The sequence below is a fragment of the Microchirus variegatus genome, assembly GCF_963457635.1.
Source record: "Microchirus variegatus genome assembly, chromosome: 21".
Classification (NCBI taxonomy): Eukaryota; Metazoa; Chordata; class Actinopteri; order Pleuronectiformes; family Soleidae; genus Microchirus; species Microchirus variegatus.
Window position 1 is genome coordinate 15,089,435 of NC_139822.1, and position 144,179 is coordinate 15,233,613.

At 42.0% G+C, this 144,179-nt stretch overlaps 3 protein-coding genes across 5 annotated transcripts; all 3 read left to right on the plus strand.

The window, feature by feature from the left end:
* Window positions 1-12,518: 12,518 nt before the first annotated feature.
* Window positions 12,519-22,194, plus strand: LOC310942447 (filamin-A-interacting protein 1-like; the record flags this gene model as incomplete). The annotated part of the gene is made up of 5 exons (XM_083907829.1): window positions 12,519-12,806; window positions 13,132-13,305; window positions 13,503-13,681; window positions 18,265-21,061; window positions 21,863-22,194. 5 exons carry the CDS (start codon window positions 12,519-12,521, stop codon window positions 22,067-22,069), a joined length of 3,645 nt encoding a protein of 1,214 aa, XP_083763955.1. The 3' UTR covers window positions 22,070-22,194.
* Window positions 22,195-23,358: 1,164 nt separating this feature from the next.
* LOC310942537 (cell cycle control protein 50A-like) lies at window positions 23,359-27,413 on the plus strand. The gene is made up of 7 exons (XM_083907938.1): window positions 23,359-23,792; window positions 25,054-25,173; window positions 25,523-25,630; window positions 25,696-25,783; window positions 25,915-26,061; window positions 26,147-26,356; window positions 26,497-27,413. Exons 1-7 carry the CDS (start codon window positions 23,544-23,546, stop codon window positions 26,688-26,690), a joined length of 1,116 nt encoding a protein of 371 aa, XP_083764064.1. The 5' UTR covers window positions 23,359-23,543; the 3' UTR covers window positions 26,691-27,413.
* Window positions 27,414-35,837: 8,424 nt separating this feature from the next.
* Window positions 35,838-89,063, plus strand: col12a1a (collagen, type XII, alpha 1a). Of its 3 annotated transcripts, none has more exons than XM_083907828.1 (66): window positions 35,838-35,977; window positions 37,044-37,150; window positions 41,052-41,168; window positions 41,255-41,398; window positions 41,933-41,986; window positions 42,992-43,255; window positions 43,767-43,931; window positions 44,165-44,338; window positions 44,467-44,757; window positions 44,867-45,469; window positions 45,743-46,021; window positions 46,110-46,385; window positions 46,473-46,745; window positions 52,638-52,907; window positions 54,453-54,719; window positions 54,799-54,991; window positions 55,079-55,203; window positions 56,521-56,670; window positions 56,754-56,873; window positions 56,995-57,159; window positions 57,240-57,386; window positions 57,787-57,929; window positions 58,590-58,719; window positions 59,270-59,415; window positions 59,888-60,017; window positions 60,299-60,435; window positions 61,544-61,673; window positions 61,756-61,895; window positions 62,178-62,310; window positions 62,470-62,493; window positions 63,214-63,353; window positions 65,393-65,522; window positions 65,627-65,766; window positions 65,850-65,979; window positions 67,693-67,835; window positions 69,097-69,226; window positions 69,343-69,485; window positions 69,581-69,710; window positions 70,666-70,785; window positions 70,871-71,017; window positions 71,165-71,281; window positions 71,365-71,517; window positions 71,602-71,676; window positions 71,768-71,907; window positions 72,010-72,133; window positions 72,527-72,670; window positions 72,913-73,077; window positions 73,200-73,238; window positions 73,399-73,537; window positions 73,996-74,138; window positions 74,272-74,381; window positions 78,549-78,707; window positions 78,977-79,054; window positions 79,785-79,871; window positions 80,652-80,705; window positions 81,086-81,181; window positions 81,506-81,559; window positions 82,846-82,899; window positions 83,541-83,594; window positions 84,008-84,079; window positions 84,166-84,201; window positions 84,288-84,354; window positions 84,446-84,628; window positions 84,758-84,835; window positions 85,886-86,056; window positions 87,321-89,063. In XM_083907828.1, the coding sequence occupies exons 2-66, from the start codon at window positions 37,081-37,083 to the stop codon at window positions 87,329-87,331; spliced, it is 9,216 nt and encodes a 3,071-aa protein (XP_083763954.1). In that variant the 5' UTR covers window positions 35,838-35,977; window positions 37,044-37,080; the 3' UTR covers window positions 87,332-89,063. The 3 variants fall into 3 exon arrangements, with proteins under 3 accessions (XP_083763954.1, XP_083763952.1, XP_083763953.1); XM_083907826.1 differs by having other exon boundaries at window positions 88,283-89,063; XM_083907827.1 differs by lacking the exon at window positions 62,470-62,493 and having other exon boundaries at window positions 88,283-89,063.
* Window positions 89,064-144,179: the final 55,116 nt, after the last annotated feature.

The window sequence follows — 144,179 nt, forward strand, 5'->3', positions numbered from 1 at the left end:
TTCTACCGCGCCATCGCTCAAGTTGGAATTTGACGCGATGGCCAATCGCCGTTGAGATTCTCCAGATGAGACTTGCTTCAAAATGGAGGAGAAACCTTTTTTGCGTGTGTGTGGGCACTTTAAGATCTAAGATACAAGGTGCTATAATGTCTACAGAGAAGAAACCACCATCGTGTGTGGGTCCACACCATCTAACCATAACCCTAAACCCTACTGTTTACTTCTTGAGCTCTTCATGGATGAGAACCTCTTCTGGAGCATGCAAACATATCGCTGGAAGCAGTTCTCAATCAAACAGAGCTCCCGAAGTAACCTTGTGGAGGTGTAACTCAACAAGTTGTGTCCAGCTGCGGATGGAGGTGTGAAACGACACATGAGAAACAACAGAGAGTGCAAAAATGCTTAGCTATGGAAAATAAATGCCCGTTACTTCTGTCTTTAGGCCAACATACGCCAACTAAAGTGATCCCGTGGACAAAAATATTAGAATAAGACTTTCAAATTAACTTTTGGTTTGGGCCAATAGACAAATTAACCAGTGTGTTGTATTTACTGGACTGGGAGACCCTTGTTTGTTATATCTGCAGTTTCACCATTAGATGTCACTAATTCTTACTCACTGGTCTTAAGAGTATTTAAAATGTGTAACCATCACAAAAATATACAAAAAAGGGGAACCAAATTTAGGTGTGTTTACTTTGTACTGCAACACTGCACATGGCAGCAGTACTGTAGTATCCTGGCAGGAAGGTCAGCTATTCCAGTTGATGCAGAGCACAATTACTGTACCTCCAATTTAGCTTCCTGGCCTAACTTAGATTGTTTTCTAGCAGCAGGACCTCAAAGGCAGTGTCGCTTCCAAAGCCCTGGACAGCTTAGCCGCACTCACCCCTCCTAAGTCAGCAATTGCTGGTTCCTTGGACCGCTGTTAGGGGTTTTGGTGGCTGCTGTCGCTGGACTTTCCCAGCATGAGAAAATGGCATGGTAGAGTTCAGCTGTCACCAGGGGTCACTGAGGAGAATTAGCTCTGTAGTAGGGCCAGCCAACGCATCTAGCATTCAGCTAGTCTCAGCTGCTAACAGCACCCATGTTGGCAAGAGTGGGCGAGCTAAATATAGAGCTATACTTTTAGTCTCTGTGACTCTAGTCAAAAAAAAAAAAAAAAAAAAAGAGTCTGGAGGGAAAATGGAGGATTCAGCTGAGAGGAAAGTTCTGGCCTCGCGACAAAGGGCATCACAACGCACCTCGGCCTTTCTTCTCGAATCTCCAACGGCCACTTTCAACTGCCTTTTGGTTCTCATACGCTACACTTCAATTTGACTCTGGAAAAGGATAGATGTGAAACAAAAAAAAAATGAGAGGTGTGTTTTGAGAGTGCTGTGCTGTGCAGAGCAGAACTGGAGAGGCTGTGGGAGTGAAAGTGGGAGGGAGAGAGAGCGAGAGAGAGGGAGGTTACAGTGTGTAAGTGTTCTCTACATTCCCTCCCTCCCTGACCTAAAGAACTGAAAGCGAGAGAAAGAGTTTGAGATGGCTCTTGGCACAACTCAGTAGCAGACACCACAAGTGGACCACACAGACTTGAGGATATTAGCGGATACTTGACTCCTTTTGTGACTTTTTTTTTTTTTGGTACCCCCCCGTCCTGGATTACTTGGTGTGGCTACTAATTGCTTTCAAACCTGGGGACAGCTCGACAGCAGGTAAGTCAACGTCTCCTTCCTATCATGTAACACACACGTTCCCATGTTCTCCCTTGTCTGGGAAACAGCCAGACACAACAATACAAGTTGACAGCTGCATTCACAGGGAAAAAAGAGCTCAGGTACAGGTGCTCTACTTACATGTGAAGCCAACAAAGTCCAACCGCTGACCCATATGTGAATGAAACAACTCTTCCCTGTGTTGTGTGATTAACTCAAGTCACTTTTTATATATTCAAATAATATGGATATCTACGTTTTGGAATAAGTTACTCACCCACGAGGACTGTGGCTACCCTCAGTGCACTACAGATTTGGCACTGTGACAACGAATACATGCACATGAATCAATGAATTACGTAGTACACGCGGCTTTATGAATAAGCCATTTATTCTGAATGATTCTGAGGAGCGAACCCCCAACTTTCTCCAGACAACAGGAGTGATGGTGCAGTGAGACAGTAACACATTAAAGCCCTATGTGTCAGTTTGGAAATCATATGCACGCACTCACTCACACACGCAACCTTTGTCCTCACTTTCTCTCACATCCGCCCATTCAAACACCTCTGCAGCACCATGTGACTCTCGCACACATGCACACACACTACTGCTTAGCACTGAGAACCCTAGGAGGCTGCAGCATGATGACATCCTTCATTCTGAATATTTATAGGGTCGCAATGACGCCGAAAACGAATTCCATTTGATCCTCATGAAGTCATCTGCCTTTCAGGGGTGGCAGACACATGGCTCCTGCAAGCCATCTTTCATTTAGTACAGTAAAAAAAAAAAAAAACAACAACAAGAAATCACTCACAGAAGGAGAATCTAGTGCAGGTGTGGCTGTCAGTGTCCAGGGGCTCCACACAACCTCTCCCTTCCTCCCACCCCGTCCAGCTGATGTGGCCTCAGAGCACTCTCACTGATATCATGGCTGAAGCCGAGACAAAGGGAGCTGCCGGTGCAGAGATATTACTCATTAACATTTTTGTGTGCGTTCCAGCTTTATCTGTGCACATCCTCTCTCGCTTGGCACATGCTCGTCTGCAACGTCTGTGCAGCTCGGGCTGCCAAACAGCCACTTGAAGAGAAGACAGATTATGTGGGATGGCGACCGGGCATTTGCCACTCTCGCCGCGTAAATGAATGATTCTTAGTGTAAATCAGTATTTTTTTTAAACTGAAGCCAAGCTGAGGGTATATTTGCCAAAGCGAGATTGATTTGAGGGGCACAAAATGAGTCACCAGCTTACCTCATGACATTACTAAAGCTCTGTGTCACTTGACTTATTGCTCATGCAGAGGGTGACATAGTTTAACTGTGAGGTGTTGCATTATCTCATCGCCTTGAGCGCTCTCTCTTTTAGCGATCTGGCTAAAAAACCACAAAGATAAAGCTTCAAATCCGTCTATATTGGTAATTATCACGCTAAAATGACAGGGTTTGGTTTATAAATTCTTTATAGACAATTCTATGTCAAAAATGTTTAAAATAATTTAAAAAGTATCATCTAAACCATTTAATATTTAATAATGTGTTTTATCAATATATAATAAGAGAGGTTAAGTATTTTATTTTAACTAGGGCTGAGCAGTTTTACGAAAATATATCAAATTGCGATTATTTCGACAGCAATTGCAATCATTATCGTCATTATTGTCATTTTTATTTTAAAAAACCGATATGTGATATTTGTGCAGATCTGTGAGAAACAAAGGTATTTTCTTCAGTCTGTATAATAAGATATATATTCACATGTAGATATTTAAACTAAAATTATATTTTGACGCAAATTTAGGCAAATACGGTAGTTCGATTTCGATAATTGCTCAAAAGGTAATGCTGCATTTCTGCACGACCTGCTTGTGATAAGTGCTGCACGACAATAACAACAACAAATAAGTAGTAGATAATTAAAAATGTACATCGAGTTGCAGGAATGCGACAATTCAGTGATTTCAAGCTTTCAAACATGCAGTATTTTTGTCTCCAAACGACCAGCTCAGTGACCCCATTCCTTCCTGTCATCAGTATGCATGTGCACGACTGTTGTGTGCATTTAGGCAACTTTATTCAAAGATACGTCTATATCCATGCACAGAAAAGACAACATAATGGAAGGTGGAGCTCACTGCTACATGCATACGAGCGTCTTCCCCATACGTCTGGTGGGCCTCAACAACAGCTGTCACTGACATATGCAGTGCTCCGCTCGTATATATGTGCCTCTGGTCGTGAATTCCAAAAATGCGGTTTAGACACATTTGGACGTTTCGCAGGAACTGCGGCACTTATAACTCGGTTTAAAAATAAGTCCTCAAACTCCATAGCAACCCAAGATCTTCTCGACCATCATTTGAAACGTTGGAGATGGAGGCAAAGGTTACTATAAAGAGTAGACCGAGTAGTGAGGTCATGTACAGTATACAGTAAGTGTCTGGCCATTTGATGGAAGAGACATTTGAAACCCCGATAACATAAAATGTAGATTCTTTATTCAATCCATGCTTTTCTACTCTTGTCCATGTGTTTTTTCTTAGCGTAAAGTGACATAATCATGACTCTTTCAATTCACGATGACAGCCTAACTCCTCATCTGACCGCTGATGTCGGATTAAACAGACCAGTGTGAATTTACTGAGCGCATTGGTCTCTGTGGTCGATTGTGTGTCACACTGTCATTTCGCAAACTCTTTGTGAGACACTTTTGTCGCTCTATTCTTTTTTAAAAATGTTTGTCCTCCCTCAAAAATGTCCTCCCTCATTGTTTTTTTGTGATAACTAGTTTGTGTCCTATGAGGAAAATGTCCAAACAATAGACAATAAATGGCGAACGGTCCGTTTTATACGCCACCCGATAGAGCACACCGCACACGCGATGCAAACTGTAACCTATAAAAATTGATGGGGACGATTTAGTATAGTGTGGTAAACTATAAATGTTCTTAGGGCATTCCCGATCTTACATTATCATTCCAAACGCAGCATGGTAATAACAGCACAATAAGAAGAAGAAGACATGTAGTACTTTTAAGTATCAAACAAATATTGACAAATGGAACTAGGCACGCACTATATGGACTAATTTAATATCGCAGATTTGGTTAATCGTGCAGCTCATTTTTTGTTTAGCGCATCTCAACAGCAAGGCAATTCAAGGTGCTGTATTAGAAGCATGAGCTATTACATTAAATTTTCTGGCCAAAAGTTCCAACGTGAGTTGACTGCAGTACCGAAAACAGCTTAGTTCTTAGAACTTACACTACCGTTCAAAAGTGTGGGGTCACCTATACAATTTTTATTGTGTTTTCCATTAAAAGTCACACTTTTATTCATCAAAAGAGTTGCAAAATGAATAGAGAATATAGTCAAGACATTGACAAGATTAGAAATAATGACTTTTATTCAAAATAAAGAACCAGCAAAACTGTTTTCAGCTGTGCTAACATAATTGCACAAGGTTTTTCAAGAGTTTTCGGTAACGCTTTCTTTTACAGTCCCGTAATTACCATGTATTTACCTGGTAAATTCATGGTAACACAAAAGTGTTACTAGGTAATTACCAATGGTAATAAGAAAGAAAATACAGTGAAACTGTTGCCAAAATACTGGGCATTTACCTGGTAACTATATAGTAAATTATAGTGTGTTATTGTGTAACTACTGCTGTTAATAAGAAGGTATGTACAGCGAAACTATGGCCTAAATGCTGGTATCTATATGGTAAATTTTAGTGTATTATTGGGTTATAAACTGGTAATAAGCAAGTACCTACAGTCCCCTAATTATTAGCTATTTACCTTAGGGGTAACCTAACCCTAACCCAAACTAATTAAATGGTAATTACATGGAAACAAGCTTGACTTTCTTTTACAGTACAGTTTTACTTTACTTACCGAGTACATTACCGTGCATTACCCAGTATTTTGGCTACGGTTTCACTGTATTTACTTTCTTATTACCATTGGTAATTACCTAGTAACACTTTTGTGTTACTATGAATTTACCAGGTAAATACCTGGTAATTAGGGGACTGTAAAAGAAAGCGTTACCGAGTTGGGTAATCATCCAATAGCCTTCTAATGCGATTAGCAAACACAATGTACCATTAGAACATTGGAGAGATGGTTGCTGGAAATGGGCCTCTATACACCTAGGTACATTCCATTTAAAACCAGACGTTTGCAGCTAGAATAGTTGTTTCTGATTAAGTTAATTCATTGTTATATTCATTGAAAAAAAGTGTTTTTCCTTCAAAACTAAGGACATTTCTAAGTGACACCAAACTTTTGAACGGTAGTGTATATCGTGAACAAATGAAGTTCAGGTCAGTGGAATTTTAGTTGTACTTATTCCGTTCAGACAAATGGCTCACCCCATGACATGGTGGCATATCTCAGGCCGTTTCATCCATATGTTGTTGTGCCGTTTCTATTCATAGAACAACCAGAACTCGATCTCTCTCCTTGATCTGAATGCTGCTAAGACGATATCCACTCATGCCATCAGTCCGGAGGAATCATCATAAGTCCATCTTGGTTCATAACGCTCACAATAGACCGAATAAATGCTGTTGCTATGGGAACTGCTCCCCCCCACTTTAAGGCCGCAGATCAATAATATGTTGAACTCTTGAGAAATAACGCTCGCGGTTATGTTTCCAGTTAAGCTTTTATGTACAATATTAACTAATTATGACAGATGGAGGTGAGTCATATATTCCAACAGCTGCAGGAATCCATATGCTCGGTGACAGACCGGTGCTTTAAGAACAATGTGGTAAGCGTGGAGTGTGACGGCACGAGAGCCTTCAACACACACGAGCACCAATGTTCATAATTCGAGTCCCACACAGGAATCATGTGAGTTCACCAAGGACTGAAAGTGACTGTTCGATAAACTGCGAGCGGCACGACTATCATATGTCATGATTTATAAGTTACCAATTCAGGAATTAATCACGAGTCATTACTTATCTTGCAAAAAAAATTGGGTTTATTATTTACAAGCCATTCATGTGAGTGACTGTATGCGGAGAGTTTGTGTGCACTAGTGAAACTTAAACTGCTGAAGCCACAGTAGGCTTCAGTGAGAGGATCGGGTTAGTTTGACATTAGGTGAATACTACTAAGCGGACACCCACAACCCAAGATGACATTTTACTCCAGTATGCCAATGTCAATGATAGAGTTATTGTTGCTCTCGGGTATTTGAAGAAGCCACCGTTACCGTAAGACAAGCTGTAAACGCTTGGGTTTTTGTCCGTGGATGTGCTTTGACAGTTCAATTTGATATTTCTGGAGAAAGTGGAATCCTGAGGGAATGTGCACTGAGTTAAGCCTCTGGACAGAGTTTACAACTAGCAACATGGCTGACCCCAAGAAGTCATCAGCCGTCCTAGTTTGGAATGTGCTGTTCATCAAAAAACTTGGAGCGGGCTGCAGCTTTGTACCCATGCGTGGAAAACAGATTCTCACACAACTTTTTCAATATCAGTTGGATTGTCTTATAGCTTCAAATTTCATCCGCGGCAACAGTTTTGATTGAAGTTCCCCTATGTTGGCTGCGGTGTGTGTTTTTCTTGTAAGGACAAAAAAAGCTTCTCGAGCACACTGCATATTATCAGAACACCTTGCTAGAGGCTTGCATGCAACGGCTTTATTTTAACTCCTTGTTTGGTCACATTAGAACTTTGTGCGTGATATGTCAAAGCTCCCTGAATCAAATGGATTATTTTCCTTTTGATACACTACCGTTGAAAAGTTTGGGGTCACTTAGTCCTTATTTTTTTAAGGAAAAGCACTTTTATTACAAAGAATATAACATTAAATGAATCAGAAATACACTCTATACATTGTTAATGTGGTAAACGACTATTCTAGCGGCAAACGTCTAGTTTTTAATGGAATATGTACATAGGTGTATCAAGGCCCATTTCCAGTAACCATCTCTCCAGTGTTCTAATGGTACACTCTTAGAAATTGTGTACAGTGTTAAAAGTGCTAAGTAGAACCATATAAGGTTCTTCTGCTTGTCCTCATAGGAGAACCCTTTTTGAGGGTAACCCTTTTAAAACTCTTTATTCAGGAAAGGGGTTTTAAAGGGTTCTCTGGATCAAAATGGTTCTTACTGGAACCATTAGTGTTACCAAGAACCCTTGAAAAACAAATGGTTCCATGTACAAGAGTGTACAGAGTGTTTGCTTATTGCGTTAGAAGGCTATTGGACGATGAGAAAACCCTTGCAAACCCTTGTGCGATTATGTTAGCAAAGCTGAAAACAGTTTTGCTGGTTCTTTGATGAAAGTAAAATTATTATTTTGAATAAAAATCCTTATTTCTAATCTTGTCAATGTCTTGACTATATTTTCTATTCATTTTGCAACTCTTTTGATGAATAAAAGTGTGACTTTTAATGGAAAACAACAAAAATTGTACAGGTGACCTCAAACTTTTGAACAGCAGTGTAAGACACATCCTATAATGCGAATAGTCTGCATTTCTCTTTCTCTAACTTTATCATTGTACATAAACAAAATTTTAATTCAATAAATGCAGACTGTACGATTTTACAACCTCAGTCATCTGTGCAACCGAAGACTCACAAGGTGTTTCTGTCACTGATTACAAGAAAGTTATCTGGCACATGCACTTGCTGTTAACATTTTATAGTCTTTTTTTTTTCTCTTTAGAATGGAGGCACGTGTTTTTGGGGCCTATAAATACTCATATATGTGATGTGACAGCTGTACTAGCCCAAACCCTGGGATAGATTTAGGGTTCCTGCTTTAAATTTAGACTTAGGCCTTGACTGGAGTCTGACCAGTCAAGGCATCAAAGCACGAGAAGGAAGGCAGTGACATTATTGTGTTTGATGGTTTGGATGCCACAAATGTGTGGTTCATTGTGGTGGAGAGGCGCAGAACTTAGAATGTAGCGGGCATATTGTCTTCAAGCTCTGCTTTGTTTTCCACAAAGACAACTGGGAATGTCGCATGTCAGACTGGAATGCGGGGACACGCGTGGCTCAGGAATCTCCATTTGTTGCTGCGGAGAATTCAAGAACAATCGAGACGGCAGTGGCCACTGGAGGTGGATCAAAGAATACAAGTGTCATATTGATCACACGATAGGTTTTGATGGCCATTAGATTTAGTTTTTCATCAGTAAATGGAATGATTATCATTGTGCTTCCTCTAGAAGTTTGACTTTTTTTTCACTCGACCAGCTCCTCCTCACTAAACTAAACACTCAGTGGCCCAAAGGTCATTTGAGTTTAAGACTCCTGATTTAAAGCCAGGTTAAAAGGGTAAGACTGAAGTTTGCTTTTAAATATATTGATGCATCTCAGGTCTTCCGGAAAGCTGCTCCATAGGCAGCGAAAGAATGTTTTTGAACTGACTATGGGGATGATCAAAAGGTTACTTGAGGACCTGTCTTGGGTGATTTAAAAATGAATAAAAGTGTCTTAAAATCGTTTCTAAAAGGAACAGGAAGTTATGTGCTCTCTGTCTGGTCCTGCATGGTCAGAACATATGTAGCTGATGTTCTTTTTGAGAAGCCCAGAAAGAAAAGCATTACAGTTTGGAGAGAAACTGTGATAGTTGGAAAAGAATCACTTCCTGTGCAAGATCTAAACACTTCTATAATGAGAAACAGCGGCTTAATCAGAATTGTGTCAACCCATTTGACAATGATTTGAACGCAACGGACGTTTCTTTATCATTAAAAAGTTACGCACTACAGTTTGAACCACACAGATCTCAACTCCCCCGCTCGACCCGTTGCACTTGGAGTGACACTGTAAATGCGGCGGGCAGTTAACGGTGCACCTTCTACGAATTTTCATGGCGCCAATCCAGGAATTAAAAATAAACTGTGTCAAGTGTGTATTTCTCTGTGTCAACTATTTTGTCAGCAACACTCTTGTCGGAGTCATTCACAGTACGTTTCTATGTCGACCCATCATCACCCACCCCACCCCACCCCACCCGACCGTACCCGTTTCCATACCCTCCGCCCCTGGTCACCATTTAGACTCCCTGGCACTGCTTGTATGCTGGCATGAAAATTGTAAGCACTTGTGAAGCGCTGCTGTACTACAACATGTGACCCGTGTGATAGTGAGTCCACAGCTGAAACTAATAGTTATGGACAGGAAAGACGGCACTGCAATTAATCTCCAGTTAAGACCCAGATCTCGGTGGAGCCAGAGTGCACTCACTTGAACTCACAGGACTAAGATAAGGAATGTAACTAATGTGTTGCTTTGTCAGATTTTATTCTTTTTTTTTTCATCTGACCCAAGAGATGCAGTGTTATCTTGCACCCTTCTCTCTCATGTGCATCGGTCTTTTTATTCCTGGAAACAGGTATGATTCAAAGAGGCTGGCTTCAAGCATCATTAGAGTTCACTGCGAGTCTGAAATTTGCTGGCTGCCATTACAGGAGGAGATAAATCTGTTTTATATAAGTCAACCAAAACCTCTGATAGACTCACTTTCAAGCCTCTTGACGTCGCATATCAAATGTCTCATTCATCTTCTATAACAGCCAGTTCACTTTTTTATCACCGTACAGCATTGGACTGAATCAAACAGCCATTCATGCCTCTGTCTGACTCTTCCAGATAACATTCTCTACATCGTGGGTCATTTCGGTGGAATCGCTACGGATGTCTTAAACGCGTGATTCAGAGGTGAGGGTGCTATGACATCACCGGGGTGCTTTGGGGGAATTTTTCAGGGTGTGGGGGGTGTTTCTCTGTTTGCAATCAAAAAGGCGGCGTTGATGTAATATCTGACATTGATCATGCGGCGTGTGCTCAGTGTCTCAAGGTTCCTGTCAAAAAAAGTTGCAACACAAATCAGACTCACACGCAATCTGGAATTGGACTATGATATTTTTCCAGGAGTACGTAGAGAAACAATGCTATAGCTAAATAAGTTGAACAAGTAATAATATTTATTATGTGTGAGGCTAGCCATGATTAGATTGACCCACATCCCATTTGCAAAATTGGGAGTGAATTAAATCGATAGCTGGAAAGCAAGATGGTAAGTAAAATAGTGAACTTAAGCGTTAACTAAGAGTATGGATACAGAAAGACACACGAGTATATCAAATGAATGAAGTATAGAGTATAGATAGACAATGATCCATATTTGTTGGTGTTACGACATGTCATGAGCACACTGAAGAGGGGTATTAGACTATTTTTTTTTACAAATATGGATATTGGTTTTCGTGAAGCTCAGAAAATACAATATTTAGCCTCCACGGGGCGTGCGTTGGTTGCAAAAAGAGCTCCTTACTTCTACTAACATTTTCTTGAGGAGTAAATTATTGGAATTTTGGGGAAATTTTGGGTCTTGTTCAATAGAAAACTATGTCAATTTTGTTAATTATGTTCCCATTTAGTTAATAAATGAATCGTCAACTATTTTAAAGAATCAATAAATCGGTTTGAAGCTCTTTTCATGATTAAAACAAGATTTCTAATCGTTTCAGCTTCTTAAATGTGAATATTTTCGCCATTTCTTTGCTCCACATGACAAAGAAATCATTAAAAGTGAATAATTTTGTTTTGTGGACAAAACATGACACTCGAGAACATCGTCATTTCTGGGGTTGACGAACACTGGTGAGCGTTTTCTGACATTTAGGTATCATACACTACAATAAGACTGTACACAGCACTCGTCAAACTATGAATCTCAGCTTCAAGATGGGAGTTTGTTTTGTAACTAGAAGACGACGTACATTATAATATATAGTCTATGATACAGACCAAGTACCAGTGTCAGCATTGCTGTAAATTCTCATTCTGTTGTGTTCAAGTAATCCATTTCCAACATAGGCTCATTCGGGGCAACTTCAACAGGACGTTGTGCTGTTAATAGTGATTAATTAGCAGCGCAATTACATTTAGAGTCTGTCATTGTCAGATTTAGTATCGGTATCTGGATTCAATGAATGAGTCAGTCTTTATCCCTGCCAGAGGAAGCTAAAGCACCCAGGAGTGCCACTAATGTGCTACCAGACCGTCAACACTGCGCACGGGATACACAACACTTGTGAGAGAATGGGACGAGTCAGGGATGCACACACACCCCGACATACACCCCGACACACATACTCAGTGGTGGGTAATTGTGGATATTTATTCCACATAACAAATGGTGAATAGGACAATATTTTTTCCTGCTGTATGAGCACAGCATATTTATGTGTTAGATAAAAGTGGGTCAGTAAGGCAGTGTGTGTGTGAATTATGATATGGGGGAGATGCAATCAAGGCTAAAGTTGTAAAACTCTCTGACCATGCACTTATCTCTCTAGTGTGTAACATTTAGGGTGGTTTATTGGCAGACTTTTAATATACTACACATAAGTATGTTTGTATAGTGTATATAATTGCTTTAAAATATGAATGATTGGTTTTCATTGACTTCGAATAAGCCTTTTACTCTTCCTTAACTCTTCTACTATCACTGCCTCTATCCTCTTTTGTCTTCATTTGTTCATGCATCGGTTTATGCAGTCAGATCCCTTCTTTGCTGTTGCTTCAAAACACTAAATGCATGCTCTGGCTGCTGCAGAAACATGGCGGTGCAGGAAAACCAAATGAGATTAAAGTGACACAAACATTCTTGTTTTTTCGTATATTCAATTCAAACACCTCCTCATTGTCACGCAATGAAAAAATTGGAATTTGAAATCGTCATGTAGGGTAATTTTTTGGCAAAAAAATAACAAAAGAATGGCAATATTTACTCAGAAAACTCTGTCTTCTGTCCCCGGTGCAGGTAGAGGATGCGGTCCAAAAGCAGCGGGGTCGAGAGCACAGCCAACGGGGTGCTTGCGGTTCCACAGGACAACCATGACATCGGCCAAGAACCGGAAGTCGACTTGCCAGTGAAGAGCCTGAAGACCAAAGTTCAACAGAATAAGAGCGAGGACTCAGTCGAGGTGAAGGCGATGACTGACAAAGAGAAGCTACTGCTTGAGTCCTCTGAAGCAGGAGGAAAACAAAGGGACATCATGGATCTGTCCAAAAAGGATCTGCTTAAACTGCTGGGGATCATGGAGGGAGAGGTTCAGGTGGGTTAGATTGTATTCATTTGTTGAATTTGCTTTGTAATACAATGAATAGAAATGCTATAGATTGGGTTAGAGTACAATGTTTTGCACAATAGCTCTACCTTGTGGTTAAAAATGGCATTTAAACATGCCAGTGGTAGGAAAACTACACATTCTGTCCCTCAAGACAAAATACAGAATTATACATTTTTGTATGTCTTTATATGAATGCTACACACTATCTGCTGTGTTTTGTGATTCTTGTCGTGTTATTTACTGTATTTTTTTAATTGTTTTCAACGAGACCACCTGAGATTGAATAAAAAATGCGTACGTGTGATTTCAGGCCAGAGAGGATGTCATCGGCATGCTGAAGTCCAAAGAGACAGCGCCAGAGGCCCTTGAATCACGCTATGGCTCCGCAGCCCCCAACTCGGCCCTCCAGGCCCTGCAGAGAGACAGCTTCATCACTGGCACAGAGACTCACAACCACAGTGTCTACCAAAAGCCTATTACTGAGGTCAGTAACAGAAAGGTTTTTATTCTCAGCAAGTAAATAAGTAAAATATATAGTTTTTATGAGCAGGTTTGCAGAGATCTTGAGTCATGAGTCCATGTAAACCCACAAAAGTCAATTCAAAGCCGTTTAAGTCATAAGAAATACTGAAAAATTACCAGAGCAAACACAGTGTCATTGTATTCATTTGCGTTCGCCAGCTGGAGCGTCTGCAGGAGAAGCACAAGGACACGTACCGGCGGATGCTCGGTCAGTTGCTGCTCGCCGAAAAGTGCCACCGCCGCACCGTTCACGAGCTGGACACGGAGAAACGCAAGCACGTGGACTACATGAACAAGAGCGACGACTTCACCAACCTCTTGGAGCAGGAGAGAGAACGGTGAGGATGAGGATGGAGGACTGTGGGGGGGGAAGAGGCACAGTAGGGGGGGTTGGTTAGTGAACAGATAATCTCACGTACTTCCTTTGATTGGCACGTGTTTGTGTGTAGTGGGAATTGTAGTTAAGTGGAAACTGTAGTTGAGGAAGGGGTCAGGGATGGAGAGGGGAGGAGAGAAAGCCACAGGGAGGAAAAGCATGTGACAAGAGTGGAGTGAAACTCCCATGACATCATCTATGTCATCACTGAGGCCTTGACCGTGGCTTGTTGGTCAGGGGGTGATGGGGGGACGAGAGGTTGGATGAAGAGTGGGGATGCTTATATTTCGTGTGTGTGTGTAGGGCCTCCCAGTGATCAAACACACACAGTGGATGTGCAGTGAATGTGTATGAGAGAAGAGGCCCGACTAATTAAAGTCCTTGCAGATGAAAGAGTTTAATTGGCTGTTGCTTTTTTTGAGGAATGTGTTTCTGCTGCAGTTCCCATAACACATCACCGCCCCTCCTCACACAGTGATGCAGATATTGAGTGCATTAATTAGGATATAATGATTTTTATTCAAAATAATAACTTTGCTCTTTTGTCAAAGAACCAGCAAAAATGTTTCCGGCCGTGCTAACATAATTGCACAAGGGTTTTCAAATCATCCAATAGCCTTCTAACACGATTAGCAAACACAATGTACCATTAGAACACTAGAGAGATAGTTGCTGGAAATGGGCCTCTATACACCTATGTACATATTCCATTAAAAACCAGACGTTTGCAGTGTATAGAGTGTATTTCTGATTCATTTAATGTTACATTCATTGAAAAAAGGTGTTTTTCCTTCAAAAATAAGGACATTTCTATGTGACCCCAAACTTTTGAACGGTAGTGTATGCACTGTACAATTTACAGTATACATACAATATATCACGGCTGCCGGTGAAATGCGAAGCAGACTCAAGACTTACACGCTGCATTTCATGAACTGTCAGAACTTCAAACGGCTCATGTGCAGCACTGATCCAGCAAAGTCACACTGCTCCTATACCTCGAGCTTTTACTACAGGACACGGGAAACAAACCATGGAAGCTAAATCACAGTCTTGACAGCTGAGGTGCCATTAGATACTCAGGGGAAAGAGGGCTGGTAAACGAGCAGCAGACTTGTGTTATAGTGTTATAGCTACTCCTAGGGATGGTTTAATGAGATGGAGAAAGAGGATTTAAAACATTTCAATAAAGAATTTCTCCTTGATTGAAGTTTGAAGCTTGAAGTTTTGTGTTCATATTTTGTTCTATTGAAGAATCAGTTTGATTGACATCCTCTTGTACTTTAGCTGAAACATATTGAAGCAAAAGGTGTGCATGAAAGAGTGCAGAGAAGATTAAATCACGAGATAAAAATCAAGCTTTTGGTTTTTAACCTTGATGTGCGAGTACATTTTTTGTGACAGTACTGTTGGGCTTTTAGGAAACTGTGAGGGGAAAACATGACAGCTGGTGTGTTATGTTGGATTTTCACATAGTGGTAATGGCTGCTAAAGGTATAACAGTCCATACTGAGGGGAATGTCTGTGTGAATGGCAATCCATATAATTCTTGCTGACTGACCGAGAGACATTGCCACTCAAGGAAATGCTGAACAAGATCGTGAGAAAACTATAAACGTGAAGGACAGTGCAAGCTGAGGCTTCGGTTTGAAGCATATGGCATAAATCATGTGCATAATTTTCTGCCACTTTACTTTAACTCGATCCTTGGTTTACATAAAGAAAGAGCTGACCTTTTTCTCATGCCAGGTAGTTTCCAGAGGGTTCCTTGGCTCATGCACAGGTCGGCCTCTGTCACCTCACGGAGAGAGGAAAGGAGAGTATCTCCTCTGATAGGGCGCGATCTTTTAACACCTGCAGAGCCCACATTCTATCTGCTGTAAAAGGACATACAAGTGTTCTGGACAGCCTTCAGAATAAGAGTTGTGAAAGGTCAACAAAAGAACGGTTTGGTTTAAACTAGTTTATAAAACACAGTACATGTGTGGGGGAAACCAAACTGTTAATAGCACAAAAACATCAGAGCTAACAGCTCTACTGAAGCATGCATAAACTTGGTACCTGTCTGTTTTGACGTCCGCTCTCTCAGGTGACGCGTCAGCGTCTCATCACCCCTTCCTTATCAGTGTGATTGTCTCCAGCCATCTGGGACAGAGTGAAGAGAGAGAAGTCAGAGGTCTTGTGCCAAACATGTGCAGGAATGCACAAGGAGCGGCACTGGAGAAGATGTTTCTGACTGATAGCCACCAGGCATTAACACCCTCTCAGACAATTTAAACGTCATGGAGTCAAAATAATTACGTGGCACAGTGGTATGTGCAGTGATTAATGAACGAAAATGGCTCCCATTTAGACGTGGGGAGTTTCAGAGTCACGTACGGAAAACGCCAGACGTTGGAAACTGAAGTGATTGTTTACTTTGACATATTAGCGCCGTACAACACATCATTCAAGAACCTGTGTGCAGGTCACGTGCACGGAGCAATGTGTAGCGCTATTGTGCCTACAACCCCCGATGTCCACTTTGCTTCTGATTCCTCTCTTTCAGCACCACATCGGTCTTGCACGATGTACATTATCACAGACTCTCTTGCTCAACACTTAATGCTTTTTCTGTCAAGAGGGGTCATTACCATACTACACAGTGTTTTGACAGGTTTTTGGCTGTTCGTGTCGCTGTCAGTCCTACGCCTCCTGACTGGCGGTGTGTGTGTGTGTGTGTTGAGGGGGTTCAGTGCCTCTGAGCACATTCCCAGGAAACCTTGTTTCGTGATGGCTACATCGCACCTGTGTGCTTGATTCAGCCATGTGGTCACACTCACACACAGATTCTCAGCACACAGCCACCAATTTGTACAGCATTTAAAACCATTTACACTCACTTTGTCCATAGTTGTGTATCCTCAAGTGAAAGCAGAATATTGTGTTACCTTGCAAGACTTAACTACGCAGATCTTACATGACTCCTCTGTCTGTGCCAAGTGCCACTGACATCATGACTTTGACCTTTGCATAAAAGTAATTTTAGATTGCCAATTTCTAGAGTGTCACTGATATCGGACTGTGTAAGTATGCATTTTAAGAGCTGCACTGTGCCATCTGGATAGCTCCTTTGTACAGTAGCCAGACATGCATGCTTTATACTACTTGGCAATAAAAGCCCCCGGTAATATGAATCAGTGGTTGTTTACTGCCAGATGCAGATTGAGAAGCAACAGATAAATTCAAATTGAATTTGTTCTCAGAGATTTGGGTTCAAGAAAACATGTTTCCACTGTATTTAAAAAAAAATAAGAGTCTGGGCATATCACTTCTAGAACCTATAGTCATGTTTCCATTATAATCCTCACAGATCTTCTCTACCTCACGGGAGACATTAAAGTCATTCAAATCTGGTTTCCTCATCACATAAGGTCCTTGCAGGGATCCCTATTCGCGTACAGTTTCCTCTTGAGTGGAACTACAGCAGACATTCTCCCCTGTCATACCGGTGAGACTGTGCAGAGGCAAGATCCTGCACTCTTTGTAAAATGGAGATGCAAGTCCATTTTCCACAAGCCATAAACTGAACAGGCATGTATCTGTAAAACAGTTAATATTCAAGCATTCTTTTTCATTTAAACTTGTGTGTGTGTGTGTGTGTGTGTTGGGGGGCAAAACACTCCTCCTCTGGCAAGGATCCCGCCCCTTTCACAGTGTCCAAAGCAGAGCAGCGTACACTCGCTCATACTCGCATTACTGCCTTATATGGATGAGGTGACATCACTCACTATAGGGGTACCTCACTGTATTTATTCCCCTTTCATTGTCGATAACATTCTTGGAATGCAACAGTGGACAATCTGTGGGAGAGGAGTCCCTCGCTTTCTATGCATTCTGTGTGGATTTAATTCAACGGCAACGTTCTTGAGTCTTTTTGTGGAGCATCCATAGGTAAGTTGTAGGTAGGGTTTGTTTCTGAGGTGTCAAAGAAACCCCTTTTGAGGTGACAGGACCTATTTTTGTGGAACATTTGGAAGCTACGCACATCTTGCAACCTTGTTGTGCTGGTTCCTACTTATTTGGTTAATTATGCAATGCAAAATCGTCAGGTTGGATATTGCATTAGTTTCACTGTGAGTAAAAGACAACACAGCTTTGCATTCAATGTGCTCTGCGTGCATTTTTGTTGGAACTGGAGATGAGAATGTGCATGAGCAGCATAGAAAGAAGCTGAGAGAAAAGGAGAATGAGTTGTAGGGGAGGGGGGGCATGTTAATGTTTGGAAGTTGTAGTGTAGCTCTTTGCCAATTTCCCCCTTGGTCTTTTTGCTTGTTCTCTAGAGTAGCATTGCGTGTGTGATCTTTTGTGAATTGCACATTATACCCATGACATTTTCAGTTGGTTTAGATCAATGTACTTCAGGGGTTGTACTCTTTATCCAAATATTGTGTAGTTTATTATTCTTATAAACAGTATGGTACACAAAGTACGCAGTTGGTAACTTTGATGTCAATGAAAACCAAACTAATACCTTGCCTTTGTTTCTTTCCACCTCTTTTTTAGACTGAAGAGGTTGCTTGAGAACGAAAAAGCCTATCAGCTAAAAAAGGAGAAGGAGCACACTAAACGTCTGGCCAAAGTGAGAGAGGAGCTGGTCAAGCTCAAGTCCTTTGCCCTGATGTTGGTCAACGAACGCCAGCAGCACCTGGAGCAAATGGACCAACAGAGTCAGCGGGTCCAAGAACTCAGCCAGCAGCTGCAGCAACAGGAGCAGGCACTGACTGAAGCTAGAGAGCACGCTCAGGAGGATGGTTATAGGGTACAGAGCCTGGAGGCTGAACTGAAAGAGAAATCTGCCAAGCTCACCCAACAACATGAGGAGATGAGTGCCAAGCTGGCCAGTCAGGAGCATCACACCCGTCAGCTAAATGCCAAAATTTTGGGTCTTACGCATAAAGTGGAGGAGCGAGAGGAGAGCAACAGGGCCTTGAAGAAGTCTGAGGAAGAACTGCAGGAGCTCAGGGAGAAGATTAGCAAAGGGGAATGTGGCAACTCCAACTTGATTGCTGAGTTGGAGAACCTGCGGAAGCAGGTGCTGGAAATGGAGGGAAAGGATGAGGAGATCACCAAGACTGAAAATCAGTGTAAGGAGCTGAGAAAGAGGCTACAAGAAGAGGACAGTAAAAGCAAAGACCTCAGACTAGAAGTGGAGAAGCTCCAGAAAAGAATGATAGAGTTGGAGAAACTTGAGGGTGCATTCAGCGTTAGCAAGTCTGAGTGTGCACAGTTACACAATGCCTTAGAGAGAGAGAAGGGCCTGTCCAAAGAGCTCTCAGATGAAGTCGTAGCACTCAGGATCCGTATGAAAGAGCTCGAGTCATCTGAACTCAAGTTGGAAAAGTCTGAACTGAGTCTTAAGGACGATTTGAGCAAGCTTAAGTCACTGACAGTTGCTTTGATGGAAGAGCGCAAGACCTTGATTGAAAAAATAAAGTCAGATGAGAAGAAACGTGAGGATTTGAGTACAATGGTCAAAACTGAGCAGGGCAAAGTAATGGAAGTGACTGAGAAACTGATAGAGGAAAGCAAAAAGCTCTTAAAGTTCAAATCAGAGATGGAAACCAAAGTTGAATGTCTAATCATAGAAAAGGGGGAGCTCGGCAACAAACTAGCCTATGAAATAGATAAATCTAAGGATCTTAATTCTAAAGTCTGTCAAATGAAAAGAAGGTTGGATGGGTTTGAGCAAGGAGAAAAGCTATCCATGAAGAACTCAGTGAACTGTGAATTGGGAAGAATACCTGACCCTGTACAAAGAGAAGACAACAAAATTAAGGAACTGACTTTTGAAATTGAGCGTCTAAAAAACCGTCTCAAACAACTTGAAGTGGTGGAAGGAGATTTGATCAAGACAGAGGATCAGTATGACATGCTGGAGAAAAGGTTCATGACTGAACAGGATAAAGCCAACATTCTTTCCCGACAGGTGGAGGAAATGAGGACTCAGATAGCACGGAACAAAGCCATTGAGAAAGGAGAAGAAGAAAGCCAGGAAGAGGACCTCAGACAAAGATGCAAAAAAGAGGAGGTCAAAACCAGAGAACTGCAGGCTGATGTAGTTGCCCTCAAAGAGAAGATCCATGAACTAATGCACAAAGAAGACCAGCTCTCTCAGCTGCAAGTGGACTACTCCATCTTGCAGCAAAGGTTCTTGGAAGAGGAAGAGAAGGCAAAGAATATGGGCACTGAAGTTTTTCACCTGTCCAAAGAGCTGGAGGTAGCTAAACGCCATAGTCGAGCATTGAGGCCCAGCTTGAATGGGAGGAGAATGGTGGATGTAGCTGTGACATCCACTGGAGTACAGACAGAGGCATCAACCACTGGGTCAACAGAGGAGGATACCACAGCTGTGTTTATCAGGAAGTCTGTTCAAGAAGAAAATCACATAATGAACAATTTCAGACAAAGGTGCCTGAAGAAACCAACAGAAAAGACTGTTGAGCGATGTCCTTCATCTGGCAGTGACCTAGGCATGAAGAAATCCTGGATTCCCTGGATGAGGAAAAAGGACAGCACCCCTCAAGAGACCAACTTAGAAAAACCTCTACACATAAATGGAGATCATTTGCACTCTGAACTGACTATGTCCCCAAAGCAAGGGCAACCGTTACACATTAGAGTAACACCAGACCATCAAAACAACATGGCCACTCTGGAAATCAGAAGTCCCACTACTGAAGATGTTTTCTCAAGCTCAGTTCCCCTTAGCCCCAACCCATCTCAACCAAAATCCAGAATCACAATCATTCCTACCTACTCAAATCCCAAGAGAAAGCCCACAACTGTACCTCAAGGCCCTGTAAGGACAAAGTCTCCAGTCACCATTACAGCGATGTCCAGAGCCAAATCTCCAGAAAGCAGCCGAATCTCCTCCACTGCCTCAGGACGGCCCTTGTCCCCTGTCTCTATTATGACAGTCAGCACTGCTGTAGTGCCCGAAGCATCTGCTTCCCCAGAGCCCCAGGAGATGACAATGGGCCGAGCTGTTTTCAAGGTTACCCCGGAAAAGCAGATGGTCCCTGTGCCTGTACGGAAGGGCCACAACAGCACCAGCATCATCACTACCAGCGAGGATAACAAGATTCATATTCATCTCGGCAGCGGCATCACCCCAAAGATGGTAGTACGGCCAGTGAGCGCTGTAACAGAGAGCAAGGAAATGACATTATCCACTGGGACAGTTTTGCGATCCCCCCGTCAAATTACCACCACTGCTACCAGGAGCACACAGAGCAAAGTGATGAGCAGTATCACAATCTCGCCGGTCACATCCACGACATCCAGACCCACGCAGACCATGGTACGTTTTACTTGTTAAAAACGTATAAATGCCTTCTTTAAACTATTTGAAACTGTTGTATAATCAAGGTATAAAATTTGTTTTCAGAGATCTGATCATGCCCTATAATGCTGATCAAATAAGTAATTTCGTTCACATGGTTCATTCACATTTACATCTCCCTAATAATGCAAGGATTATCTGTCTGTCTGTCCATCTGTCTGTCTGATGGCTTGCATGACAGAGAAGGACGGCCCTGTGGGTAGGCCTCAGAACAGCACAGCTAATGATGTGGCAATTTGCCACCGTGCTACAGTCATGCTGCAATTTATAGTTATTACACAGTGTTTACATTCACACACAGCCATGCAGGGCTCAGAGCCCTTTGGCTGACACTGTTGTTTAATCAGGCTTCCCTTCTTCTTAAAACAACAGACAACGAGTTGACGGTGTAGGAAAGATTCTCCTGACACAAAGCTTGTACGAACAAAGAAACCTCTGTCCTTGTTTTCCCATAATATAACCCCACATTTTATAGCCTGTCTGATATCATCAATTGATTGATTAGCTGCGTGATACTTTCTGAGGCAGACACTATAACAAAAAACAGACAAAACCTAGGCTCTCCTACTGGGATTTAATGGATAAATATTTACATTTCCTTAAAGCTGTTCTTTTGTTGCATATGCACTTTCACTTCTTTTCCTGTAAAGGGTTATGCCCCTTTCCTTTATTTATGCATTAAGTTCCACACAAGTGCACCCAATCACCATCTACCTCCCTGAAAAACTGTACTCTCGCTCTTTCTTTCTCTATTGTCAGACTGGGAACGATGCCCAGCCGACTCGAACAGGACTGACCCGCATCCCAATGTCCAAGAGCCTGAAGACGGGAAAAGCTGTGCTGGGATCCCTCGGGATCTCCGGTGGCGTGAAGATGGAGTCGCGAGCTGAGACTCAGTCTATGAGGATAGAAGTGAAGAAATCCACTGTGAACAGCAGTGCTTTACAAAGTGGTGGAAAAGCCTGATTAACAAACAAAAGCAGTATCTAAATTATGCACAAATAACACAATAAGGGTAAAAGCTCTGATGGCATCACTGTACAACTCAGTATTTTTTGTAAGTAAGCCATTTATTTTTTGTAAAGTCTTTATACTTGTTTGTCTCATCTATTTTTGCCACAAAAATTGATTTATAATCTTTCTATTTACAGTGTGTGCATTTGCGTGAAATAACATATCAGACTGTGTTGCCACTAACTGCTTCTTGCTTTGAGTGGTTGATAATATTTTACATGGACATATTATTATTATAATAGGCTGAATCACTTATTTTCATGTAAATTATGTTTTTTTTCTCCTGTAAAAGATTTGTACTGATAAATAAACAAGTTGTCGAACCGGCTGTCTTACTTGAAAAGTAGAATTTTTATTTTTTTTAATTTATCCTTTATTTAACCAGGAAGGCCCCATTGAGATACAATATATCTTCTTCCAGGGAGTCCTGGTCAAGATGAGCGGTATGTCAGTGCAGAGAAAACAAGACAAGACAAAAAGCTAACACACAAGCTAACATACAGTATAACACACAACAATTAGCAAGCTGACACATAACACACATTTTATATACTGTATTATTGTCCAAGAAAGTAATGACAACATTAAGTACTTGATAGCTAAGCTAACTAGCTATCTTGATAGCTAAGCTAAGCTAAGTCCTCAATGAATCCACACAGCTGCTCGTTAACACATCGATATTAAGTTTGACAATAAATGCTAAATGAACGACGAATAAATAACAAGAATTAATAACTAGAACCTGCTTTTTCGTAATATTTAAAAAAACCTTTCCTAATAGCCTTAATTTATTCACATTTCTCATAAAGTTTTCATATCGTACCGTTCACTCACAGTAGCGCGCCGTTCCCGAGACGCCACGTGACCGCGCTTTGCTGTGCTCGTACACAGCTGTGACGTCACTCTGGGAAATAATATTTGTGTGGACTTTTTATGGCCTTTAGGAATGTTTTACAAATATGAAACTCCACGAGTTAAAAAAATATAGAATATGAAGATCTATAAAAGCTCTTGTCCATGTCTCGAGGTGTCCTGTGAACAATTTAACAGGCATATATTTTACTATTGTGGTCAATGGGAAAATTAGTATTTTTTTGTTGCAGTACCCAGAGTGGCCACCATGACAACATTGTCTTCAAGGCAGCGTTTAGAATGCTCAACGATGACGTACCTGCTACGTATCTGCAGTCCATTGGCCCAGACACTTCCGGCTTCTTCCTCGGGATGAGATTAAACACACAACCAAAATCAATAATACTACGAGTAAGTATCTGAGTTTGACAGGGGGACTTTTCCCCTCCCTAGTCGAATTCACTCCGTACCTTGACGTTAGTAGTCTCTCGTTTACCGTGAGGCGTTGCCCCCGAGAAACTGCCGGCTGTCGACTAAAGTGGATTAGTTTTGGAGCTCGGAGCGGATTGCAGCCATGATGGCGTCAAGCTACAACGCCAAGGAGGAGGACGGACACCATTCGGGCGCTTCGAGTCACGGCGGGGCAGCGGTGGCGAAAAGCAAAAAGCCGGACAACACTGCGTTCAAGCAGCAGAGACTTCTCGCCTGGCAGCCCATCCTTACCGCAGGCACCGTGCTCCCTGCCTTCTTCGTTATTGGTATCTTCTTCCTCCCCATTGGTATCGGCCTGTTCGTCACATCTAATAACATTAAAGAATTCGAGGTACGGTATTATGTAAACCATGTCTGGTCGTTATTAGTCAACTGGTTCACCTTTGTTATCGCTTTGGAGCCATTACTGTTGCAGTGTCCAAGTTACTTTTTAACTGTGGTTAACTATTCAACTATGTCCTGTTTACCTGTTGAAAGTAATGCGACAAGGAAGTACATCACGTCTAAGTGACACCTTTTAAACAGCGAGCCATGACTGATGATTAAAAAAAACACTGAAATTACCTTTTAACATTTATCCATGAACAACTGAAGATGCCAGATTCATACTTAGCTTAAAATAATGCAGTGTAATATAACACTGCTGCAATTACAGGTTGAAAACGTTTATTTTGAAATCTGTTTCCTCAACTGAATGTGCGTTTGAGCTGTATTTTGTTACCATACGAATTAAAATATAATATAATGCCCACCCACGTGCATTAGATCCAGCTTTTAGTTGTGAGAATGCATACAATGCGAGACAGATTTTAATATAACACAATTTAAGTTCTGACAAAAGCACATTTGTGCACTGTTGTTGATGAATCTGATTACTTTACAACCACTTTATAATGCCTAATATTATTTAGGTAAACATCATAACAGGTAAACTTTTAAAAGATAGGTTTTGTAAATGAAAAATACATCTTTTATTCATGCTTATACACTTGAATCTACACAAAAGCTGACTGCAACGTTAACACAACAGCCTCATTTTCCTTGTTATACGACAGTAAATGCATTTTCCATCCAACAAAAAATCCCCTGCATTTCACTTTACCCTAGATAGAACACCATTGCCGGGCAAATAAATGTATGTGATTTTCATGAAAACCAAGTTTTCATCTTCATTATTGTTATTTTTTAGAAATTATTTGTTCCAAAATTCAAAATTTTGGTCCCCTCATGATGCTTTTCTTTCATTTTGTTAGACATGACAGTTTAAAATAAAAAAACACTACTCAAATTTGTTATGTAATGTCATGTTTTGATATATTTTGATGACAAGGACTTTTTATTGGGTGTATTTATTATCTCGGGTAAAAATCACCCGGCGTTAGTGATGTTGTTTTGAATTTGACCGATAGTGTTCTAGGGTTAAAAGTGGAATCACTGCCTCAGCTATCTTCTCTTCATTAAAATGTAATGTGCTCCAGAGTTTGCGTAGTGTTTTGCATTTATTTCAGCTGAATCAAAAGTTTTATGCAAAGCTAACTATTATGATTAAAACCTGCTCGTTTTATTTCAACAAATCGGCTCCTGTGTTTCAGATTGATTACACCGGCGTGGACGTCGACAGTCCGTGTTACAGCTGTGCCAAGAACTTCAGCTGGAACAGCACAACACCGTGTGTCTGCACGGTGGACTTCACATTGGAGCAGCCATTTGAGGTGTGCTGGAGATCGGGTTACACTGCGCAGTCCGAGTGAATAATGCATGGCTTCAGCTCCAATATTGACAGTGTGCAATCAAAAGGGGAAAACTGCCCTCCTCCTCACTCTAAATGTCCATTAAGGTCTATTTTAAACCTTTGTAGTCTTAAAATATGCAGTCCAGTAACTGTTCGATGACTTGCAAGGTTTTCCAGCATCAATCGTAAGAGCCTAGATGTTGGCGGTAAATGATCGTAACATTTTATTGCTGTAATAAAGATAAAACACGGATGGATGATCCAAAAGTGAGACAATCGATTGTTATTTTTAACCCAATGTAACCCACTTTTCTTTTAAAACTCTGCAGAGCAATGTCTACATGTACTACGGTTTATCCAACTTCTATCAGAACCACCGGCGCTATGTGAAGTCCAGGGATGACAGCCAGTTGTACGGTGACCCGTCTTCTTTAAAGGTACAACCCTAACGTTTTTACAATCGTTTCTTTTGCATCAGTGTAACTTTTGCTCTCGTTTATAGGAACCTAGCAAAGAATGTGAGCCGTACCGTACAAGCGATGGGCTGCCCATTGCGCCGTGTGGAGCGATAGCTAATAGCCTGTTCAATGGTAAGATGAACAACATGACATGTTTGCTTCACACATGTTCAACTAATGTCCTCTCTGATCTTCTTAAACCCCTATTAAAATCTCTGTCTTACAATGAAACACAATTGAATGTAAGGTTTCTTTTGTTTCAGACACTCTGGATCTGTATCATATTGAATCCAACGGCACCGTGAATGTCATTCCGCTGGTAAACAGGGGCATTGCGTGGTGGACGGACAAGCACGTGAAATTCCGGAATCCTGGTGGAAACGACAACAACCTCACATTAGCTTTCCAAGGTGATTTCAGCAAACACCTTCAACACTGAATGACAATCCTTTGAAATGCAATGACGAGCCTGAAATTTGTCTCACTGTTTCTCAGACACAGCTAAGCCAGTGAACTGGAGGAAACCAGTGTACGAGTTGGACCCAGCGGATCTGGAAAACAACGGCTTTGTCAATGAGGACTTCATCGTGTGGATGCGCACGGCCGCTTTGCCGACCTTTCGCAAACTCTATCGCATCATCCATAAGAAGTCGAACACAACCCCGACTCTACCCAGTGGCAGATATGTCTTGAACATCACTTACAGTATCCTTTCACTGCAAATCCAGTACTCTTTATAATGGTTTATGTGTAGATCATTTATAAATCCTGTTGAATAATGTGATCTTTCTCCTAGTCCAGAAGCTCCAGGTAGTGTTTTTTCTTCTTTAACCACTTGTCATCAGATTACCCCGTCCTCAGCTTCGATGGTCGCAAGCGAATGATTTTAAGCACCATCTCCTGGATGGGAGGAAAGAACCCCTTCCTGGGCATCGCCTACATCACCGTGGGCTCCATCTGCTTCCTCCTCGGTGTTGTCCTGCTCATCATCCACCATAAATACGACACCCGCAACAACAGCGCAGACATTCCAAGCTAAGCGGTTCTTCTCACGATGGCTCGTCTCTGCATGTACGAGTGACCGCTCTGGACTGATTGTTGATTTTAGCATGAATACACTGGTCTCTGTAAATGTCTGTCTCGTGTTTGTGGAGGAAGGGCCGCGCTGTAAGCGTCTAATCAAGAGCTATGTATATATATATCGGACATGTGAAGTAAACGGGTTGTTACAGTCCGTGTCTCTGCAAACGGTTACGACTTGGCTTGATTGCCGTTGTCGGTCTTCCTTTTTATTTTTACATCTATTTATCAATGCGTTGTCAGAAGAACGATGTGTTATTTGAGCACTGCTTTGCAAAAAGGCTTAATTGTTGAAGGATGTATGTATTTTAAAGTCTGTTTCGACCATCATATTTACTGCTTTATGTCCTGCTGATGAATGTACTGTTATATTTCACTGACATACCTCTGGTTTTTGACACGGCCCTGGAAAAGGGATAGGATAAACTTTGCTAGCATGCTTGGTGATTGATATGCTTTGATGTTTAACAAGAAGTATTTTACTCTTAGGGAAAAAAATTGGGATTCATAACAAACGGTAAAAACCAAGACAGGTTGTCTCCTCTCTGCTGTGACTGGTTGTACAATAAGACTGAGCCAGTCATAAGGTGTCTGTATTTAACTGTTGACAATATCCCTATAATCTAGTGCTCATAAATGAACATAACCCAGTACCACTATATACAGTATTGTTCACGCAGCCTGGAGCACAGAATCCGTGAGTTCTTACGCTTGTGTTGGTGTAAAACGCATTCCTTGCTATTTACCAAATGATACTGAATGCACTTTAAAAGTCACATTTGTGAGGTGCTCTCGTCTAATTTCATGTAAATGAACTGTCAATGGTTTAAAATTTGAATTTTTGTTCTTGTTTATTTTTGGTCCAATTAAACAACTTGGTCAATGCGTTGCTGCCATTAGTAGTTTTTTTTATGCTTTCACAACTGTTTAAATTAACACTCAATGGGATCACTGAACAAAATAGTAGATTAAAGACATTGTGATTTCATTTAAAAAAGCAGTACAGGGGATTGTCCACCAGATGTCACTACTTTGAGTAGTTCCACCATCTCTGGCAGAGGTGAGCTTGCTGATATGTCACATGATGCTGATTCTTTTGTCATTTTACTGAAATGACTTAATATGTAAATGTTTGAATAACTTTCCCCACAACTCCACTGTTAAAGGAGCTATTCATGAAATGTTATGCAATTTATTAATTTAGGTGTACATACACATATTGAATTATAATTTAGATGAGTTGCAGTGTTCACACTGTTAATATCATTTTCATAACTCAAATCGAGTGAAATTGAAGTGGTCATTTAAGGTTTTTTTTTTAGAGGAGGTGCAATATTGTTCTGTGCAGTTCAAAGTTCTTCACCACAGTTCTTCTCATCCTCTCATCTCATCAGTCTCCTTCATCATTGCAATTCAAAGCTCAGTTCAAAGTTCCTCAAAATAGCTCAAACTATCCCAACTGCTCTCTTATCTCCGCAGTCTCTTTATCGCTGTTCAAAGTTTTCCTTCTTTAATCATTTCTGGATTATTCTCCTCCCCAACACCCAACCCTCTACCCTCTATATATATGGGTTGAAGCCTGAGTCACTGCTTGGCCCTTTTCTTGCCCGTTTGCCTTTGAAAAAGTGGTTCCATAATCAACTTTTATAGCCAAATTATAGAATATAACATGGAATTATCCTGTTTCTAGAAAGAATTATTTCCATTTGCCATGACCTCAAAGGATTCTCCTCGTTTAGTGTCTTTGACCCTTTGAAGTCTACATATATGGGACAGTGAGTAGAATATAACATTAAAAATATATTTTTTCTTTAAAAAAAAAAAACCAAACAGTAAGCATCCTGCCTTTTATTTTTTTTATTTTTCCTATTCTTAATGATTTCTGGCAGGCTGTATGCTGAGAGGTATAATGCTGCCCTCAGTTCAAAGTTGCTGATTTTGTGACTCGAGAGATGTTCTCCTCTCTGCATGCCAAGGATGGCCTGGTCCCAGGAGGCTATCTCACCTCTCGGTTCTCCATCTATCAGGTGCACTCTATTCTGGGGAGTGGTACTTATGGCAAAGTTGCCAAATGCACAAGATTGAAGGACAAGAAGACCGTGGCCATCAAAATTATGAAGCAGAGATCTGATGTCCATTACGAGGTAGGACTTGTCCCATTATCACCATTCACTTTTGAAATACCTAAATACATAGAATCTATGTGAATTGTTCCTCAGGTGGATGCTCTAAAGAAAATCAAATCCCTGGACCCAGACAAATGCAACCTTGTCCGGTGGTACAATATTTTCAAAGACAAAGGAAAGTTTTGCCTGGAGTTCGAGCACCTGGACAAAAGTCTGTTAGATTTCATGACAGGGCGTAACTGTCCGATCTTTCTGAAAGAGATCAGACCCATTGTCCAGCAGGTATGTCCTCGCATGCTTTCCTACTGTTCTGTGATCAAGGTGTGAGACCTTATATCTTTCAATACTGACTTTAATAACCTTTCAGCTGGCCAATGCGCTCAATCACTTGAAGACAGTTGGGATAGTACACGCAGACCTCAAGTTGGAAAACGTCATGTTGGTCAACCAGCTACGAGAACCCTACAGGGTGAAAGTCATTGACTTCGGGCTGGCCGTTGAAGTGTCGGCTGCAGAGGTGGGCTTAAACATCCAGACCCATCCCTATAGGTGAGTAACCTTAACATACTGTAAATGCCTTTGTTGTGTAGTTGTTGGGGAAAAAGTGGATAAACTGTCGGTCCTCTCTCAGGTCTCCAGAGATCATTTTGGGCCTTCCATTCACAGAAGCCATAGATATGTGGTCTCTGGGCTGCATTGCTGCCACGATGTACCTCGGCACTCTTCTCTACCCTGGTAACAATGAATATGAAGTGGTAGGTGCCACTTAGTTGAGTTTTAAAACATCTGAGTCAGTGCCGGCCCAAGGCAAAAGCGAACTAAGCGCCTGCATTGGCTATTAACACATCTTGTTAAAGTTCCATCGCTTTATCTTTGATTTAAATATTTGTTTATCTTCTGTGCATTTGCACTCAATTGTGCAGTTTTACTGTTATTTGACTTTTTAAATTGTGTTTTTATTTTTACTTTGATATTTAAAGGTGCATTATGTAATACATCTAAAGCAACTGGCCATAAAATCCTCCTAATATGTCACAGAGACTCAGGAATAATGTTCATATAACAAACTGAACTCACCAACAACAACAGTACAGACAAAATATTTGCATTAAAAAAAATATTTTGCAGACCGCAAATCATGTTCATGTGGCGCCACCTACCGCCGTCGACCAATCATTGCAGTCAGTAGAGTCTCAGCTGCCGAGCAACCATGGGTTGCCAGTTACGTCAGAAAACGAAACCTAAAAGACTTATTAGTATTTTGAATTTGAATGTAGTTACCGTTTTTGGCCACATTCTTACATACTTCTGATTTTTGCTACCACTTGGTACAACTTTGGGATGATGCAAGTAACACAACCACTGCTTTATTATGAGCTTTAATAAAGGGCCCCAAAATCCAACTTCCACTTAGGGCCCCATGAAGGCTTGGGCCGGCCCTGATCTGAGGTCATGTTTTACAGTATATAATGTAAGCAATGTTTTGGAGATTATGGATATGATGCATAATCACAAGATGAAAACACTGACTGCCCTTCACCAAGATACCCCTGTGTTTTATTTTTTAGATCAGGTACATAGTGAAGACTCAAGGTCAGCCACCAGACACCATGCTCAGCGTTGGACAGAAAACTGGTAAATATTTCCAGGAAGAAGTCAACGCCACCAGCACTTTCTGGAAACTCAAGGTACTTAAATTACCTAAATTCATCCGATGGATTCATTTCTGACTTCTCTGTGTATGTGTGTGTGTGTGTTTGTCCAAGTTTGACGTGCTCACTTCCTGAACAGACACCGGCGCAGGTCCACAGAGAGATGGGAATTAAGGCCAAAAAGTGCACAGTGTTGAAGTTCACCTCTCTGGATGACCTTAAGCATGTAGGTTTTTTTTTTTTTTTTGCATCGTTCAAGGTAAAAACAGTTGAATACACTGAAAAATCATTGGGTAAATGAAGACACTTCCTGTTTTTTTTTCTGTTTCAGATCTTGGACTTCCAGTCTGTAAGTTCTGCAGATAAAGTTGTTGAGAAAACTGACAGACTGGCATTTGTAGACATGCTAAAGGGGATGCTTCAGCTGGACGCTGTCAAACGGATGACACCCTGTGAGGTGCTGGACCATGATTTCCTCAGCATGCACCACATTGCCAGCATGTACCACCACAGCAACCAGTAAGGCAATTTTTAACATACTAATACATGAACACATTACAGAACATTTTTTTCCACTTGTACCTTCACAGTGATGAGAATACTCTACTGCAGTGTGTTTCCTTACCCTGGTCCTCAGGGAACACTGCCCTGCCATGTTTTAGATGTTGCCCTGCTCCAAAAACACATTACATTTTTTTAACAAAAGTTGAAACATTATTTTTTTTTTAATTGACAAAAGTTAAAACATACACTTTAAGATTTTTTTTGACAAAAGTTGAAAAAAAAATTTATTTAAAAAAATGTTGACAAAAGTTGAAACATTAAAAAAAAAAAATAATAATTGATTTTTTTTGGAAAGAAAATTGAAATATAAAATTTTTTTAATGACAAAAGTTAAAACAAAATGTAAGATTTTTTTGACAAAAGTTGAAACATTACATTTAAAAAAAAAACATTGAAATATAACACATTTTTTTAGTGACAAAAGTTACTGCATAATATTAATTTTTTTTTTTTTTTTTTAAACAAAAGTTGAAATTATTTCAAAACAAAACAAAACAGGGCAACATCTAAAACATGGCAGGGCAGTGTTCCCTGAGGATCAGGGTTGGGAAACACTGCTCTAACTGTACTATATTGTTTTTCGCAGTGTCAGATCCTGTTTTCACATAATGGACATCTGTAAGAACAAAGTCCCTACAATGGACTCTTGCAAAACTGTGAATGGGTCGATACAGGAGCCATTGTCCAGAACTACAAAACTCTGCCCTTCTTGGGCTGTGGGGAGCAGCGTGGTCCAGTCCCATCGCATCAATCCACGTCCCTTTACCAACATCCAGACCACAGGGTCGTCAGGAACAAAGGCGAGGATTCATGATGAAGATGTGCTACCTCAAGTTCCCGTTTTAACAACTAAGAGCAGTGTCCAGGAAAGCTCTTCAGCTTCGTCCAGCCCAAACTCCATGGGCCAGACTCGGCGTTGTGACCCATCGGTGGTTAAAAGAAAGCTGGACCAGTGTCACATATCTGACTCTAAATACAACTGGTCAGCTCACAAAGAGAAGAGAACCAGCGATCACTCTGTGGGGCTGTCCGTCTCAAACTGTACGAGCCAGAGACAAAGATGTGTCCCGTCAGAGTTCAAGAGAAGCCTGGATCTGTGTCACACCTATGAGTCTTATCCCAACCTAGCAGCTTACAATAAGAAGAGAACCAGTGAGCGCTCTGCAGCTTTATCCGCCGTCTCCTCAAAGGTTAAAACAGCGCTGGATCTCTGTCAAAACCCTAAACCTATCTACAACTGGTCAGCTCCCAGAGAGAAGAGAGCCAGCGATCCCCCAGCAGGTTCATCCACCTCAAACTCCAGGAGCCAGACACATAGTTATGTCTTATCGGAGGTCAAGAGAAGGCTGGATCATTGTGGAGCATTTGACTTGTACCATGAGAAGAGAGCCAGTGAAGGCTCTGCAGGTTTATCCACCTCGAACATCAGGAACCAAACACGGGGTTGTGTCTTACCAGAGGCTAAAGGAAGGCTGGATCCTTGTCTCATCCCAAAGTCTATTTACAACTGGTCAGCTCTCAATGAGAAGAAAGCCAGTGATCGCTCTGCAGGTTTACCCACCTCAAACTACGCGAGCCAAACCCGCAAGTATGTCTCGGAGGTTAGCGCAAGGCTAATTCAACGTCAGCTCCCCAAACCTATCTACAACTGCTCGGCTCACAAGGAGAACGGAGGCGGCGATCGCTTTGCAGATCTGTCCACGTCAAACTACAGGAGCTGGGCGCAGAACTGCGTCCCGTCCGAGGTCAAAAGAAGGCTGGATCGTCAAATATCTGAGTCCATCTACAAGTGGACGACTCAGAATGAGAAGAGAGTGGGTAAATGCTCCGCAGGTTCCTCTACCTCAAAGCAGTTGAGGTTCGATTGTGTCTCGTCAGAGGTTAAAAGAAGGCTGGACTGTCAAATCGCTCAATCCATCTACAACTGTTCAGCTCGGCACGAGCGAGAGAAGAGAGCCGGTGATCCCTCTGTCCATTTGTCCACCGCAAAGTACAGGAGCTGGGCCATGAACTCTGACCCACCAGAGATTAAAAGACGACTGGATTATCAAATCCCAAAATCTATCTACATCTGGTCGTCTTACAAGGAGGGAACAGCCAGGGACAGAGCTGCGGTTTAATTCAGCTCAAACTGTAAGAGCCAAGAGTTGGCTAAAGACAGACAGTCATTGCTCTGCAGGTTGTGATGGCCTGGCTCTGCTGGTGTGCAGTAGCCTGTAGCACCCACTAGAGGGGAGAAGTTGAATGGGCCCATTTGTAGATTTATTTGTAGCCACTGCCACAGTTCTAACTTTCGATCGCAGCACATTTCTCGATTACTTTATTAAAAATTGTTAAAATCTTAGTTCACTCTGTGGTTTTTGATGATATATATATTGTTCGAATGACTTATTTCTGTATATACTTAAAAAAAAAACAAAAAAAAACTTCAGCTTAACTCTTTTTTCCTCACTAGACACTCAGTGGCCCCAAGGTCATTTCAGTTTAACATCCCTGGTCTTCTTACTCAACATAATTAGTCTTGTGTTTCATTTTTATTGAAGTCTGCACCTGTGTTCATTTTCTGAGAGGAAGCAACCTTATCGTCCTTATCTCAGCCTTGCAGAGAGTCCTGTTCTGTTCTGTGTGAAGCTGTAACCCTTCAACACAGACTCTCCTTCTTTTCTTATCTCTATAACAAGGAATTAAGTGTGTCAGGAAAAGGAAGACGTTTGTCCGGCTCGTGTAAACACATTGACACATAGGATGCATACTGACTATAATACAGCAATCAGTATCAGGCTGAACACTGGATGTGGACTCAAACGCACGACTCGACAACAGTCTCAGTTTAAACAGAAAAACACATTTTACTGGTCTTGAATAAAAACAGGTCTGAAAAAAGCACAAGGCAACAAAAGAGGTCAAGATGAACTGGAAACACGCAGGCTTAAAGGTGAAGTTACTCACGTTTGTCCTTACAGGCTCCGGTAGAAACATGGCGTCTCGCTGCGAAGAGTGGCAATGCAACCGCGGCCCGCGACCATGTTATTTTACATGACTTTTTTAAACACTACGAAAATGAAACAAAAAATATTATACAGCGACTAGACAATATGTATAAAAAAAGTGGATTTTGGGTTATATAAACCCATAAATACTACACAGTGTCCAGGTGGAGGGCTGACGACGAACAGGTGAAACACATCAGTAATCACAGAGGAGGGAAAACTCTACAGGAAGCAGACACTGAAACGAGAGGCAATGGTGGTTATTTCAAAATAAAACAGGAAACGGATGTTACAATCGGGGGTTAATGCCGAAAGCTGAATAAACCTTTTTATTATGAATTGAGAGTTGACAATTCACTACTTAATCGGAACAGTGTCTTGTTAAAATGAATTAATCCCTCATGTACTTGAATAAACAAGACTAATGGATACGTAAAATAATAAAAGGCTTAAATTGTGCTTCACCAAATGAGATATAAGGATAGTCATTTACGCATCAGTCTGAAGGAAGGATTATATTTAATCTCCATCTGAGATTTGATGAGTCACGTCCTTCAGTCTCCAGTGACTTGCCCTCACTGTTATTAATGTCATTTATTAATGAATCATTAGGCGTTTTTCTTTCCCCCCTCTGGGCTTATATCTTAGTTACACCCAATATACTGCACTTTTGTGGTGTGGACGCGACCTCTTTCTGCACTCTCCAAGAAATCCAACACGCCTGTGTTTGCCGTTTTGCACACATCAATTTGTTTCATGGTTTCAAATCAATATTCATTTAAAAATAAAATAACAGAAAATTGAATACACTACCCGCAGCTATGTTTGTGTAAGTTTATAATCCCTTCACAATAAAAGTGATTGGTTTTTATAGCGTTAGAATAAGCCTTTAATGTGTAATTTGGTCAAGGCAGCACAAAAGGACAAACCAGCATTTGTGTATTCATTTTATTTTAATTTTATTTTCATTTCACCTTTATTTTACCAGGACAATCCCATCCCATTCCCGTTCCAAGGACGACAACAAAGGCAACTCATCCACATTTAAATATGACAATAACAGACATTAGAGAGTCCGAAACCTAAAGACAGTGACAAAAATAATATGAAATTCTATAATGATTGATCCAGAGAAACCAGATTTTGGAGTTTCCTCCTGGTACTGTAGGTGTTCAAAGTGAGCACTAGGGGGCACCATAACCCAGTCAGTCAGCAGTGCTGGAATAATAATGGCAGCGAGGCTGGAATACTTCTCCAAAAGTGAGTTTACCCATATCATAAACATCAGTGAAATAACTATCCTCACTTGATTCGTGTTATTTTTCAAGGGGGGAGAGAACAAGCGTGCTACAAGCAATTATGAGATTTTTATCTTTTCTTTTTATTAAATGCGAGATATTAGATTTTCTTGTCGGATGAAACGCTTCCACCGCCAGTGTTTTCTGGCCAAAACCACTGCGCCCCTGCAGCTGTGAAACCACCACACTGGCACTGCATGGAAACTCATTAAATCATCAGAGGAATGCACAGAGGTGGTGGGTGGGGGTGTGTGGGGGGGGGGGGGGAGAAGAAGAAGATGTAGTTTCCAAACAGTGAGTAAATTTTGGGGTGGTGGTGGTGGTGGTGATGGGGGGGGGGGGGGTATACAGGGAGGTCTCCCAAGAAGTCCATATGATGGTAAACTGAGAGTTGGGAACTGCCCCCCCACGTTAAGTAGTCGATGGTGGAAAGGTTCTTCCCATTTGGAAAGAGGCTTTTTCCCCTCGCAGGACATCATCAGCTGGCGGAGCTTCCAGGAGCCACACAGAGGAGACACACGGCCACACCAGCCGCACTCATTTTTCCAGAGGGGGAGGCTTTAGTCACTGCTCTCAAACACTGCTCTGTTCACTTTCCTGGGAGGCGGTCAAATAGGTGAGTGGATCTTTGCAAATAACCAATTATTGTATTTTTTTAAAAATCATTTTAAATACTAAAATTAGGAATCTATTTTTATTTTTTTATTTTTTATTATTTCTTTACATGTATTATTATTATTTTTTTTGTAATAGTTTGATGTGTGTTGCCATTTAAGATCATTTTGCAAGTTTTCAAGTTGCGCATCGACTGAATTTAGCGCAAATTAACGACAATTACACAAGTTAAAATACGCTGCATGGAAATAAGAGTCTTTTAGGACTTCTCAATGTGAAATGTACTTATTTTAATTTTTTTATTTTTGGTGATATTCGTTGCCAATAATACACAATAATAACAGTCATTCCGGCCCCTGCAGCTGCACTTTTTACGCATGTGCACCAGGCGGGGCGCGCAGCCCGCGCGTAAAGCATAGTAGAGTGGATTTTAAAGGAGCTGAGTTCAACTTATCCTATACTGTAGGTAGTAACTGTCTTTCTGGTGAGCAAATAGTTGCATATTAATCTCAATTTGTATGACTCAATGTTGAAAAATAATGTACATACAGAGAGAATGTGAGGACTTTTATGATTTTTATACATTTTGTGAAACCAAAAGTGGCTGCAGTGAACACATAAGGTGCTCCAATACACTTATATATATATATTAAAATATGTAATATGATATTGCACTCTTAGTTTAACTTAAATGTGAACCATATAAGACTATACTGCGTACACAAGTGCACATGGAATAGTCTTTGTCAGCCCCGTGGAATAATAAATGCCAACAGGTGTTAAAACAAAGTGTTCACCTCTGGGTGTGTGCGCATCAGCCGGAGACAACAAGGTGCGGCGCTTGTGTGAGGGAGTCAAGATGGAGCTTGCAGGGTTTTTTTGTTTGTTTTGTTTTGTTTTGTTTTTTATTATCATGATGAAAAGCGAAGATTAAACAACACAAACTATATCAGTCATAATGGAGTCATAATTATTATGTCACTAGATGGGGAAAATTGAATGTGCTTTTGTGAAATCTGTGTTAAAACCAGCAGCTTAAAGCTCCCTGTGTGTGTGTTTGTCCGCAGAGTGATTGATGTTCTGCTGACCCTCTAAAGACCAAACATGAAGATAGGGCTGTCACTGGCCACAGCTGCCTTGTTTGCAGCCTTGTTCTCCACCATAGATGCTCAAGGTAAATGAAACCACCTGGACTCAGTCTATATACATACACTATATCACTCTCTTATTCTGTTCCTTTCCCTCTTTCACCTTTTTTTTTAAAAGTTACATTGCAATAATTAGTATTTTACCTTCATGGAAACGCCAAACTATGTATTGATAACCTGAATAAAGTTGTTTATGTTTCATGTGTATGGTATTTGACTGTGTGAGCATGCTGTTTGACTTGTTTCCTGACAGGTTCTTTGATGATTGTCATGATTTTTTTCTCCCTCATTTATTTTTTTTATTTATTTTTTTGCCAGATTTATGAGCCAATTTCAGGCTCTGCTGCGAAGGTCCGATCCAGATCCCGTTTAGACCAAATAGTTTAAACTAACGTCAGGTTTGACACATATAAACACACTCGAATTTGTGTCCTAAGCTCTCGCCAGATAAATACGAGTATTACATTTCAAAGGGTAGAAGTAAACTCCCCACAAATATTTTAGCCGGCCTGTTTCAGTTTTATTCTGTGCACTTTTTGTCCAAAGCAGTAATTGGAAAATTAACAATCCTGTACCCTGAAGTGGTATTTAAGCTTATTTTACGTTATTATGCAAATGTAGAGGTTCTTTTCAACCGTGTAAATCTCTCTCTGCTGTGGTTTTCCGTCATTAAATCACTCGTTCCGCAGCAATGACAGTATATTAGTGGGAGTAAAGCACAGGGATTTAATTTGTGTATTCAGTATTTTAAAAAAAAAAAACTAGTTTAAATGGAGTGAAATGATTCATTTTATGGTTTACAAGTTCATCAAAAGCATCCGTCACATTATGGTTCCTGTATTTTATTTAAAAACTGGGACCATCGTGGGTCATAATCGTTAGGACGTATAATAAATGGAAACTGTATGTTCTCATAAAGGATATTTACGAGTCATAATTGCACAACTTTGTTTCCAACTCTGACTTGTTGCTGTATATTACCGTTTTTAGCGGTAATTAAAAAGCACACTGTTAACAATCCATCAGTCGGTTTTGACAGAAAATGACTCGAAGCAATTTCATATGCAAACATTTCAACCCCCGAATAATGACAAATATGGAAAAATCGTATGGAAAAACCTTCTGATTCTTTCCCACTTTGAAAGCTCTCTGGCAGGTTTTTTTTCAGCGAGGAGCCTATTCTCACATATCTCCGCTAACGGAATGGAAAGATGAAACACGAGAAGAGCAAATTAATCCTCAGACAGCTCAAAGACAAAGAGCCTTTCTCTGGCCCTTTTTTTTTTTGCGGGCATTTGCTGAATTGCAAAACATATGGAAAGTTAATATGTAGTAATGTTTAATGTCAGCACATGTTGTGGAATTACTTTGGCATGTGGCCTGCCTCTTTTGGGAGAGTCGGTACTCTTTTCCTCCTCTTTTTTTTTGTCTCTCCTCCTGGCAGCAGCTCAGGCCAGGAGAGCTGGTCCAGGCTGAAGACGGACAGTGGCCAGACTCTGGCCCTTTAAAGTGGCCCTTTATTAGGAGCTGATGGAGCAGACGTTCACATAACAATACAATACCCCCAATAACTTATCGCAGGTTGTTATTTTTTTTAACAAAGCCACCTTTGTTTCCGACAAAAGAGTATGGAAACTGAAACGGAAGCGTCTTCGTCATACACACTCTAATTTACCACCTCACACACGCACACACACACTGACACTTCCATACTTCCTTACCATTTGGTGTTGGAGATGAGTACTCGCGGAGAAATCAGGGGGAACACGGTCCATCGGGGCTCCTTGAGTTGATGAGCCAGGTTGGTGATCCTCCAGTCCCGGTGTTTTAAGTATTTAGTGGGCTCCTGTTTGTCATCTGCCTGTGCATTCAGTGTTATCCCAAGCTCTTCCTCCTCCAAAGTGTATTTTACAATGATATTCTCGCCTTCCCTTTGAACTCTCATCCTGCTTTCACGTGGAACCACATGGCAAAGCTCTTTGCCATGTGGCAAAGAGCTTTGCCACATGGCATTGATTGATTGATTGATGTGTCTGCATGTGTCTTTCTGCACGTCTTCTGGTTTTTTCCTAGTCACACTGGTGGGGGATTAACCCTCCCAAGAACTTCAGCGCAAATAACGCCATCATTAAAGTCTATAAAGCTCTTTTACGGTTAAAGGTGCATTATGTAATAAATCTAAAGCAACTGGCCATAAAATCCTCCTAATATGTCACAGAGACTCAGGAATAATGTTCATATAACAAACTGAACTCACCAACAACAACAGCACAGCCAAAATATTTGCATTAAAAAAAATATTTTGCAGACTGCAAATCATGTTTTGGCATGTGGCGCCACCTACCGCCATCTACCAGTCATTGCAGTCAGTAGAGTCTCAGCTAATGAGCAACCACGGGTTGCCAGTTTCGTCAGAAAAATCGAAACCTAAAAGACCTCGGTATTTTGAATTTGAATGTAGTAACCGTTTTTGGCCACAATCTTACATATGGCGCCTTTAATCATTGTCTGCTTCTTAGTTGTTCTACACTCTTGGGTTCCAAAAGTGTTCTTCTACAAGGGCTGAGGTTCTACCTGGAACCATTTGTTTTTCAAGGGTTCTTGGTCACACTAATGGTTCCAGTAAGAACCATTTTGATCCAGAGAACCCTTTAAACCCCTTTTAAAAGGGTTCTTGGTAACACTAAAGCTGAAGAGCCTTATATGGTTCTACTAAACTAACTTTCTGATCTCTAATTGACTTTAATTACTAATAAGCAAATGAACCAACTCTATAAACAGTTGTAATTCAACAACAAAAATAGAAAGTCTAACACTCTTACATTCAACTCCCAATACTTCCATGCATGTGCTTCCCTTTTTTTAACACTTCAGCTCGCAGCTGCTGAAGCTGTGGAAAAAAAAGAAAGAGAGAAAGAATATCATTTTAAAATATGTTTGTCATCTCTGTCTGTGTGGTCCCAACTGTACATGGAAACTACTGTCCAGTCAATCAAAGTTGTTGAACCAAACAACTTTCTCATGTACATGATGCATGATGCTGCGATCACGTACGCTCGACACGGAGACGCGTGGTCCTGTCACACTGTATATGTTCCCCCCCCCCCCCGTATTTATTGGAGAGGTAAACACTTCTACCTCTACCGTAGTTCACCCGAACACTCTTTTATTTGAGCGACTGTCCTGAAAAAGTACACAAGAGTCTCCAGTGACACATTGTGTATTCTTTTTAAAAGGTTTGCAATGGATGTGTGCCACTCACTCGTCTAATAAAGAGTCTAATAAAGTATTTTGTCTCCAGAAATATGTTTATATACTCTGTATATACAACATATGGTGTTCAATTTAGTCCAAGTGTTACTTCAACAAACACATGGCAACCTCGATTCCATTGTATAATCAGTAACTTCAGAATGAAGTGGGCGTTGTGTGTTTTTGTGATGCTGAGATCAGCTCCACATCGTGAAAGCCATTGAGTGTGCGGTCAAGCATGCGTTGTTTTTTTTGTTTTTTTTTTACGACCGCACTCAGCATGTGTTGGATGGTTCACTCGTTTGTTTGCATTGGTTAGTTTGTGTGGAGTCGTGCACGTGCGAGCATACGCACGTGTATGCCCGTGCTTGAGTTGCCCGGGCAACTCAAACAAACGCCATTTTGGTCCAAAATGGCTTCTCACCCCCTTTTTTTTTTTTTTTTTTTTTTTTTTCTTGTACATGTTGTCATGTGTTTTTCTACTCGTCGCCCACGAAAAATCGGTGTCGGTGTCTGTCCCCAACAACGAGCGAGTCAACTTCAGTCATGAAGTGTTTGTCGTTGGGATCAGTGTGAATGCTTGATTTAAAATAGTCTGTTTTCACTTTCCAACCACTTTCATACACTTGTGCCTTTTGTTGCCGCGATGTAACGCCGTGTCTCTCTTCCTCGCAGTGGAACCTCCCTCAGACTTGAAATTTAAAATTCTAAATGAGAACACAGTGGAAATGTCATGGACAAGACCCTCAACAACGATTGAGGGCTTCAGAATACAAGTTGTGTCAGATGCAGGTCAGTATGTCAATGGTGTCAACCTGCAGTCAATAAATACACATTGTGCCCCATCAGCTAATGAATTACTTGATTTCCTCCCATAGATGAACCATCTAGAGACTTTACTCTCGATCCATATGCCACTACAACCTCAATTACTGACCTGACCCCAGATCTGGACTACTCAGTGTCCATTAATTCTTTCTATGGGTCAGACGAGAGCATTCCCATCTTTGGGCAACTGACCAGTGAGTACAGATTTCATATTCAGAACTGTTTTCATTTGTGAACTTTTAAGCTAGAAAAACGTCTTCCCAATCATCATGTTTGGCTAATGTTGATGTGCACAAATAACACGCATAAAACGTTCTCTCTAGCCTGTACTGTTTAGAGCCAACGAGGCGTAGAGACATCCGTTTGTGTGCATGTGCCGACACGAAAGCAGAGGTGGAAAAAGTGCTAAAATATTGTACTCAAGCAAAAGTACCAATACTTTGATGAAATGTTACTCAAGTAGAAGTAAAAGTAGTTCATCTGAAAATGTACTCAAGTATCACATCGTCATTCGTCTGGTTCTGGTGTATATTTTCCTCCCCCTGTAGGTCTTCATTGTGCGGAATTTTTATTTTTACTCATTAACAGTATCAGTATTTCGTTACTTTCCACCTCTGCACAAATGTGTTCATTTTCCCTCTTTCCGCTGTGAAACGGCACACAGCGAGAGTCAGGGTGTGGTGATTTTTATCGGGCGCGAACTCACCCAAGTGTTTCCTGTGTTGCAGTCCAGGCCAGCAACACCAGCACACGAGTCAGGAGGCCACCGTCAGATGCAATCAGTGAGTATGTTTTTTTGTGTAGTGTCAACCACAATCTGCAACACAACTCACTTTCCAAAGTTTTTCAAATTCATAACAATCATTATAGTGTTTTTTTTTTGTTTTTTTTTTTCCTCATGGAATAATTTGGTCCAGACAGGGTTACCACAGGGTAAAGCAGAGCAAGGTTCTGACAGTGACACTGAAATGCCCACGTTGGCTCTTTTAATTGAAACCACTTGGCACATGGAAAACAAAAAAAAAAGAAAAGAAAGGAGACGGGTTCCGTTGTGCGTCATGGAGAGGAGGGGAGCAGGAGGTCGTCCATGACGCCCATGACGTACTAATTTCACCACCTGGAGGCTAGGGCTTTCCCTTTAACTGCCAGAAGAAGGGGCACAGGTCATAAACTCTGCCCTGAGGCTTTCTTTAAGTCAGTGGAGGACATTCTTACCTGTATACACACTCAGAGAGCCCTTCATAGCCACACTATTACTGCTTTGACACCGTTCTTTGCAACTTTAAACACCATATGCAATCCGAGTCAAGGATTAAAACCCGCCCACTTTAGCCCAGCCAATTATTTCAGACGACTCATCTTAAATTTTTCCAGAGAAATCCATCCATGATTTAATGCTTCACAGAATTCGAAGGGGGATGAAAGTAGACCTTACTGGTCTATAAAGCCACATTTTTTTTTCTATGCTGGAATGGGCTATACAGCAGCCCACTGTTTGATGTCAGACTCCAACAAACTGTCATGGACTGGATTTTACTTAGACAGACAGCAGAAGTAATGGACCCATGTAAAAATATTTTTCCAAGACTGAGCTATTGCTGCTATACCTTAATTGGCCCATTTTTGCTTTGAAAAGTCAGTTTAACTTAGGATGTTAAGGATGTTCTTCTTCTTTTGAACACCTATCAATGCCCAAGAGTAAAACCCCTGATCTGAGCCAGAATGTTATTACACAGTTTTTTTTAAATGGCCTGTCTCATGTCTCCTCTATCAATATCTGTCTCCAGAGTGTTCAGTCAGCGCAATAGCAGATCTGGTCTTTCTGGTGGACGGTTCCTGGAGTGTGGGCAGAGAAAACTTTAAGCACATCCGCAGTTTTATTGGCTCCCTGGCTGGGGCTTTTGACATTGGCGCGGACAAGACCCGGGTGGCTGTGGTTCAGTACAGCACAGACACACGCACAGAGTTCCCCCTGACCCGTTACTCCAGAAGAGGAGACCTGCTCCAAGCCGTCAGCTCCCTGCCATACAAGGGAGGAAACACCATGACAGGTAAGGCACTCACTAAACGGAGGTACGCAGATGGAAAGTTGGATTAGAAATTGCGAATTTATTAGGGATTTTGTGTGCAAACATTTAAAGGTGCATTATGTAATAAATCTAGAGCCACTGGCCATAAAATCCTCCTAATATGTCACAGAGACTCAGGAATAATGTTCATATAACAAACTGAACTCACCAACAACGACAGTACAGCCAAAATATTTGCATTAAAAAAAATATTTTGCAGACTGCAAATCATGTTTTGGCATGTGGCACCACCTACCGCCGCCTACCAATCATTGCAGTCAGTAGAGTCTCAGCTGCCGAGCAACCACGGGTTGCCAGTTACGTCAGAAAAATCGAAACCTAAAAGACCTCGGTATTTTGAATTTGCATGTAGTAACCGTTTTTGGCCACAATCTTACATATGGCACCTTTAAAGGTTTAGGTTATTTAATGTGATGACATATGATGTAACGTTTCTAATAACACACACAAATACATATGTTTCTGTCTGAAGGCGACGCCATAGATTACCTGTTGAATAACATCTTCACGGAGGCGGGTGGATCCAGAAAAGCTTTTCCAAAGGTAGCCATGATTATCACTGATGGAAAATCCCAGGACCCAGTGGAGGAGCATGCTAGAAGACTTAGGAACATCGGAGTGGAAATATTTGTCCTAGGTATGGTTTGTTATTCAGTGTTTTCTTGAACCGTGCTCTACCATGTGAATGTCTGCCTGTCCTTGGAAAACATTTGATTTTCCACTGATTGTTCTTTGTGAGATATTTGACTTGCTTTAAAAAAAAAAAAAATCTTCAAAACTGTCATCTGTCCTCCACATCTGTATTGCAGACGGTAATGTGTGTGTGTGTGTGTTCACATTGTTGTTGTACTTTGCCTTTTTCCCGCTCAGGTATCAAAGGAGCAGATGAGGATGAGCTAAGGGAAATTGCCTCCACACCTCACAACACACACGTGTACAATGTTCCCAACTTTGACATGATCCAAGAGGTACAGAAAAGGATCATCAGAGAGGTGTGCTCCGGTGTTGATGAACAGCTTGGCTCTCTGGTCAGCGGAGAAGAAAGTGAGCAAAATCAGCTTTTTGTACTTAAAATTCAAAAATTCACTCACTGCAACCAACTCACAGTCGAGTTTTTCAATGCTATAACGCACATGCTGATGTCTTCTTTCCTGTGATTTCCTTTTCTTCAGTGGTTGAGCCGGCCTCTAACCTGCAGGTCACAGAAATCGCATCCAAGTCAATGAGAGTGACATGGGATTCTTCCCTGGGTGAAATTACGGGCTACAAGCTCACGCTCATGCCCATGTTACCCGGCATGAAACGCCAAGAGCTGTACATAGGGCCAACTCAGAAGTCCATCAACGTCCGTGACCTTTCCCCCGAGACCGAGTACGAGATCAGTCTGTACGCTCTCAAAGGTCTGACTCCAAGTGAAGCCATCATGGCAATGGAGAAAACCCAGCCTGTCAAGGTGACAACAGGTATGATGAATTGGTTCTGCAAGACCTTTACAGTCATTGGGTATTTTAAACCCCTCATGTTTCACCACAACAACCTCTTGTTAACCCATGATTTCTTGTCTTTTTCTAGAGTGCTCCCTGGGAGTAGATGTGCAGGCCGATGTGGTGCTTCTTGTTGACGGCTCGTACAGTATTGGATTACAAAACTTCGCCAAAGTGCGCGCCTTCTTGGAGGTTCTTGTCAACTCCTTCGACATTGGCCCCGGCAAGGTGCAGCTCAGCTTGGTCCAGTACAGTCGCGATCCGCACACCGAGTTCGCTCTCAACACCCACCACGACATTAGCGCCGTTGTCAAAGCCGTGCGCACCTTCCCCTACCGCGGCGGCTCCACTAACACGGGCAGAGCCATGACCTACGTCAGGGAAAAAATCTTCATTCCCGCCCGCGGAGCGAGACCCAACGTTCCCCGCGTCATGGTCCTGATCACCGACGGAAAGTCGTCAGACTCTTTCAAGGACGCAGCCACCAAACTGAGGAATACTGATGTGGAGATCTTTGCCGTCGGCGTAAAAGACGCGGTGAGGTCTGAGTTGGAGGCCATCGCTAACCCCCCGTCGGACACTCATGTCTACGAGGTGGAGGATTTCGATGCCTTCCAGAGGATTTCCAAGGAGTTGACTCAGTCCATCTGCCTGAGGATTGAACAGGAACTACTCAACATTATGAAGAAAAGTAAGTCGGAGGTTACTTTTAAGTGTTACTTCTAAGCACAGCCATATATTATTCAGCTAATGGCATCCGCATAACTGTTGACGACTCACTGATTATCTGTTGGTGGAAAAGAGCCAATGCAATCAAGAAAGAACACAGCGCCACATAAATACTTTGTAAATTGCTGTGTGGCAAGGCACAAGCAAATTTAATTAACTGATGCTGCATACAGTTCCACAAAACCACACACCATTTAATGACAAATTTTCTCAAAAACTAATCTTTGATTTTCAGGTCTTCTTCCACCCAGAGACTTGGGCTTCTCTGAGATTACCTCGAGAAGCTTCCGTACCACATGGATTGCCCCTACTACCCAAGTCCTGTCCTACCTGTTGCGTTTCCGTAAGGCCGAGGATATCACCGGGGACTACATTACCATGGCGATACCTGCTGAAACCACCACAGCTGTTCTGCCCCACCTTTATCCCGTCACTGCCTATGAGGTCAATGTCTTTGCTCAGTATGACAGAGGAGACAGTTTCCCTTTGAGCGGTGAAGAAACCACGCTCGAAGGTAAGACACCTTTGTTTTTTGTTTTTTTGGACAACTTCACTAATTAACAATGAGAATAAGTAACGTCTGTATACGTTTACCTTTTCAGAGCAAGGAACTGTACGAAACCTACAAGTGACAGAGGAGACGATCAACAGTTTCCGGGTGTCTTGGGAAGCTGCACCAGGTGCGGTGATAAGATATCACCTGTCTTACTTTCCAAAAGGCGATGTTGGAAGCACTCTGCAGACACAGACGATCGGAACAGAAACCACCACAGTCCTCCTGGGGCTTTCCCCCATCACCACCTACCATGTGTCTGTGTCTGCCGAGTATGCCGCTGGCTTAGGGGATAGCATGCAGACCACTGGTACCACCAAGGAAGGTGAGTCACAAAAACTGCTGGTCATTCGGAAGTAGTTTGTCAACAGCAAGTGGCGTTTCTAATGCATTTTTTGTTTCCCCCCGTCAGCCCGTGGCTCTCCTCAAAATCTTCGTGTCTTTAACGAGACGATATCCACAATGAAGCTGTCGTGGCAGGCTGCTCCAGGAAATGTGCTTCAGTACCGCATCGCCTACAAACCCGCCGAGGGCGGCGAAAGGAAAGAGATAACTGTCAAAGGAGATACCACCCAGGCCTCGCTGAAGAACCTCACACCGGCCACTGAATATGAGCTGTTTGTCAGTGCTCGCTACACTTCTGGTCTGGGTGATCCTCTCGTGGGCATAGGAACCACCTTAGAAGGTAAGCGACAATGCTCAATGATTTGATCCAGAAGGTGTGCAAAGGCTGATATTTAGATAAACTTTGTTGTGCTACATGGTATAAAAACTGAAAAACTTGGTCATTCATCTTCCCCCAAGTTCTTATGTGATTGTAGTATCTGGTATTTTCTGATATGTGACCACATTAGAGTTCAGGTAGTTCCGTATATGGGCTGTAGTGGAGAAGGGGGAAGACGGGAACGAGGCACTTGTTGTGTCATTTCTTGGCGGCGAGCGTAGCTTTGGGTGACTCTGCCACCCATAAAAGGAGGAGGAAATGGTTGGGAAATGCTTGTGAAATTAGAAAACCCATGGAATGACTTGGAAAAAAGACTTTCATATATCTGCCTGGCTGTGTATACCTTGGTGTCTGTCTGTCTGGGGGCTTGATGATTTGTAGGTTTACACTGCTTTATATGACATTATGTGGAAGGTTATACCTTATAATGAACATCCGATACTTTATTAGCCTGCCTGTAAATATTTTCTCATGTCACTTGTGACTGGAAAAGCTGTAAGGGTGAATTCCAATTCCTTGCTTAACCCTCAGTCTCAAAAATGCGCGCTCCTGCTAGTGCAAGTGCTGTCCCGATTCTCAGAAAAATTCAGTTGAGGGGCAAGTTTAAGGGCTGTATCGCCCTCAATATTGAGATTTTCCGAGGGCTACCCAGAATGCATTGCGTGTTTTCATATAACAAAAGATGGTGCCGAAAGAAGCGAAACGAGTATTAACGAGTACAAATTAAGTATTTTCTTTGTTAATAGAGATATAAATATTATGAAAACCATATTTTGGATTACTTACGTCATTTTTGCGTAACATTTATTTTTATTTTACGATCTTTTGTCAATAGCCGGCCGGTGCAGACAAGCAATCGTTTGCTATGGTTTACTTTTCAATAAGCCGTGGTGTGTGGTAACTGTCAGCTGAATATGTCCGTGGTTGGGGTATTTGTATGAGTATCATCTTATAACTAACTGACAACCTAATAACTTGACTGACAAACGGATCGCAATAAATAATCGTGACGTAAATGTGTTCTTCTTCTTCTTCTTTTTTGGAGTTGACAGACTGGACGCAGCTTTCGCGTTATTCTGCCCCCCGCAGTCTGAAGACGTATATCTGCATTTAAGGGGTGTCCCATTTCTTAGTGACAAAATAACCCTCAACACTTGGTTTTGAGGGCCAGTTAAGATTAAGGGTTGAGCTTGAGGGTTAAGATAGGAATTGGAATTGGCCCTAAATAATATACTGAATGTAGTGAAGGAGACACTCTGCAGTCCATCGATCGGTCAACAGAGAATTATTTATCACTTTTAACAATGAATTATTGCAGTTTTCTTCTTCTTCTTTATTGTTGGGTCATAGGTATGATGTCACGCAGATTAACGCGATGTTATGCAGCTATTGCCATCACACCCCGCGTGGTGGGAAATGCAATCCAGATCAGGGTTTTATTGTTCCAATCCGTACCATGGCGAGCTGAACAGCACTTGCACAAACCTGGTGGTGGTTGGAACTGGAGCTTGAGAGTGAAGTGTTTTTGCCATGTTACTTCATCAGGGTCATCCAAGTCAAGCGTTTCAGCTTGTGGCCCTCGTCCTGGTCCTAATGACCCTGATGAAAACCAGCCATGAAAAACACATGGTTCCATAATTTTTTTTTTAACTCTTAAGTCACCCCCCCCTCCCCTTTTTTTCCCCCATGCCCTTCGAAGTAAGTGAGGTCTCTACTATACACTGCTTCTAATGTTGTCAGACAAGGACCACTGGTCTGGTTAAACTCTGGATGAAGCGAGAACAAACGAGGCTTGGAGGATGTCACTCATTGCTTTTGTATACTTTCTTAGTGTAAAATCAGTCAGTTAGAGTATTTGTACTGAGCTTTTTTTTGGGCTCCGTTTGAACTGGACTCCCTCCAAACCTGCAGCCACATTAAAGATTCATCACAATCAGCAGCAATAGTGAGCGTCTTTGTTCCTGGATGCTGCACCCTGACTCTCTGACTTGGCAGACGAGAGATCATCAGTGTGTTCCTATTTAACAATGATTTATTGCACACCACATGGACCTGTGCAATAAGTTGAGAGATTTAAAATATTTAATTCACTACCATTACCGGCACATTTTTTTGTTTACACGTCGGTACAAGAATCTGCGTTTTTACTCTTTATTTCCTCCACCCCCCCCTCTTTCTCCTCTCGGTTCCCACGTTGACCGAATAGGCTTGTTTTTGATGATATAGTGAGTTTTCCACCGGTCAGATCTGTGCTGTCATCGGCCACACACCCCCGCAGGAAAGAAGCTCTGTGACAAAGCACTTTGTTTAACAAGCTGCCATGACGTCGGCATACTTCAACATTGATCTCATTGTTTTAACGTGCCATTCATTTTGAGCGCCCCCCCCCCCCCCCTCTGTGAAGTCCGTGTAGGCGAGAAGACGAAGCGGCTCGCACAAAGCTGTCCCTTGTGGCCAGCGATGGATGGTCGCCAATACAGAAGCCTTGAGTGGGAGACAGAGTTAAAACATCCTGAAATGACTCAGGGAGGAGGACAGAGGAGGTGTCATAGGGAATGCTCAGATGAGCGTCTCGAATGTGGATAGTGTACACTAACACAGCCGGATTATTTACTTATGAAGGGAGGGATTTTCATCCAACATGTGGAAGATGTTACCTAAGAGGACCTCGAAAAGCTGTCCGTCTGGTGTCATGGAGAGCTGTCTGTTTGTCTTGCTCGAGGGTGGGGCAAAGGACAGGCAGAGGCAGAGAGAGAAGAATGAGGATGAATAGAAAACAAAGTGTTTGAAAATGTGAGCCTGGATGCCTCAGGGTGCCTTGGCCAATAAAGAGCCCAGCCCGTAAACTGCGAGGTCACATGTCCAACCCACCCCGAAGGTGCCATTGTACCCCTTTCTCCAATATCTAATTACGTAAATTGCACTGCAGCAGCAGCAGCAGCAGCAACACCAGGTGAATCTGGAACATCTTGATTTGATTTCCCTCCTAAAAACTGATGCTTTTGCAGTTATACCGAGCCGTGCCAAACCTTCTTTTTGGTGCTACTGCCAGTTTTTCCCTCCACCACTCTAAAGGTCCTTTGAGGTAAAAAAAAAAAAAAAAAAAGAGATGGGCACAATCATTGGCTCCGACACACAAGAGCTTTCATTTTTGTGGCTCAGACATTCAGTGTGGGTTGTTAAAGCGAGAACGTCAGTAAGAGTGATGTGGTGGAGCGGTGTTGAAATGAGCCGTGATTTAAAGCACGGACTGTTGACACAGATACAACACTTTTGATACAAATCATTACCCTCCAATATCAAGGCGGTGCATAAAGAAAACCGATTTCATTAAATCACGCAATTAGGGACATATACCGTTCAGCAAGCTGGCATTGATGCTTTTTTTTGTTTTTTTTCAAACAAGTACAGTCATTAAAATTTTCAAGCTGCAGGCTTCTTCGGCTGCAGATAAGAAGGTATGTCAGCACATGCTCTGCGATAAATCTCCCAAATGATTTTCAGTTGTGTCAAGTGTGGTTTTTCCTTGTGTGAATTAGTGATCTGGCTGTGCTCAAAGTCTTAATTTGAGAGTAGCCTTCTCCTTGAAGGGTGGAATGCTGGTTTGGTTGGGGGTGAAGGGGTGGAGGGGTGGAGGAGGGGGGGTAACCAATTTTAATTAAAAAAAACAAAAAAAACTAGGGCTGTCAAAATGAAGGCATTAACGCAGGATGATATATAATATATAGTATTTTTTTACGTTAATTTTTTTTACGCATTAACGCACTTTCATCGCGCTACGGGTAGACGTGCAGTTTATGAACAGGCAAGGCGGCGGGCAACTGCTTGGGGCCCTGAGCCGATAGGGGGGCTCCCGACACTCGGAGCCTAAATGCATCAGTGAGCAGCCGCATCCCCGTCTCCCTTAAACAACAATGGTTGATTAGCAATGACATCTCGGTCGGAAACCTCCCTGAAGGGGCCCCACGTCACCTCACGTTAACCTGTGTGAAGCTAAAAAATGATGAAGAGGAGTTGTCAATAATGTAGTTAGAAGAGGATGAAGAAGAAAGAAAGAAAGAAAGACACACAGTTGTAAGTGGCGCTACTGGCGCAGATAATGATATAATCATAACATTAACGGTCACTGTCTAACTAACAGGGACACAGACAGCAGCTAACATTAGCGTCAGAATGCTAGCTGATGCTAACGCTAACTAGCAGAAGCAGTGCTGATGAGGAATTTCCTGCTGTGGGTTTAGTAAGAAAACTATTTAACTTCTATACTTTATATTTTGTTTATAATGTGAGTTACATTTTTACCATGTAATGTTTATTATTTACTAAGTTTGTATAGGTTTTTACAAGTTATTTACAGTATTTTATTGTTCTTTACATTTATATTTTCACATACTTTATTTATCTCTCCGTTCCTACAACAATATAAAGAGAAAATTCGATTTTTTTTGGGCATATTTACGAATGGTAATCAATCGGGATTAATCGTTATTAATCCACAGCTACCCTGTTATTAATCTGATTTAAAATTTTAATCTTTTGACAGCCCTAAAAAAACCTCACATTTAAATCATTGGAATTGTGTAAATTCATATACGGCAGGTTAAAACTGAAAAGTCTGTGAAGCACATGCTCGTTGTGTATGTGTTGCTTTTGCGTCTTTGTGTGGCCCCCGTCTTTGAAAAAGGAAGCCGCTGTCTGCAGAAGCAATTTTCTCGTGATCTATTTTGCACTTGGCGAACGGCACGCAGCTGCAGAAGTCAGTCAAGTTCATTCTTCTCTGTTGGCAATTATGAACATTTTTTTTGCTGGAATAATCCTAACTGTTCTTAATGGACCTCTGAAAATCTGGAACTTTTCACGAGTTTTGTAGTCACGACCATTACTCTTCCTTTCTGGTCTTTTTCACTCTGAAGGTGTGGAGCTGTGAGCTCCAGTTTCCATTTCATCTCTAATGGGTTGACGCTGAGAGAGATTTGTAGGGTGACAGATACGTTTCCAAGTGATTATGCATCGGACTTGTCGTAGATTTGCTTTGCATCTTATTCTCTGGTGTATGAAATCTTAGTTGGTGAGGTCTGATGAATGAAGTTTGACGCAGACCACCCAGCAGCTCCGCTGCACTCTGCCTGTAATTATTTTGTCATTAGATGCTGGCATGTAGGGCCTTAAGGGCTTAAATCAGGATCAGCATCACAGAGGTTGTGTTGCAGCGTATCTTCCTGTGCTGGATGCAGCTCATCTGTGCGGCAGTGGAGAGCTCAGAGTCCATCTCAACATGGGCATCCCACCCGTCCCTCTTCTTTAATGGAGGCCTCTCAGAAAAAGTTTAGCGAAGGAGACAAAAAAAGAGAGCGCACCATCTGCAATTGTAGCAAACACACTTACGCGGATCTGGTTTCTTCTGTTTCGATGGAAAATTAAAGTGCTGCCAGGAGAGGCACTGAGGATATGTGAACTGTGATTAGTTTTGCAGAGATTTTTCCACCAGTCTGTGATTATGGAGAGAGAAAACTCCAGGTTCCTTAGGGGTTAAAGCGGAGACAGAAGAGTGATTGTCGGAGGTTTATCGTTCTTTTTGTTCTCTTTGTGTCTCCCTCACTTCCTCTTTTCTCCACATATCTGTGTTAAATATCAGCACCACCTGGGCAATGAGATATTATCATGGATTAGTGATAAAACCACCATCTTAGGGTTGGTTCTTATTCATCACAGTAAAGCAAAACAAAGCAAATCCTGATCAATTCTTTAGGCAAACAGACGTAAATCTGCAGCTCTGATCTCAGTTTACTGTTTCTATGTCCAGAATGCAAACCCTGTTATTACTCTGCTAATTTAGTGTTCATTTATCCACAGAGCTCGGTTCGCCCGCTGACTTGGTGACCAGCGACGTCACCGAAACCAGTTTTGCCGCGTCTTGGACTGCGGCGCCCGGTAACGTTCGCCACTATCGGATCAGGTGGAAGTCTCTGTTCACGGAGGAGGCCGGCGAGAAGACGATACAGGGAGACACCACCACCACGGTGCTGGAGGGTCTCACCCCAGAGACACGCTATCATGTGTCCGTGTTTGCTGGCTACGGCCATGGAGAGGGCCAGCCGCTGGCCGGAGAGGAAACGACAGATGGTATGCTACTTTAAGACTGCTCCACTATAAACTTAACCGCACACTTTTTTTCTTTTCTCACATTCTATGTCTGTGCCCCTTCTGTCCAACTTTTTGTCTTGTTCCCCCATCGTGAACTCCTCCTCTCTTGTTCCCCCTATTTTTAGACTTTGTATTAATGAGTTTCTGGATGTCTCAGTTTGGGGTTACCTAGAAGGTGTGAAGTTAGGTACATGGACTCAAGTGTACACTCTAAGAAATAGAGTTCCAAAAGGGTCCTTCTACAAGGGCTGAGGTTCTACCTGGAACCATTTGCTTCTCTGAAAAACCATTTCCAAAAGAAAGGGTTTTTCAAGGGTTCTTGGTAACAGTTATGGTTCCAGTAAGAAACATTTTGATCCAGAGAACCCTTTAAAACCCCTTTTCTGAATAAAGGGTTTTAAAGGGTTTCTCTCTGGAACCCTCCAAAAGGGTTCCAGGTGGAACCTTTATAGAAAGGTCTACCTGCAGCCAAAAAGGATTCTCCTATGAGGACAAGCCGAAGAACCTTTTATGGTTCTACTAGTTCAGTTGTCCCGTCTGGTCATTCTGTTCGGCCTCATTCATGCATGAATGTCTTCCAAATTGCACGTGTGAACAAAAGGTGCCGTCATGTCCGGCACACCTGTGCCTTGTTTTCATAGGAGATGCGGGGACAGACTGTCTCGAGCCCTTTCTCCCTTGTTAGACTATACTCACGCTTGGATGAGAAAAGCACATTGAGCGGAAACTCCCAACCTTTTGGGAAGGGCATTTGTCCACCGGTGAAATGGAATTTGGTCAAGGGAAAATATTCCCACCCGTCATTTTTGTTTATTGGTTTTGGCGAGCACGAAAGGTGTTGTACACACCACGCAACAACCCTAAGGCGACTTCGTAGACTTCAGTCTTCACTCGGCTAATTTGCTCCTTTCCACTTTGCACCGGCTATCGGTTGCTCTCTTCTTTTGCACTTAATACAGGTCACAGGTCTCTGTGGGGCGAGCTACGCACAGCAGCTTTTGGACGTGCTTGCCTTTTTCCGTTCATAAAAATTCAGCACTTCAGATAATATTTTTCCTCAGCCCATTTCGAAACAACCAAAAAAACAACCACTATTGGACGCACGATGGAAAAATGAAAACTATGGGTTTGCTCAAACTCACATGACATCTAAATCTGGCTCCCAAACCCACCGACTAAACACAATCAATCATGTAAATTTGAGCCTGTTAAATGTATCCTTCTGAAAATCTGAAATATTTGAGTGGGTTTGTATTCACACGCATGTGGAAACTGAGCAGATACACAGATGAAAGACTCTGAGGTAGCCAAGCGTGTTACTGTTTAGTTTACTTACCAGCAGGAAAGCCACGTTGCTTATATTTCCAAACGTATATATGGAAACATAGGTGGTTAAGCACACATTTAGTGCAGATTCTCATCTTGAACAAAGCGTTAAAAGTCTACAGTTTTCCCCCCTCAGACCATCCATTCATCATTTCGCCTCCTTTAACCTTTCTCACCTCCCCCCCTTCCCCCTCACAGTGTCAGCCGCCGGCAGAGCGATCGTAGTCACAGAGGAGACGGAGAAGACCATGAAAGTAACATGGCAAGCGGCGCCCGGGAACGTGCTCAACTACCGCGTCACGTACAAACCCCAGGTCGGAGGGCGGCAGCTGGCAGCGAAGGTTCCCGGCGGCACTACGACCACGGTGCTGCGACGCCTTACTCCCATGACCACCTACGACATCGTCGTCATGCCGGTGTACCGGTTTGGAGAGGGCAGAGCAAGGGAAGGAGACGGAACAACATGTACGTTGGTCCCGTCACACCATACATTCATCGTATGCTGCCCCATTTACTCAGTCTACATTATGCTTTTCCCCTCCAGTGTCACCTTACAAAGCTCCCAGGAACCTGCAAACATCCGAGCCGGCAAAGACCAGCTTCCGCGTAACGTGGGACCATGCTCCTGGTGATGTCAGGGGCTACAAAGTCACTTTCCACCCTGTAGGGGAAGACATTGACCTGGGACAACTTCTAGTTGGCCCCTATGACAATACAGTGGTGCTGGAGGAGCTCAGGTGAGCCCTTGTTTTTACTCTTATTGTCAAATAAGATTCTAAAGTATGATCCCCAAGAATAATTGACATATTTTGTCTTGTCCACAGAGCTGGAACCAAATACTCAGTGAATGTGTCTGGTGTGTTTGAGGGAGGAGAGAGTATGCCATTAGCTGGAGAGGAGAAAACCACACTTATGGATGAACCTGAGCCTCCCCCCTATAACCCAACAGGTAAAGTTGTAAAACGTATATTTCTTTGGATAAATCTCTAACCAGAACATGTATTTTACTCTATCACTTAGTACATGTTTGCATAGGAAAACACATTGTATACTCATGCCCCATAGACGCTATAGAGCTTCTCTTAAAGATAATTGTCTCACAAAATAACAAACGTAATGGCGGTTCCATCTGTCTGCTTCTCTGGCACGTTTTCATCGTGTCACTTTGGGTTTCCGCTTTTTTCCCTTTCCAGTCTGATCAACCAACCAGCCAAGTTAAGCCATATTAATATAATATGTGTGCAGTAATAAAATGTTTTACTACCTTCTTAGTCAGAGTGGGACAGGCAGTGAGTGAGAGGAGGAGGAAATTAAACAAAAAATTGTTGTGTTTGCCGGGAGGATCTGGAAAGGGCAAGTTGACCACTCAGCTGCACACACTGTCCTAGTAGGGATGCAGATGCAGACTATTGCCCCTACCAGTTAGCCACAACTCCCTCTTTTTTTGCACATTCACATGAAGTCATAGCATGTCCAGGCTCTTTTTTAGTATGTTATGTAGCTATGCTATGTGATGACGTATCACATTCTATGATGATTCATAGGTGTAGATTTTAACCAAGTGTCAAGCGGTAGGGCAAAAAAAAGAGAAATGGGACTCAGCCTTACGGACAACCCCTCAAAATGACTGTATTACAAAGCAAAATAAACACAATTATTACATTCCTTTGTATAATTTATACCTTTTCTTTCTTTTCATCCTGCAGTTTCTGTCTCTCCTCTCACTGTGCAAACCAATCTGTAAATCAAATCCATAACCTGTTTGTATTTGCAGACAGCCGCGGTTAGTGCAACACCTGCGTATCCCCCTGTTGCACATCTGCAGCATTCTTTCAGGTGCCGAGGATCAGATACCTTCCTTGTCATGATGATTCAAGGAGGCTGTCATGATATGTCATGGGCCACGGAGGGCATTTACCCCCCGATTTGCCCTCTGGGACTCACTAATGGATCCAAAAAAGTGCAACAAGAGAGATATACTGCCTTGACATACCACAGGACAAGAAGATAACAGTCAAGACAAGAATTTTTTTGAAATGCTTTACTGCTTATTTGTGGAGATGTTTGTGTAGAACTGTGGAAACTGTTTTGAAATGTTGTGTCTAAAACGTCCCTTTCTCACTTTCCTTTTACATTTCTTTGAACACCTTCACATGCCATTGTACTTCAAAACACACCATTTTTGTGTACCGGATGGTTGAACTGCTGTCGCATTTGAAACCCACGCCTTCATCACATTATGACACGTCGACTTCTATCCTCTCAGATGTGAAGTGTAAGACCAATGCACAGGCTGACATTGTGCTGCTGGTGGACGGCTCCTGGAGCATTGGACGTCTGAACTTCAAGACCATTCGTGCCTTCATCGCCCGTATGGTGGGAGTGTTTGACATTAGTCCTGAAAGGGTCCAAATCGGTAGGGCAACTGATTAGCTCTTTATCACTAATACGACCAAAAATGGAGCTTTTTGGCTGGTCTAACAGGTGTTGTGTCCACAGGTCTTGCTCAGTACAGTGGAGACCCCAAGACTGAATGGCACTTAGATGCCCATAGAAACCGAGAGTCGCTCCTGGACGCTGTGTCTAACCTGCCCTACAAAGGAGGAAACACGTTGACTGGTACTTAAAAATATCACCCCTATGGTTGACCAGCGGCAGTGCTGCTACTTCATGGGAATTTAATGATTTATCCACTTTGAGCTCTGCTCACTGGACTCATTGGACATCTTTGCCATTGCAGGTCTGGCGTTGAACTACATCCTCCAGAACAACTTCAAAGAGAACGTCGGTATGCGACCCAATGCTCGAAGGATTGGCGTCTTGATCACTGACGGCAAATCCCAGGACGATGTCAACGTCAACTCTGAGAGCTTGCGTGATCAGGGCATCGAGCTGTATGCCATTGGTAAGACAATTCCCTCTTGTTGATATTCAAAAACATGTATCAAGATACTAATGAGTTTCGATATAATCCTTGTTGTTTAGGTGTGAAGAACGCTGATGAGAATGAGTTGAGGTCCATCGCCTCCGATCCGGATGATATTCACATGTACAACGTGGCGGACTTCTCATTCCTGTACGACATTGTGGACAGGCTGACCGACAACCTCTGTAACAGTGTCAAGGGACCAGGTATGCATGAGTTTACACAAATGGTATACGCACAAATACGAATCATAACTTCACACTGAATAGCTGAAGCCAAGTGCTCCACTCCCAGACATTTGACGGCTATTTGAGTAAAGCATCCCAGACCCACTGACAGTTACATGTGCGGCCCGCCAAAGAAAGCAAAGATCTAGCCGAGCTCTTCAACTTTTTTGCAGACCTGCTATTTTCTCGTTCTAATAATATCTAACATTCCCTCTCCCTTCATGGAATAAGGGATTGTCTGCTCCTTCATCAAATTAAAAAGCTGCTTTTCTGACACGATGTGGAGTACGTCCCAATAGCTCTTTACGGTAGAAAGAAAATGTTCAAACATGTTGCCTCGTACTACAGCTTCTATATCTGTGTGCTTACACTAAAACAGGAGGCGGTGCACCCGACGCTCCCACTGACCTGGTGACGTCAGAGGTGACGCACCACTCCTTCAGAGCCACCTGGACCCCTCCTGATGGCCCGGTGGAGAAGTACCGCGTGGTGTACATGACTGTGTCCGGACAACCACAACAGGTACATCTGCCATACTGTGATCCAACCCCTCTTCAAAAAAACCCTAACCCTAACCCCAAAAGGAAAAACGAACTAAGGGCTAACCCTAACCCTAAAGTACTGTAAATCTTGACTTCTACTAATCCATTCACTTACTGGAAGTGTAGTATGTGTGGGTATAACTGGGAAACTCCACTCAAACGTCTATTTTCAGCGTCTTGTTTATGTTGGCGTCTCACTGTGCTCGTATCCGATTACGTTATGTTCTGACACGGGGTGAGGAAACAAAAACACACAGCTCTCAGATTAGAAAGAAAGCATCACGAGTGATAACTCTGCTAGCCAGCAGGGTCTTGGCTCGGGGCAACGTGTGGCTCGATGCATTTGAGCGTCTGAATCTGATTAAGATGTGGTAGATGTTTGTTTTTGTCTAGCTTCTGTTGTTGAACACAGCGGATGAGGTTTTATTATTGCTTATGTTGTAGGACCCTTTTTACGATTTGACGGAGGGTTTTCTGGTATTAATTGGAATTCTTGTTTAAAACGGCCAAGCAAATACAACATATTATTGGAACTTTGAGAAAGTATCTACGGAAACCTCATGAGGATATCTTGATAAGTTTTGCGAATGAAACCGAACAATTTTCCATCACTACATCTAACCAATCCCTCTGTTATTAGGTGTTCGTGGATGGCAGTGAGACCACCGTGGTCCTCCAGCAACTCAACCCCCTGACACAGTACCTGGTCAACGTCTACTCCGTGGTGGGAGAGGAGAGCAGTGAGCCTCTTAAAGGAACCGAGACCACACGTATGTCTTCTCTCTCTCTCTGCTTTTGACTTACTTCTAGGTCTGAATCATTTGATTTGATGAAATCTGGCAAAACCTGCCAACGATATTATTATTACGCAACACAGAAATTGGTCTGTGCCTAAATGGCTTCAGGTGTGGCAATGTTATGGTAATTTTGCAGACTCTCAGACCCTTAAGGAAACCCAGATGAATGGCATTGTCTGGGTTTCAATTTCAACAGGCTCTCAGACTTCAGCCTTTACTTTTACAAAAAACAGCTTCCCTTTTCGAGTCTGCCACCATCACTAATCTCTCTGGCTCAGTTGCGTAACACAGGTTTATCGCACTTTGGAACCCCGGTTCCTGTGTGTGGTCTCCATTAATCGAATGTAATATATACTGCATCTATATTTCTTGGTCTTCTTTATAAAATATTTGGTGGTAACAATACACAATTATTGGAGGTCTCTAAATTAAAACACAATAGCTCTGATTATAGAGAAGAAAAAGGGCAAAAACATATGTATGTGCTGATTGTTTCCTTTTCCGTAATTGCGTGGTTCCCTAGTGCCCCTGAGCGCCGTGAGGAGGATGGACATTTATGATGAACAGGTCACCACCATGCGGGTGCAATGGGAGCAGGCGCAGGGTGCCACGGGCTATATGCTGCTCTACAGCGCCATCAATGCCACGGAGCCCAGCCTTGAGCAAGAGGTAAGAGCCACTCTGAGAGCAGCGTGAGACATCAGGTACAAATAAACATGTGCACATGTGTTTATGGTTGGAGGGGAAAAAAAAGTGCTTTAATGCACCAAACACACACAAACAGCATTGTTAAACACTACGAGGGACCGAGTACAACCTGCTGTCAGCAGTTCCTGACAAAACACAGATGTCGCACACTGAAATACCATATTTACAAAGCTGGTAGTGTTTGCCCCACCACTCAACAGACAAAGCAGAAGGGATAATACAGTGGAACATTGTTAGTCTCACAAAGGAGATGTCAACCATGAGCTCACTCTGGCTAGGAAACATCATTATGTGTTCGGGAGGTGTCAGTGGGTCAAAAAAAAAGGAGCACATTTGACTCTAACCAAATGTTCCTATCACTGTCACAGACCAATCCCTGTTGGTCACTTACCCTCTGACCTCCTGTTGTTTGTTTGTTCTGGTGCCCTTGCAGCTCAGAGTGCGAGGAGACACAATTGATGTCCAGCTGGTGAAGCTGCTCCCCAACACGGCCTACTCCCTGTCCCTCTTCGCCCTGCACGGAGAATCGGCCAGCGAACCGCTGACCAAGCAGGGAGTCACTCGTACGTGGTCAATACTTCTACTAACCATAGACCTTCCGGGTTGAAAAGTGAAGACTAGGAAATAGGACGGGAGTAGCAGTTTTACTGATGAGTAAATGGTCCAAGTTGCAGGGTTAGGTCTTCAACAGAACCTGATGGGAGTTTGTTTTGCAATATGAGAACTTCATCCATTTTTATACACAGTCCATGCTACTACTACTACTATATGACCAACCATTTATTTATGAATTCAAATACAATGCTGCCTTGAGAGTAACAATCACCCTCTGACCCTCGTTCAGTGCCTCAACCACCCGCTGGCGAACTGAGGGTCCGTGATGTCACCCACAGCACCATGTGGCTTTTCTGGGATGCTGCTCCGGGTCTTGTACGCAAATACATCGTCACCTACCAGCCTGAGGAGGGAGAGCCTAAGGAGGTACGTTAAGTTCCACTTCCTCAAATGCCTAAAGCCATTATCTGTACTGTATGTAAGGGGCCCATGTTTTTCCCACTTTTGATCCTCCTGCTCTTACACAACCTACTGTACACTGAAACCATTGCCTGTTTGAGCCATTAGGGATTACGGTGACAAACTTTTATAGCTTCTCTTTGACTGATCTTTCAAAGTGTTGGCTTGAACCACATGATGGAGACTGCAGCTGGTTTGGGTGGACATCAGTCCTGAAAAGATGATGAAGCTATCAGAGCGTGGTTTTTGCGGGGGGTTTAATGGCGCTTTATGGGGGTTATAGTGATCGTGCTACAGCAGCAAACTACAGTGTATTGCTGTTTACTTAGCCATAAAGCGGTGAAGTGGCGGTGATCCTGAATGCTCCTTTAGTGGAAGCACATATGTAAAAGTAAGTCATGGGCTGAGAAAGAACCTTCTGCCCAAAGACATAGAGCCCATCAAAGTGATGTATGCATGTTCGTGTATATGAAGCTTGCATAGTTTTATGGTCCTTAGAGACAAATAAGTTTACTTAAATGAAAAGGAAACCAATCAGACAAACATACAACAGATGTTCATAGGTAATGAGAAATCCCTTAAGTTCATTTTCTTAAGGTTGAGCAAATAAAATTTTATGGAATGGACTAAAATAGTGTGGAATTTCCTCCATGGTTGGTGAAAAAACTTAAGCTTGTTGTTTGCCGAATATCTTATTTGTTCCCAGTTTCCCCTGGACCAAGCACACATTTCTACCTTCTTGTCAAAGTCTCCAATGTTCCTGGAAACACGCTGAGAATGAAATTTAAGTTTCACAAGACTTGGCAAAGTTGGTCCGAAGAGGAAAAACATATGAAGTTCACTTGCTCACTCATATTCTACCGCTTTATTCTCCACATGAGGTTAACGGGGGTCACTGGCTAAAGGTGGGGTACACCCTGGACAGGTCACCAGTCCATGACAGGGACACAATTGGCCTAATGCCCAAATTTTCATTTTGGGAAGTTGATGTAAATCATTGAAAAAAGCGCTATACATTTGCATGAATGATTTTTGTGTATGAATAACTTCACAAGTGTCGCTAATTGTTGCACAGCTGGAAGTTGGAGGAGGTGTGACCACTACACAACTGGACAACCTGATGTCCCAGACTGAGTATGCTTTGACCGTCACTCCAGTCTATGATGAGGGACGTGGACAGACAATGCTAGGAGACGCAGTCACTGGTAGGAACCCCAACCCTAACCCTAACCCATGACAAAATTGATCTCACTGATGTCAACTAACTCCCTGACCTTTACTGTGCAGATGTGGTTCCTGCCCCGAAGAACCTGCGATTTTCTGAAGTGACCCAGACGAGCTTCAGAGCGACCTGGGAGCACGGAGCCCCTGATGTGGCCCTGTACCGCATTGGCTGGTCTAGGAAGGGAGAAGGCGACTTACAATTTGTAAGAGAAAAGCAGCTGTCACAAATTTTCACATTTCCGCTAAATCACGCAGGTATTTCTTGATGAGTCTCACAGAATGCTCTTTGGGGATGCCTTGGAAAAGATCTCAAGTAAAAGCAGATAAAAAATCTCATAAAAAAACAAGTCTGCAGCACAAATCAAATTCTAATAACTTTATTATGGATCTTGTGTTCCCCCAGGTTTAGTGTGTATTGGCTAAATATGTCAGCAGTCAAGCAGCTTCCCTCATGTACCGCGTGCTCGTGTTTCTTTCTTTATCAGGCTATTCTGAACAACGACGAGACAACACACGTCCTGGAGAACCTGGAGCCAGACACGCCCTATGACGTGTCCGTGACCGCGATTTATCCGGACGAATCGGAGAGCGAGGATCTGATGGGCACGGAGAGAACATGTAAGATACACAAACACACTCATGACAACCAATACAACATATATTAACACCAATTTGCAGAATCATTGTTGGATCTTGACCAAAGGCGAGACCAAATGTTGAGTGTTATGTCCAGTACAAGGGTATGGCCATTACATCTGCCTATTTTTGCCTCTATAGTGTCGAAGGATGCTGTTAGCAAATGTAAGTATGTTTTGCGGTAAAGCAAGAGGATGCTTTTACTTGATGGAAGCATGTTTTATCATTCCATATATCATCCTTTCAGTCATCAGCACGGTTGTTCATTGGACAACCATAATTTCATCATCAAGCAACGCCCTTAACTCATCCACCCGCTCCATCTGACACATCATGGTTTTATTGTCTGTTTGTCCCATTGTCTACACCATTCAACCCAAGGCTGTTCTTGAGTATGTTCATACTCAAATGACACAAGTTGGGTTTTGACCGTGCATGCCCTGCAAAGCAAGGGTTTCAACCCCATGATTTTGCCGACCATTCCATCATCTTTCATGTATTCATCCATCCATCTGTTCATCGCATTCATCCATGCACTTATCAGTCCATCAATGTCTTCTGTCCATCCATCCATCCATCCATCCATCCATCCATGGCTACTCAAGAGAATCCATTCCTGCTTCAGAAAAGACAAAACCCCACATGTGGATTTGTCTTTTCTTCTTTAAAGCCACAGTCCTTGACTCAAATTAGTGCTTCTTTTCATGAAAAATAAGACATCTTAATCCAGGAAGATCAGAATATCAAGGACAGTGTCTTTAAAAGTTACTCGCAAGGAAATCCATGGGGTGGGGGAGTGTAGTCTTACTACTGCACGCAACAGATAAACATGTTGACATGGTTGTAATTGCGGTTGCATGTGTTTGTGTGCGCGGCTTTCTCCAGTACCCAACGCGCCGCCCACGAACCTGGTTGTGTTCAACGAAACCACCACCACTCTGAACGCCAGGTGGAACCCAGCTGCCGGCCGTGTCCAGAACTACAGGATCACTTATGTCCCCACAGCTGGAGGCAGGAGCCAGACAGTAAGTCCCAACAACATCTATGTGGTCTTCTCCACAAGCACAAAGAACATAAGGCAGATGTTAAGTTTCACTATGTGTCAATCTGACTTCAGTGGGTAGGAAGATTATTTTTAAAGTGCAGCACTTGCTGACTTTTTTTAAAATGAATTGTATACAACACTCGGTTTTTCAAATACTTGCTACTCACTCCTCAGTTTTCACTGGACTTCGGTCAAGCATTACTTGGCCAGACAAATGATGGTAAATTCAGTGGATCAGTGGATTTCTATCCCCTCCAGCTTTGCCTCCAAAAATAAACCAAAGAGTGCACAGTAGCTAAAATCTACCACTGTTTTTTAGTGTTTATTCTAAATCAAATCTTATAACTGTTAGGTTATGGCAGCAGTAATGTGGACACAAACCCTTTCCTGACTCGTGGATTTTTGACCGCCTTTCTCAATCTGCTATAGCCCTTTTGGATTACGGCTGGGTTTTTTGGTTTTAATTTGCTGTCAGACGTTTTCTCATTGCTTCCATAAGCAAGGTCTTTAAAAAAAAAAAAAAGGCGAGACCAACGACTGTGTTTATGCACGTGCACATGTGAGGTTACAGACTGATAGCCACACCGTTAAGCTGTGGAACAGTCCTTAAATCACAGCAGAAAAATATTTCTCCCCTGCCCTGCGGGGGTATTTTATGACTCGTGAAGAGATGGTCAAGACAGATAAACTTTTAATGCGTGATAATTTAACGACTCTGCTCGTAGAAGGTGAACGTTTATGTGTTCTTATGTTCCCCATACAACTGCGGAATGGACCTCATGCACAACATTTAACGTAGTTTCATATGGTGAAGTGTAAAAAGGTCCTATCAATATGTACCTTTTATATCTTCCTCAAGAAGGATGAACGTTAGTGGCGTTGAGCCGTGTTAGGAGGCCATTCCTGACACTTGCACATATCCAGTCATATAAGACAAGGAAGTTCTCACAAAATCTTTGTGCATTGATCTAATGAGATCCCCAGACAATTGTCTACACTGTTGAAACATCTGTAGTTTGTTGGACGTTACCTTGCCACTACACTGCCATTTTTCTTTAATTACCCTTTGCCCAATATGCGGTTTTGTACGACATCCAGCTGCAGCTCAGCCGGTGTTATGAAGGTCATTCGCTGGCCATTATTTTCCCTGGGTTTTTAAAGACAGGGTGGAAATTTTTTCCCACTTCAGCGCTTGATGAAATGTAGCTGTGTTGATTGCATGGGTGATATCATACTGAAAGAGTTGAAGGAAAACTGGAAGGTAGCGAGATAATATTTGCCAGTCCTTCTTGGTCCACTTTCAGTATTCCACCAACGGCAGAGGGCCCAGAGGGTGTTGTGTGTTATTATGTGGGGGGTTTTTTTTGGGACATTTCTCATGCACAGGTTGCACTTTCACAAGAGAATGGGCCAAAATGATAAAAATTCTGTTTTGCTGATTAAAGTGTCAGTCAGTTGATTGAGAAAGCCTTGCGTGTGATAAAGCAAATCCTTATCATTCACAAATCCACATGAAAACATACTTACAAGACTTAGAATTATTATTATCCCCAGCCCTTAAAGCTTTCGCCAAAAGCAACGTTGTAAATTCATCACCAGTCATCACTCCTAATGACAAGACATCCGACTGTTTCAGCCATCAGCCTGCAGATTTACCTTGGCCGTAGCGCTGTGTAAAAGCCTTGTCCAAAAACACTCAAAACACTCCTCCTCTGATTTGTCCGCAGTCCAATAGTTTTCAGGTAGAATTCTTTCCACCAAGTCAGTAACATCAATTTAAGGAACATATGGAGAGTTGTCAAAAAAATTTTATCCCACGGAAAACACACCAAATATCTTTTCCCCTGTGCTGATTCTGAAGCTGCAAAATGGTTTTCGAAGAGTGATATTCTGCAGCCGTTTGTTTTTCGGGGATATCTCAATTCATTATGTCCATGGTTTATGCACATGGCAGCTTCACTGAGTTATAGTAAAAAGATGAACAAGCAATTGAATTAACATTGATTCTTGATTTACCAGACCCAAGTTGGAGGCAAGAAGACTACTGTTCTGCTTCCCAAGCTGACCCCTGACACTGAATACTCCATCAACGTGGTGGCTGTCTATGCAAGAGGAGTCAGCGGCGAGCTTAACGGCCTTGGAAAGACCAGTAAGTTGTATTTCACTCAAAGTTCTCCCATACTTAGTGTCCAGATCTACAGTTTTACCCAGGTACTTAATGGTTTAATGCATCATTGTATTTTCCTACCCCAGAGCCACTGGGTGGTGTAAGGAACCTGCAGGTTACCGATCCTACCACCAGCACCCTGAGAGTCCAGTGGGAGCCTGCTGAGGGCAACGTTCGCCAGTACAGGATCTTCTACGTTCCTGAAGCTGGAGGAGAAGAGGAGATGGTACGCTGGGGAGTAGCTCTATACCGCTGAGTTTTGGGCCAAAAATATGCTCTGACATTATGCCCTATTGTCCCTCAATCTAGGTGCAGGTATCAGGTAGCACTTACAACAACGTGCTGAAGAGTCTGCAGTCTGATACGGTCTACAGAGTAACCGTGGTTCCCGTGTACTCCGCCGGGGAGGGACAACGCATGTCTGAGAACGGCAAAACATGTAAGCACTGCATGCATATTGCGTCTGGTGTGGGTAACAAGTAAGACGTGTGGTCCGTGCAGGGAGGATTTGATGCAGCAGTGACATCCTTGGAAGATAGATGTCAGGGTTAAGAGAAGCCCATGTAGACTTGGCAGGGAGTAATGGCAGCGGTGGGATTATTATTATTTTTTTTCCCTCCTTATTCAGGAATCCATTCATGTCCGTCCAAAACGAACTTGCTGGCCTCAGCTGCTGGCTTGCTGTCGCTATGTGGCAAAAAATGTGGCCAGTTGCATGTGATTTATTCACTTTCATTCAAGGCCTTCTGCATCCAGCAAGCCAAGCCAAATGAATGCACACTGCAAGCCCTCACCTTGCATGTTAAGTGCAACATACAACACAACATACAATGACAGCGCTCAGCCCCGTGCGCTAACTTTGAACTTCTACAAGGGGAGAAATTATTTTTCCGTTTTCTCCCACAACTTCAAACCGCCAAAACCTCTGCTGGGAATGAGTCAGCATTTTGCGGGTTGATTGCATAGGAAGGAATTCCTCGGAGTTGGCGGCATTATAATGGTGTCTCCTCTCTCCTTACCGTAATGTTGTCCATTTATAGTTTGGAATAGAGGGTCGTGGTCAGGATAATGGGGGAGCTGCTGAATGGGGGAGGGTCTGTGTTGAAGTAACTGGCTCCCCTTTGGGAAAAAGAAACAGAGAGGGGAGGGTTAGAAATGAATAGAGAGCATTATATGTTTTATGGCTCTCAACTCTGTTGGCTAAGGTCATGCTCCATGCTTGCTACTGTTACCTTTATTTTCCCTTCTGTAGCAATGGTCCCCCCCATGTTTAGTGGCTTTTTCCTGGACATGTTGACCATACTTACACAATATGTACAGTAAATGCAATCACACTGCTAACCTTGTGGCAGCGAACACTAGTCACCGACCGAGTTCAAAGCAGCTTCCTTGGCAACAGGCTTTATACTCTTTAAGAAACTTTAAAAGTACGGAAGCTTGTTCACTTGTGTTTTTCCCCCTGCATTTATGAGTTTATAATAGGGAGCGGCACAAAGCCTCTAAACATCTGCCTCTGCGTGTTAGAAGGCAAGCTTCACACGGGGCCACACATATGCCTCGTATATCCTTTTCATTAACCTTAAGGGCACTGACAGGAAGTGTCATGTTAATAGCTGTATTGTTAAATCGTGCCTTAAACTTGGCTGGTGGGAGTATTGTTCTTATTTTATTGAAACATTCTCATGTAATCATCGGGCTGTTCCTACTTAAAATGTGAATGAGGATACAAGTCAGTCAAGTCATTCCGAGGTACTTTTTGTTTTTTTGAAAAAAGTCAGCTCGCTGTCAAAGTGTATCAGGGCAAATGGATCATTTCCTGATTTTCAAAAATTCATTAAAATTATTCCTTATGAGATATGTGAATATTTTAAACAAATCCTTGTTCAGGGTGATAACGACTATTATGATGGTAAATTTCAAGTCATTCCGAGATACTTTTAGTTTTTTGAAAATATCAGCTCACTGTCAAAGTGTATCAGGGCAAATGGATAATTTCCTGATTTTCAAAAATACATTAAAATTATTCCTTAAGAGATATGCAAATATTTTACCAGCATACAGTGGTAGTATGAACATTTATGAAAAAACTTTTTTTGTTTCCTCTCCCTTATCTCCCATTATCTCCAAACACCCAACATTTCTGACTCAATAGTGGAGCGCAGCCCGGTCAAGAACATCCAGGTTTTCAACCCCACGACCAACACTCTGAATGTTCGCTGGGAGGCTGCCACAGGACCAGTCCAGCAGTACCGGGTGATCTATGCACCTCTGACTGGCCTCAGACCCTCTGAGTCGGTGAGTATCCATCCATCGTGCGCGAATGGGGTGTAAACGAGCATATAAATATATCATACACAAAAACCAACGATGAAATAATGCCCTAAAATCATATACTTAAGACACACAAACACTCAGGGGAGCCATCAGTGGGGGGGGGGGGTGGAAGCACATGTTCCCCATTTTCAGCTACTTATTACAGTATACCACATGTCATTAGGAATAAAAGTGCCTCTTCCTGAACTATTAAAAGCAAATCAGTCAGTCAGTCAGTCATTATTCGGTTCACAAAATGGTGCATGTGTGCATTTACTGCCAGTTGAATTCTTTTTCACGAACAAGCCTTTTTAAACCGAGGCAATAAAACATTCGTTAAGGAAGAATTTTTTTAATTACAGCCCCTTGCTCATGTGGCATCTGGTACCAATGTGCCCACATCTTTATGTGTAGAGGATCTCTGGGTTAAAGAAAGGAAGTTTTGAGTTGTTGCTTAACACTGAATTCTAAAGAGACATGTGCACTCTGTCCCTATTCGTGAGCACATTTATGGCAGACTCAACTCTGACTCGACTCTTTCCAGGCCTGGAGGCACTGCTGTGTGCATCAGTGGTAACATGGCATTTGTCAACACCATCGCACAATAACAGCTGCGGCGCTGCAGCTTTATCAGTGTCGAATGTTCGTCGTGTTTTTGTTCGCGGATTTTAAAAAAGTGGGAGCAGGCCGCGTGAGATGGAAATCAAAAGTGAAATAATGTTGACAGCATGATGAAAACACAGACAGAAGATTTACCCACCCAGCTGCTGAGCTGCTGGTCTAACACTCACATATGGTGCTCTCCCTCGGAGCTCTTCCCTTTCTGTTAAAATCTCCCCTCACACAAGTGTTTATCCCTCCCCCCCTGGGAGGTTAGCAGCAGTCCAGAACCACTGAAGAGCTTTTCCTTTCTTCAGTAACAAACTCACCGACTCGGATCAGATGGAATGAGGAGGAGGTGGTGCCTGATATTACCGCTTGTGTTCACTGTCAGACTGTGTTAAAGAGTCAGACAGCCCACGTCCTCACCTCATCCTCACCACCACGGCTCCAAACATCAAAGGAATATTTGGCTCTTCTTTGCACTTTTGTGCTCACAGAAACAGGGTGTTTTGTAAAAGAAAAAAAGCAGGTGTTAGAAGGAGTGAACAACAAGCAACTATCAGAGTAATGTAGATGTCAGATTCACACGAACCCTTTCGTCTTCAAGTTCATTCTCTAAGCTTTTGGTGTCCCCGATCAGATTGTGGTACCGGGAACCACCACCACGGCCTTGCTGGAGCAGCTCATCCCAGAGACCCAATACAACGTCGGGGTGGTCGCCCTGTACAGCGATGGCGAGGGACCCGCAATCAGTGACATTGGAAAGACATGTAAGAGCTTGGGCCTATGTGTTTAAAGACTTCAAATTCAGATCTGAGATATGCGTTTCAAAAAAACCACTGGGACAAGAAGATAGAAACAAACTCATGTTCTTTTCTATGATCAGTGCCCCGTAGTGGCCCAAGGAACATGCGAGTCTACGACCCTACCACGACTACTCTCTCTGTGAACTGGGAACACGCCGATGGTCCCGTCGTGCAGTACCGAATCGCCTATGCCCCAACCGTAGGAGACCCCATTGAGGAATATGTAAGCAGATGTATAAATCTTTCATCAATCAAACATCGTTTTGGAAAGAAAATGCACTTTTGATTCTCAACATCTTGTTATTTTCTCTCTCGCAGACAACAGTACCAGGAAACAGGAACAGTGTGATCCTGCAGAACCTGGACCCAGACACGCCTTATAATATCAAGGTGACGTCAATCTATTCTGATGGACCAGGAGGAGAACTGGAGGGAGATGGACGCACAGGTACAAACTCTTCTTAGGCTACGCACACTGTTGCTGGTGAAGAATGAAATAGAGAACTTCTACAAGATCCGACAAGGTTTTATTTTCGTGGCAAGGAAAAGGTCAATCTTCATAGGAGTGATCCTTGCTGGAGAAAGACCCTGAGCAGCTCCCCCTTCGCATTCCTCCTAATAGACAAAAAATCTACCTTTTCAGACGGAGCTTTTACGCCTCTTTGTCTATTGTAGGTATTGGGGAGCTGAAAATAATTTGAAATTGGTAATTAACAATCAGATTTCTGTGTCCACATAGCTCAGAAATATGTCAGATCTCAGTCAACATCAATGGATGGAAAAAAATGGACATGAGTCACTTTGGCGTGGTCATCTGAATGCAGTTACATAGTAATCCCTGTGGGTCTTTTTGGAAATGGTGCCCGAGACCATTCAAGGACATGAAATTATGCATATCAACAGACGAATTATTAACTGCACGTGCATATGGACTCACAAGAGTGCAGAAAATCGGAATCGACTGATACACTGATTAGGATCTGCAGTCACTGGAGCAAAATTGGAAGTGAAGGTTTTGGCTTTTCATGCAAGCCCAGAGCTCTAAGAGCCTTTCCCAGAGAATTAGAACATGGCTGCATTCCAGTCAGGGGAAAACAAAAAGATCCCCAAAGAAATCCCATTAAATATATTGCTACTCCACTCTTTGAGGTGGCTCTTAAAAGAATCATTCATTCATTTTCTTCTTTTTTTCCCCCGTCCTCGATTGTCTCTAATTTAATCGCCCTTTTGATCACACCCTCTCGCACATGTTTTACTCATAATTCAAAAGCCATAACAAGCTCTAATTTAGTAATTACCGCGCTGACAGAGCAGGGTAATGACCTCAGTGAAAGTCAAAGAACAACTGCAGTGAACCAAAGCCATTTTGTTGACCGCGCTGCCCTGTCTTTTCTCTCCCACAGTCGGCATGCTCGGCCCCAGGAACCTCCGAGTGTCTGATGAGTGGTACACCCGCTTCAGGGTGTCCTGGGACCCCGCCCCCTCTAGGGTTTCGGGATACAAGCTCATCTATCAGCCAGAGGGTATGAAAATGATCGTGTTGATAACGTAGTCTTATTTTTTGCACTGCTAGATTGTAATATTTCATGCATTTGTGTCTCTGTTCAGGCTCTGCTGAGTCCATGGAGGCGTCTGTGGGAGACGTGACCACCCATCAACTGCATAACCTGAAACCCGGAACCACCTATGACGTCAAGGTGTTGGCACAGTACAACACAGGCTTCAGTGAGCCTTTGATTGGACAAGGCACCACATGTAAGTTGATAAAGCCATTATGGTTTGGTTTGCCAGACATCAATGTTTTAAATTAAACAGACGTTTCCATAGGGAGTGGTAGCCATTGCAAATAGGTCGGATAATAGAGTGCATGCGCTAATGATAGCCCTGCTTGCTTCCCTTTAGTGTACCTGAATGTGACCGACTTGACCACCTACAAAGTGAGCTACGACTCCTTCTGCATCCAGTGGTCCCCTCATAGAGCAGCCACCTCCTACAGGCTTAAAGTCAATCCTTTTGACGGTAAGTGCGTCACACAGTGGGCCTCATGGAAATACTTTGTGTCTAAATATATAAGAGTTTAAATCACTGTCTGATTTCTCTAGCCTCCAAGAGAGGAGCTCAAGAGGTCACCGTCAGAGGCTCAGAGAGCACCTACTGTTTCGACGGCTTGACTCCTGACACCCTCTACAATGCCACTGTGTACACCCAGACACCCAACATGGAGGGACCTGGAGTCAGTGTCAAAGAGAGGACATGTAAGATAGTATCCTGTCTTACCACAGCATAGAATATCACTTCTGGCTTCTTTTTTTTTTTAATTTGTCTGTTTGTCTTTGCAGTGGTTAAACCCACAGAGAGACCAACTGAGCCTCCGACCCCACCGACTCCGGCCACAGTCCCCCCTGCACTAGATGGTGTGTGAAAAAAATCTGTGTGCAAACAAATAATCCTTCATACACCCAAGCTGGAATTATCCTTTGCATAATTGTTGTACATGTGCTGCAGTGTGCAAAGGTGCCAAAGCAGACCTGGTCTTCCTCATCGATGGATCCTGGAGTATCGGAGACGAGAGCTTCCACAAGGTCATCCAGTTTGTCATGAGCATGACTGGGGCCTTCGATGTCATCAGCCCTAAGGGCATGCAGGTCAGCGTCAATCCTTCTCTTGAAGTGTTGATTGTGTGGAAGAGTGTTGGTTTTGTTCCATGTGCTGTCTTATCGATTATCTTTCCGTTTGTTTTTCAATAGGCCGCATTTGTGCAGTTCAGCGACGACGCCAAGACAGAGTTCAAACTGAACACGTACCACGATAAGGGCATCGTGTTGTCCGCTTTGCAGAATGTCCGCTACAGAGGAGGAAACACGAAGACAGGTAAGGCGAAAAACATGTGTTCACTATCAAGCTCTGTGCAGACTGCAGGCTAATCGGATCTTTTTATTGTAAGTGATCAAAATCAGATCTGTGTCTCCAGGCATAACAAAACCAATCTGCATGGTTTGCTTTGGTAACAAACTAGACGTAACCATGTCTGTGGCGTAGCTTTGAAACAGAGATGCGGGAAAAATGCATAATCTCCTTCTCCAAACAGTCGCCCTGTGCTGGTCGTGATGCAGAACCCTAGTACTTTGCAACATGAGTGAATACTTCCTACACCATTTTTTGCTGTTTAGACTTAATCTGGATATGCAAAAACCAATAGATTTTCTCTGGCAGTTGTCCTCAAGGCGTTGATAACTCTTCTCCAATCCCTGTTTCTCCACACAGGCGTTGCCCTGAAGCACGTCTACGAGAAGGTGTTCACCTCGGACAGTGGTATGAGGAGGAACGTGCCCAAGGTTCTGGTGGTGGTCACAGATGGACGCTCCCAGGACGACGTCAAGAAGAGCGCAGAGAAACTGCAGCACGCAGGTCCGTGTGGAATTGTCGACCATTATCACATTTATTATGGTTTGAGCTTGTACAACACACACCCTCTTAGTGGAACTGTTAAGTCTCAATTCATTCCCTATGATTGGAGCTGAAGTGCATGGCTGATTTAATAAACTCTTGTTAATCAGCCCAGTGTTGAAACTGCCAATGGTTATTGGAGGCTTAACAATAGTCTTTGTTGTTTTTTTCTCTCTCTTTTGTGTGTGTGTTTTCCCCCACAGGCTACAGCGTGTTTGTGGTTGGAGTAGCTGATGTCGACATGTCAGAGCTGAGACTTATCGGCAGTAAGCCCAGCGAGAGACACGTATTCGTGGTCGACGACTATGACGCCTTTGCCAAGATTCAGGACAACCTGATCACCTTTATCTGCGAAACGGCCACCTCCAGTAAGGCAGACAATAATATTTGTCATAAAGTCTAGTCAATGAATACACCTCAGTCCAGCTGATTCAGCTGATACTGACAGAAATTCTCACAACTCCACTAATAACATCCCGTCACGTTTCAGCTTGTCCCCTGATCTACATCAATGGATTCACCACACCTGGTAAGAATTTAAACCTCACAACAGACATATGCATATAAACTAATCTCTCACAGTTTGCCAGCATTATTAAATTACTATTATGCCATACGGGGATTCAGCATTTCTTTTTTATCTTGGTCTTAACATGACTCATGTTTTATTTCCCCCTCCCCCTCTCCAGGTTTCAGGATGCTGGAGGCTTTCAACATCACAGACCGGACGTTTGCCGGCATGAAAGGTGTGTCCATGGAGCCGGGCTCCTTCAACAGCTACATTGCCTACAGGCTGCACAAGGATTCCTTCGTGAACCAACCCACCAAGTAAGAACCGAGTCTAAACGGTGTGAATAATGTGCATAATGCATGAAGCGTGTGCATATTCCCAGGCTGCTGAGCTCATCTCCCATGCATCTCCCAGGGTTTTCCCTTGTGCCCTTTGGCACTACGCCCAGAGTTATTCCTTCACGCTGTATGTGGAATATAAAGGTGTAGAATTTAGAAGATCCTGGACCAGGCTCTCCTTCCACTTCTGCCATACTGGGAGCAAAAAACACCCTTGGCTCAAGAGCTTTGTTTCTTTATTAGACGACCATTAACGATAACTTCAGGAAACTTCTTCAACATACTTTTGTGTGTGCGTGGGCCCAGCTGTTGACTTAACGCACACACAAATGGAAAATACTTATGTGTGGTCAATTTCACACACAGCAGTGAGATTTAATCATCCTGGGATTGATTTCTATAGCATGTGATGTTATGACTTCTTTTCACATCAACAGGGAGATACATCCGGAAGGTCTTCCCCCATCTTACACCATCGTCCTGCTCTTCCGCCTGCTTCCCGACACAATGACCGAGCCTTTTGACATCTGGCAGATTGCGGACAAAAACAACAACCCCGAGGTTGGAGTCACTGTCAACCGTAAGTCTACCGTCGCACCAGAAGGCCGATCATTTTTAAACGTGGTAAATGCATGAGAATACACATACGGAACCTAATCCGTCGAAGGCCGCGTTCGGGGGTTTCATGAAGGACTCTTCTTGTCTCTTTTCAGCTTCAAGCAAAACCATTTCGTTCTACAACAAGGACACCAGAGGAGAAATCCAGAAAGCGACGTTCAATGATGAGCAAGTGAAGCGGGTTTTCCACGGGAGCTTCCACAAGGTAAACACAACCATAGTGATATTATTAAAGTTTGGCTAATATAGGACAGACTGACAGACCTGATTATTATTCCTATGTTGTTTAAATCCCTTCCTATATCTCTTGTGTGACTTAAATGCCTCATTTTGGTTTCTGCTGGATTACTTTTTCTCTGCCAGTACAACGCACCTCGATCAAATCTTCCGTTTCCTGGTAGCTGACTCTAAGTATCAGTCTGCTGTCAAACTTGTCTCTACAGCTTTTTCTGATTTAACATATAGCCTTAGAGCTTTTGTTAGACCCTGGGACGTTAGTATGATAAATTGTTGGTTTATGGAGGTAATAAATACGGTATGTAACGGGAGTCGTTGGAGAGAAACTCCGATACCTCACGGACCCGGTGTAATGTGAAACCACAGAAGTCTGACCACATCATGACCAGAGACTATCCCGTTAGTCGCCTGGTCGTAAATTTCCAAACAGTCTGCTTCCCAAATGGACAGTTTCTCAGACCCTTGTGTTTTCATATTCGAGTGTAATTTCACAGTATTTCTGCACTTAACGGAAAAGATTAAGATAGAACTCCCTGAGGTGGCTGGTCGTCCACAGATCTAAGATTGACTACTCCTCTGACAATCTGTCGAAACCTAATCTAATTTTACAATCAAATATACAATAGTATTATTGTTTTGCAACTTCGCTGCTTCTCTTCAGCGGTTTAACCACCACATTAGGCCCAAATGCCGAGCTTGCAACGATAATAAACATCACTTGTATAGTATGGATTCTCGTGGGGCCACAGCACGAGGTAAGACAAGAGACATCCAACTGAAAGCAGCGGCGAATATAAAACTTCCTCTGTTATTTTCCACCACAGTTGGGTGTAGGGAGTTAGAACAATGAGAGACAGTATATTTTCATTCCAACCTGGATCGACTTTAAATGGTTTGTTCCATCGCAGGAGGAACAATGACTGGTTTCAATGGGCCGTGTGTTTCCAAGGACAGTGTGCTCCTTGTGTAGTTCACAGGTTCATTTACCCTCTAATTTGAAAATAATCCAAGTGAATGACCCCCTTTCAATGCACCATGATCTTATCCTTCATCAAAGTCCCCCCCCCCTCCCCTCCCCCACTTCCTGACATTAAAAAATTACAGGATTTTCGAAAAAAAACTAAAAACCGACTGATGAAAGAGATTTTCATTGGCTCGTAGATCAGAGGAGATTTAGTTGACCATTTTTTGCACCCACACACATAATTGTGGGGTAACTGCATGAATGAATGAGACCCTGGAAAATGTTGGGTCAGAAGTGGATGTGGAGTGACATCACTGCTGGTCCCGTGAAGCATCTGCCTGGTCTGTGTGTGTGTGTGTGTGTGTTCGCTCGGTCTGTGGCCATAGTGGAAACTACAGTTTGAATGTACGTTGGGTGGCTGGTCTGTGGTGCACTAAGTTGGTGATTCGTGAGCTGGTGAGTCTGTAGCGGTTTACCTAGCTGCTCATTTACTGGTCTGCTGAGTAAGTGCCACTGCCGCCTGCTGTGGCAGTGTGTGTTTACATGCTGTCAGAGGTTTCCCAACACTTTGTCTGTGGCTGTTGTAGAGTGACCTCAGTGTGTGTGTGTGTGTGTGTGTTTCCATGTTTCTGTGACCTCTTGAGGACATTTTCTGGTATAAGCACAAACCTTATCAGGACCAAGGGCCAATTCCTCAATCTTAACCCTCAAGCTCAACCCTTAATCTTAACTGGCCCTCAAAACCAAGTGTTGAGGGTTATTTTGTCACTTAGAAATGGGACACCCCTTAAATGCAGATACGTCTTCAGACTGTGGGGGGCAGAATAACGCGAAAGCTGCGTCCAGTCTGTCAACTCCAAAAAAGAAGAAGAAGAAGACATTTTACGTCACGATTATTTATTGCGATCCGTTTGTCGGTCAAGTTATTAGGTTGTCAGCTAGTTATAAGATGATACTCATTGTTAGGTCCTTGTTAGGGTTAGGAACTAAGATGTGGTTACTGTGTCGTTGGTTTACTTGAAGGATTCGTTTAGGGTGTCCAAATGAATGGGATGCAGTGTCCTAACAAGAATAGCTGCACAAACGCAAAATGCCATAAAGACACATGTTGACCTTCCACTCATTGGCTCAAGTAGAGCTTTAACATTTACACTAAAGCTCAAAGAATAGTCCAAAACTGGACAGGAAATATTTGAGAAGGTGGAACAAGTGAAATTTTGCAGTTCCCCCTTGGAAAGCAATTGCTTCCAAATAAATGTGTAATTCGACATCATTTAACAGAAGGAGTTTAGTGATTTTGTGAAGCATTGTCGGACTCTAATGAGTCAAGATTGGTCTTCACTCCTCCGGTCACTTAATGAAGAGTAAGTAAGCGCGGGGCGGCAGAGAGCTGCTGCTGCTGGGATGAACATGTGGGAAAGCTCTCAGCGATGACTTTAGCAGATGCAGGCTACTCACTATACCCCACTGGGGAATCCCGTCCCACACTGGAAGGGTGGGAGCCCGGGTGGGAATCTTCCCGTTGAACAAAGTCAAAGAAGACATTTTCCATGACTCACAAGTGATGTGTTCAAGTTGTCGTAGTTGAAAATGGTCAGCACCTTACTGTTCCTTGGGATGCCTTGAAGTCAGTCTTTCAAACTTTCCTTTCACCGACTCAGCAGAGAAGCTTGTGCCAGTATATGCACAGACTAATTAAGATGGAGGACGGGGGGGGGGGGTTAGTGAATGAGGTTCTTCACAAAGCCAAAGCACTCATTGATGCTGGCTTTCACTTCTTTGTTGACCCGATGTATATTTTTTGCCAAAACGTCCAATGACTGCACTCTTTGTGCTCTTCATTTCTCTTCGACGTGAAGCAAAGTCTTCTTGCTCTGACGTGGACAAGTGACCGTAAAATCCAACTGAAAAATCCAGGAAATGATATATTAACTACTCCCAACCAGTGTCTGCTTTCTCAATCTTTTATTTCCGAAGGAGAACCGACACCGACTTATTAGTGCGTGCGTGAAATTAAGACAGAGGGGCTGTCAGGGTTTCGGGGGGGGGGATTATGTAAATGTCGACGAACGGAGCCAAGAATAATAGATTTGAATCTGATAGAAATGGTGAAAATATGTCATGTGCATTAGTGCAGAGATGGCGGCTGCCATATGTACCGTGTTGACACAGTGAAGCCCTCTGTGTTAACAACTGGATGAATGGAAATTGATCATCTGTCAACACTTTCGCTGCAGAAGGTCCAGACCACTTAACGGTAACTACCATCGACTGAAGCAGTGGACACTAGAGAGATAGTTTCCCTGAGCTTCTACTTTCCACTGACTGAAGTGTATTTATTGTGTTTACTTTTTGGTCAATGAGGTAATATGTACACATGCTCATTAGTTGCCCTCCCACTGTATCATCCCAAAAGAGCATCCGAGCGAATATATCCATGCCAGGACCCCGGGCAGAAATGACACCCCTCTCTCTTTGTGGTTTACCAGCTAGTTTATTCTCTTGCCAAGGAAGTCAAATGTAATTTTGTGATTAGCTGCCAAGAACTATGGCCTAGTCTGCGGTCGGTATGGCTTTGTCGAGGAGGAATGGTAGCTTGCTTTTCCTGACATAAAGAAAAGCTTGTCTGACTGATGAGCAGGGGAAAATGTGCAACTGAACGGAAAGTATGGAAAGTGTACGACTTGTGATGGCACGCCGCAAATGATATTGTTTCAAGATGTGGAGCTGGGTGCTCTGGACAGGAAGCTTCCAGATTTGGCACTTTGTCATTCTGTGTTGTTACACGATTGCGGACTACAGCTTTAATGCTGGAGGCTGTGGACAGGAACCGTTGTATATTTCCTTTTTTTTTCGTCGTCCATTTATCTGCAGAGGGATCAAACAGCAGGCGTATGCCAAATCAGAAACCACTCAGAATCTGTAATTAACATCTTCAAAGACTAAACAATTCCCTAAAATCTTAGCAATTATGTGGAATCCATTTTTTTTCACTCTGGTTGCACTTTCTTAAAGGATTTCTCTGATTCTTTAAAGGTCACTCGTGCTCCTTCCAAATAGTCAATGCCAAACCCAGAAAAACTCTCAGAAGGCTCTGCCATATAATTGTGCTGAAGTCCTGAGAAGAATGTACAGTGCCCTCTCACCATCATCTGTCTCCTTTCTGCACAGCTCCACATTAGCATCTCGCCAGAGAAAGTCAAGCTCAACGTGGACTGCCAAGAGGTGGCGGAGAAACCGATCAAGGAGGCCAACAACATCACACTCGATGGCTATGAAGTGCTTGGCAAATTGGTGAAGTCTGGAGGTGGAAGGAGGCAGTCTGCAACAGTAAGTGAAAAGACTTTAAAATGCCTGGAAAAAACACATTTGGATGAGCATCTCCCGATTTTTCCAAAGGATGAGCATCCAAAACGTCTTGTGCATAGATGCGTAATTGGGTTTTAACTGTCCCCAGTGACTGTCGGGGTGGATGAGACCCTCCATCATACCGTTTCTCTGAAGGCCTCATTGTTTTCTGTTCTCGACAATGTTCATTCTCACTGTGTGTGAGTGAGAGCCATTTGTAACACCCCTCGATGTTTTCCTCCTTTCTTCAGTTCCAGCTCCAGATGTTTGACATTATCTGCAGCTCAAGCTGGATGAGCCGAGACAAATGCTGCGACCTGCCTTCGACAGTAAGAACAAGTGTCTCTGTAGGACCTTTTAAACACAAACACACACAACATCATTTACTATTGGACCACTGAATACAGTAGGCCCGTTCTTGGAGAAAGAGGAACATTAATCTCAGCTGTTGGCATTAGTTAAGGGCAATTACTACAGTATATACTGCATCTATATGGTCTTACAGTCTTGAGTATAGTATGTGGTCATTGGGTGAAATGCATGGCTGATAATTCGATTGCTGTTTGGAAACACAGTGCCTCAGATGAGCTGAATAGACCCATGTATGCTGTGAAATTGTGACTGTTGCCAGCATGACAACACACAAGCACACAAAAACAGTAAAAGTTAATCACATTTAATAGGTTGCACTGCGCTAAATACCGGATGCAGGCACAGTTATCCGATTAGACGTAATTTTCCTGCGATTTGCATTGGATATTAATACATCACATCAACGATTGCTGTGTTTTATTGTACATTATGTCAAAAAGACTTGTTTCCAAAAATGTGGACAAGGTTTGCACTGTCATAGAAGATTCCAGGCACATTTCATCATGAGCCACATTTCCCTTTGCTTGGTGTCTGAACTGTCTCCTCTTCTTAAATTAAAAGTGCAGTCAGAGCCGCGAGTACTGCCAGAGCACTGTCACAACTTTACAAGGATTTACCTCCTGTATTGGACTACTTAGACTTCTATATGTCTTTTCTCATTTCCTCTGTCTCTGTTTTCCTTTTCAGAGAGATGAGGCCAAGTGCCCTTCCCTGCCCCACTCGTGCACATGCACACAGGACAGCATTGGCCCTCAGGGCCCACCTGGACCTTCGGTAAAGACGCATTCCACTGTTTTGTGTACATTGTCACTTCCTGTTTTGTCTTCCCATGTTTTGATAGTATTGTTAAAGGTGCATTATGTAATAAATCTAAAGCAACTGGCCATAAAATCCTCCTAATATGTCACAGAGACTCAGGAATAATGTTCATATAACAAACTGAACTCACCAACAACAACAGTACAGCCAGAATATTTGCATTAATAAAAATATTTTGCAGACTGCAAATCATGTTTTGGCATGTGCCGCCAACTACCGCCGTCTACCAATCATTGCAGTCAGTAGAGTCTCAGCTGCCGAGCAACCACAGGTTGCCAGTTACGTCAGAAAACGAAACCTAAAAGACCTCGGTATTTTGAATTACAATGTAGTAACCGTTTTTTGGCCACATTCTAACATATGGCGCCTTTAAGGCCTCTTTCCTCTGCTATGACATCAAAATGGCCCAATGATCATGCAGCTATTAACACTTTACTCAGTATTGAGGATGTCCCTCGATTTGAGACGAGTTATTTTTCTTTCCAATGGAAAGAGCGGAGGAGGACGAGTGGCAAGCACAGAAATATGGGCTTGGGGAAAAGTGTCAAGAGATAAATGCCTGCTGGAAAAACAACAGTAAAAATGTCTCGAGAAGAAGTCTGGAATATGTGTGCTTGGTAACCTCACTAAGCCCCGGTGAGGGTTTTCGTAGGGCTTCGTCAGGGTTTTTAGGGCTTTTGGAATCCGTTTCTGTTGTTGCACTCACTCAGTGTTTCTGGCTCTTTGCCTCTCCAGGGCGGCCCAGGTTCTAAAGGACCACGAGGAGACAGAGGAGAATCTGGGAAGCCGGTGAGTTTAATTGCACGTCACTATAAGCATGTTAATTGTTATCAGGGTTTTATTTTACCGACTGTGGTTTTTAGAAATCTTTTCCTGTAAGTTCTGTGTTAAACAATATGTCAAAGCCAATGAAGCATGCTGACAGAATCAATGAAGGTAAATCCACACATGATTAACTTCAGGTTCTCAATGCCATGGAATTCCAGAAGTTATTTATACGCTGCAAGAAAATGGCACACATCTGAATTCATTTATGAAGCACGGCTGTAAATATTTCCCTAAATTGATTTAAAGGGAACCCCCTTTAAGGCCGGCCCTTTGACCAGCATTTTTTGTATATATGTGGAATGAAAAAAATCTGATTAAGTCTGATCTGTGTGATGTTGTAGGGTTCAATGGGTCCACGTGGTGAGCTAGGACTCCCAGGCTCAATGGGACCACCGGGTCCACAAGGGCCTAACGGACTGTCTCTACCTGGAGAACCTGTAAGTGCACCCACACTGCAAACAACAGGAACTCAAAACCCAGATGAGTGGTGGATGGATTTGAATGTGTACGACTAAGACTATCATTTAAGATTATACTCTATGAGCTGATATGAAGCAAATGAGCTGAAATGCAGATCCACCGGTGAGTTAAGATTTACAGCTGCAGCCAAGCACGTTACATTCCCCTCTATAGGCAGTGAGACTGCTTCTGTTTTCTTACCTGCAGATGTTCTTTTCAGAACATGACATCAATCATGACCACAGGCTAAAAAAAGGACAAAAACAAAGACTAATAGTCTCGCCACCATCTCTTTTTTTCAGGGTCGCCAGGGACCAAAGGGAGATTCTGGAGATCCGGGCCTGCCTGGTGTGCAAGTAAGTACTCCCCCCCTTTCATTTTATGGTTTATGAACAGGAAGCAGGAGACAATCCATAGAGAGCAGAGCGGCTACTGGAGCCTGGACTAGGTCCACATGACGAGATTGAAACCACACTCCGAGTTGGGAGGTTTACCATGCCATCCTCAGGGAGACTCACTACTCTCAGGTCAACCAGCGTGCTGATTGACAGAGAGCGGAGGGCCGGTGATGCTGATGCAGTTGAATTTATGAAGAAGCGCAGACTCGTGTTACTGGAGGGAATCAGAGAATGGAACGCGTTCTTCTCCAAGCTTTGTAATTGAAGATCTCTGTGACGTCACGATCATCATCTTACAGTAGATGTGATTTCGATCCGGAGAGACGAGAGGAAGAAAATTAATTTATTACAGTCGGAACAAAAAATAATACGATGACAGTCTTTGAGGAGTCTTTGGACACAAGTGAGGGAAGGATATCTGAGACGAGGACATCTGCTTCTGAATAAGCGGCTAGGAAAAACAGTGGAGACACTGGTGGTGATGTCGGGTGCCGGCCTGATGAAGGATGATGGATGGATCCCATGCTCTCATGTGATGATTGGCTCAAGATTTGGAAGCACTGCAGTGCTATTGGTGCAGATGAGGCCAGCTGATTGTGGAAATGACAGCTAAGATGTGACAATGCACAAGACTGAGACAAGGGTGGTCTTTGTGACTGAACTTCCCCCCAAATAAGTTCATTTTGGGGGGAAATCTATGCATGAAAGTTCAAAGTAAAGACTTTTTAAATTGCAGATTATGGATCCCGCTGCTCTCATCAAGTCGGAGACTTCGGCTAAACCCTTTTGCCCACCACATGGGAACCTTTTTTTTTCCCCTCGGTGGGCGTGCATATTTGAGTGGGCTGGCATGACGTAGCCATCGCTTGGCCGAGCAGCCGTTCATTCATCCGGCTGAGCTCATCTAGCCAACTCCCACCGTTCTGTTGGAAAGAACACCACTACTGGATATTCTGGCCACTGTGCAAACATATTCAGACATGGGAGACAAGTCCCATTCGATGATATTCAGACTCAATTGTGTTGGCTACCTCACACCACAAAGCTTATTATAACATGCGGTCAGCTGACAAGAGAGGCATTGTTGCCGCTTTGAGTCGTACGGTTATAGATGTTATCTTTGGCTGAGCAGCGTGATGACTTTTCTGTAACATTTTTAGTTTAACAGAGCCATTAGGGAGCTGTATAAATATGATGTTCCTCCATATTAGTGTTTGATTGAGTGTGTCTGCTTTTTTTCCCAGGGTCCTCCTGGGCAACGTGGTCCTCTAGGTCCCGTTGGACCAAGCGGAGGACGGGTAAGATCTACCTCTAGACCTGATTACCATACACACTTCTCACACTCTTTGGATGTGATCACACAGACACACACTACCGTTCAAATGTTTGGGGTCACTTAGAAATGTCCTTATTTTTTAAGGAAAAGCTCTTTTTCTCCGATGAATATAACATTAAATGAATCATAAATACACTCTATACATTGTTAATGTGGTAAACGACTATTCTAGCTGCAAACGTCTGGTTTTTAATGGAATATGTACATATGTGTATAGAGGCCCATTTCCAGTGTTCTAATGGTACATTGTGTTAGAAATTAGAAAACCCTTAAAAACCCTTGTGCAATGATGTTAGCACAGCTGAAAACAGTTTTGCTGGTTCTTTGACCAAAGGGCAAAATTATTATTTTTAATAAAAATCATTATTTCTAATCTCGTCAATGTCTTGACTATATTTTCAATTCATTTTGCAACTCTTTTGATGAATAAAAGTGTGACTTTTAATGGAAAAATTGTACAGGTGACCCCAAATTTTGGAACGTTAGTGCAGATTTATTAGATCAGACTGGATGCTCAAACCAATGTAAAGCCATGACACTGACGTATTACACGAACAGCGTCCTAATGTGTTGTAACCCATGTTATTTGTTGTTTCTACACAGGGGCCGCCAGGAAAGGAGGGACAATCTGGACCCAGAGGCCCACCAGGGTCCATGGTGAGTCTGTTTGTGTGTCTTTGTCTTGTGTAGTAAAGCCTAGTAAATATAAGCCTTGTGGGGCTACTTCCTGTTACACGTGCAACAATTACTCCACAGTCGCCCCTGTGCTGGAACATGCGTCTAATTCTCTTCTTCTGTGGTTTTGCGGAGGTCTGAAGCTAATTAATTCAGCCACCATGCCGGTATAGAATTCACATACACTATAATATAGCATCAAGAGTGCTGCTATTTCCACCCCCTCTTCAAGTGTTCTTGGCAACCGCCTGCCCTTCCACACGCCTGCGGCAGCATACACCCCCGACCTAAAGCTTGTCATGTTACACAACCATTAATAGGGAGCAGGAGTTAAATGACGCAATTACTCACTGTGCAGTAACTCAACGTAAACACGATGTTTTCTTTTTTTTCAGGGAAACCCTGGAAATCCAGGTGTACCAGGGATCACTGGGAAACCAGGAAAACCCGGAGATACAGGAAATCCCGTATGTATTAAATAGCAACGAAGAACAGGATTTCAACTAAAGTTGAGCTTTAGTACGTTGTCTAACGTCGTACCTGTGTTTCTTAGGGACCTCTTGGCGGTAAAGGAGAGAAAGGAGAGAGGGTATGTATGGTTTTGTATTCAATGATTTGTACAACAATCGGGAAAATCAGCGCAATCTTTTCACGAAATATGTCTTTGCTTTTCAGGGAGACTTTGCGTCCCAGAGCATGATGCGCTCCATCGCCAGACAAGTTTGCGAGCAGTTTGTGAACAGTGAGAAACTTTTTTCCGAATCCAACAACGATTTTATAGTTAACTCTCATCATTACATCACACCTGACTGATTCGGATTCCTCTTTCGCAGGTCAAATGAGCAGAGTGGACATGATGCTCAACCAGATTCCATCCGGATATCGCAGCAACAGTCCAGGGCCAGCTGGTCCTCCCGGTCCTCCTGGTGACCAGGGATCTCGCGGAGAGCCCGGGCAACCGGGACGCACCGGTTTCCCTGGAGGCCCGGGTTTACCTGGAAATCTTGGAGAAAGAGGTAAACTACCTCTCCCCGAGTGTTTGCTACAAGCTGAGAAATAATGAACTTTGACTTTGGTTTGTGTTTTTTTCTCCCTGTGGATTAAGTTTTCTTGTGTTTTCCCCAACTTCTTTATGGTTTATGTAGGCTTGTCAGGAGAGAAGGGAGAGAGAGGACCTCCAGGAACTGGTATCAGAGGACAAAGAGGCGCAAATGGTCCACAAGGTAACACAGTTTGCCCTTTTCTGTGTGTGTGTTTTAGTCGAAAATTTGCTCTTGCAATGAGCTGGAACCAAGTGACCACAGTTGAACATTGCTGTCCAGCAGCTGTAGACAGTTTGCTGGTGTTCCACTGTTCCACAGATTCCCTGTGGCAGCTCTTCCACTGTTTTTAAAAGGCCTCTAATTAAAATGACACATTGCCACCAGAGGCTAAAATGTAGCCACAGTGAATGCGATTCATTTGAGCAGCTGTGCCACATAACTTGTTTTTTGGAGAGACCCTAAACATATTCCCGATTCTTTCCTTTCTTGAGGATTTATAGTCCGTCATGTGTTTATTGAGCTTTTCCAAACACTATGCACATGTCAGATATTACAGTAAATGGAAGGTATTTGCTTTTTTGACATTAAGGAGGGAATCACAGTTTCTGGAGTCGGGACAATCTCCAGTCAAGACTCCAGTGAAGGTCAAGATGCAGTCCAAGAAGCAATCATTAGACTGATTGGTCAGTTTAGAAATGTTTTGGTTTATTTCTGTAGAAAGCTCACCACCTCCGCAGATGATTTTCCTTTCCCACGGGAAGCTATTGCGAAAAAACCACAGGAACCGTCCACCGATACGATCTCCACTCTCCGTCACAAGCAAACACTGACCCGTCTGTTTCTGAATGAAGTGAGAAACAACTAAGGGAGGGAGGAAGTCCACGCTGATGATTCCTGTGTGTGTGTGAATACAACTGGATTGTTGTACAATGAGATTTCGTTGGTGGCTTCATTGACAACACATGGGCTCACTTAAGGGAGAGAAAAGGAGTGAGGGGGGAAAATTCCATCCCGAGTTGTCACCGTCTAGACACATGGGGCCAGGGGGGTAACTACACATAGCCCCAGACCATTTTTTTTTCTTTTAGGTCCGGCTTTTTAATTGAGCCATTGAAAAATGTAAATTAAAACACTACCCCTACTATTTCCACTGAATATTTACAGCAGACACCACCGGTGGTTCTCCAAGCTCCCCATTTTCACCTTCTTGCTCTCCTTTTTTTTTTGCAGGGCCACCAGGAGAATCAAGAACGGGGCCCCCAGGTCCTTCTGGCTCCTCTGGGGCTCGCGGGCCTCCAGGTCGCCAGGGTACTTCCGGGGTGAGGGGACCACCAGGACCCCCTGGATACTGCGACTCCTCTCAGTGTGTTGGCATCCCATACAACGGACAAGGATACACAGGTACATTCAATACTGCTTAGGTCCTGCATGGTACCTCAGATTAAATACTAAGTGTATGCAGACTAATGACATTTGCAACTCAGTGCATTACCTCTTTCTTTGATAATGTATGGATATATGGACGCACGTGTTCCACGGTGTTGACGCCGAACAGAGAGATGATTTATCGTTATTTTAACGAGGTTTACTAAGCCCCACCCCCTCAGTTTTTAATCCATTGTGTAAAGTTTTCATAGAGCAGATTTCAATAAATCAATATTCTGAAATGACATCTGTCAGATTAAGTCTTCACGGTTGCCCCCAGTACCAGGGGCAGCGTCAGAAGCAGCGACAAAAGCGTCATAAAACCGTGTCTAACTTTAACAAACACTGACATGCTGCATACCCACAGAAAGGTCAGAAACTCAGCTAAAATGAACTCATATGAGCCATTCTTATGTTCACGAAACACAGTTAAAACAACGATGGATCAAACCAGCAAGAGCGGAAAAAAAACGTTACAGCGCACACATTGAAAAGCGGCACAAAACCTCTGTAATTTCACTCTGCTTCACTTCAACAACATCAGACTTTGCACAGCTCATGTCCACATGTTGTTACATGACCTCCATGGGTTTCTAAGCTCCTACTGCACATTTTTAAGGTGATGTTTGCTTTAAAATGCAATATTTTTTAGGCGAGAGAAAAAAATACTTTTATGCTGTGTTCCATGTACATTTACTCTGACACAGTGGCATCTACAAGATAATCCACATAGAGCTTGTAACTGCAGAGATTTACTCTATTTAGTTTGGGCGTGTCATTTTCAAGCAGGGACTCCAAAAAGAGGGTCAGAGAAGAAGTGGTTAAGCGATAATGTATCACACCTCCGTTCACGTATTTTGAAACTAGCCGGAAAACTTTTAATTGGACTCATTTTTAATCCAGATGTTGCAACTTGAGGTCATTGAATTGAACAAATAACAGAAAAAATGTGATCTACATTCACATTTATACAGAACTACAGCCACAGAAAACAACACCTAGTGGCGTTTGTACTCCAGGAAACTGTTTGGAGGCAGGGTTTAGCAAACGATCAGCAAGAAAACACCGCTTTCCAATATCTCCATACATTCGATGTACGATTTTATAACTGGCATGTCAATTGCATTAGTAGTAGTGTATGATGTCTTGCATTAAAAATCGAGTAATCTGCTAATAACTTTGTTCCACAGAAGAGGAAAGAAATAAAAATACTCACACACCCTCTTTGAACTATTTTCAGGTATGGCATAAGTAAACGTTGTGTCACCTGTGCCACTTACACTTTGAAGCCAAGTTTCTGAGATGTTTGCCCATTTGCTATGGGGCACGTAAGGATAATCACCATGGACATAATTATTGAACGATAAAACATTACAAAAAAGAGAACAAAGAACAAAAAAAAAAAAAGAATGGAGAGGACTGGCACTAACATCATCTCACAGCTACAAGCTACCATGATGGCAACCTGCTGGCCTGTTTGCATCTTGAACCACAAACCGTTGGGAAATATGTATAAAAAAAAAAAACACAAACACACAAACTGAGCATTTCTACGAAGGAAGGAGCATGTACAAATACAACCAACTAACAAAAAAAAAGGGATTTCATAGCTGAAAGCAATGCTGATGTAGTGGTGATATGTGTAAATAAAACTAATTGTTGTTGCCTTGTAAATGACTGTGTGAACCAGGACATTTCACTAAAAAATCAAGTTAACATCTGTTTTGAGCTTGTGCCTCGTAACTCCTCCCCCTGACCCTGACCCTGACCTTGACCCCGCCCTGCCCGCTTACTTACCACCAGCATAACCTCTGTATATGACACCATAAGTGGCTTAAACAGCTCTGGTCCAGACAAGCATGTTCCATTTGTACGTTTAATCATGTTCTTTGTGTACGTCGGCCAGATCGGTGCTACATGTTGCTCCCCCTGCCTTTTCCATGTCGCCCATTGTTGTTTTCAGCTGCTTTTTTTTTTTTTTTACTTATTATCCAATAGCTCGATGGATTATTGTTTTATTGTAAATGTCATCACAACTTTTTTTCTCCGGTACTTTAAGAAACAGTAGTTTGACACAGGACACTTTGTTTTCTCTTTTAAATCCTGAAAGTCCATAGTGCAATATTATTTAAAATTGTGCATGTTAAAAAAGATGTAGAAAAAGCTTTTTTTTTGATTGGCCGTTCCCAAATACTTTTCTAGCTCCGCGCTACCAGCCCGAACCTGAGGTAGTGTCTATACCCGTGGAGCCGGCCGAAGAGTTTGAATCAATACAATCACGAAACCAACGAGGAAAGAGATCACTAACCAGAGACAATACAGAAACTTCATAGCTACACTAAAGACGAAACCATGTGACGACGATATTAAGAACAAGTACATTTATATGGGTTTGACACCCGTGGTTATATTGAATATATAATTTTTTTTGACGTGAGAAAGTTTAGCGCGGGTGATTGCAAACCTACGTGTTCATTCATTACAAACCTGTGTGCTTGCTAAGTGTTTACCCCCCTTTTCGAGTGTCTGCTTGTAAAATAACTGCAAGTGTTTATCAGAGTCCATTGTGTAACGCACTAATCACGTGACAACCATGGTTTTCTTGTCTAATTTCAGTGTATAAAGCTGTTTAGATACTCCGAAATTGATCAATAATATGGACAATCAATTTGCTCCCCAAAGTCTTGTAAATTGTGATGTTGTGTACGGCCTCTAAGGCAAATAATCTGACTTTTTTTGTTTTTGTTTATTTTTTGTTGTTGTTACCAAAGGTGGAATTGCATGTTTTGTGTTGTATATTTACTGAGGTTTTTCCCAAGTCAGAATATAAAGTGTTTCCCATCAATCAATGGATTCGGTCGCGAGACGTACAATCGCTTTTCTCATGTTGTAACTGCACATTTTGTGAATTCCACGCAGCCTTATTTTCTTATTTATTTCTGAAACAGAAGAGGCATTTTTCAATAAAACTACTGAAAATGTTTCTTCGCCGTCTCTAGTGAGTTTTTTTTTGCAGCTTCACAGTGTCAGTACACATCATTTCATCCTGGTTGAAAACATGTTCTTCCCACCACAAGGAAGATGTCTTGAAGTTAAAGGTGTATTATGTAATAAATCTAAAGCAACTGGCCATAAAATCCTCCTAATATGTCACAGAGACTCAGGAATAATGTTCATATAACAAACTGAACTCACCAACAACAACAGTACAGACAAAATACTTGCATTTAAAAAAAATATTTTGCAGACTGCAAATCATGTTCACGTTTTGAAATCATGTTTTTGCATGTGGCGCCACCTACCGCCGTCTACCATTCATTGCAGTCAGTAGAGTCTCAGCTGCCGAGCAACCACGGGTTGCCAGTTACGTCAGAAAACGAAACCTAAAAGACCTCGGTATTTTGAATTTGAATGTAGTTACTGTTTTTGGCCACATTCTTACATATGGCAACTTTAAGCCTTACATTTTTGCTGACAGTGGTATTTTGGGCCATGCAGAATGCATGTTGACGTTACCACGTCAACCATTTTCCAGTCTTTAACATGTACCCACTTGGCCGCACTCCTATCAGGCTGTTATTATTATTATTATTATAATAGAAAGACTAATACAAATGCACCATAAAGGCATGGAACGACCCACAGATTTCCGCCCATTAAATCTATCTAACGATGAAACAAGAGATCTGCGAGGGAAGGGAACGACTGATGCCATTTCCCTTTATCGTGATGGAATGAAAGCACATTTGAGGAACGGTTCTGCACATGTGCCAGGGATCGACAAGTGGGGGTTGCGGGGGAGTTGTGGGCTGCGGCTAATCAAGGACAAAAATCACAGCCCCCACTCAAAATCCTGCTTAGAAATACCCTTTAATTTCTTCTTAACACGAGTTTATAGACTTTTTTTTAAAGAGTCAGAAACTCTAGATTGTGAAGCGTGGTTTGAATGTATGAACAGCTGGTAGTAAAGAGCTCACACGAGAGTTAACACCGGCTGCCATCTACAGCAAATCTGTTTAGCAGTACATTATCATATATGGTCTCGGCTCCATGAACCTCCTGGTCATTTATGAGTCTAACCTTGGTGCAACACACTAAGTAATGACCCCGACACCCGGCTGTAATTTTAATCACATATCAGTCTGTTGTTTTTGCAAACAAACTTGTCCTCTCTGGTGTTTTTCGATGCCCCTGGTAACCCTGTCTGGGTTTCCGTCTGCTTCGACTTTGTTGACAATCTCGTATGCATCTGTGCTTTTTTAAGAAGGCTGCTCCGTATTCTGCGGTTGTAACTGATTTTGGCAAACTCCGAAAGTTTTATCTCCGGTTGCATTGCTGGAAACTGCTGACATCGCCGACTCGAGCTTAATTCTCGAAATTAAGCCTCGAAGGAAAAGTTGACAGCGTTCGGTCTCTCGCGGAGAGCGGCACGGATGAGGTGACCGGTGCCAGTTTCAAATCAGTAGCTTAGTATTTTAAAAAAAGATAATGGGAAAATCCTTTAGAGATGTATATAGCAGTAGTATAAAAGCCCTAGACGTTAGAATACAATTAAACTCTTACAGTCAGGTCAATAAATAAAAAGTCTTAGTCTTTGATGTGGCGTCTTGTAAGACTAAGTGAGTCTAAGTGAACATTCGTTCTTGCAGGATGGCGGCGGCAGGACACGCTGTGTCACGTGTTATTGCAATAACATGTCATAACACAGACGGGGAAGAGTTTAAAGAAAACGAGAAACACAACAACACTTTCATTAAGGAGCTACATAAAAAAAAAAATACTGTTCCTCATATTTTCTTTTACGTACCAGGCAGCAGATGAGACGAATGAGCACCAAACGTCAAAGTTCCTGATAAGTAAGATTGTCTTTGCTCCTCCAGAAGCACCATGAAAACCCTGTGAAGTTTAATGTATCTGTCTGTACAGTACATCAATCATGACATAGTGATAACATTTTTCGGATATTTAGTCGTCAGGCTGACATCAATCAGACTCCCCGTTAAGGAAGCAGACCATATAAGTACAGGGAAACAAAAAACGCTTTAACTCAAGGTCACCTCAGTGTGGAAACTCCAGCTTCACGGTGGTGGAAAGACGGGCTCCGTCAGAGGAACTACCGTGTTGCATGCGTTGCGAGTTGAGGTTAGACGTTGCCAAATATGGGTTTTAAAATACCGATCGTAATAAAGCTTTTTATTAGATGGCCTTTGCAACAAGCCAGCCTTCTCTTCCAGTTCTATGTTTTCGATTCCAAAGCTTTTCCCCTCAGAATTCTACTAATGGGAAGGCGGATAAGTCACCAAACCAGCATTTGGACTATGTGAAACTCTCCAGTAAAATTCAGAAGATTTTCATTTTGTTATTATGGATACATTAGAGGAATTAAAAGTGTAATAAAACATTAAGTTAAAGGCACCATATGTAAGAATGTGGCCAAAAACAGTTACCATACTCAAATTCAAAACACAGAGGTCTTTTAGGTTTCATTTTCTCAGCCATTGTAGCTCAGACGTAACTGTAACTGGCAACCCGTGGTTGCTGGGCAGCTGAGACTCGACTGACTGCAATGATTGGTAGACGGCGGTAGGTGGCGCCACATGCCAAAACATGATTTCAAAACATAAACAAGATTTGCAGTCTGCAAAATATTTTTTTAATGCAAATATTTTGATGTTTGTGAGTTCACTTTGTTATATGAACATCATTCCTTAGCATCTGTGACATTTTAGGAGGATTTTTACAATCAGTTGCTTTACATTTATTACATAATGCACCTTTAACAAATGACATCTAATCTCAGAGTGGGAATCACTGCAAAGAGCAGAAGCAAAATTGATAAAAATATTAATTGCTCAACTTGAAGCAGCTCGATTCAGTGGCGTCACGAAGCATATTTTAGGGGTCTGAAGCCCCCTAAAATATGCTTAAGCCCCACTAAATAGTTTGGAGTTTTTATTTAAAAAAAATTTTTTTTACAAAGAAAGTGCCTACAGATTCTATATAAAATGGCCATAATCTGAGTTTAAATACATAATGATGTAACCTTTCATTATTAACTTAAATATGATCATAAATGTGTCCGTTTCCCTTCACTTATAGTGTAAGGCAGAGAGAGCCCCTTCAGTGCGTCGTTATCCAATCCATTCCACTTGTTCATATAGAGAACGCCCGCATCACTGAAAATCCAGTCCACGTTTTCCCTGCGACCTTGCTTGCACTCCTGCAGCGTGTGTGCACCTTGAAGCACACAGAGCTAATACAGCAGCTTAGCAGAATAGCGTCAACGAACGAATTTTCAGTAAGTATTCATCACTGCTGGTAGTAACGGTTAGTTAGCTCCAGCCCCCAGCTAACAGCTAACAGCTAACAACAGAAAGTCCCATGCAATTAATGAACCAAGTGCTCCCTGTTTGAAAAATAAGAACCTAGCTTGTTGTTTTGCGGTCAAAAGCTACATTCCAGCTCTAAACAAACACTGCTAATTAGCTAGCTAGCTAGTCTGACTGGGTTCTGAAGGCCCTGGTTGTTTATAGAGTTAAGTGTACTGTGCAGTGCACTCTTTAAACCAGAGGTGGAAAGTAACGAAATACATTTACTCAAGTTACTGTATTGAATACTTTTTTTGTGTATTTTGTATTTTTTAAGTACAATTTAAAATCAGGATTTTGTATTTTACTTGAATACGTATTGACTCAAGAATTGTACTTATTTACTTTATAAATCCTATCCGTAACTGAGTAATAATAAAAATTCAGCACAATGAAGACCTACAGGGGGAAAATATACACTATAACCAGACGAATGATGATGTGATTAACACCAGCACTGGCTCGTGAAGGTAGAGGGCACGCGCCAAAAGTGACGTAATATCCTGTGTTGCGCCTGGCACGGATTTCTGTCCCCTTGTCATATTTCTACTACCCTCACACCCCACGCAAAGTAACCAGGTAACTTTGACTTAAAGTACATTTCAAATTCAATGAACTACTTTTTACTTCTACTCAAGTACATTTTCAAATGACTACTTTTACTTCTACTTGAGTAATATTTCATCAAAGTATTGGTACTTTTACTTGAGTACAATATTTTAGTACTTTTTCCACCTTTGCTTTTTACCATAGACTAACTTCCGGAGCATCAGCGGTGATTCTCAATTTACGCATGGATGCAGACCGTGCATCAGGAGCTGAGCTCATTCAGGTATGATTATCATCAGTGGATAATAATAATAATAATAATAATACACTAATAATGATCACTCCACCACCCCTATTGACCTGTAGGAGTCGGAGCAGAGGAGAGGAGCACAGGGAGTGAGAGACCTCTACTGGAAAGGTGAGTCTAAAGGATTTCACAGGATAGAGTCATTTGTGATGCAGACGGTCTTGGAATTTTACGGAAATCAATGTGAATATGAGATATGAAACATTTCAGTCAAAGTGCACCATATAAGACTTATTTAACTTGAGCTTCCATTGAGGAGAGTAATGATTAGAAAGTGGAGAAAGCCAAGATATTTATATAAAAGCCAAATTAGCCTGATGCAAATATAACAGCATCTTAATATTACTTTAATTTAAAGCGACACTGTGTAGTATTTATGGGTTTATATGACCCAAAATCCACTTTTTTATACATATTATGTGCTCCTGCATTGTGTAGTCGCTGTATAATAGTTTTTGTTTCATTTTCGTAGTGTTTCAAAAAGTCATGTAAAATAACACGGTCGCGGGCCGCGGTTGCATAGCCACTGTTAGCAGCGAGACGCCATGTTTCTACCGGAGCCTGTAAGGACAAACGCGAGAGAACAAATCAAGCGTCGCTTTACTTGTAGCGGAAGCCCCGCCTCCACTCTCTCCGCTTCGTTCTTTACGGCCGCGGTAGCTCGCCCTCTCCCTCGCCTCACGAACCTCATCTGCTGACACGGAGAAAGACGACGAGGACGACGTTTGACCGGTAGAGGATACCGTAGCGCTCGGGGAAGGGAGGGGGTGAGCAGAGGAGCAGTTCGTTGTCTTTGTCAGCTGTTTGTGAAATTTTGTGCTTGTGCGATATGTTCACTCACATCCTGTGCTTCTCTTGGGGGCCAAGCCTCCCCTGTCCTTAAAAACTAGTGACGCCTCTGGCTCGATTCTTGGCTTTGCCAACCAAACAAAACCTGGAGCAGGAATGAAGTCGTCCTTTTGAACATGAAGGGGGGGATTGACTCCTCAAAGGGCGAGTATTCAGTCAGCGTGCAGACAGTAGGTTTCCACTTTGGCTGACATGCCAAAAGCAACAACTGAGTCGCATTCCCCTTTGGATACACTGAGGAGAGACAGCAGTGCTCCAGTTGACCTGGTTATTCCATACGTCCTCGTTTGCCCTGCTACCTGTCACCAAGACAGGAAATGAAACGCAGTGTCTGCCATACATAAAAATCTGCGTTTCATTCCTTCCAGTGGACTATGCGCCTGTAGTGTCACATAACTAACCACACTAACAAGAGACACATGTATAACTATGCAACTGAAGCTTTTAAAACATCTCACAATTAGAGGTCAAGGTTTGATTAATGTGGTGATATTTGAAAATGTGCGATTCAGAAAAAGCTACTCGTCGACGACACAACAGATGCATGCGTTTATCGGGAAGCGAAACGAAGCTTGTGGTGTTCTAATAAAGGAGCGAGCCAACAATAATTCTCCCGGCAATCAAATTTTACGCGTAAAACACGCGAATACAAAAGGTTTTTCCAGACAACAGTGGGGTAGAATAAGTAGCTCATACCTCTGCTGAGGTACGAGTTTTCTGGTGTCTCATAATGTAATGGACTCCTGAAAAACACATTGTCTGATATGTCCGTGGGAATGTGAAGAGTTAACGGTTAACAATGCATCTGATATCAATTAAATCGAATGGAAAAAACAGTTAAATGTGACTTATTTAGGCAATATAAATCCAGCGTAACATTCAGCAACAATTGCAGAATGTCTGCTGCACGGCTGCTGTTGTAATGTAAAATTAATAGGGTTAAAATGTGGTCTGATTTAAAGCTCCCACACTGTGAGTAATGTCGCGTCAGGCCCTTTGCAACTCAGGGAGCCTTAGATCCGACAAGGACGTCTTCTTTAGGTCGTGTTTTGTTCTCTTTTGCAGGAAGCGCAGACACACGCAGAGCACAGCGGACGCTCTGTCCAGCAAGTGTTTTGATTCGCTTCGTCTGTCCCACCAAAGTTTGCGCTGATGCTTGTGAAAAGTCTGACCTTTCTTGCGCGAGGAGCTGTGAGGGTGTATTTGTCGAGAGACGCGGGCGGTCTTAAAAAGGGCTTTGTAGTTTTCAGGGTCTAACTCGGGGTCTACGGGAAAATCAACAACTTATTCTTACATTCAGTTCTCTACGGCACCGTCAATAACCTGATGACGTCTACAACTTTTCCCTCTCGTCGTTATCCCGTCTAGGTTTATGTCTATAGCTGTGGAATATTTCTGTGGGTAGAAGTGACAGTTTTCTCTGTCCAGAGTGTGAAGTCTTCCCTTGTTTATGGATGAGAAACGCTTCTTTCTGGGCAAAAAGCAAAACAAACCAGTTCGCTGAACTCGATGATGTCAAAGCTCCACTTCCTGAGCCAGGCATTTATAGAGAGTGGTACGACCCGAATCAAAAGGCGAGAAGAAGGAGCCGTGTGTGTGTGTGTGTGTGTGTGTGTGAGACGGAGAGACGTGTTGCCTCTTGCTGTGGCGAGCATCGTGACGTCCTGTAAAGACGTTTGTGTACATGCTCTATAGATACAGGATCAACTCAGTCATCGCCTGCCTCGCCTGCTGTGGAGGAGCAAACGTTGACGCTGCCAGACAAAAGCTTGTCTCTTGTGGATTTCTGTTTCCGGTTATCTGGAGTTTGGGTCGCATGCACTGCGCATGCACCGTTTATAACGAGAGTCTATGGTAAACAGCTCTGCACCCCAAAGGAACACGAAAAGCGTCACTTGACTGTTCACTCGCTGTAAACGAGATTATACACAATACTCACGGACCATATAATGTGTAGCTTGATTAGTTAAAGCTCCCATAGACCATACGTTCCAATTAACACTGTTTTTGGTGTATATCTGTGCCATTACCTTGTTTATGAAGCCCTAAAGTTCAGCCAATGCTGAGAACGCTGGGTTTTATTGTATTCACGGGCTCTGCAAGCGGTCTGAAAAAGCCTGGTATCGTGACGTAAGGATCCCGTCTCCTGAACAGCAGATCGTCCTGCTCCGGGCACTAGTACGGGAGGTTTTTGGACCATAAAAACAAGTTAATGTATGTCAGTAGACCTCCATAACTCACATATCTGTGCGATAGGACTCGCTTTATTGGCGCAATGTGTTAGCTGTTGCTTCCGTCCATCTCGACATAAAACAAATCACTTCCTGTGTGCAGCGCGGGGAATGACGAAGAGGCGCCACAATATCTAGCCACCGCTATACCGAGAAGAGTTTCTGTGGAGCCGATCGGCTTAATAAGCACCGAGTGAACTCGTTTGGTTTGAACCGAACGGACATTTGTTTATGTTTAAAAGTTTACTTTATGTTTTAAAGGTTTGAGAACGAGACACATCGTGTACCCGGTTGTTAAAAACGTAAGATAGATTAAACGCGACGCCAGTAACAACATGCCTCGGAGCGAGGAACGTGCTCTGAAATTAGAACTAAATGCGGGAGATTTGCATGAATGAATTTTATTTTTCAGTGAGTCATTCCAGTACAATTTAAAAATCCTGGTGAGACCAGACTTGAATGCTAAATAATTAGACATTTTATACATCACCAGTGTAATCTGCACAAACATTCAAATGTGGGTTTTGCATGGACTTTGGAAGCATTATTCTTTTAATAAACTGCTGATGACCCTCAGATTCCAGTGGAGCTTGTTGAAGGTCCCCACTGGAAAGCCGCAAATATAAAAGGTGCAAGCTGGTTACATTTCCAGAATAGCTGAAAGAAAGCTGGACATTGTGACACTGAGGTCACTGAGACATTAACGTGTGTGTGTGGGCTGTTTGTGTGGGCTTGCACAGTCATGTTTCCTCATCCCCCAGAGGGGCGATGAGAAAACCCCCATTGACCGAGGGTCGCCGTATGTGCTGCGTCACTCTTTCCTTACACGGACACTTTGAGAAGATCCTCTCCAGTTTCCTCTTCAGGCAGCAGCAGCTGCTGCTGGTGCGAGAGCAGCCGTTCATGACGAGCGGCGAGAGAAGCTCCGTGACTCAGTTCCCAGAAGTGTCTGCGAATGTCAGCGAAAGAACAAGAAGGTCCTGCCTTTCTGGGAAAGACTGACCAAAAAAAAAAAAAAAAAAGGGAAATTCTGTGTAATAGTGGTCTCGCAACGAAGCAATGCAAAACCACATCACCAAACATGTAAACAACCAATACATAAACACACAGACCTCATGGTTACGCTGTATAACCTGACGAAAAGATACACTTTTTGAGCACGTCATTTAAGTTTGTCTGATGTTTGAATGTGCACTATATTTTATTTATTTATTCACCATAGTCAAAAATGCTGCTCACCCAGCGCATATGCCAAAAAAGTTTTTGACTTCCGCGTTTATTTCCGGGTTATGGGGCCCATAGAGCATGCGCAGTAGTGTCACTACCATATAAAGATCTATAAAAGCCCGTGTCCATGTCTCGAGGTGTCCTGTGGACACTTTTACAGGCGTCTCTTTTACTATTGCGGTCAATGGGAAAATTGCTTTTGGGCTCCACGGGGTTTTCTGTTGCAGTACCCACACTGGCCACCATGTAAAAATTGTCTTCAAGGCAGAGGGGGCGGTGCTCTATCCAGTTCATATTATACATCCATGATTGGAAATGACCGATTGTTGATCAGAGTTGTTGGCTTTTTATTTTGCAGTTACCAACATATGGCAAATAATATATGAATTTGATGATGTCAGACGGGCTTTAAAATGTGTGGTTATGGGAAAACAGGGGGCAGAGGTTGCTCGGATTCGGCCGAAACTATAGGACCCGAACTGATCATACAAGCCTCGTCACTACGTCTGCTAAATCTTAGTATTTTCAATTGTTTCCTGTTTTTGTCACCAACTCTCATATCATTCCCTCCTCCTGCTGATTCCATTCACCTGACCTGCTGCCCCACCCCCATACTCACCTGCTCCTCATCAGCTAATCAACTCTGCAGTCTGCATATAAACCGGCCCATTCCCTCAGTTCGCTGCCAGATTGTCTAGTGTGTTTCCTACGTATCCATGAGCATTACGTATTCTGATCCTGACACTGCCTGTACCTGTTTCTGCATCTCCTTTGTGTCGTGCTATTGCGTTTTAAGAAGAACGAAAGCCTGATTATTAAACGCCAATTTCTTATTCTTAGGAATAAACGTGGGGTGGTTGAATGAATTGATCAAACGCCAACCCTGGAGTCTTACAATGCTGCCATGTTTTTTATGCAGAGACATAAAGCTTTAAGTAGGTGTTAAACAAATCAGTTTATGGTGTTAATTTGATCATAAAATCCATAAGTTCTATCTGAAACTGAGGCCAAGTCTGAACGCCTTTGTTGCCCAGAAAGCAGTGTTTTTCATCCATAAACAATTACAGGAAATTCTGGACAGAGGAAACAGGCCTTATTGCATCAATACTGCAGTTAACAGGAATAACAAAGCCAAATGTGTGTGTTTTCATTGATAAAACACATAAAGTTATAAGAGTTCCCACTTTTGAACTCCCAGGATGACATGAATTTCTTCATTTGACTTTAAAAAAAGGGGGAGGGAGGTCCTGTGAGGCCTGATGGTCATGGTGACTGTGTAGGAGAGACATTCCAAGTGGATGATAGTGGAGGTTTGCTTCTATCAGTGATGGATTTCACAGACCATCACCGTCTGCTGCACCACTGTGCCGTTACAGGCAAGACCGGATGATGACCGTAGGAGTTGTGGTCCTCCTACATCCACTACGCCCCCGTTCCATTTCCCTCAGGAGTCGCCACCCCCTCACAAAACAATGTGTAATCACAGCAAAATGCCCTGTATAGACTTTCAAGGAGCTTATCTGCGACCCAGAATTTTGCCAGTTGAAAACAGTTGCTGTGGCGGCAGCAGCGCAGGCGACTTCATCTGGGCAAATGTGCAGATGTATGACTGGGATTTTTTGAGGCGTTGAATTCACTTCTAAGGGTGCTTTCATACCGAGCTTGTTGTTCCGAAACCAGGGGCATTTCTCAGCTGGATTGGTTCTAATGGACTTGTGTGAACACAGCAATCGCGCACTGTTTACGGCACAAATTAACTGCAGAGAGAGGGTAGTCTCAGCTCGTCCTACTTCATCTACCTCCAGCATGCAATCAGCTCACCTGTGGTGGGAGCACACCTACTTCCAATTCACTAATCAGCTCAGCCTTTACATTTCCTGTACCTTCATTTACTCATCGCTAGATCGTAAACAGACAACTCTGTGGTAACGTCGTGGCTCTCCTCTAGTGTCTATACTTGCTGCTTGGGGTCCTAAATTGATTTGTGACAAGATATATGGCATTGTTTCCTCAGCGTAGTCTCGTCGCTCGCTCAAATCGGAAATATTCATGTTGAGACAAAATGTCACTGGGCTTGACGAGACCTAAAAACTATACGTTATACTGAGAAACACAGAGACTCAGGTGGATGTAATTGGCTTAATCGGCATTGGACAGATATTTACATTTAAATGTTTTGCACTGCCATTTTAAGTTTCCAGATCAACACATTTTTAAATAATCACAAGTAGTAGTATCACTTGTAGGCTAAGCCTCATTAATTGGTATCATCATTGACATTTAACAGATTAAAATCTGTAATGTTGCATCCTTAGCAGAGTCTTAATAGTGCAGCTTAGACCAATGAACTGCATTAATAATCCACTGTTTACACTTTTGCTCTTGTGCGCCGGGTCTTTAAAGGCTTAGGAAAAGACGATGTCCCTTCAAATTAAAATGCTCAGTGTCGTTTTTCAGAGACGTCTGCTCTGCTTCAACATGTGCAATGAGTCTCAACGGGCCGGTCACAGCACAGCTGCTGTACACCGTCAGGAAAGGTGTTACAGGACACCAATGGTCACTTAGCAACCTGATCCATGATAATTATGATCCTATAATGTTTAATCTCAGTCAGAACGGGGTTTGATTCATGGTGTTTTTGTATCATCTCGCTTTGTAATGATGTGAGCAGTAATGCCAAAACACGCAGTAATTATGTTTAACTACTGCAATTAGGGCCATGTCTTTCTGGAAGAAGGTGAATCATTATTCGTTAATGGTCTAATCAATCTTAAAGAATCAACTTCTTCTCATAGATCTACAAATTACAAAGGTAATCCAGGTCTGGAGAAGGCACCATATGTAATGGAAATAAACTAAATGTTTATTAGAGACATTTCCCTTTGCTCGGTCACAGAAGGTTGCGGTTGCTGCCATTTTAGGCTCGATTCTGACAAAAATGCTGTCGAGCAGTTTAATGGAAAACCAAAGCAAACAAATTATGGCCTTATGTCATTCTTACCGGGCAAGTTTGAACATTTTGCCGGCATTTACTTTGTGTTGCCGGTAAAGGAAATAGTCAAATGACTGTGTGCAATTTGTATCTAATCCTTAGGGCTACATGTCCGCCGAGTGGTGATTAAGTAGCTGTTTGGCAGATGTGGTTTGTGCCCTCTCTTTTATATTGAGTTATTCCTCAATGCCACAGCTCCATTGTTGTCCAGCAGCTGCTCCAAGTGGCAGCTTTCGTAAGACTCATTTCCTTTATTACCAAGAATATGGGGGTTATATTTTATTAGCCGTTTCTGCAGAAAGGCTCCCCTCCTATCCACCCATCCATTCCACTAACTTCATTTGCATTCTTTTTTTTAAAGATTTACATTGTTAGAAACAAATGGGCCAAGATCTTAGTTGAAAAAAATATACATTTACACTAAATGAATCTGATCTTCACTCAGTGGCGCCAGGTGACAGGTTGTGATGGTCTCCCATCTTTAAACCCAGCCGACTATCAACACTCATCTCACTTTGTACAGCTTTTGTAAATCGTACATTGGCGCAAACTGTACGTTAAGTTGGGAGTTTGTTTATGTTCATGCGGCTTATTCTGCGCTTTCTGTATAGTTTTTTGATGATGTTTTGATACGTTTGGCACTCGAAGGGCCACATTTTCCTCTGCTCAGACAGACTCGAGTTACAGGCAAGAGACACCAGAGATTTCCCCTCTCTGCAACCACCTATTTTCCTTGTTTTACTTATGGATTGAACACTTCTGTCTGAGCTGTCTGTCTTAGCTGTGATTATATGTCAGAGGCTTGTTGCACGACCTGCCAAGTGAAACTAATCCCAACAGGTCTTGGCAACTTTGTGGTTTCAGGTTTGCATCATGTGTCCGTCAAAATTGTCTGTCTATGTAAACTTGCACATTTAAAAACGAATGTGGAAAGAAAAAAAATGGGTCTGGCCTTTGTGCTCCACAGTTGGAAGGTTAAGTCGTAGCCAGACATGATTCATCTGCAGCTGTACCGTTGTCTGTGTTATCAGGTTCAGGTTCCTTTATTGGTACCTGTGGGTAAACTAGGTTTGCAGATTAAGAAAGCATGGACATCCTTACAGTTTCTGGACCAATACACAACACATACATTAGACATAAAGGACAGGTACCAAAAGATCACTTTGAGATTGATGTCATACTATTTGTACAATAAATACTGCAGACCATTTGTTTGTGTAGCATATATTGAGAAAAATGTTAACGCGTTTGTTTCAGTTTCTTTTCAGTGACAGCGAAAGCATCACAGACTGGTCCTGGTTACATCACTGCTCTAAACGAATGGCCGCTGTCACATTGACTTTACTTATCTATGTAACGTACGTAAAGAAAATTCCCATCTCGCATTAGACGCAGTATTTCAGTGATGTGACTGAAGGTCCAGCCACGTTTGTCTTTAAACAGATGTCTTTAGTTTTTGTTCTCCGACAGACTTCACAAGCTTGGGTTAAGCTCGGGTTGAGTGCTGTTGAAGTGTACAGCATTTCCTTTTTCGCCCCTTCTGGTTTCACTTAGGCATCCCTGCAGTCAGATAACAATCTCCACGAGACTGATGAGGGATGTCGACGGGAACTGTTGCGTGACGCGGGAGGTAGCTCCAGGATTATCTTGGAGGTTTTCTCCAAGGTAACCGAGCTTGTTCCTCATTATTTCACAAGAGCACCTGCACTCAGGATAAGGGGATTTCAATTTCCTGTACACACAAAATCATGATTAAAAATGTTCCCACATATCATTTTCACACACCCTCATAAAGACAGACAATGATTATTCGCCGTTTTATTCTTTCCTGTCTGGGAGACGATCGTGCACCGGTCCAAGCAGCTGCATCTGCCTAAAAAACCCATATCCGAGCGATGATATGATGCAGTGCGATGTGATCTATTGTGCTTGAAAGACGTTTCGGCTAACGGTGAATCCCAGATTTGTGGAAGCAGATGTCCTGCAGCACAAAACATCAAGGCTCATAAAGACATACCTCACAGTAATCCGCACATACATCACGCTAATGACACCGAGGCGATACCATTCATCTTTAATAGAGAGCTAATTGACAGCAAACGGCTGGATTTTAGATTGATGTTAACAACAGACCATATAATCTGTTGAATATGCGCAATATTTGCTTTATGTTGTAAAGGACTGAAAGTGTGGTCCTTTGCATGTTATACTACACTGTCCAGACATATCGTGAAAGCCGAAAGAGTTTCATAAGTGCTTTCTTTGGACGCTAAAGTGGATGTAGGGTCAAGGCTGTGAGGTCACTGCAGAGAATCAGCAGGTGGCTGTGAACCACACTGTTTGGGCTGCAAAGGCCGAGTTTTACGATAGCGCCCACTGAGCCACTGTTAGAGGAACTGTCCTGACTAAGGGAAATACCCATACTTTCAGTATAAGTGAGCATTTCAGTGTCCAACTGGAGTTTCTTATTTGTGCTTAAGACCGAAACTGTAGAAGTTTAAGAGCACACATTGGAATGCACTCAATAAGGTCAGTCCTTTAAAGCTCCCATAGAGCGGTCCTATCGCACATATATGCGAGTTATGGAGGTAATAAGAGCTTTAATATGCAAATACAGTAGATGCTGTTTACTATCAATAGCTCCACTGAGCTCCGTTGTCATATCTACCATCAGATAACAGTCCAAGCTGACTTTCAGGAACTAATAAAGCACTTCAATGAAGTTATCAAAGCATATTCTGTTCACACTGTACAACCAATAAGATATACAAATCTGGTTCCTTATAAAATGTACTGCTAATTTAAAGGTGCCATATGTAAGAATGTGGCCAAAAACAGTTACTACATTCAAATTCAAAATGCCGAGGTACTTTTAGGTTTCGTTTTCTGACCCTAACCCTGAGTCTCTGTGACATATTAGGAGGATTTTATGCCCAGTTGCTTTAGATTTATTACATAATGCACCTTGAATAAAATTTTCTGTCCCCATTCAGGTTTTTGTCAAAATCAATGTCGTCTTAAAACCAATTTTTAATTAGATTTATACTCGCTGATGGAAAGACTTGATGCTGATTCATAAACTCATAAGTGTGAGCTCAAGCTAAAGAAAAACACACTAGTATGTAATGAAGGAGGGCTTAAGAGCTCTCACTGCCCGCAATCCATCTTGTCCGTCAGTTTGCCAGTTTAAGACTCATCCAGCCACAGAAATAACACGAGCTAAGGCACATTTTCTCCTGTAATTCTTTGTAAAAATATTCTGCTTTGTGTTTAAAAAGGAGGTGGCTGTGAAAAGTCTGTTCGCATGTGTTTCCATCCACAAAAAACATTTAAATAAGCAAAAGATTGTGCAAGCGTTTTCTGTCCCCATTCAGGGTTTTTTTTAATGCTCAAATTTGAAAAAAAAAAAAAAGCGAATGAAAACAGGCTCATGAAAATCGACTTACTGGCTCTGAATGATGGTTTGGTTCCATTTAGCTTTTTCTGGGTCCCATAATGTGCGTTTTGGCTCTGCCTTATTGGGACACTTAAATAGAACAAAGCTATCAGTAGTGTTTGCCACAGCTCTGCTTTTTTCCTACTGTGATAATTCGAAAGTATTTACAGGGGGGGAAATAAACTGCAAAAATGGCTGTAATCTAAATGCGCCACATGTGTGTTGTCAGTGTGTATCGCGCAAACGTCCGTCCACTTTAATAATCGGGCGTTTTTGTTGGAAAAGCGAGTGTTATCGGAAAGGGTTCAGTAAGACCGAACACAGGGCACCGATAATGGAATCAGACGGACGTTTGATTTACGTTCAAATGAAATCATCAAAATGAAATCATGCCATGCCCGCCGACAGATTGAGAGGTTTGAGTTGGCGTCGTTTCTTTATGTTAGTGCAATTATTTATTATGATTTTTGTCAAAATAAATCAGCACAAAATTGGTACATTTTTGATGAGATTTATACTCGTTGATGGAAAGACTTGATGCTGATTCAAAAACTACTTAACTGAGTGAGCTCAAGCTAAAGAAAAACACACTAGTATGTAATGAATGAGGGCTTAAGGAGAGTCTCACTGCCCACAATCCATTTCTGTCCGTCAGTTTGCCAGTTTAAGACTCATCCAGCCACAGAAATAACACAATCCGAGGCACATTTCTCCTGTAATTCTTTGTAAAAAAAAAATTTTCTGCTTTGTGTTTAAAAAGAGGCGGCTGTGAAAAGTCTGGCACTTTGCGACGGTGTTGCACCTTAACGTTGTTATTGATTTATTTATCTGTGGCCTCAGAGTCTGGATTGCCTGCTGCAGAGTATACAGTATGTAGAGAAAATGGGATCCTTGTCTGTGCAGGCCAGGGACTGCTGTCTACTTCAATTAGAAATGTTCAAACCATAGCCGGAACTTTTTTTCCACAGTTTTTTGTGTGCGATTCGTCCACTCTCATTTTCCGTCTGCTGTGAAAGTTTGGGCTCCGGTGTCTTTCTCTTTGCTTTATTTAGTTAGTAAGGGGGAAGGGGAGAGGCGAGACATTTGTCAGCTGATAAAATGATGCTCCTTTTTTTAACTTTTGGCTTTAAACACATCAGACTAAGCACAATATTTAAAAATTTGAAAATAGTGTATTAAAATTGTGGATGAGGAACACCTTCTGGCTACCTTTGATAAATATATTGGTAGAATTACATGCGTCCCCACCACTTTAAGGTGCCATATGTAAGAATGTGGCCAAAAACGGTTACTACATTCAAATTCAAAATACCGAGGTCATTTAGGTTTCGTTTTCTGACGTAACTGGCAACCCGTGCTTGCTCGGCAGCTGAGACTCTACTGACTGCAATGATTGGTAGACGGCGGTAGGTGGCGCCACATGCCAAAACATGATTTCAAAACATAAACATGATTTGCAGTCTGCAAAAAAATTTTTTTAATGCAAATATTTTGGCTGTACTGTTGTTGTTGGTGAGTTCAGTTTGTTATATGAACATTATTCCTAAGTCTCTGTGACATATTAGGAGGATTTTATGGCCAGTTCTGGTGGTCAGTTAAAACAGGGTTTTTACTTTCTTGACTTTAGACCGTTTCCTCTTCATTCCACCCGTGTTGTGTTTTACTGTTGTATTTGCTGTATTTGAAATCATTACTTGAGTTCAACCCCCCTGACGTAGTCAAAATAAACTCAGCAATTGGGAATCTATTAAATTATACCAGTTGTGAGTCCTGTGCCATGCTTTGTCATCTTTAATTTACATCATGAATCATGAAATCCGCAGGAAAATGTGATCTTGATCTAATCAAGTGAGAAGTAGCCTTGTTTTCCCATAGACGTCCATTCAAATGGTTTTTGCAAGCAGTGGAGTCGCCCCCTGGTGGCCAACTTCGTCCATCCTACTTCCCAGGCTTCACTGATCAATCTGAAAAACTATGCACAGTCTGCATGACTTAAGCTTCCTCTTCAAGCCCTCGTCATCTCAGAACCCAGACCTTTATAGATGCTTTGTAATTACCACCACATTATGCATCAGATTTAAATCCTGAATCACTGGAAACCCTTTAAACATTCTCTTCAGCGATTTTTCCCTTAATCACTCACTTAAGAGCTCTTTTATGGGAAACCAGAAATAGCAGAGGGGTGAATATTTCTTTGGCACGATCTCACCTCAAATGATGTCACGCTTCACCAAAACAAACCGTGCGGCGTCTTGAACGACGACTCCTTTATCTCACTTTGTTTTAAAACGACATGACTTCAGTGTCAGAAACAGTCATGTTAGAATACTCCTGGAAAAATGGTTAAAGGCACTTTTCTTTGGCAGAGTGTAGTGTTTTTTCTTATTTTTTTTAATAGCCTTTATGCTGCCATAAATTGTATCGATCAATGCTTCCATGCACTGGACGAGTGGATGATTGATGCTGTACTCGAATGTCTGGGAAAATGGCAATGATGCAAAAATAAGAGAGACTTCCACATTTCCTGTGTGCAATTATTACACACAAACCAGTTCCCGTTTCTACAATGGCTCTGGACACCCAAGTATTACACCATAAAGGATAGGGGTACTGCCAGGAATCACGATTTTTGTTTTAAATCATTCAGCTCGAGCTGTGGCAACGTTGAACGTGGGGGTTAAAGATCACTTTCTTCCAAGCCCAACACCAGTTCAGCGGCTGCACACAGAAGCAAGAGGCGACCCAAAATATTTTCCTAATTGCCGCCAACCTCTTTTTGAGGGGATGACGCAGGCGGGGGTTGAGGTTTCCCCTCCTACAAGTTTTGGCTCTTCTTTTAGGAGAGGACGATAGGATAAGACCTCCTCCAGACGAGACTGTAATCGTTTTTTCTCAGATCCAAGGATTAATCTGGCACTTGCATGCTTTGGTTCGTCCAATAAAAAAAGAGATAACACCTGTATATATATGTATATATAAATATATAAAATAGGTCCCACCGCATAATTTGAGACTTCGTAAAAGTGTGATTCAGCCAACTGAGGTTATGACAAACTTAGTTCATGAGAGCAGGATCCACTTAGCTGTCATTCATGATGTATTTTGTGTGTTAGCCGCACCGCGAAAAACACGTTAACGTTAAAACGTTAATTACAAACTAGTCGAGGCATTGGAGGTCGAGTGAGGAGCTTAAACAAACCGAATATTACGCTCACTCTAATTATTGATCGACGCCAATGAGGTATACGTTTTCGCCGGAGTTTGTTTTGATTGTCTGTTAGCGAGCAACATAACTCAAAAAATCACGGACGGACTTGGATGGTTTTGAGGAAATGTCCGCAATGGGACCAGGAACAAGTGATTACAATTTGGGCGTGATCCATAAAAGGGGGTGGGGGGATTGATTTGCCTTGATGGAGGTTTGCGCTCTCCGAGTGCTTTTCTAGTTCTTAAAATGCTACCATAATCGTGTCTTTCTGAAATATGCAAACGAGCCATGTTAGCGTTTAGCTGCATATGGTGCTTTGTTTCAAGCGATGTTACGATGTGCTTTTAAAAATACAGGATATGGAGTTTGGTGATGTAGTACAGCACCGTGGGGGAGGGGAATCCTGATCCCAGCTGGGATGGCAAAAGTTTTATTTACAGTTTGGGAAGTTTGAAGATTTATTTTTTTCTATATACATTTCTTTCACTTTGTTATTGCACATTTTTGCGAAACACATGATCTATTCTTTTTATTTATTTAGCATTTTATAGTTTTAATCATTGCCACGTTGTGTTTTTCTGTTATTGTTCTATTCTAGAATTCATCCAGTGGTTTTTCAGTTATTTATTCATTATGTATTTTAAATCCTGATTAGCAGAGCCTGGAGCACTTACCTCACTGTTTGTTTTAAACTTGTTTTAAAGTTTTATAATACGTTTTACTTTACAACTGCCTGGTGATGGTCGACAAAGGATGCCACCACAATGCAACACAAATAAAGTGACTTGACATTTGAAAAGGAGTAGGCAGAAGTACATTGTTAGGGCTTTAAATACAAAGAGGGGGACTCCAAATTAGGGTAAAAAGACATTTATCTGACACAAAACAAGCAAGATGAGGACTATTTATACATGTGGTATAGGGGAACACAGGTGAAACCAATGATTGATGGTGAGCATCTCAAAGGAAGGAAGTCAGGATCTGAAAACAGCGGGATAAGATGACAAAATAAAACAGGAAGTGCAATACAAGACTGTACATGAGGGTTAGGGCAAACATTTCGGGTTGGGGGAGGTATTTGGACAGGGCCTAAATGAATCAGAAATACACTCTATACATTTTTAATGTGGTAAACAACTATTCTAGCTGCAAACGTCTGGTTTTTAATGGAATATGTACATAGGTGTATAGAGGCCAATTTCCAGTGTTCTAATGGTACATTGTGTTTGCTAATCGCGTTAGAAGGCTATTGGATGATTAGAAAAACCCTTGTGCAATCATGTTAGCACAGCTGAAAACAGTTTTGCTGGTTCTTTGACAAAAGCAAAGTCATTATTTCAAATCTTGTCAATGTCTTCACTATATTTTCAATTCATTTTGCAACTCTTTTGATGAATAAAAATGTGACTTTTAATGGAAAACACGGTAACGGTGACCCCACATTCCAATTACACACAACTCAATTTATTGACTTCATTGCCCCATCACCAAATATTTACACATGTACAGTATTTTATACAATGTCCTGGATTAAACTGCTGTTTTCTATTCATTTATAAGGACCTCGCATTCATAGTGAACAGTGAGCATAATCTGGAGCTGCGGGTCAGAGGGATCCCTGCTGTCTCAGCTCCGTCACAGTGAATAATGAGCCTGACCAATCAGACCATGAACCACAACCACAAACGTGCCACTCAGCAACATGTGAACCTTAGGGCAGTTGTAGCTCATATTTAAGATTTTAATGGTGATGTTGACGACAAAAAGGTCACTCGGCTGAACAAAGAAGCCCACTTTGGCGCGCTGCGGGTCTGATCCTGATTCCACTTTGACCCGTCGACCCTCTTCTCCTTGTCACGTCCTCTAGTTCTTCGTCGTTGCAAAAACGCTGGTCTGTTTTAAAGAATTCCTGAAATGTCTCGTAAATCTCGGAGACAGTGCTGTACTAATGAAAAACTTGGAACCGAGCGCGGCAGACTTGACCATTATGACATGTGATCTTTGTGTTTAAGTGAGGAGCATGGCAACCACACAATTATGGGTTTCGGAGGAAAAATGTCAGCACCTCATTGCTCTAGTGTTCGGCGACGAGGATAAAGAGTTTAGCCCTCTTGTGCCATGATTCCGGGCGTCGGAGGGATTTTTCTCTCGTACTGTACGTGGGCTGCATTTCACAGGCAGTAAAATCGAATACCTTTTTTCCCTATTATCACGATTACACAGGGATCCCTGCATATTGACCAAGTGTTTCAGCTGCAGGAGCATCACGGGCGGATTTGTTCGTATATAACATGACATCATGTGTAGATTCAGCATGCACTGAACAGACTCCTGGCTCACAGTCAGCTACAGTGTCAAGGAGTGCTTCTCATTACCCAGTGTAAATACTACATCCTGGCACACACTCTTTAATTTAAACTCGAAAAGGAGCTCGCAAAAGCTGAAAATAGCACAGATGGGTCAAATATTTGCTCAAGTCGAGGGCAAACTCTGCCCACTTCCTCGCTCAGAGTTGCGGTTTTGAGAAGTTGTTTAGGCCTGATTTCTTAATTGAGTTCCGCACGGCTAGGAAGTTGTGCTGGAGCCGGTCCTAAAATGTTTAGTTGAGGACTTAGAGAAGCAGATATTAAGGGAAAAATACATCCCGTGTTCCTAGAATGATCCAAATACAGGAGATAATGTTCTTTATTTACTCAGTCACACATCTAACCCCCTTTAAGTCCAGTTACTGCCAACTCAGTTTGCTTTGGATGCATCCACTTTAGTTTCCAGTGTGGCACAATGTCCACTGATGATGTTAAGTGGTTATTATTAATATTTTCATGACGTACATGAGTTCTTTCTTAAAAGGTGCATTAAGTAATAAATCTAAAGCAACTGGCCATAAAATCCTCCTAATATGTCACAGAGACTCAGGAATAATGTTCATATAACAAACTGAACATTTTTGGCCACATTCTTACATATGGCACCTTTAATGCACAGTTAAGGAACCGCCAATCAGTGGACTATCCTGTCAAGTCCCTTGAGCTCCTATGGGTTTAAACAGGATTTTTATACACCATCTTTTAAAAAAACAAACAGTAGTTAACATTAAGCGGATGATTAATGAGAGCTGCCGTATTTGGTCTGAAAGGACGATTCTAGTTCACGTTACAACAACAGCTCTCTCCCCTAAGTGGATTAATATCAGGTGTCTCGTATCAAGAATCATGGGAATATAATGTGCCTCAACGTCAGGGAGAAAACAAAATGCAGCTGGAAGCGGTTAATGTACATGTGATTTGCACAGACACACAAATATAATCACTATTTCCCTGCAATAAATATGTATAACGTAGCGTGTAAATACTTTAACACATGAATATTAAAAGGAATACATTTCATTGGTCTTAGCGTTCGGTCGGCGTTCCGTGTGAGGGGTGCACAGCCTTGTAAATTGTCTCATATTCCACTGATTCATTGACTCCAAACAATGCTTTGTTTCCTGGAACTTGATTTTTTTTTATTCTGGGATGGAAAGTGTTTCATATGAAAAACCTGGTGTGCAGTGGCTCATTTTTCTGTGCTATGTGCAGACGACCACTTAACTTCTTCATCCCTAGAGTGAATATACAAATATTTTCCCTGATGTATTAAATGGAAATACCACAGTGCAGGAAATCTATTCACACACACACACACACACACACACACACACACACACACACACAACTTTAGAAATGAACAGTTTATTAAAAGATGCTATGGGTTATACTTTAAAAACTACAGTTTATACTCGCTTATGTGTGCATTTCCAGGATAAAGATGCTAATTTTTCTCTCTCTATTCAACCAAAGCTGCAGTAAAACTGACTGAAGGGCACCTTTGTTGACCCTGCAAGTGTTGTCCTTTCAAATGAACCTCAAAAACCACACTTTCCATGGAAGCGCTCTCCCACACAGCCGTTCCCCTGCAGCTGCCCGGGCATCACTACCTGTACAGGAAGGATCCTGGAGCCGTCTGTGACTCATAGTATTTCCACATTCGAGATGCCTTCCACACACATTCACCGCTGCACACACACGTCAGCATTGTAAGCTTTCACGGTATTCTTATATATTATCGTCCTTTGCAGTGCATGTTGACACGTGTATGACAATAAGTAACTTATCATGAAGCTGAATTTACACTGTTATCGTTCATAAAAAACTGCCCAGTTCATATTACTGGTGTTGATTATACAGTTTCTCTTCCCTCAGGAAAAGAAAATTGAAAAGAAAAATTAAAAAAAGAACAAGTTCCAAAAGGGCAGGACTCTCGAATAACATAATCTTTGAGAGTTTAAGAGCAGATCCAAACTTTAAACTGTATTGTAGACACTCTTGCTTTTTCGTCACTGGATTTTAGCCCAGTCATTTAGCGACATCTAATGACGCATCACTACTATTATCCGTCAAGCTGCAGGATCCTGACTCACTGCTTTACCGAGACACTTCTTGGTTGGAATCCCAGGGCCTTTCTGTGAGGAGTGTTCATGTTTCCACCATGTCTGTGTATGTATGTGGCTTTCTCCCACATTCCATAGATGTGCAGTTAAAGGTTTAGGTTGATTGGAGACTCTAAATTGACACTGGATGTGAATGTTAGTTTTTATGGTTGTGTGTGTCTCTATGTAATTGTTGATGGGATGGCAACCTGTTAGAGTGTGCTACTGCAACTTTTCAAAAGGAAAGCAGCATAAAAAGGAGTTTTAAATTGTTTCTTAACCTGTGGGTTTGGGACTATGACTGCAAGTAAAATCTGTGGAAGCACTTTCAATGACCCATGTCTATTTTGGTCCATTTTCAAAAACCTTTATTTGCAATTCGAATTTCAAGGACCCATGGTTTGTTGCGCCGTTTCCTGTTTGCGGCATGGAAATGTTGACGAGATCTAAAACACATACAGAAAGAGAAAGTTGTTTGGAGCAGATTTTCTTAATTCAGCACAATGGTTTGAATTTACGTTGCTCAGGTAGAAATGTGGAGGGCTCACTTTGCGCTGGGTCTTTCTCCAGCTAGGATCACTCCTGTGAAGATTGACTCTTTTTCCTTGCAATGAAAATAAAAACTTCGTCTTGTATGCACGACAGTTTTAACATTTTTATCTCTTCAAATGCTAGAAAAACTTTTGATAAGAAGTCACATATGGACAACTTTATATGGATAGATGGTGTATCAGGCACCATGTTTCAACTCTATGAATGATGCATCCTTCACAATTATAATAAAGATAATTCAAGTTAGTCATAGGTACATATGACCAAAAAAATATATAAATGAAGAAATCCTGTTGGGAAGCTTTGGTCTGCTTGCCTTTAAAAGCACGCTGAAATTACAGCATCTCTGTAAACAAGTCATTTTCAAAAATACACAGGTTTACATCTCCATAATGATTGGTAAACCATCGTGCCTTGAACTCCACCAAGTGGAAAGGAAAGGAAAAAAAAAAGTGCACGACAGATTCTCGCACCAGTGGAAAATGTTGTCTAAGCGTTGCCACATGTCCATGTAGACGTCGAGCAACCGTCGTGTAACGGGAGAAATGCAGACAAGCGCAGATATTTTCTGCTCTGTGGTTCACCCATAAGGATTTTAGAAAAGAAATTACAATTCTGCATTCGAGCGATCGCCAGGGTGAATATTCTGTGTTAAAGCCATCAAGGGAAGCAGTGATGGAGACCTCTGGATGGACCACAACATGAGTGTGTGTTGTGTGATATGCCTTCTGTTCTCTGGACGTCTGACTTGCTTTGAAGTAGATTTTTATTTTCATGTAATATGTAATTCTGTTTTGACTCAGACCCACAACACTAACGTTTTGCCAGATATGTATATAACCCTCAAAGTCTGCATCTGGGCCGTTTGCTTATTTTATCCATACAAACGGCCAGCAAATGTCCTGCAACTAAGTGCTTTGGACCATTTTTCCAGAATAACTTCCAATATCTGGCAGTTATTTACAATTTACCGCGTATTAAAATACCGTTTTAACAATTTTAAATGATGAAAACCAGAAAGGGTTATTTAGAAAAACTGCAGTTGTACACGAACAACAGATTTTGCATGTCAAATTTAAAATTTGAGTCTCTTAATTTTAAAAAACAGACCAAAAAATTTAAACTATTCAGTAGCCTGATAACTAGAGGAATAAAATACTCAAAAAGTGAGTCACCGGCAACCTGAAGGCATCACCAATTTTCCAATTCCCATATAGCTGCAGCATGCACCACCAAAAGAAAGGTGCCAACAAGTTGAGATGTGTGATTCAGTAATGGTTTCCATTCAAACTGTATGGTTTTTAGTGCATTAATCAGAGGTTTCATAATGTCAAGCCTCCCTAAAGAGAGCTCCTGTCAAGTCTTCAGGGAAACGTAGTTCCCAAAATGTGAAAAAGGTGCGAGATTATGCTGGAGATAATTCAGAGAATTCACTCTCCCTTGGTCAGATACTATATATAGTCTATCTGTGCTCACTCACTGGGTGTAGCATCAATTTATCAAAGTGTATTTGTGCATGGGCAAGCAGAAAGTGAGGAAAACGTTGTCAGACATAATGTGAGATAACACAGCTTCATAGAAAACAGATTAATTCACAGGCTTTTACTGTAAAATGGAAAATATGGCCAAATAATCAGTTGCCTGGACCCCAGCCCTCTGTGTAGAAGACTTAATTCTGCTAAAAGAGCAGCAGTATAGGTGTCAGGGGAGGTTATATTTCCAACTGGAACACGCCTAAAGATCTGAGTGCGTTTTTGCACATAACTCAGCACGTCAACAGTTACTCACCTACTCATTTGTGCATCTCACAACATGGTCGTAAAGCTGTCGCTGTATTTTTAAAGACACCCCCCCGTCATACATCGCCTCAGTGGCTCGGAGTAATTGGAAACACATGCGACAAGGAGCTTAAAGTTAAGCTCGTGAGACGGAACGAGTAAAATAAATTGTCGTTATCAGGTTAACTGGATGAGATACGGCAGCAGAATCGAATAAAGACAAGAGTTGTCGGGGTTTATTTGTTAGAGCTTACTTCCCCTCAGACGCTGATGTACAGTAATGTCATCGCGCCATCATCGTTTCGCTCTCTGATCACTGGTCAGGTTTGGACTCGGAGTGTTTTTACAGTATAACTGGACACAGACTTTCCACTAGCGATCTGTCAGCAGGGGATGAGTGAAAGCCTGCCTGGGCCACGTCCATCAGAGGAAGACTCCAGATTATGTCAGTTGCCAGAGTTGCTAATTCACAACACATGTGGCCGAGCACTGAGAGGAGGAGGAAGCCCAAGAGCTGGGGAGATGGAGACCAATGTGGCTACTGCATTTGAATCCCTAATGTTGAGATGAAAAATGTCACAACAATAAGGCGTCACGGTGGAATGGCACGTGTTGAACCACGTGTAGCTGCACGTCACTGGGGTTTCAACAGCCCTTTCGTCTTCATCATTTGTCATTCTGTTTATTTTTGTCATAATAAAGCTGGAACTTTTCTACAGGCAACGTTACCAATACTTAAAACCTGTTTAAATGTCAAGACTCTCAGATTCACATTATTAAAACCTGCTGGGCTTGTGAAGTGCATAACAATGACATCACCCAGCGCTGGACACCACATTAACAACAGCTGTATTTATTCATTGTAGTCACTGATAATGATATAATTACAGATGAATATTGGAGCTGCAAAGGCCATTTTTTTTATCCGCCTCTATTTGTCCACTTAATCCACCAGAATTAGCAGAAATGTGTCCTGGCTGCAGCTGTTAGTCTAAATTACAGGCTGTGTGCTAATCTGTCAGACAGAGTGGCCGTAATGGCTCATACCTCCACAGATTGAGTGAAACCTCTCAGCTAATCGAAAGTGTCGAGACTATTTTACAGTAAAGCCAAAAAAAGGATATTTTTTGCGTTTTTGTCTTATTGCCTAATACGAACAAGGATTCTAAAAGGAAGCAAATAGTAAAAGTTCCTAAGAAACAACTCTATTTTCTTTTATTGCACTTATTTGGTCAAACGTTTTATCATTGGTGTTAATGTTATATTGTCCTTGTATAATGATGGATTTGACCGTTTCATTGTCTTTAAATGGGATTTATGATGACGGCACTTTAGCTAGGTTTGTGTGTAATGTCCAGATCTGTCGTACACTGGTTTAGCGTCGACTTTAAGCTCCTCCTCCTTGTATACAAAGCGCTTTGTGGGCTAGGACCAAGCTACGTCGCCAACTCGATCGTCTGCTGCTGGTTTATTGGAGGTTCCGCACAACAGTCGAAAGAAAAGTGCGGATGATGCCCCTAAACTTTGGAACACACCACCCTTAGATATCAGGGAAGCCATTTTTAAAGAAGTATAAAGAAGACTTTAAACTTATTGTAGGAGCCAATCTGGGGTTTAGTTTGGGGTTGGTTTGGGTGGTTGGTGCAGGATTACTTGTTACATTGTGATTTGTAAATAGTTAATGTCATAGTTTTCTTCGCTTTTCTTTCTCGTGGGAAACTTGCTTGCCAAGAAATTTTTTTTCATTTTAGGGCGAAAACAACAAAACTACTTCCCAGAAACGAGGCTTATTTTACTGTATGACACTTTGATTTGAGTCAATATTCAGATAATGATGCAGCATACGAAAATGTTACATAATTTCAGTTCATGAATAAGAATAACAGAAACCAGGAAATGTTACTTACTGTGGCTTTAAGTGTCCTAGCATGAAGAGGTCAAACAGTTGCCTCACAGAAAAGGTACAAGTGTCATAAAAACAGATAATACACAGAGACACAAAGCTCCAATTTTTACAGTGGGATTCTTCAATACAGTCAAAACGTAACATAGATGTTACTTTTAATTCAATAATGTGATTTGAAAGGGTAAAATTAAACAATAGGTGATGGGATTAACAGCAAACAGCTGCACTGGCCTGTCATTCTTGTCCATAGTGAGTTTTATTGGTGAAATTAACAATATTTTTCCTGCACCTGCAAAAAATACATTTGTATCTATCAATTTGTGTAAATTGTATTATGTTATAAACAGCTGAACATACCCAAACTGATATTTCTAATGACTTCTAATGGTGTTATTGGTTCACAACTCATTTTCAAATCAAAAGGTTATCAAGCTGCTCGTTCTGTGCCAATAATGAGATCATAAACAGGAACCAAAGAAACATGAGGGACGAATAATCACATTAGCCATCACAATGTGCTGCAGGTTGATTTCTGGAAAGAAAGGAAGAAAGTATGAAGGTATTTAATGTAATTGTTCTGCTCCGACTATAAAGAAGTTTGAAAATGGAAAGAATGACTAGTCCGTCTAGATTCGTATTAATCTGGGTCATATATTAGTTCTCCAAATGTCACCGACTCAGTAGCAACACATGTTCTTTTAAAGGTCTCATTATATCCTATTTCAAGTTAAACTAGTTCCCTGGTGTCCTAATGAACATGTCTGTGACATACTTTGGTCAAAATACCTTAAGAATGAAGCACCACAGCAGTTCAAACCAGCCCTGTTCAGAACGCTCTGTTTAGTAGTATCTCTTTAGGTCCACCTTAAAAAAAAAGTAAAACAAAACTTAAGGGACAGGAATGACATCAGCCACAGAGGCTACTGGGAGCTAACAGCAGTTAGCATTTGGAAAAGTGATCATTTGTGGGCTCCAGCAGGCACATTGTCGCCATATATAAAACATGTATCCACTGGATAGATAAATCCTCTGAGGCTGGAAGTTTGTGTAGAACTCTGTGCTGCACTGTGGAGCCACGAGTAGACCGTTTTGGTGGACCCTCGCCAGCACTCTCGCGTGTTTTATGATCAAAGCGGAACATTTTGCGTCTTGTGACATCCCAATGAGTGAGGACGTCAACATCGTGTGTTTTATCTCCTGTGCTTAGACTGAGGAGGACCACAAAAGCATGAGTGCGTCATCTTTTTTCACACTTTGGCGACTGATAGGACCTCCAGAGTCCCAAATATAAGTATTACAATTATTAAAAGGTTGATTTTGCATAATATGTGACCTTTAAAGTGAAGTCTGAACTGTTCGTATTCAAATTCAAACGTTTTCCCATACGTCGTGCAATCCAGGTTATCGCTAAATCACAGCTGCGCGCGATTACGAGTGTGGTTAGAGTTTACACCGGTGAAATACACTCCATCAGTGCTTATTCACAAAATATTTGCTTCATGAGGCCTGAGTGTTGCACGTGTCGGTCTGTGAACAGCTGCAGCCAGGAAGCTAATGGCCAACACTATAATCAATGTTCCCAAGATTGTACTGCAATTCCAAGATTACTGATGAGCAAAAAAACAACAGTACCTGACCTAACATGCTCTCTACCTGGCAGACACTTCTCATCGTCTGCAGTTTATACTCGGGAACACAAGGTTTAAATAACGTAACAGGCCACCGTTCAAAGTTGAAGTCAGGTTTTCTTTGATCAAATGGTCAGTGTGTGTGTGTGTGTCTCACGGTATGTGCTTTTGGAAACCACAGTGTATATAGAGTAATTCACAGACATGTGTAAACGTGTTTCATATCAAATAGCCCGTTTGATTTTTCTCTCCGAAATCTCATCTGACAGATCTGCACGCGCAGTCATCAATCAGGTATGTGGTTTTTCCTTTCGGTGTCTCGAAAACAAGAGCGATGGAGGTGCGAACATACAGTTTAAGGCCTTTTTGTCTTATAAGCAACAGGGCATGTGTACGGAGCCCCTGAAGTGACGTGAAAAAAAAAAATATTATTAACTATTAGTAACTATTATATATATGTTTCTTGGAAACTCCAGATCTCGACTTCGAAAAACACATTTTTTTCGCATAATTTTTTTAATGTTTTTTTTTTAATCTCGAGTTTCCAGAGAAAATGATGGAAAAAACCCAACAATTTTCCAATTTCCAATCGAGATCTCGACTTTGAAACTGGGGGGGGAAAAAAAATCCAGAAAAAAATTGGAAAATGTTTTTTTTTCTCTCATGTCGCATGTTTTTTACATGTGCAATCACACACAAACACGGGAATAGGTGAGGACAATTAACCTGGGATGACGATGAACATTACCACCTTAATTTCTTTCCCAGCTTCACATCTGGAATTTCCACGAGCCGTTAGCAGATCTCAGTTTATTTGATTTTTACTTGGTTACATTCTGAAGCTGCGAGAAGAAATCGATCAAATTGCGATACAGTACTTCACAACGACACGCACATCAGTATGTTTACATTTCTGCGTGTAATTTGGACATGACCTACACTCCATCTTAGAAATCAACGATGTTGAAACTACACTGTGTTTCTTGTGTAATTATTAGCAAGCTGAAGTTGGTAATGCAGGGTTCAGTGTTGAAACGGATCATATTCATGTTACGTAACTACATGAACACATTAATAATCTTTGCTATCTATCTGTAGTCGTAATACAACAGTAAAGATGCAATGTTTTAGGGGAGATTGCATAGGTCTTGTCTGGGTTTTCTGGTTTCCTCCCACAGTCCAAAATTTGCAGATTAGGCAAATTGGACACTCTGTACCCTGCCTTTCGTCCCATGTCAGCCTGGATTGGCACCAGCGACCCTCGTGTGGAGGATAAAGTGGTACAAGATGAGTGAATGTTTTAGTAGTAGGAAATATATCATTATACAACCGTAATCGTGAGGTCAGATGGAGGTCAGAGCCACTGCGACTGAGCGCGCCACCACAATGGACCAACGCTGCCCCGAATGGGTCCAACATTCATACATGGAAAGGAAACTAGAGAGTCCAGAGGAAACCGACTCAGACACGGGGAGAACATGTAAAACTCCACCGGGAATTGAACCAAGCACCTTCAGGCAACAGCGCTAACCACTACCAATGATTACCACTAAGCCACAGCATTGTTATCCCAATTAATTTAGCTCTCAGACATATTGAAATGTGTTTATCAAACTGGGTTGTGCTGTGTTCTACCACAGAAAAAAAAAAGTTGACATAATGCCTCATTGCGTCAGTTTATTTGGAAAGACGGTGGTAGTAAGATGTTTACAAGGACAACTGTTCAGCAGCCTTTTATGTAATATCTATTTTTCTTGTTTGGTGGTTTTTGGCAGTGTCACACAAGTATATATTACCGTCTGAGCCCCTTCCCATCTCAAGACAGACCATGTGCTGAAGCAGTTTCTGTCCTGTGGTTTAAGGCAAAGCTTGTATTTCCAGGAGATTTGTTTGAGGCTTCGAACTAAACACTGGAAACACCTCAACTGGATTTGAAATTAGGCTGATGGAGCCTAATCAGAGACCGGTGGGCGAGTGCAGAATCAGCAAAAATGCTTGTGGAGAAGACGATGTTAGTGCACCACAAAGAACACAAAGTATGCCAGATAGTATCGCTGTTTTACAGCGTGATCTTTTTGGTGTTTATCTCATGCAAACCCAGTAAACAATACAATTTTAATAACAGTTAAAGGTGCATTATGTAATAAATCTAAAGCAACTGGCCATAAAATCCTCCTAATATGTCAGAGACTCAGGAATAATGTCATGATGTAAATCTTTTGCAGACTGCAAATCATGTTTATGTTTTGAAATCATGTTTTGGCATGTGGCGCCACCTACCGCCGTCTACCAATCACTGCAGTCAGTAGAGTCTCAGCTGCCGAGCAACCACGGGTTGCCAGTTGCGTCAGAAAACGAAACGAAACCGAAGACCTCGGTATTTTGAATTTGAACATTCTTACACATGACACCTTTAATCATAAATTCACATTTATGTCACAGTCCCGACCGTCTGTAAGCCACTCTGGACACATTTTGTTGTTTATACATTTCTCCTAAATGTAGTGGTCATCTCTGTACATTCATAATCCAGACGCCACAGACACAGTACAAATTGGATGAAGCAGAATGATAATATTATTCAAGAAGGAGTTTGCTGCTAGAGAAATGATCTGCAGCCAGAATGGTAGGAAAGAGTTCCTTTGTGTCGTCCAAGGTAAACAGAGGACTATTTAATGGTCTTCCCAGGTAAGTTCTCTTTCCTTGGAGTATATTGTGAGAGCAGTTCAACGCTTTATTTTCTTGAATGTAGTCGCCTATTCAAATGCAAGCAATTGTAACAGGAACAATAGAAGAGAATGTATATTTAAAAACTCAAAACTGAAATTTTGGAATCATGCCGACATTGAAACGAGACTAGTGGAAAGAATAACGGACTTCCCCGTATGAATGAATAAAACAGATGAAAAGTAACACTTAAAGTGACATCACCGACTGTCTCACACATAAGACCGAGCAGATTTTTTGGCCTATCTCGCGTCTGCAGCGCATGTTTCTGATCATATTCGCTGCTATTTTCGAGGTCTCTTCGCCCGCTCTGGAGTATAAAGTTCATAAATGGCCGCGTTATTTTTCCTTTTTCAGCAGAGGAGGGGGGGAAAAAGGTTTCTGTCATTCAAAGTGTTCTCAAGTGTTTCGCCACACGGAAACTCTGGCAGCACCTTTACATTTACCTCAGGATGTTTAGATTGAAATCCAATGTGTCAGCTTTGAAGTCTGAAGTTATTCTCATCGGTGACATAAATGCTGAGGTATTCATCGTATTGGACGTTATATTTGGAGTCAGTGGAGGACGACCAATCTAAGCCTCTCTCTGTGTGTGTGTGTGTGTGTGAGGGGGGGTGGGGGGAGGGACTGCCCGGGATTTCCAAAATGCTTTGTATGCAAGTCTAAAGAGTTTCTACAGATGTCTGCAATATAATAAATACATAATCCACAGTTGGCCTTGGGCATTTTGTCACTTGCCTCCTATCAAAACACCCAGTGCACTTAAACAGTTTTCAGCCAGCAGACAAAAACAGACTCCATTAAGCGTTTTCACACATTTGCATCCTCTCAGCTGCAGGAGGTGAGGTTGGTGGAGGTGTGAAACATAGAAAGATTTTGTTGTTCTATGGAGGCCGTGACTGTGTTTTTATGGAGATGATGTTTGGGGGGGGAAAACCATGATCTTTTCAATGGTTTGTAAAAATAATTGTACAACAATCTGGTAATCACTTTGAAAACTCCACCAAGGTAGCTCAGTGCCTCCAAAATACACCCTGCTGGCTCACCTGGGTAGGACAGCGAGTGTTGTAAGCAGCAATGGCGTCTACGGATCACGCCCAAAATATAATCACTTGTTCCTGATCCCATTGCGGACAATGGGATCAGGCACTCCAGCAAAAACATTATACCTCAAAAAAACACATGCTACTTCATTGAGTATGAATAAAAACTTGACCTCAACTCTGTCAGTAAAACGTCCATGTATCATAAGAGTCATCAAGTACAAGAACAATTGACAAACAATAATGTTTTCAACAGATTTTCATAAGAGCTGCAGATGTTTTCTCCCCCTCCCTCCCTTCCTCGTGTGTCCGTGTATTACAAATTTTATTGCGTCGTGAACGGCGGAAACACGACAAACGAATATTCGAAGCTTATTCACACTTTTACATCGATAATGCTCCGCACAATCTTTTATTTAATCTTAATCCTTCCCCTTGCAGCTCGTACCCTGAGGCAGAAATAGTGTTTTTGGCGTCTGTTGCTCATTAGCACGTATCCAGGTACCCTGTGCTACACCTGTCACTCAATGTCAACATTCTGCAGAGATTAGATTCAATTTCTTCTTCATACTGAACACAGCTTGACTCATTTTCAAAAAAAAATAAATAAAAAATAGACGCTGACGTTTAACTTGAACTAAATCATCACCACGAGTATTTATTTGGAATTCAAATAAATAGAAGACACTTGATCCGAGCGTTTTATTAATACAAAACTGCACCAAACAATGAGTCAGCTCCACACTCTTGAGTCCCGTTGTGCTGAAGACTTTTTCCTAATCTGAAATAAAACCTCCCAGTCTGGGATAATACGAGACATATTTGACAAACGTACAATATTGGGCCTTCAGGGCAATTGTAACAGCTACCGCTTAATGTCTTTAATTCAGGCTCTGACATGTGACACTTGTAAATATACCTGTAATAACACAGTGAAAGGGGAAGGGTGGAGATGTTTTCATGTCTGCTCTCAATAGAAAAGCCTTTATCTATTCATTTAGTTTCAAGTTGAAACACGCGCCGTCAAAGACGATCGTCGACAGCCTCCGCGGGGAAATAAAAGGGAGCGCAGGCGAGGGACGGAACAGGAAACGGGAGCGAAAGGTGGTTCACAACAAGGATTCTTCTCCACCATACGTTCTGCTGGGATTCCTTGGCAGAGAGGTCACGGGCAGTCAAAACCAAGACAGAGGAATGTGAGCGCAGTAGTTTTTATGGAAGCCGTATAAACGCATGATGGGGATTTTATTGTATCTTCGAAAAGAATAAAGTTTTCGGGGGAATATTCTTCAGGGAGAAAACAGTCCATCTGCCGTAAAAAGGTGCACATCAGGACACATGGAGTCATGCCATGGTTCAGCAGGACTGTGAAAGCATCAGATGGAATCTCTCTGGTATACACTGCCGGTCAAAAGTTTGGGGTCACCTATACACTTTTTATTCCATTATGTTATTTATTATGTACCATTAGAACACTGGAAATTGGCCTCTATACACCTATGTCCATATTCCATTAAAAAACAGACATTTACCACATTAACGATGTATAGAGTGTATTTCGGATTCATTTAATGTTTTATTCATTGAAAAAAAAAAAGTGATTTTCCTTCAAAAATAAGGATGTTTCTAAGTGACCCCAAACTTGTAGGTGCACAAGGTGGATGCTCATGAAACAGCGGATTTAACCCCCAATGTAAATCCTTTTAACTTTCAGATTACTAGTGTCAACACTTCCTAATAAGGAAAAATAAACCTGAAAGGTGAAGGGTTGCGTCTGGGAAACTAATTAAATGACTAAACACTGCACAAATGGGCCTCTGTGTTTTAACCCATTGACGCCGGGAAAGCATTGCCGCATTTCTTCCATAGACGCCGGGAGAGCGGATACGTCAATTTTCGGGGGGTATAAGGATTCCTCGCGACATTGTTTTGAAATTACTTTGCGCAAACATGGAGGACTGACAGCGGAGAGATTTCTGAAGGCAGTGATTTTGAGGAGTTTCGTCTTCGATGACGCTGAACAAATCGACCAGGATTTATGGTTAAGACATAATTATGTTTGAAGACGACGAGGTCGGCGATAACGACGATAGGTACCACCTTAATTGACGGTGTTCACAACCGCGCACCAGGGATGACAGTGGATTTACCTGCCGATGCCACAAGGCCCGCGGTTGGTGTAGTGGTTAGCACTCTTGCCTTTGCAGCAAGAAGACTTGGGTTTCTGGGTTCAAGCCCCGTTTGGAACAACGGCCTCTCTGCAATTTGCAATTTCCACAGACCAAAAACATGTGATATGGGGATTAGGTGGATGTCACAGCGCTGTGAGCACAATCTCCGTCACATGTGAAGCAAACTGTTACAGTCATTACATGTAGTTCTTGTTCTTCACACTCCATCAGGACTAAATCAAGGCACTGACACAAGTTGATATTACTTCATTTTCTTACTGTTTTTTATTTGAAAATAGTTATTCACTTTACTTTTAAACTCAATTTCACAGGAAAGCCAGGTGTAAGCTCTCAAATACTTTTTGAATTGTGTTCTTCAGTAATTTAGTAGCCATTGAAGCTCAGGATTCAGAGGCATTTTTTCCAGGCGCGTCAGGCCTTAATGGGTTAATAAAACTCCCTGACCCACTCGCTAACTCTATCCACACAAATTAGGCTCAAAACTACAAATATGTTAGGAGCCATTGGATAGTAAATAAACCACTAAAAAGGAGAAAACCCATTCTTCCCAACACAATTCAAACTGACAGTGTGAACCCTCTGGTGACCAAAACCCCACTGAGCAGTGCTCCTCTCAAACCTACCTTTATAACCTCCCACTCTGATTGACTTCAGCTGTGGGAGAACACAGGTGCACTCCAGTGTGAGAGGACACAGGTGCACACACTTGTACTCGATTAACAAAGAAATGTTTGACTTAGATTCTGGCTCTTGTGTCTTTTATCCTCGTACTGTATGTACAGAGATTTCCTGCCAAAACTTTCTTTCAGCTGCGTTTTATTTTTGGCATCACTTACAGTCCTCAGCCCCCCCCTTCCCCCCCTCCCTGTCTCCGTCTGATTGCTGGCTGTCATTCTTCTCATGAGTTTAACATCTTATCCACATAGGGACACGGAGGGAGCCCCCCGTCCACAATAAAGGCTGCCCCGCCTCGGCAAACTGAGACGCCTGAGTAAATGAGCTGGGAGTCGACCCCGGGAAGAAAAAGAAAATGATTACTGTGATGTTTTGCTGATTACAGTGTGCAAAAAGCTCTAAACACGGCGACATTTGTTCATGTTCGACTACGTTTCCCTCTCGCTTCATGTTTTCCCTTTTTAAACTTTGAGGTTCGCTTCAAATGCCAGAATTACTGTGCGCCTCTCTGTTGACCAACGCCATTTCCACACTCCATTACCATGTGCTTGTTGACTTAAAAATAATGTTTGCGAGGCTAAAAAAAAAACGTTTGCAAGGTCACCTTGAACTTTCACCAGTGGGCGCTCGAATCTACGCAGTTAATCCATGAGTGTACGTGAGCATTTGTGCCATAATTTGAAGTCTTTAAGGTGCATTATGTAATAAATCTAAATCAACTGGCCATAAAATCCTCCTAATATGTCACAGAGACTCAGGAATAATGTTCGTATAACAAACTGAACTCACCAACAACAACAGTACAGACAAAATATTTGCATTAAAAAAATATTTTGTAGACTGCAAATCATGTTTTTGCATGCCGTCTACCAATCATTGCAGTCAGTAGATTCTCGGCTGCCGAGCAACCACTGGTTGCCAGTTACGTCAGAAAACGAAACCTAAAAGACCTCGGGTATTTTGAATTTGAGCGTAGTAACCGTTTTTGGCCACATTCTTACATATGGCACCTTTAAATATAAGGGGATATTGTGAGGTCACACTTGAGTCTGACTGAAGAATTTTAACAAATCTGAAGATTCTAGTGCTCACAAGAATCATGCACAGATGCAAAAAAATTACTACAAACATCAAAATTGTGATCAACATCCAAATGAAAGGAGCCTTCATCAAATTAATCCTTTAACATTCATCTTAATGCTTTAATGAGCTTTAATTAATTACTGGAGCAAGAGCAAACAGCTGTACAACTTTGCTCACAAATATTAATGTGTACAACAACAACAACAACAACAAAAGCCTAGCTACTGCATGATCGCAGTCTTCATACCAAGCTCAGCTCAACCCATCTGCTTTTTATCTGCTGCAAAGACTCAGGGCTTGATCATTAGCACATTTTCTCCAAAAAAAAAGTCTAGCCTCTGCTAACATGCAAACACCACTTCTCATTTTAACCATATTTCTCAGATGTCTTTTGTCATATTGTTGCTAATAAATCAGGAGCAGAATAAAAATAAAACACAAAGAAGCAGAGTTTCTGGACACACCACGATGCAGTTTTAATTTATGAGAGTTAAAATGGTGCGTGAAAATGTGTGTGTTATCTTTGTGAGGACCATTGTGTGGTCTTCACATTCTGCCATTCATTAAAATAGTCTTTTTGAAGGTTAAGACTTGATTTTAGGGTTAGGGTTAGAATTAAGTTAGGGTGAGGCATCTAGTTATGATGGTTAAAGTTAGGATAAGGAGCTAGGGAATGCATTGTGTCTACATAGTGTGTATGTGTGTGTTTGTTCAAAACAAAACCTATAAACCATAGGGAGTGACATTTTGGCAGGTCCTCACATTCTGTCACTCATTAAAAGAGTCTTTTTTGACTTGGTTTTAGGGTTAAGGTTAGAATTGTTTGCATGGGTGTGATGGGTTCCAGGTGTGCCTGCTTGATTGAATGACCTGGGCGTGAATGTGTGGGTGGAGCCTGCGAGCTGATTGGTCCTGAATAAACAGGTACCAGTTTAAAAAGCCTGATCGTCTCAGCTGCAGCGGACAAAACTCTCATGAAGCAGCCACACAGTCAGGCTGTCTGCAAACACCTCATGCTTGGGCTCATAAACCTTAAAAATAATATTTTTTAATGTGTTGCTCCTCTACCTCTTTTAAATAAGCGTAAAGATGACTGTGTTTTAGTTTTAAATACAAAAAGCACTTGGGAAAATATCATGGTTTTCCTTCATTACACTGCAGCAAATCTTCACCAATAGTTTCAAACTGTGGGCTGCTCCTTGCTGGACATTAGACTCATTGCCAACCACCAACACCTCTTCCTCTGGGAGACCGGGGCAGATGTCTCAACTTTTCTCCCAAATGAAGTGCAGATGACTCAGTGCTGAGGAAATATAGTCTTAAATTCAAGTAAACTGATTTAATTCCTAGTAGTATTGACCTTGTGAGATTTACGAATGAAACCGCGACTTTCAGGCCCTATAAAGTTATCTCAACGACAAAATATCTTATCAGATGCGCCTTTCGTTTAGACGGCGACAATTTTTTTTCTTTAGTTTTTGACAATCATTTGCCTGTGTGATTGTTAAAGAATAGAAACTGAACTCGTACTCCTGCCTCCGAGTCTGTTTTTTTTTGAGGTCCATCTTCTGTCTTGAGTCCAGAACCGGCCCAAGGCATGAGCATGATGCTAACGTTACCCAAGCACAAGGCACGGCATTGTTAAAAAACAACACAATCGGCTAGATAATATCAGTATACCTCTTTTTAGTATTGTGCCGTTTTTGAATACGAAGTGAAAATCAACACAAGACCATTCTTCAAAGATCGCTATCATTTAAGATTAACGCCAAGATAAGGGTTAGAACATGGCAGGCTGACATTTCGCTTAAGGCCCCATGAAGGCTTGGGCCGGCCCTGCTTGAGACTTCTAGTAACCATCACAGAATTGCAAAAATTGAGTCTGGTTCTGCAAAAAATATTGATTTTTTTTGTCTTTCAACAAGTGCTAGAAATTGGCAACTGTCTCCTTTTTTGTAATGATTGATCTGATAAGGTATGTTGTGATTTGGAGCCATTATTGTTTGAAAGCATAGTTCACATCATCTTGTGCAAGCACTGAATGATAAAAAAGGGTTCTGGTTGTCAATAGAAATGATGTGAGTTTGGAGAAATTGTATATCTTGATGCTCTTAAACGGTTCCATCACTGCAGGAATTACTGGATGATTGTATTTTTTTATTTTCAACAAGGCCACCGATCTACATCTGCAGAGCAGAAGTCTGCTCCAGTTTTGTTTTTTTTTCACCCCTAAAAGGATCGAGGAATGGGTGTGACAAACAGTCTGAAGGAGACGGATCATCGTCTGCTCATTTGATTGGATTTTTTTCTCAGGTTATCGTGTGGAAAATTCTTCCAAGATGTTTTGACGCACAAATTATGATGGCAGCTTTTAATGAGGTTGACTGTTGCTTCAACTTCAAAAAAAAGCTGCTCTACTTGTCTTTGGGAGTGCGTTCATTTCACATGATCTATTCCACAGACAGCATCGGAGGTGAGAAGTCTTAGTCCACATTCTTTCTGTGAAATGAGAATATTTTTACCCTCTCTGACATGTCCATGACCATCCAAATGACTCTTGCGTCATATTTATCCAACACAAACCATCAAATGTTAGATGGCACAGTTATGTTCTGTAATGGCATCAAGGGTAAAAATGCTAAAGCTCCTGTTTTTTTATAAAGCTTTCAGCAGCACACTAGGTAGTATTTCTCCTCCCAGTATGAAAAAGCCACTGAAGTGAAGGAGTACAATCTGCAGTAATACCAATAATCCAAGTAACCACAATGAGTTCAGTCTTTTTTAGCGTCCATTGCTCCAAGTTAAACAGAATGTATTTATTGCAGCTTTCAGGATTATCAGATTAGACGTTCGCTGCAGCTCGAGGGCCGTGCGATTTACTCGAGATTAACGACGGAACATTGGGCTTTTGGTGTCGTGAAAAGAAAAAAATGTGTCACTCACTTTTTGGACAACAATTAAGTTCTAAAGCACGGAGGGATAAATTTATATCGCGCTTTGGCTACAGAGACAATGCTTTCTGTGTCTGGTCTTCAGTTCACAAGGGAAGGAAAAAATATCTGGAATATATTATCAGCCCTTTTTCTTTTAAGAGACACCAGCTGCTGTGGATGATAATAATAACAATAATCATAAATCACCTATCTCTACAGTCCATGTAGAGTACAGCAGTTTTGCTTTGTATTTCCATTTTGGAGGAATTCGCCGGGCATTAATTGCTCTATAAATCGACACCGTGCAGTCATTGAGGCCGTACTTTGCGTTTGTTTTTCTTTGGTGTACTTATAGATTGATTAATGACCCATCCGCAGGGGTTTAAAGAGAATTAAAAATGTACCAGGAAGTAGAAATACATGGGGTCATATATTTTTTCTTTTTCTTTACAATCATGCTACTATAAAAAGATAATATCAAATGGTGGCATTAGTATGTTTTAAAGGTGCATTATGTAATAAATCTAAAGCAACTGGCCATAAAATCCTCCTAATATGTCACAGAGACTCAGGAAAAATGTTCATATAACAAACTGAACTCACCAGCAACAACAAAAGTACAGCCAGAATATTTGCATTAAAAAAATCTTTTGCACACTGCAAATCATGTTTGTTTTGAAATCATGTTTTGGCATGTGGCGCCACCTACCGCCTTCCTCCAATTATTGCAGTCAGAAGAGTCTCAGCGGCCGAGCAACCACGGGTTGCCAGTTACGTCAGAAAACGAAACCTAAAAGACCTCGGTATTTTGAATTTGAATGTAGTAACCGTTTTTGGCCACATTCTTACATATGGCACCTTTTAATGTGTAAATTGGACATTTGTGTTAATATCTCTCTTCAGAATTTATTTAAAAACAAGTGGTTGTAATTACAGTTCAATTTCTTCCATCTTACAAGAAGGCTTTACTTGCCTCATTTTGGTTAAAATTCCTAAATTATTGGATGTCTTTTTTTTTAAAATGATTAATGGCTAATCAGATCTGGATGAGCGTGACATTAACACAGATTTATTTAGTATTTTTAATTTCTCTAAATCTCATAGGACAGTATCAGAATACTAATGACATTCTGTTAAATTTGAGGGAGGAGTAGCACTAAATTTATGACCAGTCACATCTTTATTTTTTTAAATTTTGCATTAAAGTATTAACAAACTCGCTATGTTCACATATTTCAGCTGAAATGTGTTTGTAATTGAGTGAAGTACAGTGCTTATTGTGTGCTTCCACAAAACAGATTTTATATAACACCATTGTGCCGTCCACCGCTGACTGAAAGCTTTAAATTAGTGCACAATAGTGCGGTCTTTTTGATGAGTGGAACACCCGCACTACCTCCTGAGCCACAGCCGGCCTTTCATACAGACAGATACTCTAAAAAAAAGAAAAATACAGTTATTATTGGGCTTTTTGAGCCAAAACTCCAAATACTGAACTTGTTAAATCCCTTAAGTCTCTTTTGGTTTGGGTCAAGTTAGCCAAAACTCCTTATTTGAAAAGCTTAACAATAAAATGCTTCATACTGTGTTGAATAGAGTCTCATGAATATGCTCCCATTTTCCAAGGACCTCTGTGAGTATTCTAGCACGACGATGGACGGTAATATTAAACGCTGTATACCTGCACAAGATAAGCTCACATGGTCCAGATGGCTTTAGAGGAGGAACATGTGGGCGGATAGATACAGCCCATATACTGTGACCTTGCAGCGGCACGCGAACAACTATGTTGAATTGCTGAAGCATTTATATAATTATATATCTGTATGTATGTACAAATACACCAAACCTGTTTTGAATTCATTGCAGACTCCACGTAAAACTAATCACACACCTGACTTTTGGAAACGGTTACCTATGTTAAAGGTCCTGTATGTAATAACTACTGACATCTAATGGTGAGACTGCAGAGTGCAACAAATGGATGGATCTCCTGTTTGCTCCTCCATTTTCCAAATGCTTAAAGCAACTACAGTGACCTTTACATTTCAGAATGGATATAAACAATGTTTTTATAACTAGTAACTAAAAAATACTTATTCCAAGGCTTTAAAGGTGCATTATGTAATAGATCTTAAGCAACTGGCCATAAAATCCTCCTAATACCCCACAGAGACTCGGGAATAATGTTCATATAACAAACTGAACTCACCAACAACGGTACAGCCAAAATATTTGCATTTTTAAAAAATAATGTTGTTTTGGCATGTGGCGCCACCTACCGCCGTCTACCAATCATTGCAACCATGGGTTGCAAGTTATGTCTGAGCTACAATGGCGGCGAAAACGAAACCTAAAAGACCTCTGTATTTTGAATTTGGGTGTAGTAACTGTTTTTGGCCACATTCTTACATATGGCGCCTTTAAATACCAATTTTTTTTTCTATCGACTGTAATTCATTGCGGGCCGCCAGAAATGTTTCTGCGGGCCACCATTGGCCCCCGGGCCGCACTTTGAGAACCAATGCTCTAAATTTGTCAGCTGAGATTGGCACAGAACCCCCATGACCCTCATGTGGAGGATAAAGCGGTAGAAGATGGATGGAAGTTCCTTTTTAATCCTCATCATGGCACAAATTCCTACTAAAGTGCATGTACTCTACGTACTGGTCATGTGATGCATTTTCAAATTTGTCAGATCTGATTTAGAATTCAAACACTTGTCTAGACAGACTTCATATGTTTACGTGGAAGAAGCATGAGAGGTTCCCAAGCAGCCGTGGATCACTTTTTCAGCGAGAAACACAACAATTGAAACAAGATTCAGGTGTTTTTTTTTTTTTTTTTAGCATCTTTTACGACTGAACCCGTCGAGTCATTTTTCTATTGTTGACGTCCTCTCTCATCGTAGATTAGAAGAGTTTCGATCAAAACAGATTGAAGAATGATCTCAAACCCGACCACAAACAACTGTTTCCCTTATTGCATTCTCACGTTATCCCATCCAGCGTCTGCTGACAGTGTTTACATGCGAGGCACACAATTACCAAAAAATATGTAACTCAACGAGATCGGGCTCTGACATAATTGAAGCGGGATGGTCTTATTTTATTGTGATATTTTATTTCTCGTGATGTGGCAACCCTCTTGCTCTGTAAATAGTGTTTTTTTTTTTGGTTGTGCATTCTTGAAGGACATGTGGTACAAAGAGCATATAAACACACAGAGAGGATGTTTTAACCATATTATACAATGGCCTAGTATAGACCTACGCCAAAAAATACTGAATATACTGTGGATTTTTGAGAATGTTGCCAAGTTATAAGTGGAAGTAACACAACATAATACAATAAACACAATTTTGGTGAATGATCACACGTCAATATGGTATTTTCAGACCCAAACACATTTCTCTGATTGCAACTTAAGTAATAAAACCTGCATTTTACAAGGTTATGACAAAGTCCTACCTCCGTACTGATTTATTTTTTTATTTATAAATGTTACACATAACCTTGGGCAGGAAATGTTTTTGGTTTCTGGATATTTAAACGGCAAAAAAAACATCCTCTTGACTGAGCCTTCACTCTGTGCTCTACTGTCAACAGCTGTGAATATCAAAAGGTAAGCCCGGGTGAAATAGCACCAGAGTTATTTGGTCCAAAAAACGACTGTATCCTCCTCCCACAAAGGCTGACTCTTTTTCAATGAAACCCAAATGGCCGACTCCCACAATAACAGCACTACAAGTGCCACACATCTGGTCTGCAAAAGGGGGGCTGTCCCGAGGGTGACTGGGAGTTCTGCAGTGGGCGATATATATATGCTTTTTTGGATGGGACGATCGCTCAAAGTAAATAAGATTAAATATGAAATTATACATTGCAAGGCACGATTCGGATTGTTGACAGAAAACAGGAAGTCCATAAGTTGCTTATTTGGATTTGAGGCCACGCTCGCAAACAAACGAGCGATTTAAGAACAGATTTTACGTCAATGATGACAAACGCTAATGAAATTACTTTCGTGTCCAGGGCCTCTATTGTTCTGCTACGTTGGCACAAATCGGCGGATGAAAGACGGAAAGCTCCGTTACTTTCACCGCGACGGAAAAAACGCGAGCTTCAAACATTCGGTGGGTCGCAGAGTTAATGTCCCGAATGTGCCGAGACGTCAAAATACGACATGTCTGTCGTACATCTGTGATCATACGTACACCTCCTCGCTGTGTTTGTTCGTCCAACAGCAGACTCTTCACGCAGCCATTGTGCCCAGATGCGACCAATTACAATAAATACTGTTTATTGTTCTTGAGTGAGCACTTAAATTCGCTCTTTTTATTTGCAGTGAACGAGGTCTTCTCATGTCACTGTTCTCAGCCGCTAGTAAACACTCCCATAAGCACAGAGTGATAATATTCTTTTAAAAAAACCACAACAATAACAGTATGAGAATAGCAATATATTAAAAGGACTGCGAGTTCTGTGCAGCTCAGCATTGTGAAACGGTAATTGATCGTCGCTTTCAAATGCCAATCTTTGTCATGCAGGGAAAAGCGGAACGCAGTTTGAGAACAATGAGCGGGAGCAGTTGCTGTGACGTCTGCGGAATAAAGTATATACGGTCACAAAATGTGACCCAGCATTTAAAGGTGCCATATGTAAGAATGTGGCCAAAAACGGTTACTACATTCAAATTCAAAATAGCGAGGTCTTTTAGGTTTCGTTTTCTGACGTAACTGGCAACCCGTGGTTGCTCGACAGCTGAGACACTACTGACTGCAATGACTGGTAGACGGCGGTAGGTGGCGCCACATGCCAAAACATGATTTCAAAACATAAACATGATTTGCAGTCTGCAAAAAAAAAATGTAATGCAAATATTTTGGCTGTACTGTTGTTGTTGGTGAGTTCAGTTTGTTATCATTATTCCTGAGTCTCTGTGACATATTAGGAGGATTTTATGGCCAGTTGCTTTACATTTATTACATAATGCACCTTTAAACTTGATTATGTCGAATAGCACCAAAATGGCTAAATTTAGACCTTGAGGTTTGCCTTGAAATCATAAAATGAGCGATTGTAAAACTCCAGGGTTTAAATTATTCTGTGAAAATAGTATATAAATAGTAATAAAAGTTGACTTTTATATGGGGGAGGTGATGCTTGAAGGAAAAGCCCAGCGAGAGCAGCTGGACCTGCCGTGTTCAGTGGAAGCCAGAACTCGTGTATTAGCTCCTCAATCTAGTGGAACACTGTCCTTCATAGATCGTAATCGATCCAAACTTTATTGCTGATGAATAACGGTGCAGAATGTGTTTCAGAGTCAACATTTTAAACGTTAAATACAAGCTCCACTGACTTTTAAATGACTGCAACAGTCAAAAGAGAAAATTGGGCCGACAGAACGCAAATGTCAGGGTTTGTCTTCACTGCTGGGATAAGGGATCCACTAAAACCCCCCTCCACTGCCACAAGTGACAGCTGCGTGGCCACAGATCCCTTTTAGTTTGGTTACTTCTATGAATTGATGTTTCCCATCTCTATATGGAAGCCAGTAAAGAAAGCGTTTCCATTTGGCCATTATTATAGAGTTTGGTAAAGAGTGGGCGTACAAGCGATTACTGCAGAAACTGCTCTTTTCTATCGTAAATCAACACGGAGAGGTTATTGTGGTGAGTAAAAATTGTTCCGCTTGACTAAATAGTGACACACTCCCATGGGAAATGGCACTCGGATGGCCACATGTATTCCTTTCATGTACATGTTTTCTCATATTATTGTAGGTTCATTCTGGGGAGTGATCATCCTCAAATCCTTCTCTCAATATATGGGTAAAATGAGATGAGTTTTTTTAGATCTGGAAAATGTTAAAACATCAAAAACATGTATTTTTCTGCCTCCTTAGCAAAGATTTAGTGGTCTGTTTTTTGCCTCCTTACAGATTTGAAACACATACACACTATTCCAGGATTATATCTCAACCCAAGTATAACTATCCACATTGCTGTGTCCAGTTATTGAGTAAACCCTAATCTCGTTCATGTCCAGGCCTGCTATCTTGAAATGCGATGACATACTGGTGAGTCCTCTGTTATCCCCCCCGCCCAAACTCGGCCAATTAGGTACCATTAGAAGTCTTTAAACTTATCACAGGCCTGTTTTGGAGGATTTTCCCAAGCTTTAGTCACAATAAGCCCAAAGGTATGTCTGGAACCTGGACTCAAGAATTCCGCTTTCCTCAGGCTCAGATTAAGATTACGTCCCTGTTGTACACTGTAAATAATCAATAATTGTCTCCACATTAATGCAAGCACATAAATAAAGAAATGCACACTTTTGTTTTGGATTTGCCCAAATACGTGTTTTTTCCATAGTTATGTGTGACCCAGATGTGTTTTCAGGGTCACCGTGCTTTTTGTTTACTTTTTGTTTTGTGCCTGTAAGGGTTGAGATGAGAGAGACGGAGATACACTGATCTTTACAGAGCAGAAACCCCCGAGGCCCAAAAACCCTCAAAGACCAGAGGATATAGATAAAGAGGGGCGGGGAGGGGGGGGGCTTAGGTCTCAAGAAACGTCTGATAAAAGAGTCATTTTGAGATTGTAGTGATACAGAGCTGCATAGAGGGATCAAAAGACTGTGGAGCTTTACTCGTGTAAACACAGTCCAACATGCTCAAGGTAATGCATGCAATGGTTTGTCATCTGGACGCAAGGTGATCCACATCTGAATCGCTCAATCTAACCGACAATCATCATTTTAGGGTCATTGTTTCACAGTGTGTTTGTATCATCGAGTATTTCATAACGGTCCTGTGCTAAGCTATAGCAAAGTTGTGTCACCTGACAAGAATTTAGATGCATTTTATTGTATTTTGGGGCAGATTTAAGGTGGTGCTGCAGGACAGCAGTTATGGAGGGAGTACTGAACGCACATAATTTTATTGCACGTAATAAAATGCAAAGTCCAGTGAGACCATGGGTATCTCAGACGTTTTGGCAAGCGTGACCCGGCTTCTGCAGAAGTGTTTACAACCCCCGCAATATTCCCAGTAATAGTTTAGTATTAACAGGAATAAAAACGCGTGATTCATCGCCTGGCTCTCGCTCGTCTTCGTTCGTTTGATGCGAGTAAGAACTTGTGTCGGCTTTAAAAACAGTAACACGTCGGCGGTTGTTCTCGTGTGATAGGAAAACATTCCCAAATGTGTGATTAGAGGGGGAACAAGACCAAAATTGCTGCTGCTCAGTCAGGAATGGCTTTTTAGTCCATGTTGGTTAGCTTCAGTGTGCATGGATGTCGTTATCCTCTCCATACGCTGAAGTGAGCGTCCGCATCAGTCTGCCATACATTTGGACCACAACATGTGCAAGTGATGTGTGTGTGTGGCCTGTGCAGACCCAAATAACTGCATAAGATCCACATGTACTGTCACTGACCTCAGCATATAAAGACATTTACGTGACATGGACCATAGCAGACATATATACGAGGAAATGATGAATCTGCCTTTTGAGACAGCTTCAAAATCTGGCTTCTTTTTTTTTTTGCTTCTACACAGAAGCTTAAATTGTGGGCGGCTTTAGGTTAGGCTGAAACTAAAAGAGTAAATTGAACGCAGAAATGAAAACGTTCCTGTTAAACACAGTTGGGGCAGAGATGAATAAGTTATACACTCTTAGAAATAAGGGTTCCAAAAGGGTCCTTCTACAAGGGCTGAGGTTCTAGCTGGAACCATTTGCTTCTTGAAAAACCCTTTGGCTCTTGGTAACACTAATGGTTCCAGTAAAAACCATTTTGATCCAGAGAACCCTTTAAACCCCCTTTCCTGAATAAAGAGTTTTAAAAGGGTTCTTGGTGGAACCCTCCAAAAGGGTTCCAGGTAGAAAACTTTATAAAAAGGGTTCTCCTATGAGGACCAGCCGAAGAACCATATGTTTCTACTTAGCACTTTGGGCAATTGGGCTCATAACAAGAAAGTCACTGGTTCAGTCCCAGCCCTGAGCAAGGCACAGAGACTCTATCGCTAATTGGTCTGTGTGCAAAAATCACTACTACTGAATGGTAAACAAAGAAAAGGTGTGAATATTTACTATATATACACAGTATATTAAAGGTGCCATATGTAAGAATGTGGCCAAAAACGGTTACTACATTCAAATTCAAAATACCGAGGTCTTTTAGGTTTCGTTTTCTGACGTATAACTGGCAACCCGTGGTTGCTCGGCAGCCGAGACTCTACTGACTGCAATGATTGGTAGACGGCGGTAGGTGGCGCCACATGCCAAAACATGATTTCAAAACATAAACATGATTTGCAGTCTACAAAATTTTTTTTTTAATGCAAATATTTTGGCTGTACTGTTGTGTACTGTCCCTTTTTTTATTTTTTTTTTTTATTTTAAGCTCAAATAAAATGCAGTCATATTTCAGACAAATAAAACCAGTTGACATGGCTATCTCAGAAATGTTGGGAAGAAAAAAAAGAGAAAATAAAGCTGCTTTCACTCATCTTCGTCCGTCTAATGTATTTTCTTGTGTCAGCTTTAAAAACAGTAACACGTCTGTGGTTGCTGGTGATTCTGCGACTGTGTGATTAAAGGGGGGGACGAGCCCAGAGGACCTTGCTGCTCAGTCAGGAGTGGGTTTCGCTTTCATCTCTAAATTCATGTTCGTTAAATTCACTGTACGTGCGTTTTGTCCTTGACAGGAAGGGCCTCAAAGTCGGTGTAACCATGCCTTTATGTTATACCACTACATTTAAATTTAGCACATAGACGCTGCAGTTCCCCCTACTGCCTTAAACATGTGGGTTAACTGAACTTGGGTTAAATATAGACAGTTTGAAGATCTGCAACTAATTGAGATGGATTGTCAAAACAGTCCAAGATGAATCTGGGGCAGATTTGCTTTTCTTTTTACTTGTTCTCAGTTCTTACAATTGTAAGTAAACTTACAGTACAATTTACTAAAGTTTCAACATTCAAGAAAGCTTAAATGTCAATGTGCTGCAGTGCAGAATCAGCGCAAGTATGTAGACGTCCCTGAGGTCTCAGACGAAGACTCTCACGTTATCATTCTGCTCTAAGGTTAGATCGTCATTGTTTCCGTTGTCACGGAATATTCTTTGTGGCATTTCAGAAATGTCCTGATAAATCGGGGGACGACGCGACTCCTTTTCACTGCGTCTTGACTCTGCGTGCGGAGCCTCAGGCCAGTTGCCACAGAGGTCACAATATGTCGGATACCTAGAGTGGCTTCAGAGATGTGACATGATATCTGGGGACTTTGACGCTTATCTGCTCATCTGCCCATCAGCTTCTTCTTCTTTCCCCCCCCCCCCCTCGAGTGTCAGCGTGGGAGGAGGTGAAGCAGATGAACAGTGACACCTGCTGGTTGTTATAGCCTCCCCACAAAAACCAGTCTCACACCTTGAGTTGAGCTCTATCATGACCTGCTTTTTATTTCACATCAAATGATGACGTGATGGGTAAATTCAAGGTGCTTGACAACACAGTTGCTTGGATTAAAATACTTAAAAAACTGAATGCTTTTTCAAGAGAATAAACTCAATTCGCATACTAACACATTTAAATTCAGTTGAACTCAAACATGCCATATGCAACATTGATATCAGGAAACAAATATTGACTGTGTACAGTACAAATACTGTATACTGTATAGTATCTATACATAGAGTCCTGAGCAGAGAGTGACATCTCACTCCTGTGTGTTGATATTGGGGCCTCTGTGAGCACAGCCGTTGCATCTGAATACCACAGGAAACGCCAGACCCTGTAAATAAATATGAGGCTTTCAAACAGGGTTGTTTGCCCTTAACATTAGACAAGCACATATTCATATACCTGATAAAGATATAATGTATAACATTTCTGCATATAAAAATGACAAGGCAAATCGTATATTTTGTTGAGTAGTGTACTTTTAATGACGTCATCCCCCCAACGGTCTTCGATATATCTTCTGGGGTCAAACCCCTACAAAATATCATGAGGGAAGAAATATTGTCTGTTTGCCATTTGCTGCACTTTCTGCAGACAAAGCAGAACCAGACGAGACGCCGTGATCCCACGGTGCCTCATGACATCACCCAAGTAGGTCTTTTTGTTATTGTTCGCGTCGAGAGACCCCTAACCACAGACATTACATACCTCCTGAAATCAGGATGTGTATGTTGTGGTTACAAGTTTAGAAGTTCCTTGTGAACACAGCAAGTGAGGAGCCACACTTTAGCAGCAGATGGTAATTGAAGGCGTCCAGATTTACTTCTGAGGAAACTCCTTCTTTGGCTATAAAGGTTTTAGATATGTGGAGAGATAAGACCAGGGCTCATATTTCCGTGGTATTTCTACAAGCTTTGGAGATCCTTGACGTTTTTTCACATGGTGACTCACTAGTATTAGTACAATAGCTTACTGACATTAGCTGTCACAATGGCTTTTGCTTTGGGCCGACATAAGTGCTCAACTGCAATGACTGGTGGAAGTCATTTATTGCCTATTGAACCTTTTAATCACTGACAGACCAGTGTTTCTCATTCCCGGTCTAGTAAAAACCCATTCTTTTGAATCAAGAGTGTTGGAGCAGGGCAAGGATTGGAAAAACACTGTCCTGGACGATAGGTGCTGCATCTGTGATCTGTCTGCAGTTCTTCCTGCTCTTATATCATCCACGCAGTGACTGGCCGAGTCATGACATCATTCCTCATTACTAGGGATGTCCTTATCTGTTCGATACTGGTCAAAATCACTCGATCGGATATCGGACAGATTGAAAATGACCGTATTGGACTAATATCGGTAGATACTCTAGAGCACGTGTCAAACTCAAGGCCCGGGGTCCAGATGTGGTCTACCGCGAGGTCTATGCTGCTTTAAGGCGTGTTTTGTTGACCATAAACTACATACAGGCGGTGTTGGTCGTCAAAGAGTACGATCTACGTCGGCATTTTGACACCAAACAAGGAGCCAACTATGCCGAAGTTAGCCTTCAAGAAAAACAACAAATTGTCAAAGAAATTAAAAGGCAAACTGCCATCGCAGCAGAATGTGTTCACAAAAGCCATAACCAAAAACGATGCAGCAGTGAAAGCTAGCTTTATTTTGGCTGAAGAAATCACCCGTGCTTCAAAGTTACATCTGGCCCTTTGAGGGCAACCATTATGATGATGTGACCCTCAGTGAAAATGACTTTGACGCCCCTGCTCTAGAGATTCTGATATCAGTATCGGACACAAAAGTGGTATCGTCCCATCCCTACTCGCACTCTCCTCCTCCCCTGAGGAGTCTACCATGTCTGTCCCAGCTCAGCTGACACTGTCACCACGTTGTTTACATAATCGACTAAGTCTCCGCGGGCAGCCACTTTGACCCATGAACCCTTTAAAGGTTTAATACGTAAAGAATAACAAATAAAAAGGCCCGTTAAGTAGTACATTACTCACTGTGGCGTCCTGCCCTACTTCTCGGTATTAGTGTAACCTCTCATAAGGGACGCAGTCGGATGGAGTCACTGCTCATTTGGTTGGGTTTACTGTGCACATAGTGACCCCTTTGGCCCTATAAATGACTAAATAAAGACTGAGTGTATGTTCCCTGGAATGCTTTATCTCCACCATGAGGCTTTTATGCGCAGGTAGCTAATTGAAAAAGACCATGTGCTTCTGCATTGACCCCATTGCTCAGATTCCATTCCCTCCACCCTCAAACTACACTTGAACATATGTGTGTTGAACTTAAGAGATACTCCATAAAGTGCCTCCAAGCAGTTCCTCTGTCTGCCTTAACCAAAAAGCTTTGGCTATTTTATTGACATCCTGCCTTCAGAGAGAAGAAAGAGCTTCACAGCTACAGTGTTTACATGGAGGCAGGCAGGCGGCTGAGAGCCTCTGGTCACAGCTCTCATGGAATCCTCCACAGCTGAGTTTATGGTGACTCAGCAGCGATGATTGACTCTCGTGTTTTGCACAACTGAAACAAACTGCCGCGAGGCTCAGATGTGGCTTCGGCGTTATAATCTGTGACAAAGTACCACAACCAGAGCAAATCAACATTCCAATTCCTGGTGTGAGCGGAATCGGCTCCAGACTTCAATGGTTGGTAGATAAAGACGTTAAATCGTACAGCAAGTGCGACGTTGACAGACTCGACGCACATAACACTGTGTCTTGTCAAGATGCCATCGAAACCATAATGTACAAGTAAAACAGAACAGAGCTCAGACGAGATGCAATAACTTACACGGACAAGATGTACAATTCAATAATGCTGCAAACGCTGCGTGGTTGCATGTTTTGAATTAAACCTTTTATTTACTGTCAACAGTATTTTCCTTTCTTCCATCTCTAATCTCTGGTTTGCTGGTCTCTACGCTAATGTAGTGAATCACATACAAGTGTCCAAAAATACATCCCTCCCATTAGGACCTGATCACGGTGCTGTCTGTGAAACACTGATCTCACCATCATGTTAGCAATTTACTTTGAAGTAGAAATGTAGCTCTCTCCAAATCTAACAAATCATTGTGGTTATTTAATCCAATAACATATTTTATTCATTTAATCCCCCAACCAACAAACACGTTCTGGTGATTTTATGAGAGGTTTGTGTCTTGAAATCAACAAAAGCTTGAGAGTGAGAGAAATCGTTCCGTACGGCCAAAACAAAAAATAGCCTGGACAAGTGGAATTCTTACACTTCCTTTTGTGTCACAGCTTTGTCAGTTCAGACTGGGCAGGGTTTTAACCATTTATTAAAACAATCCATCCATCTTCTACCGCTTTATCCTCCACATGAGGGTCGAACCAATCCCAGCTGACATAGGGCGAAAAGTGGGGCATTGAGAGAAACAACCATTCACTCTCAGTTACACCTAAGGTCAATTTAGAGTGACCAATTCACCCAATCCCCCAATCTGCATGTTTTTGGACTGTGGGAGGAAACCAACGGAGAAAACCCATGGGGGAGAAACATGCAAACGGTCCTTGTTCAAGATTCTACAAAGACAACCATGCTAACCACTACAAATATTCAACAAAGATACTCAAATGTAAATTTTTAAAGCCGAAATAAACAACTAGAAACCACACTAAAAACCATTCTATCTGCATTTATATTGGTTCTCTATTTTTACTACATTGTGTTACTGGTCAAGGAGTTTCATGGAAATGTTAAGCTGTTAAGCATATTTATGGCATAAAAGCTGCGTTATTCCATATCTTTGGAATGAAAAAGACTCGCCATGTACAGTATGTTCCACAATTTGCTTTAAGGACTTGAAGATCTTAAGTGTAAGAAATAAGGAAGTGGGTGAAATGTCTGTGGGACACATTTTCAGGAGGTATTTGCAAAGAACTTGGTGTTCATGAGCTCATTAATGATGGACTTCAGCTGTATTCCAATAAGACGGCTCTACGTAAGGTCGCCAGGGCCAAATGAGGTCATTTAGGGAAGGATCTGACCCATTTCCTGCTCAAGCATTGTAATTACAATCACTGCTGTCCACCACAAAGACCTAAACCTCTCTGTCTCACGCCACAATTACATCCACATTGTGTCCTGCAACAAGTTTTCACTTTATTTACTTTAGTCACCACCGGATCACCATGACTGAGCAGTAAAACTCGTAGTGGAAACTCGATGAGAGGACTACCGGTAACTCACCACCTCGCTAGTCAAAAGCTCCCAGAACACAGTGATGTAATGTGCAGTGTATGTGTGTTTGTGTATGGACTACCACCAGTAGCACACACACACACCTCCAAACCTTCCGTGCAACAGCCAATAAAGCAGCACCGGCCTGGAATCCAGGCGTAATCCCAAAACAAATGTGGGAAGCAGAGGAAGTGCTGAGTCTACACACTGTTGTATTGTTTCAGCGGAGAAAATGCGATGAACGGGGAGATTCACCGCGCCGTACCTGAGCGCGAGGGCCTGATTTTTTTTTTTAACGAGTGGAAAAATGAAGCCTGGTTTTGCACGAGAGCCTTGGAAAGTAATCACTAAAACTCAGTGGGAGCCGGGATTAAATAAAAGACTGAATTCCTCTGTTGTTCCGTAGCTGACAGAAAGTTAGCTTATTCTAACCCACGGCTTTACACATTTGTACTGAAAGAAGTGATGGCTTCATTAGGTGAAGTCAATTTATCATTTTGATTTTTGGAAAACCTGCGCCAGGCAATTTCAATCATCTATTTACATTATCTCACCGTGTGTTAAGTTATGTATGAGGTCACTCTTTGGGATGATGGATGATGTCAGAGGCAGAAGACCTGAAAAGGTGAAAGTCTGAAAGTCTATGACTGCTGACTGTTAATCTCATTATCACGTCAGGGATTATAAGGTCACATCTGTAAGTGAGCCTGAAAAGTCAGAGTCAATGGTGTAATTAAATGGTGCAAAAAATACTGAAATATACAAAATATAAAGCTGAACATGTTGGTTTCTAGACAATTTTTGCACCAAAACAATTAAATGTAATGTAAGATAGGCTGACAGGGTAGTGACAACAAGGTGGACAGGTATACTGATGAAATATTTTATACCAAACACTTATTTCCATTAATAAAATCTACTTATCTCAGCCTTTTCCCCCCCATCAGAGATCATGAGGTTTGCGTGGAGATGCTCATGTGGATCAGTGACGAGCCGTTAGGACAATTTTAAGCTCATTAAATGTTAACATTCCCTCCACTGACTCAGTGACTGACTTAAAGTACTCCAGGAGTTGCACTTTGTGACATAACAAATGTGATTCTCACTGATGTTCAAGGTGTGGGCCCACTCTTCCATCTCATTGGAAGGATCATGAGAAAAATTGGGTTATGATCCAGCTCTGGAAAGGGCCAATATGCACCTCCATGAGTGAGGCCACGCCCTATGTGTGCTGGTACTTTGGGATAGAAGGTTGGAATGTGTGGGGTCATCTGTAAAAGGTCAGTCTTATCTGCAATCCAGCCGAATCCTCTCTTCTGCTCTTGTTCTATGGAGACATTAAAATATGAGCATTTCAGACCATTGAATCGGTGAGTTATTGCTCAGCATGTGCCTCAAATCACCACGAGGCTCTTCTTTAGAAGTAAGTCGGTATTATCGTACAGAGGATATGACTGTAATGCTTTTTCCAGTCCCACACAGTGCATTTCTGGATTTCTGCACGCCTCTTGTTGCTCAGATGTCGATCTTGTGTCTCATTTAAAGGTGCCATATGTAAGAATGTGGCCAAAAGCTGTTACTACATTCAAATTCAAAATATCGAGGTTTTCTGACGTAACTGGCAACCCGCGGTAGCTCGGCAGCTGAGACTGCAATAATTGGTGGAAGGCGCTAGGTGGCGCCACATGCCAAATCATGATTTCAAAACATAAACATGATTTGCAGTCTGCAAAATATTTTTTTTTGATGCAAATATTTTGTCTGTACTGTTGTTGTTGGTGAGTTCAGTTTGTTATATGAACATTATTCCTGAGTCTCTGTGACATATTAGGAGGATTTTATGGCCAGTTGCTTTAGATTTATTACATAATGCACCTTTAAGGTCACACTCCTGGTGGTGTGCTGTCATCTGCAGTATGTCTTTGCATGTTTCTGGACTAGATGTTCATCTCATGCTTTGTCCAATTCAGCTGTATTCTTATTTCTGCAAGAAAGATGCCATAGAGAAATAAAAGGAGCATTTTAGCCGGAATGTTGCAATAACTGACAATCGTATTTTGCTGAATTGCTGCATTTGTAATGCATTTTATCCTAAATAAAACATTAAGTTCTGGCCAGATGTTTAACTGCACACTAAATTCTTTGACTGGTCTGGAAAGAGTAATGTGGAAAAGTGTATGGACCATTTCCAGATCATGAGGTTTGAAAATTGCTCAAGTCTGGAGAGTTCATTAGAAGTAAACTCTCATCCTCGGTGGCATGCAGCCCGAGC

Coding starts and splice junctions, on each gene's coding strand:
- LOC310942537 (XM_083907938.1), top strand. CDS start 23,544: ATGATGGCGTCAAGCTACAACGCCAAGGAGGAGGACGGACACCATTCG. Junction 25,784..25,914: donor AGCTAATAGCCTGTTCAATG/GTAAGATGAACA, acceptor CTTTTGTTTCAG/ACACTCTGGATCTGTATCAT. Junction 26,357..26,496: donor TGTCTTGAACATCACTTACA/GTATCCTTTCAC, acceptor ACTTGTCATCAG/ATTACCCCGTCCTCAGCTTC.
- col12a1a (XM_083907826.1), top strand. CDS start 37,081: ATGAAGATAGGGCTGTCACTGGCCACAGCTGCCTTGTTTGCAGCCTTG. Junction 73,538..73,995: donor TTCGTGAACCAACCCACCAA/GTAAGAACCGAG, acceptor TCACATCAACAG/GGAGATACATCCGGAAGGTC. Junction 84,202..84,287: donor AAGGAGAGAAAGGAGAGAGG/GTATGTATGGTT, acceptor TTTGCTTTTCAG/GGAGACTTTGCGTCCCAGAG.